The sequence below is a fragment of the Limanda limanda genome, chromosome 5, assembly GCF_963576545.1.
Source record: "Limanda limanda chromosome 5, fLimLim1.1, whole genome shotgun sequence".
Taxonomy (NCBI): Eukaryota; Metazoa; Chordata; class Actinopteri; order Pleuronectiformes; family Pleuronectidae; genus Limanda; species Limanda limanda.
In genome coordinates, this window is record NC_083640.1 from 6845404 (window position 1) to 6984170 (window position 138767).

The 138767-nt window shown below is 41.9% G+C and overlaps 7 protein-coding genes across 12 annotated transcripts; 5 read left to right on the plus strand and 2 right to left on the minus strand.

The window, feature by feature from the left end:
- The first annotated feature begins 3683 nt into the window (after positions 1-3683).
- On the plus strand, positions 3684-8250 carry vsig8b (V-set and immunoglobulin domain containing 8b). The gene is made up of 7 exons (XM_061072322.1): positions 3684-3756; positions 5256-5425; positions 5953-6154; positions 6397-6549; positions 6647-6769; positions 6924-7062; positions 8028-8250. Exons 1-7 carry the CDS (start codon positions 3684-3686, stop codon positions 8248-8250), a joined length of 1083 nt encoding a protein of 360 aa, XP_060928305.1.
- A 3383-nt stretch (positions 8251-11633) lies between these two features.
- Positions 11634-12635, plus strand: LOC133001466 (uncharacterized). Its single transcript, XM_061071039.1, has one exon. It carries the CDS (start codon positions 11634-11636, stop codon positions 12633-12635), a length of 1002 nt encoding a protein of 333 aa, XP_060927022.1.
- Positions 12636-15418: 2783 nt separating this feature from the next.
- On the minus strand, positions 15419-50071 carry dock5 (dedicator of cytokinesis 5). The gene is made up of 51 exons (XM_061071429.1): positions 49913-50071; positions 41318-41401; positions 41064-41104; positions 40890-40945; positions 40524-40620; positions 40221-40369; positions 39948-40083; positions 39660-39817; positions 38173-38254; positions 37347-37476; positions 36604-36676; positions 34524-34666; positions 34235-34360; positions 33989-34113; positions 32678-32776; positions 32370-32442; positions 32142-32245; positions 31727-31907; positions 31313-31410; positions 30562-30651; positions 29316-29416; positions 29041-29175; positions 28828-28939; positions 28348-28418; positions 28012-28118; positions 27692-27828; positions 25684-25779; positions 25390-25488; positions 24630-24800; positions 24392-24492; positions 24249-24307; positions 23846-24000; positions 23657-23742; positions 23114-23270; positions 22989-23029; positions 22810-22900; positions 22571-22690; positions 21906-21995; positions 21278-21382; positions 20890-21031; positions 20449-20530; positions 20251-20335; positions 20005-20091; positions 19737-19913; positions 18910-18993; positions 18682-18819; positions 18276-18448; positions 17961-18084; positions 17648-17798; positions 17345-17457; positions 15419-17221 (listed from the first exon to the last, which is right to left on the minus strand). Exons 1-51 carry the CDS (start codon positions 49953-49955, stop codon positions 17120-17122), a joined length of 5580 nt encoding a protein of 1859 aa, XP_060927412.1. The 5' UTR covers positions 49956-50071; the 3' UTR covers positions 15419-17119.
- Positions 50072-59185: 9114 nt separating this feature from the next.
- neflb (neurofilament light chain b) lies at positions 59186-61377 on the minus strand. Of its 3 annotated transcripts, none has more exons than XM_061072096.1 (4): positions 60241-61377; positions 59993-60117; positions 59475-59908; positions 59186-59374 (listed from the first exon to the last, which is right to left on the minus strand). In XM_061072096.1, the coding sequence occupies exons 1-4, from the start codon at positions 61375-61377 to the stop codon at positions 59208-59210; spliced, it is 1863 nt and encodes a 620-aa protein (XP_060928079.1). In that variant the 3' UTR covers positions 59186-59207. The 3 variants fall into 3 exon arrangements, with proteins under 3 accessions (XP_060928079.1, XP_060928078.1, XP_060928080.1); XM_061072095.1 differs by having other exon boundaries at positions 59186-59386; XM_061072097.1 differs by having other exon boundaries at positions 59186-59365; positions 59469-59908; positions 60241-61311.
- A 1644-nt stretch (positions 61378-63021) lies between these two features.
- On the plus strand, positions 63022-106189 carry cabin1 (calcineurin binding protein 1). Its single transcript, XM_061072159.1, has 39 exons — positions 63022-63128; positions 64093-64151; positions 64316-64408; positions 64511-64624; positions 65379-65513; positions 65668-65848; positions 65958-66087; positions 66204-66353; positions 66582-66889; positions 67014-67191; positions 67283-67416; positions 67501-67718; positions 68309-68381; positions 68605-68792; positions 68921-69058; positions 69304-69492; positions 69591-69833; positions 69946-70099; positions 70183-70298; positions 70497-70658; positions 72143-72349; positions 73138-73283; positions 73439-73700; positions 73956-74126; positions 74422-74511; positions 75405-75565; positions 75661-75872; positions 78091-78156; positions 78854-79033; positions 79589-79974; positions 82199-82312; positions 91502-91665; positions 91752-91848; positions 91971-92645; positions 96166-96240; positions 101232-101490; positions 103914-104072; positions 104166-104368; positions 104503-106189. The coding sequence occupies exons 2-39, from the start codon at positions 64149-64151 to the stop codon at positions 104662-104664; spliced, it is 6696 nt and encodes a 2231-aa protein (XP_060928142.1). The 5' UTR covers positions 63022-63128; positions 64093-64148; the 3' UTR covers positions 104665-106189.
- Positions 106190-111827: 5638 nt separating this feature from the next.
- Positions 111828-116346, plus strand: tbx16 (T-box transcription factor 16). Its single transcript, XM_061072248.1, has 9 exons — positions 111828-111843; positions 111995-112151; positions 112258-112360; positions 113210-113374; positions 113554-113700; positions 113790-113860; positions 113996-114084; positions 115618-115831; positions 115920-116346. The coding sequence occupies exons 1-9, from the start codon at positions 111828-111830 to the stop codon at positions 116344-116346; spliced, it is 1389 nt and encodes a 462-aa protein (XP_060928231.1).
- A 6259-nt stretch (positions 116347-122605) lies between these two features.
- LOC133002513 (uncharacterized) lies at positions 122606-129828 on the plus strand. Of its 4 annotated transcripts, none has more exons than XM_061072344.1 (5): positions 122606-122962; positions 125405-125872; positions 126356-126799; positions 127283-127750; positions 128233-129828. In XM_061072344.1, the coding sequence occupies exons 1-5, from the start codon at positions 122659-122661 to the stop codon at positions 129387-129389; spliced, it is 2841 nt and encodes a 946-aa protein (XP_060928327.1). In that variant the 5' UTR covers positions 122606-122658; the 3' UTR covers positions 129390-129828. The 4 variants fall into 4 exon arrangements, with proteins under 4 accessions (XP_060928327.1, XP_060928329.1, XP_060928328.1 ...); XM_061072346.1 differs by having other exon boundaries at positions 128245-129828; XM_061072345.1 differs by having other exon boundaries at positions 126368-126799.
- Positions 129829-138767: the final 8939 nt, after the last annotated feature.

Here is a 138767-nt window from a genome sequence, read left to right on the forward strand (position 1 = left end):
GGCTGCATTCCACTCACGTAGCTCTTTGAAGGGCTGAGTGACTGCCTCCCTCTGCCAGAAGCGCCATCCTAGTCCCAGTGGCGTCCCACCTTAAAAAGACGAGTATACGTGCCTAACTGGCTCCCTGACATTGACACACGGTGACTCACGCTGCCGTGCTATTTCGGTATTGATGCTGGCAAGCCCCGGCCTTTTCTCGTAGCCTCTCTCCTCCCCTCCTTTGGTCATTTGTTTGTCTCCCGTGCAAGGTTGTTTACTTGTAATTTGGGCATCTGTCAAGGTGGTCTGTTTGCTACCCCACAGTGTGATTAGGATACCTTTACCAAATCATGGAAGGTAGATGGGGTTATATTAATAAGTCCTGGCTGGAAGTCAACGCTGCAGTTTGGCGGCTTCTCATTAAGCCGACTGTAGAGTGATAATTAAGAAAAGCTCTGGCTGGTGAAAAAATAGGTGCCGCTGTGCCAGGAATGCAACAAGTTCTGCAGATTCAGGTCAGTGGTCACAAACATGTTCATCATGATTGTTCACAGTCTCCCTCCCTCAGTCGTAATGGTGTTCAGTGTCCCGGTGCTATCTGTTTGGACCCGCCTCGTCCTGTCACACAGTCTGTTCGGCACCGTGCGGCGGTGCCAGAACCTCTTCTTACACACGAGGGACGGACCGGGGCAGTTAACCACCTGCTGCTGAAGCAGCCGTATACCACATAGCTCAACACAGCATTTGCAGGACCACACATACACAGATTTCCAGATATATTAACAACTAGAAAGGCAGTGAGTGGAGGTAATGCCTCCACCGAGGCCCAACAGTCCCCTTATGAGAGCACGTTAGAATTCACTAGATCCTGATTTTTCTAATTGCTCGCGCTCATTAGCTGCTTTCAGACATTCTCCAGACGGGCTGAATGTAAGAATGTAAATGTAAGAGTGACACACGCTGCATTTTCTCCAGAGTTTTTCTGTCAGCAACCTGGTAAAAAATTCTTAGAATGTCAATATGTGTGAATACAGCAGGAGATCCCCCGTAGGATTCACGGCGGGCGAGTGGGTGTGTTGATGAGGTTTCTAACATGCGACAGAAACAAAACTGAACAAACAAACAAAGAGAAAGCAAACATCTCAGTATGAAATAGTGGTGTCACAAATATGTCCTGAGAGCTTTTGGTGATATGAGCCAACACCCATGCAGCTGAATCAACACGTCACACCCTGCCTCTGCCTGTTCCGCCAGCCTTTACCTCAACGCTGCAGAGATTGTTTTGTTGGGAACATGTCTGAGCAGAACATCTCAGGTGTGAAAGTTAAACTCTGAGAAAGTCCGGTCCCCTCTGCAGGGACATTCTCTGGAGTTCATGTCTGAAAACAGCTATCATCAGTCCCTCAAAATGTGCCCGAGAATCTGCATTCAACATTCATGAATTATTCTCTGTGATATCAGCATAAATGTTGAAAGCATCATATGTCAAGTGTTAAAGAAAGTGAAAAAGAAATTCCTGGATAAGCCCCTTTATGCTGATTAGCACATACATTAAATGATTGTGCTACATGTCTCACACATTCATAAAATGTCATGAATGCATGAGTATCCTGCTAACTTTCAAACAAACAAGAAAGTCCAGGTATACATTACAACATGCAAACACACAATGTGGTAGTAGTCCAACAAAAAGGTAGAAGGGAATGGTGCTGATTCAGATTTGCTTGCTGATCATGTTTCACCTCGGGCTTTCCTAATTTCTTCATCTTCTTAATGAACATTATTGGCAGGATCGCATTAACCCAGCACTTAAGTTTCCTAATGGCTAACGTCATGCTCCATGCTCCCATCGCACACTGTACGCTCTCTCTCACAGTCAATACTGAGTAATTCCTCAAGCTTCTCCTCAGTTTTTGGGATCAGCAGCAGCCACAGTGAGATTTTACACAGTGTGTTAATGCACGGACGCTATAAACCACAATGATGGCTCATCTGGAGCTGTTTAACTGCAAATCAACGCTCTCTTCATGTTGGTAAATCATTTGTAAGCGTGAGCTGGTTCAGATTACTCAACGTTTTGTGATTCGTATGATGAGCTTAATCGTCCAATAAAAACTCTTTATTTACAGCCTGGACGTTGCACAAGTTGCAGCCGCAGTAGAAGCGCTACACTTTGCAGCGGTGATGGCACTGAAGTACAAATACACACCTCATTGACAGAGGTGGAATGTAACTAAGTACATTTACCTAGTTATTGTAATTCAGTACAATTTTCATGTATCTGTACTTTAATTGTTCTACTCTACTACATGATTCGATGCATTGCGTTACATGTTCACATTATTTTCTTTATGTATATTTTCTAAATTAAATAATTATGAGATAGGAATGAGTCCACTGATCTAATCAGAGCAGACAGGTAACATTAGACTCCGCCTCCTGCAGCAAGGTCACTGGTGAAGAAGAAGAAATACTTGAAATGGATTTGGAAGAGTCACTGACGTAGTGGAGCATTATCTTAGGCCACACCCAGCAAGTACGTTTACCTTTTATAACGTATATTTACTCAAGTAGAAAGGTAAATGTGTCACTTTTGCCCGTTTATTGTGCTTTTACATCAGTAAAATATCCATCACTGCTGGCTTCCCGCTCTCTGTCTCTGAGCAGCAGCAGTGTGTTGTCCTGGGTGTGTGAGGAGGGTGTGTCAGGAAGGTGTGTCGGGGGGAGGGGCTGAGCATCAGAAAAGGAACAAGCTGTATTCATTCACACAGAACTGGCTCGTCTGTTCATCTTCCCTTAAAGCAGCACTACCACGAGAGAAAAGTCAATATATTGATGTAATAAATCAATTCCATTACATCCAAACTAAATTACAGCAAAACACAGTCATTGTTGTGCGCAGAAGAACTAATGATGTGCATCATGACAGAGGATGTTCAGACATGTTGACCAGTTTTTAAAAAAAAAAAAGCAGTGCAACAACATAGTTGCTGAACTACTCAACATGGAAGGTAATCATTAATCTCATGACCTACTGTACACAAGTGTGTGGGTAGAAAACACAAAGCCAGTTACCTTAAACTCTTTGTTTTGTTTTTATTTCCTTCCCTTTTTTAAAATATAAGATAATGAATATGTTTCGACCCACAAACCCGAGTTTCTTGGTTATAGAGCTTTTATTGGGCATTACAGGAGCTTTGACATGTTTCCAACTTTAGGAGTGGCCGACACACGTACTATGGACAGACGGGGTGTGGCCATAGTAACTGCTGCTGAGTTTCACCTGAGAGCAAAATAGGAACCAGTGCTGAAACACTCAGGAGTTACGTTTGCTTTGGACTCTCACTTCTTTTGAAGGTAAGTCTGAGCTGTTTAATATTTTCTCTTTAAGCCTCCATCGCTCCACAGAAGTAAACTTGATGCTCTCTGTTGTTTGTACTTAAGAAGAAACTAGTGCTGCTGCTTGTTTTACATAGACAGTCACTTTACTGTCTCTAAAACCAGATAAGAGAAGTACTTATCCTACTCCAACGTGCATGTTAGATTTAAGGTAAACAACTCTATTAGAGATGTGGATGAAAACTATACCGTAGAGATCTTTTCTCTTAATGTAATTAGAGATTAAATAAGAGCATTCAAAGACCGTCAGTCAAACGATGTTGTGTGAATAATTACTTCACGTTGTGTTTACTCTCAGGGTCACAATGGAGCCTGTATTCACAAGTATGAGACTAAAGGTGGCCGTGCTGTGGATTCTAACAACTCTGCTGAAGACAAGTGAGTCTAATAGCTTTTCACTGCTGTGCTTTTCAGCATATCTGTCACGTCTTTGATTGGCCCTTTTTTTTACCAGTTGACTGCTTTTATCAGTGTGACCTAAATATTCTGAACATGGAGCGTTGTGAATATGTGATCACTAACAGGACAGGTGTTTGTCTCTCCTGATCTGTGATTCCCTCAGCAGACGTCTGATTCGACGATCTGACAGTAACAATACTGAGTAGATTACATTGCAGACGCTCCATGAACCATGAATACATAATGTGTGTGGCTGGTAGGGCCCCCTGTATAACATTTATATATCTGTTGCTGCTGCTAAGGGTTCAAGCTGCTTTGTGTATTTGTTGAGTCAGAAGTGAATAGACTTTACAGTCACCGGTAGGGAAATTAGTCCTGGGCCTCCATCCAAACTTCCGGGGTTTAATATACGAAGAACATAAAAACAGAGGTAGAATTAAATCAAATGCATGCAGATGAGAGAAAACTCTGATCGTGTTCCACAAAAACTTCCTAAACCCTAATTTTGCACGTCCTCCTCCTCCTATCAGAGGTTTACTGTTGGCTGTTACGAGCCTGGATTGACTTCCAACAGTAAATTGAGAGGGAAGTGTTCTGCGCCAATGAGGAGGTGCACAGGATTTGAATACTTTTAGCCTTTAACATTAAGCTCAGTGACTGCGATCGCTGCCAAGTTAGCTTAGCTGCCACTCCACATATGAAACACTTCTTCACTTAGATCACAGTGTTTTTGCCCGAGGGGTCTTTCACGGTGAAAAATTTGAGCTTTTTTCAGACTCCCTTCATCACATCTGCCACTTACAGGATTTCGTAAATACCTACTTTGTTTTTGCAGCAGTGACATTAAAGTGCACAGTGGATTTAATGATGAGCTGTGTCAAAAGAGGGTCTCATCTGATTTATCATCACGCTCCATTTAAATGTTTAGCGAAGGTAAATCATCTAAATGGGAATGAGATGACATTTTCTGAGACATTAAATGGCAATTTTGCCAAGATAAATAACGTGTGTTGAAAAGTGTTGCTGCGTTATAATAATCGGCGCATCAGGAACAATAACAAATCTTTGGCCATAAACAGTGAGTCAGCAGGGTGTGTGTCACCTCCGAGACAGCTTTTAACTGCCACTCGTCAAGTACATTTTTCATGTTTGCTCATCAACTCACTTTTCTTCATCATTTCCCAATCATATTTTTTTGAGAATTAATGAGCCTCCAGAGTTTTAACACATTTTTTGCCAAAAATCCTACTTTGACTGTTCTTCCTGTAAATCCTCAGTTTGACTTAAAGGACCGATTAGACTCAGATCACCACTCCTCCTCCACTCACAGACTGTTTATGAGCACAGGCCCACAGCGTGAATGGCATTAAGTGGGGGAATATTGATGCATTTGAGAGAGAAATTAGTTTTGTTCTGTTGTTGTTGTTCCTGTTTTGGCCAGGGACGATGATTATGAACAAATGTTTCTGTCCCTTCAGATGTGATCGAGGCGCTGGACATAACATCCTCAGGGCCACAAACCATTCATCAGCCCATGGGGGCGACAGTCACCCTGGGGTGCACCTTCACCCCCAGCTCCAGAGACACTGGTGACCTGGACATAGAGTGGTCCGACCTCAGCCCGGACATGACACAGAAAGACCGACTGGTAGGTTTACCTTAGAGCAGGGGTTTTTAACCAGGGGTCCGGTGAACGTTATATATTGAAGTACATATGGTTCTGAGATGCAGTACAACTACAAACTGCATTTTAATTTTGTTTTCAATTCTTAAGCCCTGAAATCAACCGTTTTTGTTGTTTTTTCACAGATTTTTCTAGATTTGTTTGAGGTTTTTAAGTAGATATATCTAGATTTGTTTGAGGTTTTTAAATAAAACCAACATGGAAAACCAAATGTTAAAACCTCCTTCGATCCACATGCATACACGCACGCACACACACACGTAGGCACTTGCACCAGTAGGCACATCAGTTGGCAACGGGTTACTTTCTAGTCAGAATGGTGGTCCCTGGGACAAAACCAGTCAAAAACCCCTGCCTTAGAGGACACAGAGGTAATTTGACGTAAGCTTTCAGTAAACAACCAAGAGTGAGTTTTTTTGTTTTTTCCCCTTGGGCTCTGTTTGTGGAAAAACCTGCTTTGAAGATTACTCAATACACTCTTTGCGTCTCAGTTGATGTCCTATACAGGGGGTCAGTCGCACTACTACGGGGACCCCGGCCGCTCCAAAAGGATCCACTTCATAGGGGACCCCAAGATGGGGGACGCCTCCGTCTCCATCTCAAGCGTGTTGCCCTCAGACGCAGGCACCTACCAGTGTAAAGTGAAGAAGGCGCCGGGTGTCGACACACGGAAAGTCACTCTGGTGGTAATGGGTGAGGACAAATACCTGAATTCCAGTTCAACCTGCTCATTTCCTCACTCCTTCTATTCTCCCATCAGACGTCGCTCTCACCTGCTCGGAATGTTCATGTCCTTTCTAGTTTCTCAGTCGGTGATCACACCTTTGTCTCTGTTGCCGAAACCAGACTCATTCTGCTGTCCCCCCCCCCAAACAAAAACACATCTAAATGAAAGGTTTTGTGCCATGTCTTTATATTGTTTTCTTCCTCTATAGTTCCCCCCTCAGTGCCAAAGTGTTGGGTTGATGGCGGAGAGGAGAAAGGGGGTCCTGTCTCCCTCCGCTGTGAATCGTCTCAAGGATCCACTCCTCTCACTTACACGTGGACGAGAGAGAGCGGGGGTGCAATACCAGTGGATGCAACCCACAGTAAGCAAAGAACTCTGAAAAACACGAAAAGGCTTTTTTTTCCCGTAAGCAGACAGACACATTCATGATGCTGAATTCACTCTCTTGTTTCCTTAAGACCTGCAGTCTGGGGAGCTGTTGATAAGGAACCACACAGACAACAACGTTGGAAGTTATGTGTGTGAGGTGAAAAACGCTGTGGGCAAAGAGCAGTGTAAATACGAGCTGCACGCATACAACCGTAAGTCTATAAAAACGTCAACTCGTTTCCCTTTCAAGTTCATATCCTGGAGGAAGTTTGATTCCTCTTTCTGCTGCAGTTTCCTCTTTCTGCTGCACTTTGAATGTCAGCTGCATGTGGTTCAAACACATGTGTTCAATGTCATCTCTTGCAGCAACCAATAAGGCGGGTGTGATAGCCGGGGCGGTGATCGGGGCTCTGCTGCTGCTGCTGCTCCTGCTGTTCCTCATCTGGCTCCTGATCTGCTGCTGCCACAAGCGTCGCTATGAGAAGGAGGTCGCCAATGAAATAAGGTGCACTATTAAACTATTTCAAACAGTGCTCACTCTCAACCCGCCTGTTTGGAGAGCACTGTTCGCTTGTCCGGTAAAATCGCTCCAGAGCTAATTTAGAATTATTCCTTGTCATAAGTGAGTCCCCATCGAACTGTTCTACAATACACCGTCACTTCTAATCGTTTGTGTGCTGGATGTTCTATGCAGAGCTTTTTATAAACAGTCTGTGGTGCAGAGTGAAGTCAGAAAACTTTGTGCTCATCCTACCTGGTTTGTCTGCAGGGGAGATTTTATAGTTAATGTTCTTCATAAAATTAAAACCGGAATTTCCTGTATTATTGTTCACATATGTGGTTTATATACAAGTTTGAATGATTTACTGAACTGGTGTTATATTTTAGTTCATTATATGTCAGCTATTTCAGAGGTCTGTTAATCAACTGACAAAATCTTCAGATCAAAGTTCACAGCTCTCCAAAATAAACGTTTTGTAAATGCGCTCATAAAGCATTGCAGAAACAACACAAATTGTTGAGCTTTTAGTTTGAAGACAAATTGCAAAGACAGGGACAGATTCTAGGAATGTTGTTGTCATGACAGAGATCAGCTCTTACGACACCTGTGAATTGACCCGGTTTGAACCAGTTGTCCCCTGCTGCTGTAGTTTAACAGAGGACGTAGAGGAAGACGTGTCCACAGACTGATGGCTCACTACCCCCCCCCCCACTGACTGCGACAGAGAGCTGGTCCCCTGTTTGTTAAAATGTTGTTAATAATGAACGTAGCATTGGACCAAATGGCACCAAATTTTGACACTGCACTTCCCATGACCACTGAGAAAACATATATGGAGTGTGAAGCCAATAAAATGAAAGTTTTGCGAGACATGCGTTCCACGTACAAACAGATGTATTGTAGAAGGTAGATAATAATCCAGATTCAAAGGATTGACAGGTTGATGCCTGATTGACTTGTCTCTGCAGGGAGGACGTCCAGGCCCCAGACAGCCGACCCACCAGCAGGAACTCCAGCCTTCGCTCGGTCATGGGGTACCGCACTCACCCCGGGGTGGTCTACAGCTCCGTGAGGAGCCACACGTCCAATGGCAATGCAATGAGAGGCAGTGGTGGGGTGTCACCACCGGCCAAGGCAGGGGACAAATCTGCTCATCTCCAGTACGACCATAAATACGGGTACCCTGTGTAGCTGCACAGACTTCCTGTCTATGGTATAAAGCTGAAGAAGAGACTTGTAAAGATTATTAACGTGTCTTGTAATGAATGTACAGAATGTTTGTGACAAATTGTGCAATACAATATATTTAACTGGCGAACAATGGGAGTGTTGGTATACAGCTACTGGGGACTCTTGCCACAGGCTTTCGACAAATATAAATAGGCAATGGTTTGACTTTCATGCTGATCTGATTTTACGCACAACAGCACTAATGTAAAAGCCACTTAACCGTAACACAACAGCAGTGAGCGACAACGCATAACAAAGACAATGGACAGTCCGTGCGTCCTTTTTGGGAGCTCCAAGCACCTGTGCCCTAACACCTTAAATAGACAAGCATCCATATTTTAGCGGTGACTGACTTCAATGGGTTTTCCCAAATGAGAAATCACTCGGCCACAGTGAGTAACTCTGCGTGTTTCATTGTCGACACGTGTGGCTTTGTAGTTGTGTTTTTGGCTTTTACATTCGTGCTTTGCGTCAGTGCACTTGTGTGAGAGGTCTCGGCCACTGCCTTTGTAAATAAGAATAGTTCTCATAATCAAAGTCATTGTTACACTGATTCTTAATTAAGCTAAAACTGTTTGTGAGTGTACACATTAAGAAACTTGTATTATTTTATTTTTTTCTATCATGCTGATGCAGCTCAATTCGTTCAGCACTTTTTTAAATAAGATAAATACGAACAAAACACAGTAGAACAATGTTTGAAAGATGCAGGATGTGACAGCTGTGAAAACTTTTCTTCATAATTAAATCACACTTTTTGTTTTGACATGCACAATAAAGTTCTAAAGACAAACCAATTATCTATGTGATCAAATACGACTTAATTATAGAGGATCCAAAAGTAGTTGTTGAAATTCTGCTCTGATGGTCACATGGTGTTGCTCTCTGTGTTTCCATATCTCGCAGACAGGAAACTGGATTCTGACGGAGATGTTACTGATCATAATAAATTACTGAACTACTCACGAGTCAGAATCCTGGCAGGCGCTGAAGTCAATTTTTCATGTGATTTTCATTCTTGTGTGAATTTTCCCTCTGGAAGTTTTCTGCAGAACAAATTGCTGTAAACTTGTTATGTTTGCGTTGTGTGTTTGCAGCCAGTAAACTAGTCATTAGACTAACAGCTGGTAGTTCAGTCACTAACCACCAGCACGTGCCTGCAGCCTCGCCTCGCTTCAAAAGAGCCTGCGTTGGCCCGAGTCCCTCTTCAAACTGTGTGTTGAATTAATAAGAGCTGCTGGGAGGGGTTAAGGGTGATGGGCCCCCAGCGATACATTTCTGCGCAGGCCCTTTATTAAGGGCAGGGGCCGGTCGAGGGTGGGCATTTATTCGGAAACAGTGTTAATATTTCATAGGATTACAAATAATAAGAATCATCAAGGCTTTAAATATTTCACTTGCCTGCTTCGCTTTTAAAGTAGGTTACACACACACACACACACACACAGCACTCACAAGTACTGTATGTGCCTCTGCTGTGTTTGTCTTGTCACTCACCTTCTGTGTGCACATGTATGTCAACATCTGAATATGTCTCATTGGCAATTCAATCCCAAGCCTTTATTTCCACTGTTTTTTTATTCTTCATTGGACATTTTTTTTAATTGTGTCCAGTCTAGCATGTGTTTGACTGTTGAATGTGAAATAAAAGTGATTGTAAAACCAGTGTAATACCATTTTGTGAAAACTGCAAACATGAAATGTAATTTGTTTCTAAATGTTCTAAAACAAACTGCTCTTGGCTGGAAAAACCGCCCAGACGACACTTTGTTGGAGTTCAGTTCAAGTTCTGCCTTCTAAGAAACTTAACATAAAAAGACGGCTGCCAGACAAGTATTTGTAATAAATTATAGTATTATCTATTTGTCCAGTCCATGCATGGATTAAAGGGAAAGACTGTGCAGAAGGCTTTTGTTCACAGAGAACTGGTCGTGGACACGTACACTCTGCAGAATGAGCAAAGGCTCGCACTGAAGATGCGAGTCTCACTGACTGAGCGTTCACATGAAAAATAACCTTTTTATGTTAGAGTGCAAAAAGAAAAAAAATCCGGCCTTGAAATTTGACGATTCATACTCTTAACTAAGTTAAGGTTCGTGATGAAAACTCAAGGACAAGGACCTTGGAAAGACATGTTCAATGTAATTAGGGTCCTGTTTTGACAAGATAGTTGTGTAGTAAATCATGGGAGAAAGAGGATATATAAATTAAACAGAAAGTGGACGTGGTCTGAAATGTCTGTCGACTAAGTTTGTGTCCTCCACAGCACAAACTACAGTGATAAGGTTCTGTATTAGTGAAGCTCCTGAAGGTGATTCAAAGGTGAGTTGCTTTTCTTATCAGGTAAATAGATGCGTGCGAGTGTTTGTGAGTGTGTATGTCGGTGTGTGTGTGTGTGTGTGTTTTGTGTGTGCTTGTGCGTGTGCGGGTGTGGGTGTGTGGGTGTGGGTGTGCGGGTGTGGGTGTGTGGGTGTGGGTGTGTGGGTGTGGGTGGTGCGGTTTGACGTTTTTCAATATGCGACCGAGCTGCAGGAATAAGCATTTGCATGTGTTATGCTGCACAGAACAACAATCTGTACAGTAAAGTCACTGCATATCCATAATGGGCGCATGTCCTGCCCACCCCATGTCACCTCATGCAAATAAAGCTCCACCACTACCTGCTTTCGTAACTGATGCAAATCGTTCCCCAATTCCCATGTATATATATCCAAGTCAAGGAACGCTGAAATCCAACGGCTTCTCCTTGCTGTGTGCATCCTAAAGCCGTCTCCAGGCTACACTTAATGCTCGGATAAACAAAAGGAAACAGAGGATTCTTCAGCTGAAGCCAGAGATCTTGAGTCAGATAGCACATTGAGACGACTCGCAGGCAAAAGAATGTAAGCAGAAACCTTGAGTAGGATTCAGAGTGAGAAAAATCGTCATCCAACCCAGGGGAGCTTTGTTTGAGGTAAGATGTTTCTGACTCTTAACTGCTCTTAACTTATTCACAGCTTAGCTGCACATTGCATGTGACCACCCAGATGGTGGGTGTCTCTGTATCTTTTCACCAAAATAGATTTTATTTGAGCCCATTTGGTTATGTTGTGTGTATTATAAAAAACTGAATGTGTGAATCTCTTCCCTAGGCCTCAATGTGAAACTGAGACTGATTCCATTCTGTGGAAGAAACTACGAATCGTCTGGTTTGGAGTGTGCACGGATCATTTCAGGCCTCTTCTCTGAAAACAGCAAAAATAAAACACCCCCCACACACTCCTTGGCTGTGCGGTGCACTGGTTTAAAGATTGATTTATTCTCATAAAAGTTTCATTTCAGATTTCAGAGAAAAGATTATTATAATGTTGGGGACAAATAAATTGACAATCTGGGTGATGACAGGTGTATTTGCTGTCACCACTGTTTTCTTCAATGTTTACATCTTGTTGATGAGTCTATTGAGATACAGGCAGAAAAAGAAGTGGAGTCCCAGTGAAACCATCATTGTGGCTCTGTCCGTGGCCAACGTGGCTCACCAGGTGGTCTGCTACCTCTGGATGACCATGGACGAGGTGGACAGCAAGTGTCTCATCGCTCACACGCCCTACACCATCATTCTGCTCATCATCTTCAGCCTGAAGTTCACCATCATGTGGGACACCAGCTTCCTCACTTTCTACTACAGCACCAAGCTGGTGAACACGCCCAACGCCTGCTACACGCACATCCAGACCACCATCCTCAAGCACGTGACCTTGGCAGTTTTCCTCATCCTGCTCTGCGGCCTGGGTACCTGTATGCCAATGTTCGTGGTGTTCCACGCTGACAACAAAACCGAGACGAACAAAGATTGCGGCATTTTGGTGCCGGACACCCAGGCTGGCCAGATTTACGAAGTCATCTACCTGCTCCTTTCTGACGTGTTCCCAGGGTTGCTCATGGCGAAATGCTGCATCTCCATCTCTTTGCACCTGGCCATCCACCTCCGTAACATGAGAGCCAGCAGCAACGGAGCCCACCGCCCAAAGCTGGGCTCTCAGATGAGAGTGATCCAGATGGCTTTATCTCTAGTGGCCATCTTTACTGTCTTCCTTGTTGTCGACCTGTACGTGAACTACCAGATTTCTGTGAACCACGAGAGCGCCATCGGGCTCACGCTCTTTTTCACGTCCATCTACACGACCGGCACTGCCATGGTGCTGATCTACGGTAAAAAGACTATGTGGAAACTTCTGATTCACGACTACAACGTGTGCCTGGATATATATCCGTGTCTGTCTTGTCTGAAGGTGCCTGAAGAAAAAGCTACAACCAGAAGTGAAGCTACAACCAGAAATGAAGCTACACCCAGCGCTCCTGCATAAGTAGAAAAGTGAAGTGAAGAAAATTTGTTTTGCAATCAGTCATTGCTAGGTTTTCTTTAATCTTTTGTGCTCACAGTTTGACCCTGTCCACCATTATTTTACAATTTTCTTACACCAACAAGCTTTTTTAGCTGGGTAACTTCCTCATCATCCAAATCATGAGCTCATCTGACTACACCTTTGAATATCCATGTTTCACGAGAGCAAATAATAGTCAGACCTGCAAAATAGTTCCCCGAGCATTGCTTCCCGGACATGATGTAACCCTATACCCATCTCAAAACGTTGAAAAATACATGTGACTGTGGTGTGAGTACAGAGCATATCAATAAAACAAGAACTAATCCTAAACCTGAATTCCTTTTTATCCTCTTTTGCATCACTTTAAGAATATTTCTTGAGTCAGGTTGCGTGTGGTTGAAGCTGCTCTATGAGGACAGAGTGTGTGTGTTTGTAACTGGAAGGCACCAGCCATAAGAGGAACTTGACAAGGGGAAAACCCTTAAAGTCAGCTCCTTATCTTGTGTATCTGCTCAATGATCCTGAACAGAGGTCTGTGTGTGCGCTTGCACTCGACTGCTTCCAGGTGTGACTGTGTGTAACTGCACCTGTGTGGGTGTGTGTGTGTGTGACTGGGTGTGAAGCTGGGCGTTCCTAGAAAGTGCACTCAGTGGCCGGCAACCCTTACCCCGAGTAAATAGAGGTCTAGAAAAACGCAGCGGACCTCTTTGCAATGCTCCATTAGTTCACACCCTCTGGCACCACCTAGTGAGGTTCAAAGCAGAGATACGACAGTGCAGCTAATCCCACTCCACACACGGGCTCAGGATCCCTCCAGCTGCTCAATGGACAAAGTAAGAAAAGGCATATTTTCCTTTGATGCAGGGGAGTTAAGTCGCGCCAAGGCCTCGGCTTCATCTACTATCTGTCTGTGTGTGTGTGGGAGGGAGCTGGCTTTAGCGTGACAGGGGGGAGAACAGTTCATTATGACTAAATAGTGGCCAATATGGATGCAATACTCATGAAGGAATATTCCATTTCAAGAAATAGTAGTAGTAGTATCATTACTTCTGCAACAAAAGTAAGGTTTTCATCACTGTTGGTGTGTTTGTTTATCAGCAAAATGTACTGAACCGATTTTCACAAAACTTGGTGGAAGGACGAGACATGGACCACGAACAAAAATCATTAAAACCAGACAAAGGTGCGGGTTCAGACATCTTTTCTAACATTTTACAATATTTACATTTTCACTAATTTCCCAGGGAATAATTCATGAATCTTCATGGAAAAAAAATCATATTGAAGGGACTGGAAACTCTTGAACAGTTGCTGAGGTATGCGCTCTCCCATTCTAGTTCTAGTAAAAGTCCTGCATTCAGAAGTATTATCTGCAAAATGTATTTTTAAAATTAAGTTGGACCATAATTCACAAAATAAGCATCATACTTTAAACTACCCATGAGGAAAATATAGTGCGGTTATAATTGAAGTGAGAAGTGAGGCTGTCTCCAAGACTTCTGCAGAAATATACTTATTTTTGAAACCAGTGGAGTAGCCCTCCGCTGGTCCTTTGAGAGAATACAGGTTTCAGGCACCTGCACATTGGCTTCACTTTCCAGACCTTTACATCCATTTTTATACACCTCTACTCACCAGATAGACCTGAGTGGTTGAGATGTTACAAATGAATTTGTATTGTTTCAGTTGTATTTATTGCTTTCCTTTTTCTCAGTGGACATCGGATAATTTGACCCACTTGAGCTTAAAAACAGCTCGGAGTAAATACTTGTTTGACAGAACAGTTAACAACTCAAAGACGTCTGAGAGGTAATAAGGACCAAGCGCTTCTTTATCACGAGGGTTCACGAGCCAAAAAGGTTTGGATGCGCTGGTTTCATCTCAGTGCTGTATTTCATGTTTTTATGTGAAAGCTTAATCTGGAGAGTAGCTGTCAGATATAAACGTAGTGGAGTAGAAAGTACCGTATTTCCCTCTGGGTTTTAGTGGGGTAACACAGGTATATAAAAACTGCACTTAGGTATATGAGAGTTTGCAACAATCTGCAGGAAATAGAATTGCTTTCCAAAAGGGCTGTTTGAAGGTGATGCAAAGTGTGTGACGTGTAACAATACACAGTGGACATATACAGTAAAAGTGTCACCATCTTATTGTCGGTTAAAGGGAAGCTGGAGCAACGTGAGAAATAAAATTGAAGGAAGGAAGCTGTAGTGATTGATGGCCCCAGATTCTTTACGGCATGAAGTAGTAAACATATCAACAGTATGGAGATTGTTTCCATGGAGATGTTCCCGAGCATCCAGCTGAAGCAACGCTGCTCTCGCTGCCCGGGTGAACATCACTTTCAACAGTCATTGCTCCTGAGACGTGTGCGAAGAGCAATATCCCGTCGCTCACAATCTGACAGGAAGGAACAGGCAATTAACAATCCAGATTAGCAAGAGCAGCAGCCATCAAACAACTCCTGTAAACATCTCGTAAACTCCTCCTTCTGGACAGCTTCCCCAGATAGTGCGTCTTAAGCTCGTGCATCAGAGCTGGAGGCATCATTTTCCTGCACCTAATTGTATTTGAAATACATAAATCAGCAGTTTTGGATGTTTGGAGCTTGAAAGTGTCATTTTTTTGTGCCATCAACAGCATCACAACGGCTGTTTCCAGTGAGGGAGCACAGAGTTGTCTGTTTACTCCTTGTGACAGGATTGTACTTAAGAGACGTCTTTCTAAAATAATCGATGACACCAAATCACAGGAGACACAGGTCTTTCAACACGTCTTTATTTTTGTTCAGTCAACAACGTTTGTTCATAAAAAGAATCATAAAAAAAGATCACTATATATCTCTTGAGGCATTTTATGTCTAATGTTTCTTAAATCCTGTGTACTGTACAAAAACAGTTAATCCCTTGAATAGAAATTTAAAAAAATCTAAAAATAAACCTTTAATATTGACAGCTTAATTGTGAATTCATTGTGATCATTTTCAGAACATGCATAGATTTGGCAATGTGAAGACATATACAATTTTAAAAAAAAAAGTCAGCAGTGCACATTAGAGCCATTTGCTGAAATTAGACCTAAATTACTCTTGATACAAATAAACCCTCTGTGTCAACACTACGTGTGCAAAAATAATGGAGACATTAAAATTCAATGAATAGCAATAATTTAAATTTCAATAATGAACTGGTAAAAAAGAAAATGGAGGAACTCCTGAAATATAAAACTACAGTGAACTTCAAAGACACTTTAACAGCGGTTACCATTGATTAAAGGACCAGTTCGACATATCCCTTCCTTACTCAGAGTTACATGAGTAGATCGATACCTATACCTATTTAATGTCTGCATATTAAATACATAGCTGGATGTGACAGCCTGTAAACTTAGCTTAGCATAAAGACCAGAACTCCTTATCTCAGACGAAAAATCATCTACTGTTGCTGATTAATTAAAGCTTTTTATAATTGTTTAATTTGATCAAAATAAAAGTAAAACATCAGGTTGTGGATTTAGAGTGGGGGGGTTTTGGTGGTTATGTTCGGATCTATTTCAGTTTTATTTTTTTATCACAGTTTCCCTCCATTTCCAGTCTATGCTAAGCTAAGCTAAGCTGACCTGTTGCTAGCTCCAGCTCTGCATTTATCCTACACATATGAGAGTGGTATCTATCTAACTCTTGACAGGTAAAGGAAATAAAGATATTTCCCCAAAATGGCGAACTATTCCTTTAAGGAGAAATGAACTTCCACTGAACATCAACATCGATGTGACGCAGTGGAGAAGCATCAGTTACAGTATTCAGTTGATCATCAACATCACAACACAGTTCGTACCACATTCAATAATGCCATCCAGTGTTTTTGAAACATCGCGTTTTAGAAAAATTCTGCTCGATCATAATGTGACTCAACGTCATCATCAAACACAAAAGAAACAAATATCAGTTACAATCTGTGCATTGTATTCCCTGCTCTTGAACAAGTTTGGCATGTGTCTACCGCAGCTTTATCCTGTTCAAATATGGAATGCCAGTGAACAGAGAGGGGGGGGGGTAAGTCATCCAGTGTCACTCCAACACATAAAAACTAAACAAAACATGGCAACGTTTGTTGTTCCTTTTCCCTGCGAGTGGTAACTAAAAAACATCTAATCAATGTTTCATTATCTCTTAAAATACAAACTGAATCAAAGGCTGGAGTGACCTCGTGCACCCAACATCATTGTTCTATTTTTGCCCGTACATATATCTTTCCTCGCGGCTTATAAAATAAAACTGCTTAAACTCGACAACAAAGCACTGCTTGGAATTATAACCGACTTGCATCAGAAAGACTTTCTGCTGAGAACCCAGTGCACATCCCACGTAGACGTTCCAGCATCGTTCATTCCTCAGTGCACTTTCACCACTGCCAAATCACAGAATTAGTGACACTTTTGTACTTTGAGACGTAGGTGTCGCCTTACTGCGGGGTGGGGTCATACGCCGGGAACATGGACTTCCGCGTCTTCGGAGGAGGTGGCGGTGGCTTGCTTTCAATTTTCATCGGCAGCGGAGGAGTGAACTGTGGGGGAAAGGAGTTTAAGTTAGGACTTCAAATAAAGAATAAAAAACTGAATATTTTCACGTTTAACCGCCATTAAATATGCAATAGCGTGGGGATGCTATTTTCTGCCAGCAGATGTACCTCTGTAGAGAACCTTGGGCTGTCAATCTCGTGCGGGTGTTTCTTCGGAGGCATGGGTGGGGGGGTCCCTGGGGTGTCGACGGTATCACTGTCGCTGAGAAGCGACGAAAAACCTAACACATGGGAGTGAGGAGAACAAAAGCTTTTCAAACAGCATGCATCTGTGAATATGCCCGCGTGTGTGTGTGTAGACCTGAATGTGATTACACAACGTTAGCAGGCATGATCTCCCTCCTTTTTCTGTGTGTGAGGTGTAATTCTTGAGAGTGATGCAGTGTGTGTGTTTGTCCCAAGAGAACGTACTGTAGCTGCGTGGGGGGTGCGGTGTGTTTGGAGAGGCAGGTAGCGGGCTGAGAGGGATAGAGTTGCTGAGCTTGGACGAAACCCCCTGGAACAGCGTGAGTGGAAGACGTTTGTCTCCAAACTGTAAACTCTTGGGCCTCTCTGGAGGCGTCTGGAATAAAAGTAGGAAAACAAAGATATGAGCATCCATGCTATTCCCCCATTCACAACTAAATCACAGAAACGTATACAATCCTCGGAGTGAAACCTCGGTATATTTTAGATGACAATTGTGTCTTTATTAAAAAAATTGCTCCTGCACATTAGGTTGTACCTCATCAGTGTCGGACTGCCTCTCCAGTAAGACCTGAGATTTGCTCACGTTCCACTCCTTCCTGTTCTTTCGACCAATCCTGTTGTCCTCCTCAGAGCGGGACAGGATGGAGGCCCTGCGATTGCTGGGACAGGACAACAAGGAACTGCTTGTGAATAATCAGACATAAGAGAATCAGAAAGAAAAACAATGCTTTATGTCAGATGTAAGTCGTCTCTTATAGGGAGGGCAACGCAGGCAGACAATATGAAAAGCAGACAGGGAGAGAGGTAGACTAAAGGAGCAGGGAGAGGATGCTCTGATGCAGGGACTGACTCTTGGGAGGAAATGCCGGAGGGTCCGTCTGAGGATGCAGAGCCGCTGGAGAGGCCTGAGGAGGCGGAGGAGAGGGTGGAAATAGTGGACATGCGGCGCAGGGTGGAGGACAGGATGTAGGGCATCACCACTGAGCCCACGCGGCTCTTCTTCTTTTCAGCGAGCGAACAGGGCTGGGACACACAAATGGGATTAAGCATCATCAGAGAATCTTGGCAGGGGAGGAGCACAATGACAGGCAAAAACACAGGTCACACCAGCCTGGCTAAAGGGAGATTTATGGCCGGGGGCTAATATAATGTACACTCCGCTTTGAATGAGAAGCATTTGATAGGAAGGCAACAGGGCCAATATCTTAAGTTGGCACCCTTTTTGCATTAAATTGAGTTTGGAGTTGGCAACACACCAAGGTTATGACGCCATAATGCTTCTCCACTTTCTCCCGAAGGTCTTGGAAGCAGGTAACCATTCGGTTGTGTAAGGGCTTCAGCTGCTCCGTCGTCTTCTCCCCATGGATGCGAATCCCGTCTGCCAACAGAGGGACCTGGAGGGGGGGGGGGAGGGAGAGGGAACTTAAGTGTCATAAACCGCCTACTGCTCCGAGGTCAAGGGCTGCGATGGGCGAGGGATTTACCTGCAGAGCGATGAGCTGTTTAAGGATCTCAATACTCTCGTGCTCCTCTGGATGCTCTTGCATGTAGGTGTCTGTAAAGAACGCCTACGAGAGGATAGAAAAACAGGATGAATAGGTTTCGACAAAACACAGGCTTACAACAAATATCCCCACAAACAACAATGAACAGGTTTACACAGCATGACAAAGAGGCCACAGTGGTTCCCTTAGGAATACAACTCTGTAACAGGCCTGAAGCCAGGTACAAGTCATGAAGAGGAGATCAAACATTTATATTATGATTGCATTGGTATGATTTAGCTGTGTTCTTTAATAGCAGTTTATGGTTTTCCACATTAATAATGTAAACCAACTGTGCACACAGCCAAAACCTGATTTAGCAAACAGCTACACCATTACAGCTCATATAGTGCAGTCTGTAATCAGAGGCACAGTGACATAATATTTGTGGTTGATGGTTGTGACAAGGGGGTTAGACTATCACCATCTACATCGTGAGATAGGGCTTCTTTTTGGACATTGTCACTGATTTCCCATGAAATATTTCATATATATCTTACAGAAATTTGTCTTACAATAAGAGAACCCTAATTTATAAGTGTGAGCAATTTGGTGCAGCTTGATTGAATCTAAGGGCAATGTCGGGCCTTGGTCGAGGTTTGTGCTCGACTGAGTGTAAATCTAGTTTGTCTATGATTCGGATTGATGCATTTAAAATAATGGTGTTTTTCACATTCGTTAGCTCAGAGGATACTTGAAGGCCTTAATCCCAATGACACGACCGGATTAAATAACAGAACTATTCACATTGCAGACATAAATCAGACCTTCTCATAGTTGGAGAAGCCGCCCATGACTGCTGGGTCAACGATGCCGCTGAGCATCATGGACAGTGGGTTGATGGACAGTGAGCGATCGCAGGCTTGCTGCTGCACCAGGTTACTCAGCTTTTCATTCGCCATCTCCATTGTTTCGATGGCGTTCTCCAGAGGACTGATCTCCTCCTGTCCATCAGGAGAGTCACAAAAAGAATGATGTGAGTTAGAGGAATGTTTACTATGAAAACAGAGTCGGAGCATCGAGTCTGCTTCTTACCACTGAGACGGATTTGACTTCAAACCATTTGAGAATCCCTGGGAAGCGATAGGCAGTTATGTAAGTTGTTCTCTCAATCCACATGGTCTGTGGGGCAGAATATCAATAAAACAATAAACGCTGACATTTTAATATCTTTATTATATTCAGAGTGAGGTATTTACAGACACAGGGAGGTTTATGTTCTTATTTTGAAATTTACACGTATGAGCCTTGTGCTTAAAAGTGAACTTGAAAAGTGCTCACCGCAAATTCATTGTCTGGGTCCTTTTCACCTTTCCTGAAGGCCCTTGAATACTGGAACTTGTCCACTTCATTGGTTCTGTAATAGCTGCGAGAGAACAGGGCAGAACAGCAATGAGTTAGTGGTTTGACCACAGAACTATAAATCCCAGGGTGCATTCACAAGAAAATAAATTAGCCTTTAAGTGTTCTGTTACGCACTTTAATATCTGCTCTGGAACCCCCTTGTCTTTAAACTGCAGCGGCACAGTGAGAACAGGCTTGACAGTAAAGCACTGGATATCTGGGAATTTCAACTAAGGATAAGAGCAGTAATACTGTGGATGTACAGGTAGAGACAGGTCTCACTGAATCAGATTTTCTTAAATCTGTAAGTGTGAAACAAGCCCAGAGCCGTGTTAGCAGCTTTGTGAGGCTAAAATTGGGCACAGCGATGCTTTGAGCTACATACTAATATCACACAAACAAAACTTAAATACTAATGTTAAGCAGGTGTACTGTTTTTCATGTTCATCATCTTAATAAGCATATTAGGACGCTAATTAGCAAACCTCACTGCCATCCCTGGAGCCAAATTGTTAATATGGCTTAAAATATGGAATATTAAAAAGCTTTTATGTGTGGCTAATTAATTAAGGATACGCTGTCCAGGGGAGTTGATGATGTTGTCTCCAGGGGGCGCTGTGCTTGTCATCCGGACGGCGATTGGGAACTGAGAGAGCAGCTTCAAGCTGAAGTCTTCAAGCCACTCATACTCTTTGCCTCTGAAGATGAACATCTTGTTCTGCAGAGGAAACATTTCAGTTTACTTTCCCTGATATATAAGAGGTACGTCAGTGCAACCTCTTGACAGACCTGTTTTAAGTCTGACATTCTCTTGTGTCATCAAAAAGCCAATAACCTTTATCTGCATTATTGCAAATTGTCCAGAGAAATGCTTCAAAAAGCCAGCTCACTGCATAAGCACAGGCATATTGAGGTTTCACTAAGTCTCTATTTATTGAAATACAGCAGGTAATCACTTTCTTACCCGGAGGAAGGAAGGGAATCCGAGGCCATAATATCCTACAGCAAAGTACTCTGGCTGTGGCCGCATCGCATGCATTATGTTCTCATAGAACTGGGCTTGTTGTTTCTGTGACAGGGAACAGAGAAGATGACTGCATTAATGAACATATACACTCAGTTGTAATTAGTCTATTACTAATTACCAAAAACGTTAATTAATTATGAACAGACATGTTCATAATTAATTAATTCAAATAGAAAAATATATGACGACTGCCATTTCATTTTGTCCAATTTTGGGAAAAGTTTATAGGAGCAAAATCATAGCAAATGACTTAAATACATAATACATTATAACTCCACAGAATCAGCAGAGAGAAATAGAGAAATAATAGAAAATGAGACAACAGGCAAACACACATTTATTTCTTGTTCCCTTCCTTCAGTTGTTCCTTCTACCAATTATACAGAATTCTCATTCATCTGGCCAATTTCTATAGTGCTAACAAGGCACCAACAATAAAAACCACCTCCATTGAAGTTCTTTTCATGTCGTTTCATACAGCTGCTTTGTTCCGAGGAGTTTTAATGTTTTAGGAGTGAAAGTCTTTTGTTTGCGGGGCTGAATTGCAGTGCGTGCATCCTCTTACCAGAAGCTGGCTGAGCTCCATGAAGTCAAACATGTGGGTCTCGTGCATCTTGGCAAGCTGCTTGCCCAGCTCAATGGCCTTCTCCCACATCTGACAAGACATGTACAAGGCTCAGTTAAAAGGGGGACATAAAATACTAACACAAACACACAGGAGCACAAGTTGAACTGTGGCACTTGGCTCTAATGGTTGTCCTCTGTGCTCACAGCCTAGAGGGGAAACTGTTGATATGGATGTTGTAGCCAGAGACGAACCCTTAACACTAACACAACTAGAATGGCACTCAGAGCCCATACTCTCACCAAGGATGATTTACTTTATCACCATATTATATACACATCAGATACATAAACCATGTACACAGACATTTTCTGCAATCTGTCCAGATTAGAGGCAGGAGAAATATCCTGATATAGATGAAAGGAACAAACCAAAAGATAAAAATGTGGGTAAATTACATCTCAAAATATCAAAGAACTAATTTGAAAATCTAAGACATGAAACACTTAAAAATTGAAATGTACAGGGACATAGTGAAAATGTGTCATGGTAAAAATAACAATTTTGATTCAGAAAACATTCATTATAACATTATTTGCATCCCAAATAAATATCTGTATGTGTTTTTTCAACAGCAGCTCACAGACAAGGCAGATGACACTCACCTTGCCCTTGTCAAAGTAACAAATGATCTCCTGGAAGAGCCTCTCTTTCAGCTCCTGTTGGGTCCACACACGGTCCCCATCTCGAGGGATGAGGTGAGATGCACAGGGTTTGTCAGACCACTGAGGAGGAAAATCAATTAACTTAGAATGTATCACTCACTGAACATTTAGAAACATGGTGATATTAGCACAGGTGAAACAACTCAAACTAAAAAAAAGTACTGTGATGTGTTAGCGACCTCCAGTATTTCGGCGTGTAGTAGCAGAGTGTAGGATGCCTCTGTGTAGTTCTCACAGTCCAGGTGCAGATCTCTCAGCTTGTACAAGTACCTGGTCACATGAGTACATGAGTACCTGAGTAAATCAGTCAGATAAAGTTTGTCCCTGAAACCACAAACTCTGTCTCTGTCTAACTCACCGAATGTAAATGTCCTCCCTCTTTTTCTCTTTGTAGAAGTTCTGCAGAAAAAATAAATAAATAGCTTATTTCTGAAAACTGCTTAATGTACATGTACAAACCGTGGACATAAACAGGGAGCATACCAGCACATTGACAGTGCAGCTCATTCGGTGCTCTGGACTTTCATCATGTGTGATGGTGCGGTACGCCAGGAGATTCTCCAGCAGGCTGCTGAGCAGCAGAGCCAGCTCCTCCCCTGACTGTGACAGGTATCTGTGGCGCCTGCAGTGCTCCAGTAACCTGCACATATAAACAAATGTCCTTCACAGACTACTCCTCAGCTGTAATGGGCTATGTCTAGTTTATCGGTTCCCCAAAGCCTTCCTTTGAATCTGACCAGAAAACTAAAACCTGTTTTTGCAGTTGTCTGCGACCAAAACATTCTGTCCTCAAGAGTTTTCTATTGATTAGAGGTTGTTTACAATTCCAGTAGACCATCTTGTCCTGCTGGCTCCTTGTGGACTTAAAAAAAAAAAAAAAACACACAACCAGAAAACCTGCTTTTTGTTTCATCAGCAATCCTATGTGAATTTCCTATTACACAGTATTGAAGAGTGTTTTATCGGTGTGCTGCATTACTTGAACCAGTCTCAGAATAGAATTAATATTTTTTTCTTGAGCCTTACGTTTTCTCCAGCAGGACTTTGTACTGCTCATCCCCTTGACCTCCTTCCACCTCTTGATCCAGCTTTGTAATCAGTTCATTCTCGAACTGCAAAGACAAGAAGGTGATTTAAAGAAAAATACAAACACAGCATCGTAAAAACAAAGGTCTTATTTATCCAGGAGAAGTGTGGCATTTCAGAGCTTTTTACCGTCTCAAATGTCCGTCCGGGGTTGAAGTTGTGCTCACACTGCATCATATCAAAGAAGATGGGGATGGTAGCTTTCCTCAGTTCAGGCTGAGGCACCAGTGTGACCGCAAGGATGGGCCCGACCATGGCTGGGATGAACTTCATTTTGTGGGGGCCTGGGGGACAACAGAACATTATCACACCAAAATATCATAGCATGATTTGAGAAGGCAATAAACTGCATCTGCGTCATTCAACAAACAGAGGCCAAATCTAATAATATAGTAAACAAAACAACAATCCACTGTGAAACTGGACAATAAAAAAAATAGTGTCCTGTTTTTCCACATGGCATGTACCGAATAAACAATCCCACTAACTCTGTGATGATAGTAGCTTTATCAGATGGTGCAAAAACACTCACCGAGATTGTACCACATGTCTCTTATTTTAAACCCAAAAGTCTTCCTCATGTCTCCATATCTGTGGTAAAACGAAATTAAAGAGCTGTACATTACAGTTTCTGACATTAAAATAATCTTTTTGATGAGCTGGGAGTCGACTCACTTGTTCAGTATCTTATTCCGTTTCTCCTGAGAGAAGGATTCGAGCTGCAGTGTCTTGTGGGTGAGGAATGCCACAGTCAAATGAAAGTAGTTATTCCAAAGCTGCGAGGGGGAAGCAGGGTTTTCAAATATTAATGACATAATTACCGTCTCATAATATTGGCTTTTGATTTTGTGTTGAATAAAAAATGTGACCTCTACTTAGACGAAGGAGAGAGGAGGGAGGAGAGGCGACGCACCTGTAGCTCGAAATGTGCCTGGTCCAAGAAGTACATGTTGAGGACGTCCGAGTACTGGTCGATGGCCCTGAGGAAGACCTGCATCTGCACCAGGTTCATGATCATCCAGTCAGCCGGGAAGACATTTCCCATGAGGTCTTTAAACATGATGAATGTCTCCATGAGAAAGTCCTGAGGGCAGAGAGGAAGCTTTACTGCAAGTATGCACTCTCGCTTTAAAAGAACTACAATAATCTCTGAAAGATAAGTAATTGAACCAAACTAAAGCCTCTTTTCCACTGGTCTAAAAACCCACTAACATCTGGTTTCTGTCTGCAATGGGAATGGATACAATCAGCATTTACTCCAGAGTCAAATGACCCTGAAATGACACAGGTTTTTAATCGGCTGCGGCTCCGATCGGCAGTGATGGAAACAACCGGGTGAACATGCTAATTTGACAGCGAGGAGAGAACTCCTCAGTTTTTGGTGCATTTTTTAATGGGTTTACCTACATTTAAAAAAACCTGCACATACCTGTTCATTTTGGTTTATAAGAGGCATAAGCAAATCCAGTGCTGCAACATGTCAGGCACACACAATGCTCCTTAATGGAGGTCTTACAGACATCCTCATCATGTCACCCCAATCCACTGAGTGAAATATCTGTAATCAATATTCTCTTAAGGAGCAGTAAGTGACACGGGTGGTTTAATGCCTGTTATTGATGAGATCTTTCAGCTGGAGCTGTAGGCAACAGGGGAGTAACAGGGACACTTACTATGATATCCTGTCTGGTCTTGAAGGTGCTGATGTAGTGGGCGTAATGCATGTCATCCATTTGCTTCAGGATGGCGGTCATGCAGGCGAGATAGTGACCCTGCCAAAGAGAGGTCCACTATCACTCACATGTTTTCACAGTAAAATATCACTTAAAAAAACTGCACCCCAGCACGTCCTTTGTTGCTTTTGGTGAATTGTTTTAGGTGATTTCACACTCATTAATGCAAACACAAAGGCTGAGGTTGCAATCGTCAAGGATTAATTTCGACTCCAACGTCACACTGGGTCTTACAATGAGAAGGGACGACCTGTCCATGCTGATGACTGTGCGATTAACCCTGCGAAGAAGCCGCTCCATTATCAGCTGAACGTGCCCTCTGGTTGGACCCTGCAAAGACAGAGAGCGCCTCAGGTACAGTTGAAACATGGTGGCACAGATATGTTATACAATGCTGCCGCTATTAAAAGGACCCAATTCAGCCAAATTACAAAACCCCTATTTTACTCATTTATTTTTAGTGCTGGCTTTATTTGCCAAGGTCAGTGCATACAGTGGAGGGGAATGGAATTTATTTTGTGATGGTCTGAGATCTGACAAAAATACAGCAGCATGTCCTCCTACAAAGACTGTTCCAATTACTATAGATAATCCTAATTCTTCAAAAAATGAATCCACAACCATTTAAATAATTGATTATTAAAAAAGGTCATCATCTACATGACGACAGCACCATTAATTATCTAGACTGCGGCGACCTGTGACTGTTTCATTATGAAAAGAAATATGCAGCAGTTGTAAGCCTCCGGCAACCATTGCAGTTTCCGTCTCTATCAATTTTTTATTTACAGATTCATATCAGCTCATTATGACCTTAACCTTTGACCACTGAAATCCAATCAGTTCATCAGTTCAAGTTGAACAAATTCCCTCAAGGCAGTCTGATCACATTCAAGAGACCCAATCATGTTTTGTGAGGCCACCGTGACCTTGTCTTTTACTGAGATACTGTGTTCACAAGATAAAACGTGTTTTGAGAGGTCATGTTGACCTTTGACCCTCAAATTCCCATCAGGCCGTCAATGTGTGAAGTGAAGTGAATTGTGCCAGATGTGATTAAATAGATCATATTCATTGGAACGTGAGGTCACCGTGACTTTAACTTTTCTCCCTTTGCACCAAAATCGAATCAGTTAGTTGTTGAGTGCAAGTTAATATTGATGCAAAAATGTGAAAAGATTTACTGAAGGCGTTCCAGAGATATGGCATTCACAAGGCAAAAAATGTGCTTGGTGAGGTCACCTTTGACCACCAAATCTGAATCAGGGCATTCTTGAGTCCAAGTGAATATTTGTGCTGGATGTGATGGAATTCCATATATTGCATTCACAATCATGTGAGGTCATGTGACCTTGATCATTTGACCTTCAAACTCTAATCAGTTCATCTTTGAGTCAAAGTGAAATGTTTGTGAAAAGATTCCCTCCGGCCACAGGCTGTCGCGGAGGCACAACACGTTTTTTTACACTTCTCATTGTAACAGATAAGATCTTCGTGTTTTGCTTTGTATAGCTGTGTGCATTGCTATTTGCAGAGTCAAATTATAAAGTTGTTACTGTCAACACAGTCTGCCCTCATATTGTTTGCGTAACTGCAAGTGGCATGCAATGCACACGAAAGCTTGTCTTTTAAACCTTAGTCTATGTACCTATCACTGGTTGCATGTGAGTGACGTTTGTGCGGAAAAACAGAGCACCCTCTAATTAGTGAACTGAATGAGGACTTTCCTTGACCTAAATTACAGTAAGGTAAATATCTTTGGGTTTGGACTGACACAAGTTTTTAATTGGAATTTGTTTAAGTAAGGTCTCCCCTCGAGATTCAATGCCTTCATCTTATCGTGGTGGTGAAAACAGATGAAAACCCAGGTAAATAATACAAAAATCAGTGGGAAGGGGCTAAGTTTCCTCACCCCTCCAGGGGAGACCCAGTGATGCTCCCAGGCATGATGGGATGTGTAATTTGAAAGGCACAGTTCTCTGGATCTGCCCCAGGAATTCCTTTCAGCTGGACGTGCCTTGAAACCCTCTACATAGATGCCAGAATCACCTCAACTGGCTCCTTTCCATAATAACCTGTGGTTTTGCTACCACCTCCCCACTGATTTCTTATCTCATTAGTTTATCTCTGCCACCTTGTGCATGAAACCCATATTTTCATTTTTCTCCCCCTGTAATTTGAGTGTAATGAACCTTTAACGCTATTATCTTTGCGTGTCTGACAGTGAATTTGTTCTCCTCACCACGTCCTTGCGGTCCAGGTTGTCCAACACTGTGCTGAGCAGCTGGACGCAGGCCTCGTGGTCGGGTTTACACGAGTGGTCGTCCAGCTGCCCACTCAGCTGGTCAGTGACAAGTGGCAGGAGTACATCTCGACAATCTGCAGCAAAGGAGTGGAGAAGAAAAAGAAAAAAACAGAGCTTGTTGGATCAAACATCACATTTTCTGTTAATGGAGTTGACCTGACAAACAGGTACGTAGGTGTAATGTGAAGCAATGCATTGTTCCCTTCATCTTGTGTGAAATGTCATTATGTGGTTTTTTGAGCCTCGAGGACTCTTACCTGGCTGCCTGAAAAGGTCACTCTCCACCATTTTACACATGCAGCCCAGCTTCTGACGCACGAGCTGCGAGTCTGGAATGCTCTCGATGAACTTTGCTAGGAGCACGCTGTTTAAGAAAATGAAAGAAAGGAGCAGCGGGGACATTTTTAATGTTATTCACATCTCACATCTGGTAATTATTGTCATGGAGGACTAATGAGTAACACACATTATGGGTTAACTCTACGGCGTCGAGAAAGGAGAAGCATAACCCCTTAACTCTAAAAAGAATATGATCATTTGCACTGAGGCAGGCAATTATCATTTCCTGCTGTGCAAACCCTCTGGAGACTTACCTGAGCTCCACGGGATCAAACGCAGACTGGATGTCATTAATGATGCTGGGGAGGTATTTTAATATTGCCCCCTGAAAAAACAAAGAATCAGGTCTCATCAGGCTGGAGCGAAGGGATGTTGTTTATTCTCTTGTAAACAAGCTTTTCTTCGACTTACAGCAGCTGCCAACGGGGAGCCCACACTCATTCTGCAGTTAATTTGTAAAACTTTTCAATCATTTGTCCATAAAACAGTGCCACAGATTTTCACAGCTTGACTGATGAAGTCCATGAAATTTATATGCAGCACTGAAAGATGATGAGACTGAAGATTAAAGCATCTTCATAGAGTCTGACTGAGCTGCAATTTAGTTTTATTCTCAAGACTAAAACATAAGACAATTTAGTGAAATGTTTATCACATACATTACAAGAATCAAACAAATAAGAGACATAAGCACTTCCTGGAAACACTAACTACTCAGCTGTGATTCAGGTTACCTTTATCTTCACTCCCTCATCAAGAGGTCTATCCATGAGAGTGTTGAAAGACAAGAAGAGGGTGCGAATGGAGTTGAGGAAAGCGTCCCCATCTTCACTGTTCCCATAGAATCTGAGAATCAAGGGCAGGATTTGCATCACAAGAAGCACGCCTTTGAATATGAGAGTGCAAAGGGGATTATTTTTTTCTTTTATGACAATGTCTCTTGATACCTGAGATAGAGGACCCGGGACTGTACAATAAACCTGAAGAGGTATTTTAGAGCTTTGAGTGCCATGTAGAGCCTCTCGGTCAGGGCGGGCTCCTCGGCATGGCTCACGTAGTAGTTTAGCACCTTAGTTAGCTTCCTGAAAAAGTAAATGAGTCAAGTATTAAGGTCCTCTGGTAATTTGGGAGTGGGTGGAGAAGAAGCGCAAACGGAGTACTAAAAATAAACAGCATGAAGGGGCATAAGCAATCAAAGGTGGAAAAGAGAGGGGAGACTCACATGTAAGCCAAAGTGGCACTGAAGTGCTTGTTGATGTAGGTTTCCAAGACTGGATTGAAGTGCTGGAATTTGATGTCTCCAATAAGTGTGATTATAAATACCTGGTAATGAAAAAAGAGAAGGAAACAAAATGAGAAACTGGTGTAAGTTGGCACATGTACAGAACTCTATATTACTGGTTCCAGATGTTTCTTATCGAAAATACTTAGGAGCATATCTTATTCATGTCTTTCATGTTCATGTATTTGTAGTCAAACCTTAACATGTAGGAGATGCATGATGTAAGCCTGTAATACTGTTTAAAATTATAATCTTTACACAGTGTGTGTCACATAAAGATTATTCTTCTTATTCCAAAGAAGTCAAGTATGAGTACTTTGAATCTTCCGCTGTTGCCATGGTAATCAGCATCAAAATAGTATTTCAATGTTGCATGTTTTATTTATAAATAATATCACATATGCATTGCCACACATATCTCAATTGCCAATGAAATGAGAAATAGTAATTCGACATTATTCATTATACCTCTACAGGAATTATATTAGTTGTTCTCAGACAAGAACATTTTTAATCTACGTGATAGCTTTGTGAGGTGCAGTTGGCATCTAACGTTACCAGCACTGACACAAAAAACTCACATGTTTACAAGTTGTAACAGTGAAAGAGAGGAATACAAACTGTAGGAAAAAATAACAACCCCTAGAAAATTAAAATGAAACTGGCATATGTGAAATCTATAAGTTTGGCACATCAGTGAAAAATTGTAGGCAAGCCGCCTTACAACTGCAAAAGTGCTGCAAGCTAACAAACTAAAATAATATTCGGATCAGTTCTAATTTGTTGTTCAACCGTGTACGAAGCCAAATGTGGTTTAAGAGGTGGCTACTGATGTTTTCATGTATTTTTGTGGTTAGCGCTGATGGCAATTGTTTAGCAAAAATGTGACATGATACTTATAATTGTGTTTGCTTCTTAACAATTGTTCCCACTGTGCACACATTTTCTGTCACTGCAGGAGACCTATCAACATCTGGCAAAGGGACTGACGATGAAGATTAGCCTTTCATAAATATTTGTAAAATATTTTCTCATATGTTTGTGTGCCACAATTCAGTTTCATATCCCTGTGACCCTTTAGACAAATGTTGTGACGCTTCGTGGGATTGGGTCGTGCCGTCCTGTCATGAACACTTGTGCACTGCATAATAAAATTGATCACACAATAGCTTCACCACAAACTAACCAACGCATTGAAGACCAGGTGGTCATACGTGTCCTTCTCTGAGGTCTCCATCATTATGTTGAACAGGGCATCCAGAGTGTCCTGGAGAAACTGTGGACAAAACAGAAACATGTCACATAACTCATATTAGAGAGGACATTGGACATCATTTATTAAATCGATCAGAATGTTATCTAAGCTGTTTTCACACGTGAACCCTGGAGAATGTCTGCAAAATTTGGTATGGACTTTCTCAGGAGTTTACCATTCACACACAAACAACAGAGCAGGACATTTACCGCTCTGTGTCACATTCATAACAACATTCATAACAACAAAATCTCCAGAGCGCTGCAGGCGGAGGCAAGACTCTAACACTGAATGCCTCTGCAGAGATCACATGTTTACAGCCTTGCCCCTTGTCGCCAAAAGCTCTTTTGACCCCCTCGTGGCATCTGTCTTCTACATGTACGGCTCTGTCTTTTCAACCCGCGATATTTGTTTTGTTTTTTTTCAGTTTTTGCATCTGTCGCATTAGAGATACATCATTAACAAACCCACTTTCTCAATGTGAATCCTAAGGGTTTTTTACCAGGGTTTTACAAGAGGTGCTGGCAAGAGAAATTCCATAGAAAGTCTGGAGCCTTTCAATAAGACATTTGTGTTCTTGCATACAGCCCCCTCCAGAAAATGTCAGGAGATTTCCAGAGTTGAGTGCATGTCTGAAAGCAGCTGCACTTAGTGCAGTATTTGTGACACAATGGGAACTCACTTTCACTATCTCCCCTCCCTCGACCTCCATCAGTCTCTGAAGAATCTGGTCCAGATCTCCGGGGTTAGACCTCCAGTTTAACAGGCCGAGAAGATCCACTGGGAAAACAACAAAAATCAACAATCAGAATAAATTCAGCAGTAGCAACAGCTCATGTGCTACAACATCAGCTAGAGATAATTGTGTTAAAAGCTGATTAGATTCGCGTCAATCAACTGTCCATACATCAGCAAAATATTTGCAACACAGATGAGCCTAAATAATTTAAAAGATGATCTGAGGGGAGGAAACAATGAGGCCAGTGCACCTCAATCCGCTGCTGTAGAATTAGTTTCATCTCTTAAAAACTGTGACATGACATCTTTTAATTATCTCAGAGTTATGTGGGCAAAACAGAAATATTCCCTGCTGTACCGTTCTGGGTGAGTTTAGTGGAGCAGGTGAGCAATGAAATCTGGAAGCTGTCTTTAGTCACAGGAATGACTCCTGAATGGTGGAACTGCTTCCCCGTCTGCTTCTCCTTCTCCCCCACTTCATGCCAGGTCGCCGGCAGGGTGAGATAGACCTTTGCATCCTCAGGCTTTTTCACATCAACCTGAGAAATTCATAAAACAGGCAATGAATCATGAAGCATATTGATCCATGGAGATCTAATGTCATATTTATTGACTGTGGAGGGGATTCAAGGATAATCTCTCTGCCAACTGTCAGCTTTTCAAGACAGGTTTTTTGTGTAATTAGATAAAAGTAATAAATAATATCCTGTTTATTTTAAAGATAGATGCAATGAGATACACTTCATACAAGATGAGAAATAAAAAAACAGCACCTTATAGACGATGAGTTCATGTATGCCGTCTTTTAGCGTGGTCCCATCTCCTCTCATGAGCCGCACGAAGGCCATTCCAAAGGGCTTCTCCGATTTGTCTCTAGCTGAGGGATGCACACAAACATGACAGACAGGAGCAGATCCACCAACAGTCACTCCGGCTGTATTTAACACAGTGACAGGTTTACATGTGGGTGTTTGCCATACAAATAAGTCACATTGACTCACAGTCCTGGGAAGACCTGTGTCGAAACATCACCCTGAGGTGACAGCGGCACACGTCTTCAATGGGAATTGTCACCTTGCAGGGGAGGGGGAGAAATGAAGGAGAGTGTGAATACAGGATTATAAAGTCGAAGAAATGTTATCTGGTGGGAGATTTGTATGAGTAGCACATTCTGAGCCAGTATCCTCCCCAGAAGATTATTTCATTATATTGAGCCGCAGCAAATCCATTTAAAGAACTAATTAGAGAACGTAAGATATCGTGTTGGAAGTGCAGAGTTGCACATGTGGGTCCTTGACATGAGCCTCACCTTCACAGTTTCATTCCAGCAAGGCTGCTTCACCTGGTAGTATATGACGGACTTGTACTCTGTGATACCATCATAACCGGCCCCAGGAAATATGGCTTTCTACAGAAGTTGAAGGACAGAGATTTAACGACATGATAGGAGCATCAATTCGCTCCTCATTGGAAATCAAAAAAAGTACCACAGTCACAGAAGTGCAAGATAATCCTCCAAAAATGAGCCATATAACCTTTAAGAATAAGAATCGACTTTCTATGAAGATAGATAACGCGTCTTCACTTCCTCCCACTATATAGAAATGAAGCATAATTATCTCTTATAAGAATGCTGCCACATTATGCAGTTGAAGCCAGAGTCTGTGCTTTAATAGTCAGGGGACGGAGAAGCTATAGCAAATTCCCGTCAATATACACAAGCTCAACCAATCATGAGTCAGTCTTAGCTGTCAATCATGACATTTCACTCTGTTTCAATATCATAAAATTGCAAAATAAACCCGCTTACTAGAAAAAATTACACTTGAACATACATCAGTGTGATAATATCCAATCAACTAACATGGGGGGTATACAGGTTTTATGACCTATACTGCAGCCAGCCTACAGGTGGCGATCGTAATGCTTTGGCTTCACTATTGGGGAGCTGACATGTTGTCCATCTTTATATACAGTCTATGATCGACAACCATGCAAACATCTCTGTGAGGATGTACCGAGCTAATTGCTAACATTAGTATGCTAACATGCTTACAATGAAAATGCTGACATACTGATGTTTACCAGATATAATGTTTTACATGATTAAGTTTAGTACCAGATGGCATGTTAGCATTTGCTGATGAGCTCTTTATAAAATGTAAGACTGAGGTTGATGGGAGATACATTGTGAGTCAAAGTATCGAACAAATCGAAATTTTGATCTGATGATTGTGCAAAATGAAATGTTAGAAATTCTTTCTTGTGATAATTCATCCAGTGTGGCACATATTTCTGTAACAAATCTGATCCTAAATTTGTTAGAATTTACTCAAAACTAAAAATGTAAACCTTGTGGTAGAGCTAGGGGAAAGGTCAGGGGATCAATATAGTCAGTTGGATTTATCCTCTGAAGACAAAAAATATTGGTACAACATTTAGTAGAAATCGATCCAGGGGTCAAGTGGTAGATATTTTAATCCATTGTTTATGCTTCTAACAAGGCTAAAACACTACATTATTTACAGCAAAACTATAAGAATTGCTATAAATAGATGCTATCATAGTCACATAAAGCTTGATTAGAAAATTCTTTGTTGAATATACTCGTCTGTTTTACCTCCATAGGATTGCCTTCATCATCGTGCACAGTCAGTATGACCTCTACGTTTTTCGGGGTCTTTTTTTTGCCTCGGTCAAACTCTCCCTGCAGCAGGGTTACGTAGATATCGTTCCTCACATTTCCTAGAGAAAGTACAACAGATGATTAGGTGGATGTGCTGGCAATTTATGAGCCATTCTCGCGTTTTTGCAAGCAAGTACAAAGGACACAATCATGGCACATGCAGAGCAGACTTTGATCCACCTGGGAGGATGATTTCTGGAAAGCCCATTTTCCTGACGATAGCCGTGCTGCGGTCCACAAAGTGGGGGTAGTCCTTTCTGACCTGGGCGAGATCCCCTGGGAGGAGCTTCAGGGTCACAAACAGCCCTGCCAGGAAACGCGTGAGGAAATTCAATGAGGCAGACTCCGCAAGCATACACCCAAAAGACCCCTCACACATCATTTATTTTTCCTCAAAACAAAAGGGTCAATTTGGAGTGACCCTCCACTATCACAGGGGGACACACTGTCAGAGAGCACTTCATTTTACCCTGGCCTTTGTGATTGACCTCCCGCGTGGCAATGACTTTGTTGAAGACAGCAGTGAGCGGCTCATTCTCTCCTATGACTCGGGATGGCATGAGCGGAGACATGATGAGCTGCCTCTGACGGATGTAGGTTTCCATCGCTATCCTGAGTGAGAGGCATCGGGAGAATAAGAACAATCAGATGACAGCATCTCTGACAGGTGACAAACACACGGACGGGGGAGCAGCAAAAAGGCAAAGTTAGGAGGTCTGGATCCCCTGACAAGCTGCACCATATTTATTTCCTCACACCCCAGTGACTACTACAGAACTGACTAACACAGTGTACTGGTGCTATACTGACTTTATTAAGCACAAGACTGCATGTGAGTGTCTTTTAATAACTTAATTACCAGTTTAAATAAATCTGAGTCATGTTAAGATATTTCTTCTTTCGCGTCTTTGATGCAATTGTCAAATAGTGTGTAATTTGTTAATCCACAGTTCATGCTCTGTCATCAGTCGATGCTTTCTTGTTTCTTTACTGCATAATTCAGTGCAAAAATATCTTCAGCTGCTTTCAATGTGCACTGAAGTTCAAACATTTTCCTGGCTTTTTCAAGAGGGGCTGTATGTGAGAACACAAATGTCTCAGTCAGTTGCTCCACACATATCCCAGAATTTTTTCCTGTCAGGCCTCCGGTAAAATGTACAGAGAATGCAAGAGTGAGCCCATGTGAGAACACAGCAGGAGCATTTCCAGAAAACTCTCAGAAAGTGAGTGGCTATGGTTATTGATATTTCTAACCTAAAACAGACGTGAATACAAATATTCCCGGATGAAGAAGAAATGCCAGACACACAGAAGACACGGACAAAGATGTCAAGTCTGACAGACAATGAGATGTGAGAGGTTTTGATGAGAAGGGCCGACGCCGTTGTGGATATGCTGTAAACAAAAACACTGTGCTTTCCACAGTTGTGATTATATGTCATGTCCTGTTTTCTGATTTGATGTGGGTGTGTGAACACTGTGCAACAGCTCTTACTGGATTGGTTGAGTGCAATGCATTTTTTCTTATACCTTTGTTTTACAATGAATGCTACAGAAATGCTCCTGTTGTTGTGCACATGTCTGACCTTCACAATCTCCTGCTGCATTCTTCATATGTGAATTTTCCGGACATTTTCGAGGGTTTGTGTCTAATACAGCTTTACAATTTTCCAATGAACTCATGGTGACTGAGATGCTCATTTAGAAAATGCTCATGAATAACATTTTGCACAACTGTTCTAGACTTTTAATCTCAGTAACCTTGTAGAATCTCAACAAATTAGCAGGCATGTTAATGGCGCTGAGAGGCTTCGCTTTGATCTAAATGCTAATGTAAGCATGCTTACATGATGACAACGTTACAAAGATATGATATTTACCATGATCAGCATCAAAATACAGCGTGTTAGCATGTAGATAAGCACATACAGACAGGAATATGTTAATGATAATGACATCTAAACTCATGTGTGAAGGCGCGGGAGCTTAACAAGCTGTTCTGTGTGTTCAGAAGGGAACACTTAGACGAGTGGCAGTGACTGAAGAGTAGAAAAGACTTTACAATACTGCTCCAGACATTCACTGAGTCCTTTTTTGTCTGTAGCTCTTCAAGAAGACAGTGAACTGTGACACAGTGTGCAGAGACAAATGGAGAATAAACCTTGGTAAAAAAAATTTCAGATGTCAGGAAACAGTCGAGATATTTTTAGGGGCTCTTCCATGCAGGATCCGTGTATTGAGTATTATCGCCCTCATCCCCCCACTGTGCGGAGGCTATGGGAACACATGGCCTTGAAGCCTGCCTTTGAGAACACTCTGTATTGTAAAAACTTTTTTTGTATTTTTATATTTGCCCTTGAAATGCATATAAAAAAACCAGCTGAATTGCTTCCTTGAAAAAAGCATGTGACTGAACGCAGTAAGCAGCTATAACTTGATTCTTTTTTTTTCCGAGTCCAATTATTTTCCATTATTCTTGCTGAATTGTGCTTTACAAAACATGGCTAAGCCTGTTAACAGCAGGAGTGTGACAGCATCAAAAGACTCACTGCTGAAATGGGATGAAGTGCTGTTTGTCCTCATCGTCGGTTTTGCCATGGGCGACATCTGTAATGTCCATCACTGCAAACACAAAGACATTAGGAGCATCACAGTGTGACCAAGACTCAAGGGTAAACAAACCTTCCAGAGGAAATACAGTCTTTAGTTGTTGCACAAACAACAGTAAAATGGGATTTCGCTGGATTTAGCAAAATCTAATTAGTTTTTTGTTTTTAGTTCTGCTGGAAAAGTTCTGTTTGTTCTACTTTGGAGACAGGAGCCGAGCTAAGTATTGGATCTCAGTCACCTGTTGCCTGGCACGGCAGACAGCCGGCACAATGAGACAGATTGAGGGTTCTTGATCTCCAGCTTGCAAAATGCTTCAGAGTTGTTCATTCTGCCCAGCTCTTCTCCGAAACAGTTTATTTTTTCTGGCTAAAAACAATTTGACTTCTGAGTTAAACATACTTTGTGACTCTGGTTTCAGTCCATTTGCTCCAACACCCGAGGAAACCATTCCTCATAAAACCCACTAATCATCTGGCCAAAAACAAAGACCATTGCTAAACCAATTTCCAGCTACTCTCTTTGCCAAGGCAGAGAGGAAACATTTTCCGGAGCAGAAAGCAGGTGTTCCCGTTTCATTCAGCACATGGATCCCATATTTTTATACCTCAACAGAACTGTTAAAGCAACTGAGTAGACTTTCATATTCCTTAACCAAAAACTGGGATGGTAGAAATGAGCTCACCGGCCACACCGAACGGCCTCCTCAGTCCACTGGTGTGTTTCTTGCCCTCTTTCAGCTCCATGCTGCCCACTCTGATGATCTGACACACCAGGAACAGTCGCTGCCTCATTAAGTCGCTGCTGCTCAGGTCCTGGATGCAATGAAACACAAAGTTCATTTATTATGGGATGTGAACTGATAAGACAGACACAAAAGGCAGCGGACTGTGGCCACATCCGTACTACTGTGTTTTAGTTTGAAAACTAGTGTGGATTCAGGCGTATCCATAGCAGAGTGGCTGCCTTTTCAAAAGAAATAGTTTGCCTGTAGCATGTATCACTAGCCTGTCATTATGTGCATTCACAGGGATGGAGCTGCAGACCAGATGGCAAATATTGCAGGGTGAAAGAATGCAGGGAAACTCTCTCTGACATATCACCTCTCCAACATCTTAATGCGTTTGTTTTTCTGGACGCTTTTTCAAGTCAAGGAGTCTACTGTGCTTCGAGGAAGCATATCTAACCATAAAATTTCAGCTCCGTGCCTTGATTAATGTGCTTTCATTACACTCTGAACCACTAATTCCCAGTGGCACACATGCAGGATAAAACAATGACATGTTTACGGGGCAACGGCTGCCTGTGTCATTAACATAAACGGCAGCATTATTACTGAGGCAAACGTATAAACATTTCCAAAGATGTGCCGTGAATGGGAGCCATTCACTTGAAACCTTTAGTAAATTAGGAGCAATCCAGGAGTAAATTGTCCTCTTTGTCACATATTTCAGGCAGGGTGTGGATTGTTTCAATCAGAGCGGAGGGAACAGTCAGTGGGATTCAGTTACCGTGAATAGCGCTGGCAGGTTGTTGAGTTTTTCAATTTCTTTAGGCATCCCCATACTGTCCCAGCGCACCAGGAAGTTCTCACTGCATGAATTGAAATAAGAGTCACAGTTAGAGATCACATTATCTGAGGTATCAGGAGAAACAGAAAATAGAAAAGTCACTAATGTGAAAACTCTGCATGGTGTAAGCAGTTATATCAGATAAAATCCAAAGTGTTAAAAACATTTGCTATGGTCTATTGATTCTTATAGACATTTCTCATATTAGATATGTTAGAGGTAATTCATGAAATGTCTCACTAAGGCACACTATCATTAGTAATGCTTATTTATTATCTAGGTATCAGTTAGACTTGTAATGTTTCCACCCAATTTGAAATTTCAGATTGTCTGCTGTGATGACTGCTGTCCCTTTAGGGAGGTCAAAGGTCAGTTAACAGACAGCACCCAGAATGAAAGGTGGAGTTTGAGATATAAATGAATGAATGACACATTCATGTCCTTGTCAAAGGAGTGTACACAAAGCAAAATCTCTGCATTATGCAGCACAAAAAAAGTTTTATCTCTGCAGTGGCCCACTTACAAAAGTGCAGTTAGCGTCAACCCGGATGAGTGGTTGGCAAAATGTAAAGAGGGGAGCAGCGATGGGCTCCTGTGTGCTATACAACTATGAGTATGTTGCATTCTATGGTGGAAAAACTTGGAAACCATCCAAAGAAAAGTTTCTGATGCTCGAGATAAAAAAGAATCTTGGTGATCAGTGGGAGGAACACAGCGATCAGTGGCGCGGACAGACCCGGATTATTGCTGGTTTCAAAGCACTGTTTGTGTAATTACTCACACTGTCAGAGGAGGGAGATACCAGTTTAACATTAAAAAATTTGTAATCGATTTGACATCTTATTAAAAGAATTCTGTTCTTGTTATCTCTTCCAATATTTATGTTTGCACCAATAATAAAAATATTGGAACAGACACACTACTTTTCTAGTAGAGCAAGAAGGGGAAGAAGCAGCTTATCATTATTCTTCATTCCCTTCCTCATAGTATAACTTCTCATTATTCAGAAATGTTCACCTTGTCATGATAAGTAACTAAGTAAGAATACTACCAATTATGGTAGTAGTTTTTACAAGTAGTCTTTCACTCTTCTTAATCACTCATCTGGTAGATGTCAGCATGACACTATGATAAAATCTGTTGTGCAGAGTTTTCATTTTTTCTGCATCATGCTGGAATAAACATAACTTTTCCATATCACATATCATAGTGTAAAGATTTTCTGCTTGCTGGCTTCAAAAATTGAATTCTGTGCCCTGCAACTCCTCAGGGAGTTTAACTGTTATTGTAACAAAAACCTTTTATGACAGTGAATTGCACGACTTGCTGGTTGCATATAAAAACTCCACTTACAAAATTAATGAACCAAAAAAGGCAAATATCCTTGGCTTGATACTTAATTGCAGAATTAAAAGTGAGTAGCAAACCTGATGAATTCAGACTGGTCAGGGTCATACAGAGACATGAGCAGCTCAGCGTCCTCTCCAATGTTGCATACAAAGTTCTTCAGGTTCATGAGCAGGCTGTAGGTGTGCACTGTACTGAACAGAGTCTGACGCCTCATTTCCAGGTTTTGTTGCCGCGTCTGCATGAAAAAAAGGACCCAGGCAGTGCAAGGACATTATTAGTCCTTGAAACATTAGTTTCCTTAGTTAAAACTGACGGACACTGTGGAGTAAAGAAAGTGATCTGTATCAAAACAATTAGAATCATGCCTTCTCTTCTTGTATCCTGTCATCAACGCTACGGGATGCAGTCTCGTGTGCCCGGAACAGACTGACCGTACTGGTCCAGTCAGGATCCAGCGTGTTCCCTGCATCATCTCGCACCACCAGGTCCAGCCCCAGAATCCTGAGCGGCACAGGGTGCCAGACCGCATCAAACAAGTTTGCAGAGACAATCTCAGAGTTATGACCCAAGCACATACAACTTGGTGTTTATGTCAGAAGGCATTTCATTGCAGTACAAGAAGGCAGCTGGACTCATACCGGTTTCCATAATCAATCTTTGCTGTTACTTTCTTTCTCAGCTCTACAAGGTCATCCTGGGGCAGTGTTCCTGACACTATCTGAGATCGATATTCGATGAGGCTGTAGGCCATCTGCTGAACACCGCGGAACAGTGTTGTCTTGTTCGCCTGTCAGATAAAACAGGAATATGCTTAAAGCAATAGAGCCATCAGAGGAATAAAACAAAAGAAAAATGATTAAAAGTGATGCGAATCAGGGAGGAGAGGCCTGTGGATACTAGAAACAAGAGAGGCAGATAACAGAGAGCCACCCTACACATACCACAAAGAGCTTGTGCCATATCTGGGACCATTCTCTTAGAGTAGCTCCAAGTTCCAGGACCAGGGGTAAATCTGCTGGAACAATTATTTCCTGCTGGCTACCAGCCACGAGGAGAGAAGAATAAGACTTTGTAAAAATGTAGCACATCACTCATAGATCAGGTCATATAACTTGGACAGACACAAGTGCAGTTCTATGCATGATAAATAGTTGGATGGTTTCCCTGCACAGCTAAGGAAAGCTTTACAGAATCTACACTTTAGAAAATTACAACTGCACTGCCGTGTTATTAGTAACAAGGCAGGGTACATCAAAAGCAAATCAGATTATCATCAGGATGATATGTTTACTGATATGTGATCTCACCCTATTCCCTCAACCGTAGCCTCCTTTAAGTGGATGTAGGAAACTGGGAAAATACCCTGAGGAAACAAAGAGGTAATGTCAGAGTGTGTGTGTGTGTGTGAGTTTATGTGTATGTGAACAAATATAAGTAACAGCGTTGAATATAAGATAACACGGAGCTAATTAAACCCTTACCCTCTGTGATTTCTTGCGTAGCGTGTAGCCCCTATACCAGCCTGAGGAAATACAAATTAATAGAGAAACATACAACAGTGATGAAAATCCAACCTGTCAGGAGAACAATGTGATGAACTCATTTATATTATTACGTACTGCATATTAAGTGCCGGGGCTAGTTTAACATTTTAAAGTTCCCAGAGTCATATTGCATGGAAGACGGATGTGTCGGGCGATGTGTCAGGGCGTGTTGTGCGTTCAGCTTCACTCACCTTCCAATTTCTCAAGTATGTGCACCGTGTCCCCGACCTGAAGACACAGCTCCTGCTCACCACTGGGAGCATAATTGTAGATTGCTGAAGGACAAAGCAGGACAGTCTCATTACGAGTGGAAAACACAACATTCAGAAACGTACTGAAGTTTGACTGACAAGTTTTTGGTTCCTCCTTAAGGTCCAGTGGATTAAGAAAAAAAACTCTGAATCCCCTTTTCAATCACTCACAGAGGAGAAAGTACGTTTTTTTTTAAGTTTTGGATCAGAGGTTTTTGCAGTCTCCCCCTGGAAACGGAAACCAATTCACCCTCCACAGCGCAGAACCCAGACATGCAGGCGAAGAGGATCTTGATCTATGATTTATTCCTCATCTAACAGTGAGAGTGTGTGTGTTTGCGCAGGAGGACTGTGTGACGCAAACCTCTAAAGCATTTTGATGAGTCTTAATTGAAACGGATGCCCCGAGGCTGTGTTTAACGTTCCAGTAAATGGACTGTTCTGGAGCAGGTATCCTCAGTGTCAACAGTGAGGGGAAGAGCTAAAAAAAGGTGATGGTATCACACCCGTACAGCTTTGGCCTTTAGTCACACTCTGCATGACGTGTTCCAGCCAAATGGCCCACCTGCAAGAAGACCTGCTTTTCCCTAATTTTAGTTTATTAACAGCTTTCATGGACACTCCTCCTGTCATTCCTTTTTTAACTCTCTAACCAAGACATGTATGGGAGAGATCCCCAAACACACTGATGCAAAACCCAGGCAGACATTGCAAAAGAGACACCTTGCCAAACAACACTGTAGCTAAGGTCTTTGTCACGACTTGAGCAAGCTGCAATAGCATGCAGCCACTCATACTCATAGCAAGATAGAGGAACTATGAAGAGAGCTCTGCCCTGACTTGCATGGTGATAATGCTTCTTGCTGGAGGCCAGATTTCACAGCACGCTTCAACTGGCTCAGCTTATCACACCTCCGTCTGAATACCAAAACTTGACAACACATTGAATGCCACTACCCTTCCCGCACCATGACTTCCTCCTCAACGATAGATTTCTCTAACTTCCCCATAAAACTAATTTGCACAGACAGACATATATATATATAGACCATACAAATCAGATTTTAAGCTCCAATGGGCTCTTAAAGTACTTGGTTAGGCCCATGTTGGGTATGTTTTAAGGCTCATCTGTACAGGTTCCTGTAAATCGCCTTAAATTATATTTCCTTTACTTCCTTTCTTATTCCCTTAAGTATCGCTTCTGAATACACAAACCCCACTATAAAGTACAGACGTTTTGGTCCCAAAGTATCAACATACTGTGTTTTTGAATTTAATAGAAGTCACCGGAACACATCGTTTCACCAGTCAGAGCAATATTGAATGAAACGTGCACTGAATAAATGACATCTTCCTCTGGTCAAGCTGAGAGTGACAATGGTCCATTCACCAACTTGACACAGTGTGACAACAGCATGGCCTTTACGCCAATGACTGGAAACCAGTTGAGCGCGTTGTGATGCCACACTGGGCCTTGGCAGCACCGCTCATCTGGTACAACTCTGAGACACACTATCTCCCTCTTCAACTTGAAATACTGACGGCAGAGCTGTTGTTGTGAATTCTGATAAAGCCCCTATCTGCTCAGGTTTAACTTAATGTGCATACTAATGGTAAATCCAAGTCGGCCTGATTCACTCTGAATGATTTATCACGTAAGTGGATTTGATTTAATTAAAGTATTTAAGAAACACCGCGGCTGAGCTGTTTGAGCAGCTGCTGGCAGCTCATCAACGTCAACACAATGCAATGACAGACTATTGTTCTCGTCACTCACTGAATGTGAAAAGCAGAACCTAAACAAATATTACCAGTTGTGGCTATGAAAGAAAGCAGACACAAAAAAGTGGGTAATGCTACAAATTATAAGAATCAACGCTGAAACATGAAGATGTTCAAATACCAACACCAGCATCGGACATGATACCCCAGAAAATGTCAGTGATCGGCGAGAATGCAAATCGCTCCTGTACCATGCCTTTGAATTATATTAGTTTTATCCATAAATCCCTTCTTTGCTATTCCAAAATAACTGTACTACCACTGACAAGTCCTGATTTCAGAGTTAGCTAAAATCAGCTATTTGCTATAATTTGACGCTGGAAAGTCCCACAAATAAAACTGCAACGTGTACCATGTTACAACAATAGCAATAGGCAATAATCACTAATCACTTCCATAAAAGGTTACTAGCATTAAAATGTTAAAATATTTTATGTAAGTTGTAATTTTCTCAAATGCACTGGTTTGAGATCGCTACTGAGTTTCGACTCCAGGTATCAGGAAGAGAAAAATGGAACTAGAACATCTCTACTTGAACAAACAACTGTAGAGAAAGATGGGAACACTTAATTCATTCTGATTCTCAGATGAAAAACCTTCCGTCTATAACATGAAATAAGTTAAAAGGGTACTCAGAGAGCACTATACCTCCACCAAGGCTGATTGGTCACTTTATAACCATATCCTTATACAAGGTGTTGAGATCAGACACATAACGTACACAGACAAGTTTTGCCCACCGCTAACATATAAAACACAGGCAAAGTATCCATTCTCTCTCTGTTACCGTAGAGTAACTGAATAAAGATTACCTTCCGCAAAAATACATATTCTGATTCATAAAATCCAGATCAATGTCAGATTATCAGAATTGCACCAAATTTTACATGTTCATTCTTATATTAGCACTCATATGCCGGATTTTTTCCCATGGAAATTTCTGCATTTTTGTTGAAAATTTGACATAACACTTATATAACACTTCCTGTCTATATAAGGGAAAAATAATTTGCCTGGACATCACCCTTAATAGAATCTGCTCTGAAACTTCATGCCAATACCTTACCCTTCCAGTAAGTTTTAATACAATTGGTTTAGTAGTTTTTGTGTAACTCTGCTTACAGTCAGACAAACAGCAATGGAAACATAACCTCACATGTGCCATGCAGCAGCAGCACAAACAAACTCAAAACCTATCATTTATATGTACCGAAGAAGTACAAAAAGAAAATCCTTTAACAAACTAAACTTAAAAACTAAAAACCCAATAGAAAACACTGTATTACACTTCAAACCAAATGGAGACAGGTATTAAATCAAACCTGATTAGAGCTTTGCATATGTTCAGGTCCTCAGCTATTTCAGTGATGTTCAACTCATATCTTATAAAACCTGTGTATCAGTGCGTATTAGACGACTAATTTCGAAGGCTAAGAAAGTAGGGAGAGGTATGGTATCTCTACAAGAATCATTAGGTAAAAAGCAAGTCTATTAATGTTGGTTTTTGAGCCAATTCTCCACAGGCACGTCTTTCGCCTCTTCTCCACTGTCTAGACAGCCAGGATGATCTGTAGCTCTTAAAACAGAGCTCCAGCTGATAAGACCAGTATGGGCTCAGATTTAAATTCTGTTTAAAACCCTGCTTCAACAGAAGGGAAATTTGTGTTATCTAAATGAAAGAAGTTCCACAGTCCTTAAAGAATTAAAAGAATTATTCTGAAATCAAGTTTTAAAGGTGAGTGACAAACCATCTGGTCAGTGCAATCAAAACTGTCGACTGAGATCAAGGTCAACACTAATCATCAGACATCCAAGATGAACTATCAAGGATGTGAAGATTTGGACCAATGGGCTTAAGATTTTTTTTTTCACGCCCATGCAGACTTTAACAGAGATCAAATTACAGTTGCTTTTCGTTTTAAGGAAACTCATTTACTATTCATTGCATAATTTCACAAAGTGGAAGTTGTGGTTGAGCAATTGAAACAGAGTTCCCACGAGACTGTGGACGAGCAAGATTCAGCAGTACTGCTTGATAAGTATTATAAGGCTTTCTAATCACAACAGTACAGTACAATCTATATACGATATTACACAACAAGTAAATCTCATGAATAATTTGAACAATTACATATCACAGGTCCTCTTCCACTCAGACATGTCTTTTTCATATTCACTTATCATATTCCCAGAGTATATAATGCAGAATGATGTTTGTGCAAACGTTGTCAGTGGAAGCTCGTCTTCACCTTCATCTGCTGAAAGGACAACGTTTCGCTGCACGCACTTTAAATCTGAGCTTATATGATGTTTATGTGGGAGGAGGATTTATAACATCGCAACTAGTTCGGTAGCCAATCATGGTCCAACTGAAACATGCAGAAACCTGATATCTCCAGCGTACCCACACTAACACTCCACATTGTTGAGGAGAACCCAAAGATTTAGATTTTTTTAAATGAGGGCAAAGAAGCAGGTGTGAATTTAGAATTTGTTGGGAATTTTAAAAAGGCAATATACAGCACATTATTTAGCATTATCTGTAAACTTGTCAGACTAAAGATACAGGTTTTGGATAAGGGATGAAAATCTATACAACAAGACCAGATATATGTCCTTTTTCATTCCACACCTTTTTCGTCCTTACGAAGACCTGGGACTTACATTAAGGTTCAGTGTGTAAGATGTAGGTGAAAGGGATCTATTGGCAGAAATTCTATACAAATTAATTCTAGTGCTGTTTTCACTTGTGTGTAATGATCTAAATTGTACGCATTGTGGTTTCTTTTACCCTAGAATGTGCCCTTTTAAATACTTTACACATAAATCTAAAGAGGGTCCTCTCTACAGAGGCCGTCACGTTTTTTTGCAGTTGTCCAAACTTGACAAACTAAACAGCTTTTGAGTTTTTATGACAACTGAAGGCTACCAGAGGAGTAGAAACACTTGTTCATGTTTGGAAGGGGAGGGTGAGGTGAGTGGTATTCAGGTGCAACATACACATTCACCACTAAATTCTACAAACTGAACCTTTAGGGGCTGACGGTACTTTAAAATTTCAATCTCAGAGGTCACAGACCACATCCTTGCATACTCTAGCAGATGTGGTCGGATGACAACATTCATATTTTGATGACCACAGCGGACCTTATCAGCCTGGTGGTTGCAGAAGCTATGAATCTGCCATTACCCACAATGCTATCGGATGCTTGTGTAGCCTCAAGCCTAAAGCAGAACTGAGGAGCCAGCTATACCAGTCAGGTCACTTTCTTACTCTGGATCAATTTGTTTTTAATTTGCCAATTTATAATCTACAGCTTCAGCCAACGCTGAATTCAGTGACATTACTTGAGGTGATTTATCAAACTTCACAGAGCTCCCTCTGGAGCCCCAAAAGGCTTAAAACAACTTTTCTTACATATGCAGTAAAACTGCCCAACACCTCTAAAATTCCTTTCCCTTGATCACTGTTCTTCAGTCCGGACATCTGTGGGCCATAAATGTGGAAGGTTCACGCAGGCTGTCAAAGAAAATGGTGGGGGGCTTTATCTTGGATCTGTTAAAAATCATGTCAGCATTTACACGACCGCTTAATAAAAAAGCCTTGACCTGAAATTGAATAAAGTTGCAGGATGCCATTATGGACAAAAATAATGTATAACTGCAATAAACTAACCAAGGACTGCACATGTTCTTCACCTGATGATTTCACTGCCTCATTTCAGCCTCTGGTGCAGTGCTTGAAAATTAGGGAGCTATCCTATTATAATGGTGTCACAAATTCACCATAAGAGATTGTGCTATCTTAAGCTCCATATCCACATTTCCCTGTTAGCTAGCATGATATAACTGATATGATCTGGAAGCTAGTGATCTCCTCTGTCATCCCCAAATGTAGTTGCCTGTACTCGAGCACAGCCTGGCTTGACTAATCGGATTAAAAATGTAAAAACCTGGTACAGGGTCCGATGGCATTTTAAGGATTAAGCACAATGTAAGTGACTCGTGCCCTGTTTCTGAGGTGAGTGACAGGAGAAGAGCTCAGTCGACAGAATCAGGCAGTGTAACTGTTTTGAATGCCATCCAAAAGGATTAACACAAAAAAAAATCCTCACCAGCAGCTGCTAAAACCAGGACATATATGACCAAAAGGGAGGTGTCTCTACTGCACACTGGTACATATCAACCGGAACATGTGTGTTCAAAATATTGCTGAGTCACAACAGCAAAGAAAAAGCCCAAATCCCTTTCTGTAAAACCTGAGATGAAGTCAACGAGAGGATCCAGGTGAGAATGCAGCCGAGGTGTTTTCAGTGTCGGGCCTCTGATTCTCACCTACACTCCACAACAGAAGAACCCTGTCTACTGGGCGTATTAAGTTTAACACATCTACTGCAGACCATGACACCCAGTGTGTGTGCAAGTGTCTGTAGCTTTAAGCTCCGGGGTGAGTCAGAATGGTAACTGATGACCAGCCAGCCTGCACTGACTGTAAAGTCAATGCAGTAAACCACAGAGGGGATTGAGCCAGCAGTTGTGCTGATTTACCTTGAGGGTGTGGAGGTCTACCTGATAGCGTGCACACGCATGCACGGGAAGTTTGCAAGCCCACAAACTAGCACAGATTCACAGGTGGTGGAGCCACACCTTGTTGGAAGTTAAAAAAAACAACAGCTGCTCTATAAAGTTGGAAGGATCTAGGCCTGGGGAGCGATACAACAATATTGATAATCATCAGAATATCATTTTCATAAATAGCAATAAAGAAAAAGACAATGTAAGGCGTATGCATTGTGTCAGCTCAGTGAGGAGGTTTAATATGTCAATGATCCACCTCAGATCTGAACAGTGTTGTGTTTGTTTATGTGTGGTGTATTTATTGTGTTTTTATGTTTCTATGTTCATTGTATGCACCAATAACCAAAGCAAATTCCAGGTAGGTGTAAACCTACTTGGCAATAAATACTTTCTGATTCTGATTGTCGTTCCCCCAGGAGCCAAAATCTGACTTTCAACTTAAAAGGAATGATTATCTGGCATTAATCGTGATAACTTCAGATATCGATTGGTATGAAAATCCTTATCTAGATACACTCTTTGGCCAAAGTGACTAGCTCTATGAAGGAAGACATAGATATGATTCGTTGTTCTCCACAGTGGTTCCTACACCCTGGTGCAGTGGAGCTCCAAGAGTACAGCTAATCCCCCTGGAGGACCCAGTGTCTCTGAGGCCCATGTGGGGTCCTACAGGATCCTCCAGGGGTCTTTGAGGGACCTTCCAGCTCAGGGGGGATTCACGTGAGTCCACAGGAACTCCAGCAAGTCAGCTTGATGGGAGTTAAAAAAAAACAGCTGCTCTATAAAGTTGGAAGGATCTAGGCCGGGGAGCGATACAACAATATTGATAATCATCAGAATATAATTTTCATAAATAGCAATAAAGAAAAAGACAATGTAAGGCGTATGCATTGTGTCAGCTCAGTGAGGAGGTTTAATATGTCAATGATCCACCTCAGATCTGAACAATGTTGTGTTTGTCGTTCCTCCAGGAGCCAAAATCTGACTTTCAACTTAAAAGGAATGATTATCTGGCATTAATCGTGATAACTTCAGATATCGATTGGTATGAAAATCCTTATCTAGATACAATCGTTGGCCAAAGTGACTAGCTCTATGAAGGAAGACATACTGAAGTTATGATTCGTTGCTCTCCACAGTGGTTCCTACACCCTGGTGCAGGGGAGCTCTAAGAGTACAGCTAATCCCCCTGGAGGACCCAGTGTCTCTGAGGCCCATGTGGGGTCCTACAGGATCCTCCAGGGGTCTTTGAGGGACCTTCCAGCTCAGGGGGGATTCACGTGAGTCCACAGGAACTCCAGCAAGTCAGCTTGTTGGGAGTTAAAAAAAAACAGCTGCTCTATAAAGTTGGAAGGATCTAGGCCGGGGAGCGATACAACAATATTGATAATCATCAGAATATAATTTTCATAAATAGCAATAAAGAAAAAGACAATGTAAGGCGTATGCATTGTGTCAGCACAATGAGGAGGTTTAATATGTCGATGATCCACCTCAGATCTGAACAATGTTGTGTTTGTCGTTCCCCCAGGAGCCAAAATCTGACTTTCAACTTAAAAGGAATACAGATATCGATTGGAATGAAAATCCTTATCTAGATACACTCTTTGACCAAAGTGACTAGCTCTATGAAGGAATACATACTGTAGATACGATTAGTTGCTGTCCACAGTGGTTCCTACACCCTGGTGCAGGGGAGCTCTAAGAGTACAGCTAATCCCCCTGGAGGACCCAGGGTCTCTGAGGCCCATGTGGGGGTCCTACAGGATCCTCCAGGGGACTTTGAGGGACCTTCCAGCTTAGGGGGGCTTCACGTCAGTCCACAGGAACTCCAGCAAGTCAGCTCAGGCAGCCTGAGAGCAACAACGACTGGAATGCTCCTTGAACTCTTGGCTTCTTTTTGCTTTGCACATGTTTTCCTCCCCTCCACTTCAGGACAGCAGCACAACTCATGTCTTATTCAACATGTGTCTCCCTGACACAACACACAGGAGGTTGTGAGAAGTGGAAGTTGAGTGAACCCGGGCAGCAAACCTCCTCACACCTCGGGACCAACAACAACAACAACAACAACAACAGAGTCCTAACTTCACTCGGTCCCGTTCTCCTCCTGAAGTTTAGTTCCCTCAGTAACTCGCTGGGCTCTCTCCAAAAAGTCTCGCAGCCGCAACTTACCGACTCCGTACTTCTCTTTCTTGGTGGGAATCCAGCGGGTCATTGCGAGGAGGGTGAAACGATGGTGGTGGTGGAGCTGGCGGGATTATAATAAATTAACTATGTACAGTTGTAGTTAACCGAGGGACGGGCGGCGCGTTACCTCCTGCTCGTACCGAGGGCTACAGTTCCGCCATCATGAAACTCCGTGCGGGGAGGGGAGGAGGGGAGGAGTGGGGGGGCAAACACGGCTGTGGGTGAGGAGAGGGGGGAGAGGCGTGAACCACACTACCACCACACACATACATACACACACACACACACACACACACACACAGACATACAGAGACACTCCCACACACATTCTTATCTTAGTGAGGACACTCATAGGCATAATGCATGTGCCAGCCCCTAACCCTAACCCTAACCATCACAAATAAATACCTTACCTTAACATAATCCTATAACCCTAACCAAAACATAATTCTAACCCTAACCTAAACATAATCCTATAACCCTAACCAAAACATAGTTCTAACTCTAACCAAAACATAATTCTAACTCTAACCAAACATAATTCTAACCGTAATCAAACCATATTTCTTACTCTAACCTAAACATAATTCTAACTTTAACCTAAACATAATTCTTACTCTAACCTAAACATAATTCTAACTCTTATCTAAACATAATGCTAACCCTAACCTAAACATAATTCTTACTCTAACCTAAACATAATTCTAATCCTAACCTAAACATAATTCTTACTCTAACCTAAACATAATTCTAACTTTAACCTAAACATAATTCTTACTCTAACTTAACATAATTCTAACCCTAAGCAAAACATAATTCTAACCTAAACATAATTCTAAAACTAAATAAAACATAATTCTTACCCTAATCCAAACCTTATTCTGAACCTAATTCTAACCCTAACCAAAACATAATTCTAACCCTAACCTAAACCTAATTCTAACCCCAATATAACCCTAATTCTAACCCTAACCTAAATCTTATTCTAACCCTAATCTAACCCTTACCAGAACCTTATTCTAACCCTAATCTACACCTAATTCTAACCCAAACCGTAACCTAATTCTAACCCTAACCTAAACCTAATTCTAAACCTAACTATTACCATAACCCTAACCTAAACTTAATTGTAACCCTAATCCTAAAACCAAGTCTTAACCCTCTAACAACCAAAGCCAAAATATCCTCACTTTCCAAAACTGTTCTCACTCTGTAAGGTCTATGCCTACAAGTACACACACACTCACACACACACACACACACACACAAACACACACACACACACACACAAACACACAAACTTCATTTCATCAGGGGGTCGTCTCCAAGAAGCTATTTTGCCCCAGACACCAGTCAATCGATAGCTGTAATAATTGCTCATAAATCCTCCAATGAGCTAAAATTGAATTCAGAGAAATTACAGTGAGACTGAGTGGACTGGCCCTCGTATTGCTTCAAGGACTCCTCATGCAGTTCAACAACCACACATGTGACAACGTGGAGGAGGGTTTAATTATTGTGAACCCTAGCTATAAATCAACTGGTGTGTCGTTAATAAATTATAACCAGGTTATTGTTTTTATCTAAAATGAGGTTGAATTGCCAACTCTATGAATGCTGCACACTCTGGCTGACTTCAATGAGCCCCTATAGTGGTACATATGAGGGAGCATAACTGGGCCTGTCGTCCTGAGGCATTTTAATTAAAAAATAAGTATGTGTTTTAATTAACCACACAGACTGTTTCTTACAAGCAACACAAGTAATTGTATGGAAAAGTAAACGGGCAGAAACGATTGTGTTGGAATCCACTAATAAGACAGTTGGCTTTAATTTAAATGTCATTTAATCATGGTCAGTATATCATAATTGAAGCTCAGCGCCCTTTGTCCCTGAAGTAATTTACAGCTGCTAGCCGAGACCTGGTTGCCCACTTAGCCTTCTGTTTACCCATGGTTTGTGTGTGTGTGTGTGTGTGTGCGTGTGTGTGTGTGTGTGTGTGCGTGTGTGTGTGTGTGTTCTGACGCAACTGGTCAGCCAAATGGTGCTGTCAATAATGTTCAGCCATCCACTGCTTATGTTGTTGTTCACCTTTGACGGATTGATGTCAGTTTTTTCCATCTAGTGTGTTGTGGCTGCTTTAAAATACAGCTTTTCCATAACACAACACAACAAAACACAACAGGGTCTGACTAAAAAATCAAATAGAATTGTGTTATTTTGCAGGATATAGCTATTAAACAAATGGAAAATGCTAAACAGCATTGTGACTGACTTTTTAAAGGCTAAAACTTAAATGGGAGGATTGAAATTCTAAAAGTTCTGCTTGCAAATAATGACAAACTAGAATGACGCACAGCAGAGTGCATACCTCTGTCAAGGCCCAACTGTCCCCCCATGAAACCACATTTAAATGATCTAAATCCGGATTTTTATCTGGATGTGCAACAAATGGCACACGCTCTTAGGTTCCCCAAATATGCCTGATTTCTTTTATCAAGATCCATTAATTATTCTCTGAGAAATCAACAAAATGTTGTAAAACATCCTAACTCACCATCTAATGTGAATGTAAAGGAAGTGGATTTCCGGATCCAACCCCCTGTTCTGTGGTTATCCATACTTTAGTCAGTACGTAATCTTGCTGACAAACAAACCAGCAAACAAATGTACAAAGGTGAAAACATAACCTCATGTGCCTTATGGGCTTATGTTTTCCCAACAACAAACACAAAAATCTTTTCTTTCTGGGACACATTTGACAGATCTTAAGCGACCAAAGAAATTCACATTGATTGAGCACATCCTGAAAAATCTGCTAAATGAGGTGTAATCTGTAACTACATGTAGGATTTTTAAGGTAATAGGACTTGAGCTGCTATACCCAAGATTACAGTGACCTACTTCTGGCTGAGCTGTAGGAGCTCACTGTGTATTTGAATTTAGTTGAATAGGGGTCCTCTGGTATGCTTGGGCTTTTATCACCCCTGATTCTCCTCAGTCCTTTTGCAGAATCTCACACAAGTCATTTCAAAAGTGAAAAGTTATTAGAAGTTGAAAAAATCAAAACTCTAAAAAGGAATACAATATTGCCATCACCTGACTGCATTGTGCTATTGCATATAAAAGACTGGCGTGTGATAGATAATGCTGTGACACCGTGTTTGAAATGTCTGCCTCAATAAAACAACTCTTGACTCTTCTCCCCACAGAATCATTAAAGATAAATCATTAAATTCAGGTGGCAGTGTCATGGTCATGGGTGTGTGTCTGCATGCATTGTTTTAGTGTGTGGGACATCTTTAACAAGCAAAGTTGAACTCAAGTTCATCTGGAGTTGAACGTTCCATAATTGGAGTCGAGAACCTGAGCCTCTGCAGGAAATCCACACACATCTCATTTAGATCTGATTGTGTCGCGTCATATTAGGCATTCAATCAGCTTTTAAAAGAAAAGATGTAAAAAAATAAATGTATCACCTATGTGCAAAAAACCATGCACATGGATGTGCAATCATGGATGGATGGATGGATGGATGGATGGATGGATGGATGGATGGATGGATGGATGGATAGATAGATAGATAGATAGATAGATAGATAGATAGATAGATAGATAGATAGATAGATAGATAGATAGATAGATAGATAGATAGATAGATAGATAGATAGATAGATAGATAGATAGATAGATAGATAGATAGATAGATAGATAGATAGATAGATAGATAGATAGATAGATAGATAGATAGATAGATATGCAAGGAGGTAAGAGGTTGATAAAAAAAAGATGAAGCTGCATGCTGCGTCTGTCCTGAAACAAGTTTATCCTGTTTACTTTGCCTAAGGTCTCCTCAGTGTGTGGCCAAACAAACACACATATAAATGAACATTTAAAATGAAAACTGAAATAATAATGCATTTGCTTCATACCCCCCAACTCCCTGCACTCTAGAGCAATTTGTGTGCTTATATGCTTGACTGCGTGTGCTTCTCCCATCTTCTCTCTGGGTGTTTTGTATGGAGAAAGGTAGGTGGTTAGGTAGGTAGGTAAATAGGCACTGGTAGGTAGGTAGTTATTTCGGAGCTAGGTATGTACTGGTAGGTGGTAGGTACTTATTTAGGGAACTAGGTAGATATGTATGTAGATAGTTATTTAGGAGCTAGATACTTATTTAGGGACCTAGGTAGGTAGGTATGTAGGTAGATAGTTATTTAGGAGCTAGGTAGGTGTAGGTAGGTAGGTGGGTAGTTATTTAGGGACTAGGTAGGTAGGTAGTTATTTAGGAGCTAGGTAGGTAGGTATGGGTAGGTAGGTAGGTAGGTGGGTAGTTATTTAGGGACTAGGTAGGTAGGTAGTTAGGGACTAGGTAGGTAGGTAGTTATTTAGGAGCTAGGTATGTAGGTATGGGTAGGTAGGTAGGTATGTAGGTAGGTAGGTGGGTAGGTGGGTAGTTATTTAGGAGCTAGATAGGTAGGTATGGGTAGGTAAGTAGGTAGGTAGGTGTGTCACCAAACATACACACATATAAATGCTCATTTAAAAAGAATACTGAAATAATAATACTTTTCCCCCCTACCCTCCACCTCCTTGCACTATAACGCATTTGATTAGTGTTTGTGTGCGTACATGCTTGACTGCATGTGCCTCTCCCTTCTTCTCTCTGTGTGTGTGCTTTGCTTTTATGGGATGCTCGAAGATGAAGCACACCTAGCATCCGTGTGAAATGTAGCATATAAATTAACCTTGACCTGCCTGCACTGTTATTCAATGGCGAACATTACCAAGGCCAGTGAACCGTGATGGTAAATGGACTGCATATATAGCACTATTCTACTGGTAACAACCATCTTTTTTCTACAAATCACATCCGCCCATTCACAGACTGAGGGACATCTTAAGGATGAGGACACACAAGAAGAGCTGGGGATCAGACCCACCGACCTTCTGATTAACGACCAACCCACTCTACCTCCTGAGCCAAAGCCATCCACATAATGCAAGGAGCTGTACGAGACTTGAAATGCCTTTGAGAGGTAGGGCTCTAAACGCCGGTCGTAGCTCCCTCCGAGGTGAGACAACAGAAGACTAAAGGCCTAATGGATTTATGGGTCGGCTGCCAGGACTTCAGGATGCAGAGGCAAAAGGGGGCTCAGCATCCACCTGGCTCTCATGCTCTCATGCAGCAGAATCAGGTAATAGCTGAGCTGTCGTGTTGATAGGTCAATGCACTATCTGTGGACAAAGACTCGACATCCTGTGGCAGTTGATTTGCATTTAACTTTTGTCGCAGGAAGTCAAATCCAAACTTTTTTTTTTGCTTTTATAGAATGTGTTTTTCTAGTTCTAGCTGCATGAAGTCTGATATATCACATGTGTCACTGTGTTGACTGGGCGATGAAGCAAGCCATTCATATTTTTTTATTCACTTCTATTACAGAACAGATTTTTGAACACTTATTGTGATTCATCTTTTGCATGTTTTATTTGTGAGAGATTCGCAGCCTGAAGAAACGCCGTCAGCATGACTTAGTGTTAATGAACGTGATTACAGCACCAGTCTTCTGCAGGTTTGCTGGGGTGACCATATTTATATCTTAATATCTAATTTCAAGGTTGTGATGCATGAGCAAGGATGTGCCCTGAGGCCCCCCCCCCCCCCATCCCCACATTTGTCTCCATCTGACTCACTGAAGCATTCTCTGTAACACAGCGTTGGGTTTGCACCCCAGGTGAAGCAATTACCTATTTTTAGAGGCAGAGTGCCATATCTTTAAATGAAACAGTCTGATGTCTTCTGTCTGCGGGGCCCATGCAAAGGCTCGTTTGACAGAGGCTTTTAATTAGGTGGCTCCCTGAGATCAGCAGAGGGAGCCACAACTCTTATCTGAGACTACCTTTTCTCTCTGTGGAAACAAAGGGTGGGCCATGTGACAGGCTGAGAGGCGGACTGCAGCGTGACCAGACGTGTCTGCGGTCTGGACAACAGCCTGAGAGGAGTGCACGTGCCGCACCCATAATTAAAAATAACATAATGAGGACAAGTGTTTCCCTCAAGGTGAAGAAGAGATAATCTCCCCCAAAGACACGCAGAGCATTAACTCTGTTTGTTTAATGTAGTCCCCTACTAATGATTCAAACTAATGAATATAAATAAATGTTTTCTTGTGCTGGTCTCTACATCAGGGTAAAACAAACTTAGCTACAAACTTAAATGTTGTCATGTGGGCCTGACTGCAAAACTAAATAACAAGCAGCTGCTGTTTCTCAGAATTGCAGATCAGATTTCGGACATAATCCATGTTTCATTGTATCTGTATCCTCCTGAAATGTAATATGCATTTGTTGTAATGGAAAGCTTATCCTAACCCAAACTCCAGGAGGGGGCCGGGACTGGCAGTGCAGCTTTCTCCATTTTGAATGGGAAACTATATAGGGTCGTCCACTAACCAGAAGGTCAGTGGTTCGATGCCAGTCTTCCCCATTCTGCATGTCCACTAAACTCCAAAATTGCCCCTGATGGTTGTTAGGATGTATGATAGAGCAAGTGCTGCACAAAGATGCACTCTATGATTGTGTGTATTTGAATGCTAAAAATAAAATAAAATAATTAATTGTATACATTTCCTTGCCTTACTATACAGCATTTGTCATTTCTGAAATCATATTCTGGTTAATATCTTGTGTCTAGATAGACTATTTTTTAATGTATTGTGTTCCATACACCAGTGACCAGTGTTTCTATTAATGTCTGCATTATTGGATAAGAACGTTTTAAATCATGAATCTTGAAATATTTAGGTGTGGTTTTTAAAACATGCCAGCCATGAAATTTAATATGTTTTTTGTTAAAATCATTCTGAAGGTAAGAATGAAACGCAGAAGTATATCCACTATAACTAATCAAATCTGTTTTAAGGTGAATATACATTTCTGTCACTTGGATCTGTTCTATCTTTTTACAAGAATCCCAGCTGCTGCTGAAGTCTCCTGCTGCATCTTCAGCTTTTTGTTTTCCATCAAACGAGTGATGCATATTGGATGTCTTGGTGAGTCTCAGTGTTTCTCAGTGATGGGCCTCTGTGCCTCTGACATAGTGTGTGCCCACAAGAGGCAGAGAGTTATGAGATTTATATACCGGCCTGGTCACATCTCAAAATAGGTGGGGAAACTCAATATCTGAGGGTTGAAAGGTGATTCAAAATAATACAGCATTTGCTTTGATATGCTATGTTTGCAGGGGATCTGTGTCCCACTGTGCCCTGAGACACACACACACACCCCCACACACACACACACACACACACACACACACACACACACACACACACACACACACACACACACACCCCTGCAAGCCTCCCCTAACTGTATGCAACACCAGTGATACACATGCGCACCTGAGGGAGTATCTATACATCCTGATGGTGGTTTACAGTTGGTATTATGCGGTGCTCTATCACATGCTTCAGCATTCTCTCTGCTCTCAGCATTATATCATTAGTGCACTTTCAATCAATAAGGAAACATTTGCAATATTGATATCTGTTCCATTGGTGAGAGGTGTTTGTAAGATGAGCCAAATTCAATGCAAAGCAGCGTTTCTAATGATTAAACTGAGTGCTCTGCTGGACTGGCTCTGGTCTCATACTGTAGCAGCCGGCAGCAACAGAAGGAGGACGATAATGTAGTCTAGCTCCAGGCGGGGTTAACTGAGGACATGAAGGATGGAGGGGGGGGTGAGGAGCAGCAGAATGCATAGAGTTTAGGGCATTGCCTTGACACATGCAAGGTTGGCTAGAACAAGTCCCATGTGCAAAAAAGTGCAGTTATTAGCATGTGTTACAATTATTATTAGATGGAGAGGAGGCATAACGAGTGCATGTGTGTGTGTGTGTGTGTGTGTGTGTGTGTGTGTGTGTGTGTGTGTGTGTGTGTGTGTGTGTGTGTGCGTGTGTGTGCGTGTGTGTGTGTGTGTGTGTGTGTGTGTGTGTGTGTGTGTGTGTGTTTGTGTGCTTGGGCTTCATTATTTGTGTGACAGGGATTGAATCTCTGCAAGTGCCTGAAGGAAGCCCCTGGCCTCTCCACCACTTTGTTGAGTAAAAAAACGTCTCTTTCAAGGTTTAGTGCAGTTAGCACTTCACTCCCTCTCTCTCGCTCTCTCTCTCTCCCCCTGATTTGTCCTCAATCTCTCTCCTCCTCTCCCCTAATGAAATCATGAAATTACTCTCTTCCTCTCTCTCTCTCTCTCTCTCTATTGCTGTCCTGTGTGAGTTGACACTTGGCCAGATTCTTTGGTGCAGCAGACTAGCTGAGTCATAAAGGTTTCAATGCGGCCTGATTTATGGACAGTGGGGTGGACGAGGGTGAGGCAGCAGGAGAAAAACACCGGTGTCAGCTCCAGCGATCGCACAGGAGACTGTACACAGGCGCAGAATGGGACAGGGACGACCTGCTGACTTGAGATAAAGACTGCAATTCACCTCTTTCAGACCAGACTTGGGTTTTGCAGAGTCGAGAGAAATATAATGAGGCTTTATTGGTATATCATGTCGACGTTGTGAAGTTTAATTCTGTCTGAAAGTGATCCAGGGATTTCATGTTTCATTAGCTGTTGTTTATGTGTGTTATTTTTTTCATTTTAAACAATCCAGACTTGCTGACTTTGCTACAGCCCTTTCTTCTGATCAGATGTATCAATAAGTATAAACCCACTGTGCACATTTGGCTGCAATGTGCTTTTCCCATTTACCCCAATGGACACTGAATTAAAAATCTCTACATTTGCTTGTTTTCTGCTGTTCTCTTTAATTTCTTGTTAAACTTAACTGCAGTAGTTCCTATATGTACATGAAATGAAAAGTTCGGCTCAAACTCTATGGTTGACAAGGCTTTATTGGAAATCAAGGCAGCACATCATGGTCACACAGTGGGGACTTGAAGTATAAGGCATTTCAAACTTGCTATTGCATAAACAGAAAGTTGTATAGGCTTGTTATTGGTGGAAGTAACGCACACAGGTGTTTTCAAACAAATCACCACAAAGCAAAAATTCTAATCCAGACATACCCTGTTTTTGTCAATTAATTGATTCGCTTTTAAGCTGTTTCTTTGCCCGTATGCATGTGTGCGTACATGCAATGTATCAATCAGATTAATCATATTCAGGTGAGGTTCACTTATTTTGAGATATTCTAATTTGGTTGCAGCAACATCTCTGTGACGGATTTCCTTTAGCTGCAAGCTAGCAGGTGTTTTTCTTTTTTTAAAGCAGGTACATTTAAACTTTTTTATCTGTTGCTTTCTCCACCACCTCTTTTTTCTCAGTTTCCACCTCCTTCTTTTCTCCCTCTTCATCCCCCTCTTCCTCCTTCTGCTCAGCATCATCCGCTTCCTCAGGTTGGTTCTCCTCTCCTCCTTGCGCCTCGTCTTCCTTGGCTTCATCCTCTGCTTCCCCCTCTCCATCACCTTAAGGAGGATTAAAAGTTAGAATTAGCTCACGTCTACACATGTGCATGTGACAGTTCAACATAATTACTACACCCACCTTGTTCATCTGCTTCTTCCTCTCCCTCCTTCTTTTCCTCCATCTCTTCCTCCTCTTCTTCTCCCTGCTCCTCTCCCTCCTCTTCCTCCTCCTTCTCTTCTTCTCCGTGCTCCTCTTCCTCCTCCTTTTCTTCTTTTTCCACCTGATCCTCAACCTCTTCCTCTTCCTCTTCCACCTGCTCTTCCTCCTCTTCCTCTTGAGGAGGGCTGGCCTCAGCTTGATGTGCTTGGCTTGCAGATATTGTCTCCTCTGTGGAGAAGGATGGAGAGTAAAAGCGGGAGCTCAGCAGGTAAGGTGGTGCCGAGCTCAGCTGAGACTGCATGGAGATCTGCGTTCTTCCATACGATGGAGCGCCGTACATGGCCTGGGAGTAACCGCTGATGGACCCGGGGCTCGCCACATTGAAACGGTTCTCTTCTCCTTCAAGGAGCTTCCTAATGGAATAAGAGACACATGAAAGAAGATAGTTCCCCAACACAGGAAAGAGTCAAATATTAATCTATCATACTATATTTTACCTGTAGGCTGCTATTTCAATATCCAAGGCCATCTTCACATTCAAGAGGTCCTGATAATCTTTCAAATAGCGAGCCATGTCATTCTTGTTTCCCCTCAACTCGTCCTCCAGCTGACTTATTGCATCCTGTATAGAGAAAAAATAAAGGGATTATATATTAGTGGCATATTATGGAATGATTGCCAACTGAGTAAGCTACATTTTCAAACTTTCAGCCCAGTTATTTATTTATGACACTCTGTTGCTCACCTGCAGTGCAGAGATCTCAGCACTCTGTTTTTCCTCCACTTCCTGCAGTTGATTTTCAAGGGCATGGTTCATGTCACGGCCGGCATCAATCTCCAGCATCCTGGCTTTGAGTTGCCGGCGGTATTCTCCGGCCTCGTCTTTGCCTTTTTTTATGCTCTCAGTGTTGCGAGCCGAGCCAACTGTCATCACATTCATCTTGTTGCAGAACCACTCTTCAGCTGACTGCAGGTTGTGTTGTGCCAGCTTTTCGTACTGCACCCGGATGTCCCGGAGAGCGGCAGATAGGTCAGGTTTGGCAACCTCCATCTCCACCGACACCTCAGCGCTGTAATGTATTTGGGCCTGCAGCTCTGCAATTTCACTCTCGCAGAGGCGCTTCAGGAAGGCCAGCTCATCCAGCAGGGTACCGACTCTTTTCTCGAGCACGGCCTGGGTCAGAGCAGCATCATCTGTTCCCTGTCTGGCATCGAGGAGCCTTCCCTCTGCTTCTGCTCTCCCCATCACTTCATCCTCGTAGCATTTCTCCAGGTTTCTCAGCACATGCTTCATCTCATCCCTGCGATCTTGGGCTGCTTCCTTCTCATGGCGAGCTTCTTCCACAGCGGCATGGAGCTGGCGGAGCTCATGATCATACAGGGCTCGGATGTTGGATGGCTCTGTCTGCCTCTGCCTGAGCAGCAGAAGCTCAGTCTCCAGCAACTTGTTCTGCTGCTCCAACTCATGGACCCGGTCAATGAAGTTGACAAAGCGGTCATTCAGGCCCTGCAGCTCAGCCTTCTCCTGGGTCCTCAAGGTTTTGAACTCAGAGCTGACCTGGGTTGCTTGCTCAAGGCGTAGCTCGGTTGCAGCTGCAGACACCGGAGCAGAAAGCGCAGAGGAGTAGCTGGAGTTAACTCGGGAGTAGGCTGGATAACTTCTGCGTGAGGATGCATAGGAAGATATCGGGGCAGAGTGGCTGGAGTAGGCAGACCTAGATCCAATTCCTCCACCTCCTCCATAACCTGCACTGCGCACCGCCACTTTCCTCTTGTAAGTGGAAGGAAAATAAGGGTCAAAGCCGATGGAAGTCATGATTTCAGAGACAGGCTGCTCTGTGTCTGGGAATGTAGCTGGGTTGTCTGCACAGTGAATCTGCATTACTCTGGCTTTTATAGAGCCAGTAATGACTGTGACGTAAGCTATTTTTTTTTTTGCAGGCATGCTGACAGAAGGAATTGATAACGGTGCCAGCCAGCCAGTCTCAGCCAAAGAAGAGATGGGGTGTGGTGAGAGTGAGTGTGAGTGTGCGGGATGGAGGAGGCGGGGATGGGCGGTGGACAAACACAAGACTGCAACACACAGGGTCAGTGAGGACAGTTTACAGTTACACCTTAAAAACTGCAGGAAACTGTTACTATTTGCCAACATAAATCCTGACAAAGACATAAAGTCTCTGTCATTAAACAGTTAAAACTCCTCAAAGAGAGCATGATGGAGGAGGAGGAGGAGGGAGGAAAACCACCTTTTGTAGAAGGGGACAATGTGTTGCACTGCAATGCATCAACTGCTGTAATTAAGAATATTAATATATAATTGTGATCTCAGTATCGAAGTTAAATGACATTGTCACTGCAAAGCAACTCAGCTGAAGATGTAACAGTGTGAAAGACCTTGTGAATAATTAAAGAACCACCTCAAAGTCAGCAACAACATCTAAGAACTATGGTTATTATAATTAAAGTTCGCCCTCTAGTGGTCATCTATTTTCCGTGCAAGTTATACATAATAATTCCTAATCTATTGATTCAGTCCTTAATAACTACATATTTGACCTGACGTCTCAGAGACTGTATTGAGGCTGTATCCTTCATGCCGTCGAAGTAGTGTAGCTTTAGAAGATGTTGTTGCATGATAGCACATTTTGAACAAAATAAAAAGTCATGATATTGTTTATATAGACTCGTTCTTTCTAAATAGATATAGATTGATGGATTGGTTCAGGCTGCAGATATCCCACCCCCCACTACAGTGAGAATTGAATGAAAGCTGCTGATTTAATTCAGTTTGTTCTTACCATTGTGTGTATACAAAAATAAAGGCGAATATTTATATTCTGACTAATGATGTTATCGACATTTCCCAGATTTGAAAACTGGACACGTGAAAATTCAACATACATTCAAGATTCAAGATTTTTATTGTCAAATGAACAGAGATAACATGAAGTAGTCACTGTCAATGAAATGCTTGGGTCACACACTTTCTTTAAGCAATGCTCAGTAATTTCAACCCCAAAAAATAAAATAAAAATAGAAATAGTATAAAATAGAATAAAAAAGAATAAAATAAAATAACAATGAAATAGAATATCAAAAATTTAAAATAGAAAATAAAATATATACATCTAAATATATATCTTTACAGATGAATGTTCAATTTGTGCAGTAGTGCAAATATTCAAATATGCAAATATACATATGAAAAGGTTTGAATTAATTTTATAACGATACGATTTCAAAAATTTATTTGGGGTCTTATTTGGGGTGTATTTATGTGATTTAAAATGTGTTTAGTGACTTAAATTAATATACCTGTGTTGGTAAGTGTCTCTTCAGTGACATGTGTGAGAAGCTGCGCCTTCACCTAACATCAACACACTCGATTGGTCACATGAATTCACCAGACAAGAGTCCTGACCAATGAGAAAAGACTTAACTACTTGGCGGGTACCGGGTGTCGCTGTGACGCAAATCGCTTCCTAACATTGACAACAACAAAGGATGATGAATAAATGAAGTTTGAAACTTGCTTCGTGCTTCATCAGCACTAATGGCCGCAGTGCTAACGGGACGAGCCCCGGTGCTCCAGTGATAGCGTCGCTGCTAGTGCAGTGAACCCGGGAATGAGCGGTGAGTGCTGGAGCTTTGCAGGTGATGGTCAGCCGGTGAAACGGGAGCTAATGCTAGCAGCTACTGTGATGGGTCAGCTAATGTCAGCCAGCTGAGGTAGGAGGGAGCTGGGAGCTAAGTTGAGGCTGCTAGCTCCTCAGTGAAATGCACGTAGCCCCAGCTGGAAGGTGTGTTTGAATTGTTCACCGGTGGAGCTGAACACCAGCACCCGACAAAGTGCAGCACCGTCCCGCTGCAGAGCTAAGCTAACCAGGCTGACACCGTGCTAAGTTGAGCTAGTCTACCATTACTACACTGCGCTGCATCGCTGTCTTCTCTGCTGAATAAAGGCTTATTTATTTCACTCAGCAGCAGCCTGGGTCAGTCTTTGTTGGTACCTGATAACAATATATAATGGAAGAATAGCAACACAACAAAAGTCTGTTTTATATGATGCTTATGACGTGTGAAACACAATAGGGTTCCCATCATTGGAAACCTGGAAATAGAGAGTACTTTTGTGGTCATGGAAACAATCTGTCCATGATTCAAATGGCCAAATATCCTGCAAATAATATGTATTCTCTTTGAAATGTCAACTTCAGTGCCTCATTTATTTTATTTTATTAACTAAACTTAAAGGATAACTCCAGATCTTATAACTGACTTGATGAGATTGTAATGTGAGCTACCTGGTAGCACAAGTTTCAATACAGCCTTCTCAGCACCAGTCTCTTAAACAGAGCTGTCTAATGTGAACATGACTCCTGGGTAGGTTCTGAAAACTTAAAACAAGTGGGAACTCTGACAGAGAGGAGGAGGTAAAACACAAAATTGATTGAACTTAACTGTGAATTTATCCCAATAATTATTGACATCAACTGATCGAACATTTTTATCTAGATAGAATGTCTGACGTTATCACCTAGCCCTCTTTCTCACATGTTTTTATTTGTCTGTGTCTTGTTTCCATTCATTTCTACAGATCCAGTCGCAGTCTGCAAACCGTGAGAGTGGAAGCTCTGCTTTCCTGATATCAAAATGGTATATGTTGCTCTGTTTTATTGTTGAGTGCACAGCTTGATAGCTCTTTGTTTTAGATCACACATCATAGACTGGGATTATGCTGCTCTTACGAGCTCCACTTCCTGAGTGATGTACCTGCTTGCTAAAAGATTTAGCATCTTCTCTTGTGTTTTTCTTTACAGATTCGCATAGCAGCACTGAATGCTGCTGCGGCAGCTTTAGATGAGTCTCAAGACCCCTTGAGAAGTAGCAAGAGTCAGACGAAAGAGGCTCAGGTACAGAGTAAATAATAATGAATCAGCAATATATGTCATCTTCACTGGCGCATCCATTTTTTTCTGTTGAATAAATGTGTTATTTTTTACTTTTGTCCACAGGAAGCCGAAGCTTTTGCTTTATATCACAAAGCTTTAGATCTTCAAAAACATGACATGTTTGAGGAGTCCAGCAAAGCCTATCATGAGCTTCTCAAAACTCCACTGCTCAAAGAGGTGAAATATCACAATGTGCATGGACCCATCAAGGCTGACAAAATATGATTGTTTAAATGGCTGTGCTGAAGACACAACATGCTGTGTATCTTCAAATTAGTGTTCTTACATAATCAGTTTTACACCCATTCGATATGGTGAGGAGGATCACCTGCTTTGATAACATACCTAGTTTATATAATATGAAAAAAAATCTAATTTACCTACATAAACAAATAATTCATATTTGTAACATTTAGCTCTTAAACCAGAACCATTAAAATACTGATCAGTAATACATTTCCTCACATTTTGGAACAGTCATTGAAATTCTGTATGTAATAAGAATATTAAAATAAAAGTATGAAAGCACATACAATTATTTTCTGTAGCTACATTGTTTGTGTAGGAATTCACTTGTTTGGTTCTTGGAGAGATGATTAGATGTGCTCACTCATGATTAGTTTTCTCCCATTGTTTAAATATATATCCTCTAAATTTGTCCTTATAAAGTACTTCTCGTACCACATATTTTTCAGTTTTCTCTCCAATGATGCACCAATGCTCTTTGACTTTTAAATCCGGATCAATTGTCAAACATTTAGCTTTGCTGTTAAAATGAAATTTGCAATATGCACTTAAAATGTACCTTAATGGAAGCACAAACCCTGTGCAGAAACAGCAGCTGTGTGTGTTATTTATATTGCTTGACAGCCTTTAGATGAATCTGTTACACTGATTGTTTTTAAATTTTGATGTGTCTCTGCTATTGTAGGCTCTGCCCTCAGATGATCAGAGGGTGGGTCTCAAACATCCTGGACTGATGTTAAAATACTCCACGTTTAAAAACTTGGCCACTATGTCTGCATTGCGGGATGACCTGGAGACTGCTATGGAGTTTTATTTGGAGGTAAAACAACAACAAAACAGTGTCAGTTTAAAGATTAGTTATCATTCTTGATATTGCACTGCTCTGTTCAAAGAAATGCTTATTTTTGATATTTATATGTATATATATAACACTAAATGTTCATACCATATTTTCTTCTTGTTTCTTTTCTCAGGCTGTTATATTGGATTCCACTGATGTGAACATGTGGTATAAAATCGGTCAGGTTGCTGTGCGACTGGTGCGCATTCCTCTGGCTCGACATGCCTTTGAGGAGGGATTGCACTGTAACCCAGATCACTGGCCCTGCCTGGACAACCTCATAACTATTCTTTACACACTCAGTGACTACACTTGTATGTAATACATCATCACAAGCTTTTTTTACTCTGTATTCACTGTTATTATCAGTACGAGAACTGAAGTATAGAAAGAGAAGTAAGTCATCTGTGCACTTTCCTCTAGGCTGTTTGTACTTCATCGCCAAAGCCCTCGAGAAGGATCATTGTTACACTAAAGGCCTGGTGCTGAAGGAGAAAATCTTCGTGGAGCAGCCATGTCTAAAGAGAGACACAATGCAGATGTTCATGAAATGGTGAAGCCGGCTCTCTTTTTATTCCTCCATCTGTTTAGAATGTGTTCTAGCTGCAGGTTACCCCATCATTTCACATCACTGACGGAACTCTGTGCTATGGTGTGGGTTGTTTGCAGCGATATGTCCATTCACTATGTGGATGTGGAGGAAGAGGAGCGCAAATCCATTGTGGAAGAGGCCCTGGAGATACGGAAACGCAGACAGGCTCTTTCTCACTGTGAACCTAAACCCGACCTTGTCCTGATTCAGCCCATCCGGTGCCTCTCGTGAGTGCTGTGCTGTTATGTTCCTGTAACTGTTCATTAAGACACCTCTTATAGTGATCCTGTTAGGCCCGGGCCAGAATGATCACTGTTAGTGATTGTTTACTATAAACAAATTGTGTAGCAACCGATGATAGACAATTTTCAAAACCCTTCCTAACTTTTACTTCTGAGGGTTGCAATATCTGGTTTCACCTAATATCAACAACCTGTTGTTTTTTTAAATTTCAGATGGAAGCATTTGGGTGAAAGCCTTCTTGCAATGTACAGACATCAGACCACATGTGAGTCACCACGTCCGAGTCTCGGCCGCAGGATCGACTTGTCAGAGTACTCGGACCCGAACTTCCTCCAGAACCTCCCCCAACCCAGCAGTCCTGTTACTATGGGCCAAACCACGGTGCTGAGCAGCAGTCCCAGCTCATCCCTGCCGCCAGTCATTCTCTCTGAGCCAGTAATGCTACCCCAGCCCGGCATGCAGCCTCAGATTGCCCCCAGTCAGACCACAGTGGAGATCACCACTTCTGCTCATATTGTTGGTGAGTTGTTCACTAATATACATTAAAGTCTCTTTTTGCTTTTTATATGATAAGTATTTATACACTTTTTTTTTTAGCAGTTACTGTCACAATATTTATTTTTTATCCTACTGTGTGTTCACAGCTACAGCCATAGACGTTTCAATGACAGATAAAGTGAAGAAAGCGCCAAAAAGGAAGCGTGCGATTGAAGATAGCGGAGAGACGGCCAAGCGACGCTCAGCACGTGTGCGGAACACAAAATGCAAGAAGGAGGAGAAGATTGATTTTCAGGAACTGCTTTTTAAATATCTTCCTTCCAGGTAAATCACACTAAACTTAAGACATACTCTATGAATACATAGATCAACACAGTCATTGAGATTCAAATGCTGTTTGACTGATTTGTCTTAGGCTAAAGAAGTTTGATCCTGATAACGATGATGAGAGCATGAGTAATCTGGAGCCACAGTGTGATGGGAAGGAGGACAAACAGCCTCTACATGGGAGTTGCCTGCCTGTAGACTCAATTGAATACATGGAATCTGGTATGAAGTGCATCATGTTTAAGTATTTACAATACACTGTTGTTCTGTTTGTCATATTGAAAAAGTGTGTTTTCTTATTTGTAGAGCAACAAGATGTCCACAACTTCCTGCTCAACAATATGAGCAATGGTGGTATACTGGAGCTGATGATGCGCTACCTGAAAGCAGCGGGTCAGAAGTTCCTGAAGGAGTGGCCTCGGGGGCTGACGTCTGTGGTGCTGGAAGTCTATCAGACCTGGAGGAAGCACAGCAGCGGTCTGCCTAACCCTTTGCTCCGGGACTGCAGCAACCAACACATCATGGTAAACAACAAGAAAACACAAATTTCTTGGTCAAATGTGATTTGACATTGTTTTCATTTAATTCAGAGACTCACAAGACAGAACATATCACTGGCTGCAATATGTAGAATAGTGTCAGGGCACAGCCTTACATCTTCTGGCAAGTCTTTACCTACTTTTCTAAATTCCAGATTATATTACAAAAAGCTTGTCAAATGCTTTTAAGTCTATTTTAAAAACTCACTTTTAGATGTGGTTTTATTTTTCCCTGTCGATCTCTTTTCTTCTCCTAACTGTTTTACTCTGGGTATAACAAAGTTTTGTAAATAGAAACATTTATTGATTATTATTTATTGGGGGTTTTTTGTGAATGTTTCTTTGTTGCCATTATTCCCAAAGATAAGATTTTTTTTGTTTGTTAAAATTTAAACATTTCTGGACTCACTCTGGACCCAGAGTTAGAACAGCCTGTGGCCTCCAGGGTCTAATCAAAATTTAAAATGTTCTTAATTTGGACCGATAACATTGTAAGTACAGCTGTTCATTGTAAATGGCCTCATATGCTTTACCCTCAATCACCTCTAATAAATGTTTATCTGCCACATGTATAGGAAATGTTGGCGATGAGTCTGGCTTGTATGGAGTTGCAGTTGGAGCAATGGTTACACAAGAAAGGCAAGAATGGTAAATACCCTCATCTTTCCTGATTTACTGAAACAGCATTGTTGAGTGATGGAATATAGTAAAGTACTATGCCACAATATTTTGAAGCAACAGATTTAAGGGTGGAGACTGATTACATCATTAAACACAATAATGTACAGAATGTGTTAAATAGTAGAAGGTCACTTGTAGAGAATAGCATGTTTACACTTGACTCATTATTATACCTTTCCCACTTATTCAGTCTCTCCAAGAAGAAGCAGCCTTGGTCCTGGCAGTGACACAGCTGACTCAGAATTCCCTGGACAGCACTTCCAGAGTGATTTATTGCTTCTGGCCTTGGGTTCGTCCCAAAGAGACCTGTTTGAGAACGACTGGCTGGATGTCATGGTGCGGGTCTACTGGCTCAAGGCACGATTCTTAGCTCTAGAGGTACAGTCTCTCTCCTTCGTTCTTTTATTTTAAATTGTTTTGGTTGCCTTTTTTTTTTTACATGTATTATTATTTCATGGGATTTTACCACCTAGCTCACCGAGTCTGTCTGTCTTTTTCTTTGTCAGGGAGACATGGAGTTGGCACTGGAGAGCTATGATGTGTGTACAGGGCTGTTGCAGAGCAAACCTAAGTCCCCTGAACAGAAAAATTACACCATCAACTTGCCTAACCTACGTGTAGATGCGGCGATCTCTGTGGAGGAGGTTGGTGTTACCTTTACTTCAAACATTTAGAATTGTGTAAAATATACAAATAATAGAAATGTATTACAAGGTGTGAATTTTTTTTAATATGCTACCAATACACAACACAACTAATCTGATTGATTCTATATGACCTGTTTTTAATTTAAATCTTCATAAAAAATCAACCATTGGCAAGTTAACAAGGGTTTCTAGCTGGTTTGCCGGTTGGTTGAATTTAGTTTTTTCTCTTTCCTTTCCAACAGATCGACAAGAGGTTGAAGTCTCTGGAGCGTTGTCAGTCTTTGGAAGAGATCCAGCGGCTTTTCGAGTCTGCAGACTTTGAGTCTGTTGTGCGTCTGCTGCAGCCCACTCTTAATTATGGCAGCAGGAGCAAACCTCTGGAGTTTGTGAGCTCAGCACCAGAGCGGCCTGCTCAGCTAATGCTACTGCAGGTTAGATAGGCTTAAACAATACTAATGAGCCTGTATATGTTTTGAAATGTGAGATGTTTGACACATTTCATTTTCTGAAATTAAATTTTCTGTCCTAGAATTCTCTGTTGAAGCTGCAGGACTACCAGCAGTGTTTGGAGTGCAGCGATCTGGCTCTGAACGAAGCTCTGCAGCAGCTCAACTCTGCCTCAAACCCCTCTCCCCCAAGTAAGGAGGAGTGGGTCAGCACCATTGGAACCCTGCTGGACGGCATCGAGCTCTGCTTCACTAAAGACTCCGAGCTGCTCAGCAACGTCCCCCGATTCTCTAGCATGGCTCGTCTGGCAAACAACCTAATTCAGGTCAGGGGAGAGCTAAAGGCAACATTGGGTTTCATTAAGAAACCGTTAAACTGATACTATCAGAGGCCTTTTTGGAATGTTATTGATTGTGTGGTTGGTGTTGTGTTTTCAGCTGATTGATCTCAGCATGAGCACATCCGACGATCCCAAGGAGCCTTATTTCTTCTCGGTTCTCCCGTGGATTACGCTGTATCGCATTATCAAACACGAGGAGGCTGCGTTTGACTGTATGCTCAGACAGCATATGTCTGTAGGGGATGATGAAGGTTTGTTTACTTCAGTTTTCCCTTGGCGTTTTTTTACCATGATAGTTGTTGCAGTGAGTGACCTTATCAAGTCTCATTTTCAGATGACTCAGACACTCCTATGCTGCCCTCCTCCCTGATGCTTCTAAACACAGCCCATGAGTATCTGGGCCGTCGCTCCATGTGCTGCAGCTCAGACGGTGCCCTCCTCAAGTTCTTTGTAAGTTTGTTTGTCGAATTCTCTCTGCAAATACTGTATTCTGATGAAGGTGATATGTGAATGTACAGCCTTCATTAATGCCTTTTTAATTTGAAGAATAGCAATTATTCCATATGCTATGCATTGCTTTTAATCATTTACATTTACACTCAGTTAGACCATTTTCACACTTAGAGCGTTACTCTTATATTGTTGCAGCTTCGAGTTTTGGAAAAAGAGTTTGCAGCCTCTTCCAGCGTTGGCTCTCATCCGTACAAAGAGGAGTTGGAGATGGCATTGGAGCAGTGTTTCTTCTGCCTCTTTGCCTACCCCAGTAAGAAGAGCAAGGCCCGCTACCTGGAGGATCACACATCTCCACAGGTCAGATTCTCTGATGCTTCTCTAAAGCACTTGTCACCGTGTCTTGTCGTGTCACCTTATTTCACTAATTAAAGCTGCTTTCAGACATGCACTGAACTCCGGATAGGCCCTTGAAATTAAAGGGGCTGTATGTTAGAATGCAAATGTATGCGTTCGTGTCTCCTGCCAGACCCCTAATTAAAACTCTGGATAGTATCTGAGTGAGAATGCAGTAGGATATTATACAGAGGATTCACCGCAAGCAAGTTGGCTCGTTGATGATGTTTACAGCACACGACAAATGCAAAACTGCAAAAAGAAAAAGACAACAATTATCTCAGGATGAAAAAGAGGTGCCATACACGTAGAGACACCAAAGAAGATGTGAATTTGGAAAGACGATGAGAAACAGGAGTTTTGGTTCGTAAGGGCAACCATTGGTGCTCTTTTGCTGTAAACAAAAGCTGTGACCTGTGCAGTGGAGTTCAGACGTTAGGTCCTTCTGATGTTCCTCATATGTGAAAGGCAAACTGCGGACCCCATTGTGCGGCATTTTTGGAAGTGAAGGTCCCTCTGCCATTCAGACGTTATTCAAATTAGTTGTAGAGCACAAAAGTCCTTCCCAGCTGAGCTTGCTTGGCCCATTTTTTATTCAATATATTATTTATTTGAAAATGTAAAACAAGAAACTCCAGATGCGGCTGAACAGATTTTTACATTCTATCCAAACAATGGAGCAGCAATAAAGAGGTGATGATAATGGCTTTGTGTTATTCATAATTTCTATCATTTGGTGACAAACCTACATAAATGGTGTTTCAACTAGAGCAAACTGTTGATGACGCACACATTTGCCCTCATTAAGCCTCATAACGCAGAGGAAGTCTGCTTTTTCCATTAGTGTTGTTTTGTTGGCTTGCACAGTGCACATGTCTGGTGTCATTGAAACAAATTGAGGCTGTGAAATTGCAGTAATGGTATAACAGCATTCATTTACTGAGTGAGAAATGTGAACACATTCACATACACCACAAACAACATTTGCAGTCATTTATTCTCTCCCTGTTTATGTACTGTTTCTTCTTTATCTGCCTTCTGGAGCCTTTTCTTTTCTGCTAAGAACAAAATTGTTTTGTCAATCTAGAATTTGTTAACTTAAAGAGCTATTTCTCAAATTATTCTTTGAACAGCTAGGTTAGATCTAAAATTAACACATTTAAGATTATGAGAATTAAACCAGTAGAGTGACTTGTTGTAGTAGGAAGCTTTGTGGCTACAGCCATTGGTCTCTATATTTTTGTAATGTATGTGTCTTGCCACCAGGAGGGTGTCATTCCCATAGCCGAGTGCCATTGCATTTAGAAGACATTCCGAGTTATGCATTATTATGCAATACCAGAGTGCTAGAGAGTCCTTAGGAGACCTTGTTACCAGTCTTTGGCTCTGGCTCTGTGGGTACTCACACACTTACACAATGCATGACTCTAACATTTCTTGTTTTGCAGGTTGACCTGCTGTGGAGTGACGCTCTCTTCATGTTCCAGTATTTAAAACCAAAGACACTGCCTGAGTTCGACAGCTATAAGACAAGCACAGTGTCTGCAGAGTTGGCTAATCTGCTGAGGAGGTTCACTGGCATCACACCCCCAAGTGACACTCCCATCCTCACCATGGATGAAGTGGCAGCCTACATTGAGGGCATGACGGAAAAGGTCAGTCTCTGGGTTCACACTGAATGTGAGGAGCACAAATGAGTCACATACAGTTTCCTTAGTTCAGGCTGTTTCCAAGCCTCTGCGCCAGCCATGGCCGGTGCCCATATGTCTGCACTGGGGATTTTACGATACCAAAAATTTGGTAGTTTATACCGGAACCATGACATTTTCCATGATTCAGAATACCTCATTCGATAACACAGCAAAAATAACCTCTCCAAATACCCACCCACAGAGCCGATCACCATAACAACCTGTTGAACTCACATCCATGCAACACCGGAGTTAAAACACCACGTTGCGCCACTAGAATGTACCCACGTTACGCTTGGGCCGACCACTGACAGTAATCACATTGTTGATCATCGTGATCAACAATTTTTGTATCTTCCTTTATCTTAATTCCTGATTCCACCACGTTGGTCATATGTTCGTCTCTCTATCCATCCCTTTCTTGTTCATGTGACATATCAGGTATGAAGCCTTAAGGGAATTCCTTCAAATTTGGGAGAAATATTAAATTTGACGAAATGTTAGGCCCCTCACAATGTTTTTGCTCATAACTCAAAATGCATGTTTATGTTTTTAACAGAATATTGAAATTTGAATGTCTCTCTTCATATATTACGAGTCTAAACTGACATGGATGTTAACGTGACTTATTAGCATTTGCATATGCCCATGAGCTGTTAATTCTAGTTTACGTTTTGCTTGACTTATTTCACCCTAAATTTCATTTGCAAATTTGTACTTAAAATCATGACGATTTTTTTCTTTGCTTCAAGGTCCCATGCCTTCCTGAAGGCAGCGTCCCAGCGCCTGCAATCATTGATGAGATCTACTACCTGCTGGCTGATTACCATTTCAAGAACAAGGAGCAGTCCAAGGCCATCAAGTTCTATATGCACGACATCTGTGTGTGTCCCAACAGGTAACCCATTCATCTACACCAGTGTCAATGCTTGTCAAATTATATTGTGAATATTAGCAAATAAATACAAGGGTTGAGGGCTTTCTTGTGTTTCACACTAGCACATCAACCACAGTGACTTTTGATACAGCTGTGTGTCTTTCTTTCCTCATCAGGTTTGACTCCTGGGCAGGTATGGCTTTAGCTAGAGCCAGTCGTATCCAGGACAAGCTCAACTCTAACGAGCTGAAAAGCGACATTCCCATATGGAAACACTCTCAGGCTGTGCTTAGCTGCTTTAAGAGGGCCCTCGAGATAGACCGCTCCAACCTGTCCCTGTGGATCGAGTATGGCACCATATCATATTCTCTGCATTCGTTTGCTTCGCGGCAGCTCAAGCAGTGGCGCAATGAGCTCCCCCCAGACGTGGTTAAACAGGTGAGACGCATGTTAACACGAGCCGAGATACATTGTTGCTTGTCTACATTCCCTGTTAATTTATGTTAACTCAGCTTTTTCTTATTGTTAGATTTTCCATGTAGGCTGAACAGATGTCACATCCTGTCACTTTTGCTTGTTATTTATGTGAATTTCTTGTAGAGTCAATTAAACTCTCGCCTTGAGCTAAATTACTCATGAAGGCTTCACTTTGTGTGTGTGCTTGTGTCTGTGTTTGTGTGTGTGTTGTTCCAGATGGAAGAAAGGAGAGACTCCATGTTGGAGACGGCGTCCCAGTGTTTCCAGGGTGCTTCCCGTTGTGAGGGTGACAGTGATGAAGAAGAGTGGCTCATTCACTACATGCTCGGGAAAATAGCAGAGAAACGCAAACAGCCTCCGGTGGAATATCTGCAGCTTTATAATAAGGTAAACAGTTGTGGAGACTTCAGGCGACACATTTATCAAAGTAGCTCAATCAGCAGTTTATGTTAGATAATGAATGTTGATTCTGAGGTGATCATTTAATTTGGAAGCAGCGACAATCTGTCAGTTTCTAAGTATGTTGACTGAATCCTGTTTTAAAGGCTTAATAATGCGCCTATGGGAGCAAAGATCACTTAGTCATAGCTCTGTTGTTCGTTCCAGTTAACTGGCCTATATTGAATTAATATCACCAGATGACTGTGTTTAATTATTGACACCCTTCTGTTTGTATTCATAGGCAGCGCACTATCTGCATGAAGAAGCTGCCAGGTACCCCCGCAAAATCCATTACCATAATCCTCCTGACCTGGCCATGGAGGCCTTGGAGGTAAGTTACCTGTGGCTGGAGCTCAAATAGTATCTAGTTACAAGATGTCTGGTCACTTTGGCCTTGTCAAAGGGATAGTTTGCCAAAAATCACTGATTATCTACTCACCACTATGCGGATGGAGGGATGGAGGGGTGGACCACCACTTTAGGAGTTTCAGGGGTAAACTTTGTTGCAGCAGAATCCAATTCAATTGACTTAGACTTCAGACGTGATAAAACAACAGAAAAAACACAACAATCCTCCATACTGCTCATGTGGTGTAATCTTAGTGTCTGCAACCCCGTTTGAAGCCTAAATTCCTCTGATATCTTTCTACGAGTACTATGAATGTCGACGGTTGCAGATCCTGCTCTAACAAAGTTCACCCCTGAGAAGTATTTTGTGAACTCAAACACTTCACTCACCCTCCATCGGCATACTTGACGTCCGTACTGAGAGATCCAATCAAGTGGACAGCGCTAAGTTTCTGTTCACAACTGGCATTAAAATGTGTTTACTGTGACCACTTCCCCACATATTTATTATTATGGGGTGATCAGAGTTTATATTGTAGCGGGGGGCTTTAAACATTGGACAATGCATTAAAAGATGCAGCGGGTCAGAGGACGTCAGCTGAATAGGAGGTCCTTCATATATGCGTTCACATAGCAAAAAGAATGTGTGTCCCAGACCACCTCTAAATATGGTGATCAAATCTCAGGAAGCATTTTGGTACATTCCAACCTGCAACCTAGTGCTGACCACTTGTGATCAGATTACTCAGAATGGATGTTGATACCAGGTCTAAGCATGGGCTTGTAGATGAGTGTCTAAAAGCATTCATACTGACCAACATTGTCAACATAACTGTGAACCATTAAACCTTTTAATTTCTAACTTCTTTCCTCTAGCTGCATTTCCGTTTGGGCGCCACCATTCTAAAACTACTAGAGGCTCTGAAGCCTGATCTGGAACATGAGCATTTGTTCAATTTGCTGGTCGAGGCAGCTACAGGGCCGTTTGCAAGGGCGGAAGAGAAGAGTATGCCAAGCATGCCGAGGTCCAATGAAAAGTAAGGTTTATAGTTATAACCTAGCAAGAGTTATGATAACAATTTGATTTTATGGCCAAATATTCATAATCAACATTCTTCTCGGTTCATTCCAGGGAGAAACCCCCCTCCATGATGGATGAAGACTTTAACTGCTCTTCAGTTGGTATAGGGAACGTCCTCCGCTCCTCCCCCCCATCAGCTGCCACCCCAGGTCTGGCATGCCCTCCTTTCGTGGCCACGCCGTTTGACCACGATTACGCCAAACGCAAAACACTTCGACGGCAGCAGTGGCAGCAGCAGCGGCATGAGGAGCAGCAGGCTGATGGTACAGTCCAAGTCCTAGACACTGTCTCTGGGGTTGGGCTTTTTGATCTCTCTGCAGTGGGACAGGAAGCCCACCGGGGAGCGCTCCAATCGTTAACCACCATGCTTAATGGCTTCCCTTTCAGTTCCGATGATCCCCGTGCACCGGGTGATTGGGATGTGGTGAAATGGGCAATATGGCTACTGATTATTTGACTAAGTTGCTATGCCTGAGAAAACCGCAATGTTTGCACAAAAAGATTACAAATTTTGGTGTGTGTGTGTGTGTGTGTGTGTGTGTGTGTGTGTGTGTGTGTGTGTGTGTGTGTGTGTGTGTGTGTGTGTGTGTGTGTGTGTGTGTGTGTGTGTGTGTGTGTGTGTGTGTGTGTGTGTGTGACATCCATTTCTTTCTGTTCTGCTTTGTTGCTGGTCATATTTTCTTTCCTTACCAATCACCTTTCCTCTCCTTATTTCACACTTGTTGCTTTGTTCTAACTTCCCTATAACCTCATGTGGATTTGTGCAGTTTGGGGGCTTGTGTGTTTTTGTTTTAGTCTTAATTAGCTAATCTAGATTTAGTGTCACACCAAAAAAGTAAAAAAGTTAGTGGTTTGCATTTTCAAAGAGTCCAGGTGCTAATCAGGAGTCTTTTCCTAATAATTGTCAAGTGTCAGTTACATTGTTTACAAATTAATCAGCAAAATGATAATAACGATAATAATTCACTTTATTTATACAGCACTTCTCACAGTCACTGCATTACCTGGTTGCAACAGGATTGAAACATTTCAGGATTAAGGCAAATAAGATCATGGAATGAAATAACACAGAAACAAACATTTAACATTCAAAATTAATGAGAAATAAAAATATAAAGCACACTACACTTGTCAGTGAAAAAGTATAATAAGATATGAAAATATTAAATTTGTGTTTTTGTCTTAGAATCGGATTTGATAACTGCATGCAGTAATTTGCTGGATGCACATGATTGCTTTCGGTGATGTACATCCAGTACACAGGGTAGAAAGAACATTAAGTCTGGCTTGTTTGATTCATGCACATTAACTGTCTTTTATGTAAGCCGTTGTTCTAGAAGTGTTCAAGTCATAACTGTCGCTGTTTGAACATTTAAGTATGTTTGAGCTTGAGTTTAATCAGGATGTCAGAAATTAACCAAAAGGAGCTCCACATAATCATAATGCTGTGTGGAGAACATAAGTGCTGACCCTTATTTCCAGTGACATCCGTCCCGTACCCTATTTGTCATATTTAGCTTGAATGTGCAAATAACGCAGCCATATTGCCCATGTTGCCAGTTTTGTCACCCTCTCCAGATTCCTTCCTATGCCTACCTGCCTACCTGCCTGCTACCTCTTTGCCTGCTTGCTTTTTACCACCTGCTTTGCCATTTATATGCATGTAGTTCTAATGGGGTGAATGTCTTCACGACTGGACGACGTCAGTCCTCAGTCACAATCCACTAAATTCTCTGGTGTATCATGTGGTCTACTTCTATCTGACTTTGGTGCGGTCCTCATTTGACGAAAAAGTCAAAACTCCCCTGAGATGTTCCAAAATCTCGTCTGAATCATGTGTTTGCTACTTTCCACTAATTGCGTGTGATTTCCAATTATGGCCAATTAGTGGGAAAATGTCAAGTCAGGAATGTGGCTGGCCTGTCATCGGCTTACGACTGCAGTAAGGAAATACCCACCATGCACATGTTTGCTTGTTGGTGTCTAATCTCTCTGGCTGGAGTCCTGCTTAAAGCACATCATGGTGGTTATACTGTAGGGCCAGATTCAGACATGCATTTATATTTATTTATATTAGCAAAAACCCTTATTTTATAACTCATCATCATCTGCAATTTATTTTTACCATGGTTTTTATATTATTTCTTAATTTGAGAAAAGAAAAATGTGGCCAAAAGAAGAAGCAGCTCAACTTTGTATTCACTGATCATATCCCAGAGTATGATCTTAATTTGCAGGCTGCCGGGATGCTGATGTTGATTGTTGTACAAACTGAGCTGAAGACCTTCGGAATGATAACTTAACTCACTGCACATTTTGTGTGGTCTCACAGAAAGAAATGTCTGTCTGAATTAAGTCCTACAGTTTTAAGGGAGTGGCATTAAATCTGTACTGCAGGCAATTGCTAATTTCTTTAAATAAGTTTGGAGGTGCAGTTTTGCTTGAATATATTTTAAAACCAGCTCCCCATATCTCCAACAGCCTCACCAGAGTTTGACCATGATTACTGCCTGCCCAGGTCTTCAATGTGGCTGGCTTCCCTGAATGGTACTGATCTTCAAACCCACCAGACTCTTTAGAGGCTATGCTTTGTGATCCAAAAGAAAGTGTATTCTCTTAGAACGAACACTGAATACACAGCTGCCAGTTTTACACAAATCTTACAGTACCATAGTTTCTTTGCTGTGAACTCATGCTTGTGAATCTTGTGGAAAGTCCCATGTGTGTATTATTCTCTGAAAAAGCAAAAGCTTGTTGCCCCGTTGATTCTGTTATTTTCAAATCCTGCCAGAGACTCTTTATTTTTTGCTGATGCTGCACAGCACGGCAATTAAGAGGAATGCTGGCATTTAGATTTTTGGACCATTTACAAAAACAAATCAGATTTCCTTCACAACACTGAGTCATTAGTAATGCACTAATAAGGATTTGTGGCTCACAACCTACTGTACTCGCCCCTCTACCCCAGCCCACTCACATGCACATACACACACGCACTGCAACTGGGAATTTTTCACTTGGAATAGGCCCACACAGAATGCTAGTGTTTGTTATCCTGGATTCAAATTTATTTAAGGATATCAAACCTGAAATTACAGTTTAATCCATTTCTTAAAAATAGTCACACGTTGACAAGAATTTTCTATGTTTTTATTCACAATATTCCACATTTTAAGGTTATTTTGTCTCTTATCTGCAGCCATGTTATTGGCAGCATGACCCATGTTGTCTTTTGTTTTGACAGAGCGAAGTCAGGACAGTGAGGTGGTGTTGCTCTCTGACTCCAACTCCACCCAGGATGCTTTCACAGATCCCACCAGCTCGCAGGACAGCAGCCACAAACCGGCCTCTGGGAAAGTTGGCCCATTATTGTCTGAGAGTCCGACCACTGTGAAGGATGGACAGCATACGTCTGAGGACACAGGTATAGAGGGATTTAAAGGATGGAACATAGTCTGGTTGTGTTTACCTGCACAGTTGCATTGTTTTTGCTCAGTGTAATTGATCTCTATGACAATCTGCACTAAATTAAATGGTCAGAAATGATGTGAAAGGGCTCCACATTAATAAAACACAGAAACAGATTTTCCATGACAGACTTTTAAAATATTGACAGTTTATTCTCAGCGAGTTTACAGACTACCCTCATAGACAAAAGCTTTTGAATCTGATCCCTGAGATATAATTTTGGTCTGTTTTTTGCATCCATGTGTGAAATGTCATAATCGCATCCTCTCGCTCGCCTTGAATCCTCCGGACAATCTTCTGCTGTATTCTTCCATTGACTCATTTGGACATTGTCCAGAGTTTTAACAAAGGGGCTGGCAGGAACAACTCTGGAAACGGTTTCGTGGCAATCGACTCGGTCATTTGCGTTGTTGCAACCAGCCCCTCCACATAATTATCAGGAGTTCAGTGGATGTTTGTTTGTCTTTCTGTCTGTCCTCAAATCTTAAATTTAATTCTAACCTCACTTCAGCATCACGTGGAGAGCAAACTGGCATCCAGACCGAAGAAAAAGTTATCGTAGAAGCTGTGGTGGTGACAATCCCTGAGCTCTCAGCCCCCAAGGTCTCTGCGGACCCTTGTCCTCATCCGCTTCCTGTCCCAGCCACACCTCCAAAGCCAGCCGCCTCTCAACAGGCCACTCCTCAGACCCCAGCCAGCGAGGGGAAGAGGAAGCCGGAGCTCCCCCCTGAGGTGATCGAGGTGCCCAAGGCCCTTCCCACAGAACGCAACGACCAGAGGAAGATGCTGGTGGAAATGTGCGTCCGTTCTCTCTTCCTCTGCCTCAGCCGCTTCCCTCAGCATTACAAGAGTCTGTATCGCCTGGCCTTCTTCTACTCCAGCAGCAAGACGCATCAGGTCTGTCCATCCCCTGTGAACTGCTAGTTATAGTTCATTCTCATTGAATTTCAAAGGTCAGGTCATATATAAAGTCATTATAGGTGTATGGGACCTTTAATCAGTCTTCTGCCTTCTACCAATAATGGTGACTTTTACAGATGATGAATCTCACTGAAAATTCTATACATTTTCCGCCAGAAGTAACACTTACCTTTGCATTGACTATCAAGCATAGCCTGTTGTGGCCATATTTCTTTCTTGTTTTTTTTGGTAGATCTGTAAGATCTCAGGGTTTTTTACTCGTTCAATGGCTACACATTTTTTATGCTTTTCTTAGTATTTAAATAATGTGAAGGTGGTAATAAACTGCATTTAAATTTGCAGAATACTTCCTTTCATGATAAACATCTATGGACTGTTAGCAGAGCTGCTGCTAACATTAGCTCAGCCTGTTTCTATGTTAGGATTCCTGGGAATCTGTTCCTCATTGAGAAGGTTTTCACTGTGAGATAAATTATCCGCCGACATCTTCTCTCCAAAACAAGATGATTAAAACCCGGTAAAAACACTGAGTAGAGATCAAAAACATTTAAAGTACCAGTCAAAATTTTGGACACACCTTCTCATTCAATGTTTTTTCTTTATTTTTCTTTAATTCTACATTGCAGATTAATATTGAAGACATCCAAACTATGTACGAACACAAAAAATGCTCAACAAACCAGAATATGTTTATATTTAAGATTCTTCAAAGAAGACACCTTTTGCTTTGATGACAGCTTTGCATACTCTTAGCATTCTTTCAATCAGCTTCATAAGGTTTACCATATACCTTGTTTACCTTGACTACCTTATTTACTACATAATTCCATTTGTGTTCCTTCAATATTAATCTGCAATATAGAAAGAAATAAAAATAAAGAAAAACCATTGAAGGAGAAAGTGTGTCCAAACTTTTGACTGGTACTATATGTGATGAAAAAATCTGTGTTTGTCTGACAATCTTGGGCAATCACAGGATGTGGGAAGGGACTGTTTGCTCAGCTTGTGTCTCTCCGATAACTTAATATGCAGACGTCCAAGGACTAAAATCATTCATCGAGTCAAAGTTTGCTGTTAAAAGTAACTGTGATTTGATAGTGAAACGAGTCGTCTGGAAAATGTTCTAATTTCCGGGCATCTAATGAACAGCTGGCGCTTATGGAAAACTCTACAGTGATACACGAGTTTCTGAAACAGCCTGTGTTGGCTATAAGACTCTGTGGGCAGAGGTATGTGTGGGTGGTAGCGCAGTGCTCTCTCAGCCAGTTTGGCACAGGGAGGTTGTGTTGAGCTTTACTGTGGTAGCATCCTTCTGTCAGCACTCTGTCGAACCTTTTAAATTAAGCATTTTCTCCACAAATCGACTGAATAGGGGTGATTTGGCAATGGAGACGTCCCAGCTCTTTTATGTTTTGTTCTGCCGTCTGCCCATTTGACCTGAAATTTCCCTATTTGAAGCATCATGGTTTTTATGGCTCTTAGAAGTGGTGTCTAAAAAAAATATCAGTATTTCTCTTTAGTCTATAATAATTCTCTCAGCAGTCACAAGCTCTGAAAGTCCTGGAATGATCATTTACTTGAGGCTCAATGAAGTATTGAGTAAGTTTTGATTGAGGCGTACACAGTTGGTAAGGTTTCCCTCAGTGTCAGCCTCCAGTGAAGACACAGCAGTGTGCCTGGCTGAAAGCAAATTGCCTTCTGCCAGTGACTTGATGAAAGAGTCACTTGATGTGATCTTGTTGACACCTGAACATTGAGAAGTAAGGCCTCTGTGTCCCATTAATTCTCAAGACGAAGTGCTCCTCTCACATCAACTGGCCATCTTTATCCCCACATCCACACATGGAGGGAGAGGGAGCTGGAGATTTCATGCTATAGGCTAGAGGAGTAATGGTGAAGATAACATCAAGTGTTGTGAGCTTGCTATCCTTTGAGAGAGGGCACTGCTACGGATTTGTGAGTCATCATGCTGTGAAAAGAGGTCTGCGTTTTCCTGATTGCAAATGAGCATAATTTTCTTATTTTTTCCCCTTGACAGAAATGAAATACAGTACGCTAAAATGTTTTTATCATTTCTGTCAGTCTATTCTAGTGGAGGAGGGTATCGCCGTAGTTTTCTCGTTAGGGATTCTATTGTGTAATATATAGAAAAAGGTTTAATGTGTTTTTTTTTTTTTTATTTATTTATTTTTCCACACAGAACCTACAGTGGGCCAGAGATGTGTTGCTAGGAAGCAGTGTCCCATGGCAACAGCTGAAGCACATGCCAGCACAAGGACTTTTCTGTGAAAGAAACAAGACAAACCTGTTCAACGTAAGTCAGAGTTCATCATACTTATCATGTTATTTTTCTGCTTTCCATATATCATTATGTCACCACGCATATCACTTAATGATGGTACCTGTCGGCACTGGATTTATTGGCCTTCCAGTACAAGGATGCCTAAAATCAAGCTCTTGACAATTTTTACTACGAAAGAACTGAAAAGGTGATAAAATTCAGCCATGTGAAAATCTATCTTCTGATAAATGAATGTATCATTTTTAACAACGCTCATATTTGTAATGACAGTGCAGGACCTTTTAAGGACATTAACAAATAAAACATATTTATTTATTGACACACATATATACATATATATATATATATATATATATATATATATATATATATATATATATATATATATGTATATATATATATGCATATATAAATATATATATATGTGTGTGTGTATATATATATATATATATATATATTTGTCGTAATTTATCTGCCTTATTTTCTGCAGTAGTCCCAATACCAAAAGAAGATGCGTCATTCATGGAAAGGATCTTTCTCATAGCTGAAGCAAAACAAACCTTATAAAACGTCATATAACAAGCAACATGCGTACCGAGGCTTGAGACACAAATATGACAACAATAGCAAAACCATAAACAAAACTGACCTATTGCCTCTGTGAAATTGACAGAGCCAGGGGTTTGTCGAAACATGTTTCCCTAACACAGACAGAACATAACACAGTTGAGACAAAAACCGTGTTGGATAAGAACCAATACACCTTTTAAAGTTAAAAAGGATGCTGGTCCATTCTAAGGTTATTTGATAGACAATTCAGTAGCTATCACATGACTAAGTAGGTGTTTCCACAAGTGATCTTTTATTTTACAGTGTATGAAACATTGTGGCTTTGGTACATGGCACCTTTCTGTGCTGGGCTGTCAGGTCAGTACGTGTTCGTTTTCCTTCTGGACTAACTCACTATCACCTGTGCAGGTTGCTGGGTAAGTGTGTTCACACTGAAGTCATTCTACTGGTTCTTTTTAAACCTCTGCCTCACCTCCGGCTGCTTGTCAAAGCACAGATGTAGCAATTTCACACCTGCTAGAAGGTTTGGAAATAATGTGATCTCAACCGGATCTTTTTCCCTTATTGCATACAAGATATACTCGTTTGTATATCACTGAGGCATGACCACATGTATGTAGGACCACATGCTGGTGGCTAATGATCTGTCTGTATGATCGCTGAGCGTGAACAATTTGTGCACTACTGTTAGATTTAAGCTTTTCCTCAAATATTATTGACATAATTCAGATAGATGCAAGAATTCAGTCTTAAATACAGATCAGAAGACACAAGTGCTGCTATAAATTGAATCACACCGAGTGAGATAGAATTATCAGCCTCTCTAGGCCTCTGTTGGGTTCCAGTGGAGGAGATTACTCTGCATCTGTGATCTGCTTTGCTTGTTGTCTACTTTATTTACCTCTTTCCTCTTGAAGCAAATATAATGTGATTTTCAACGTGTGCACAAATTGGCTTAGTATTTCATTTGCTCCATGTGATTCATCAGAACCTAAATGTGCTCACTTTTGTTTGTGACGTTGTATCAGCCACATGTCAGGGTGTATTTTGGGAGTGCATATGATTTTGGACATGTAGGGTCAAACGCTGACTCCAACCGGCCTCTAACAGACTGTAGAAGAGATGTGGGCCTGGTCTGAGCTGGAGGAGAGCTCTGCAGCGCTCTGGCTCCCGCTGGGTTCTAACAGAGCCCCTTCTGGAGGCAAACCTGCCACCCTGGCATACCAACTGTTGGAGATTTACTGTTCTCCACCATAGGACAATGCAAACCCTTCTAGAAGCTGATCAACCCTGCCTGTTTTCCAAAAGTCTGTGAGGGCAGGGCAGTTGTTACCTCAATGAAGGATTTCTGGTTATGTTTTCATCTGTTTTGTTTTTTTTACGCTTTTTATTTCCTTTTTTAACAAGATTACAAAAATTACTACTCAACCTCAAAACTGGTTGGAAGGATACAGTATGCGTTGGTGTGGGTCCAGATCCAGGGGTGGAGCCAGGATTTTTTTTGTCACTCTCTTAAACACTCTAAATTAAAGTCTGGATTCATTGAAATTAAGGTGGTTTCTAAAGAGGACTGTTGAGCCTTGATGGAGTTATGAACTCTATCATTGCCATTCTAGTTGCATTATTACCATGCATGGTTAGGGTTTTTTTTTTTTATCAAGGAAGGATAAAGTCACTGTTATTACAGGTAAAAGTAGATTTTGAACCAAAAGCCTTAAAGTTAGCATATTATTGTGTACTTCAGACAGGTCACTTTCAAGCTGACAGCTGCATTTGAGCCTAACTTATACCTTTATCAGTTCCATAAATGCAAACATTGTATATCAGTAATTTCTTCAGTGAAAGAGTGACCATATGAGTCCAACATATGGTACAAATCACACGGCACCTTGAAGCCAAGGAGACTTGACTGCCGGCTGAGTGTGCACCTCAGTGAGACTGTTAGTGAATAGTAAGTTCCCTAATGTAGGTCATGATGCCCTACTTTCCCCTCTTGCTTTGGCTGGGTTACATTAACTGGGACCTACATTAAGTAACCTATATACTGCAGATAAAATATGAGGTTATGCTGCATCATTTATTGATGTGGTTGTGGACACAGCTACGTCCCGAGGACGATCAGCTCCCTCTTAAGCCATTAGTAAACTAATAATAGTTATGAGCTGCTTCAGACATACACTGAACCCCAGATATCCCCCCGACATTCTCTGGAGGGGCTGTATGTGTGAATGCTGATGGCTAGGAGGAGCCTCCTGAGTTTCTAAGGACTTTCTCCTGCCGGTCCTTTAGTATAAAGTCCGAAGAAAGTTCGGAGGAGTGAATGTCAGAACACAGCAAGAGATGGATCTGAGTGGAGAATCTCCTGCTGCATTGTTCATGTGTAAAAGGCAACCCCTGCAGAAAGTCTGGACCCAGTTCTCTGCACTTCCTGTGGAGGTAATGTCTAAAAATGGCTATATAGTGTTGCTTATTTTTATTTTTTTTAATCTATCTTATCATTAGTGTGGTTCCAGGGTGTGAGATCGATGCTTGTTGATTTCACATTCAAATTTTGTAATGCTTTCACTCAAAACCCTGCGCAGTCTAATATACCCTTCTTGTGCTTAGATTTACTCTACTTGTGCGCAAGCTGTGCACTTGCACTCAGATATTTACTTGCTTCATCAGATTATCTGTGCTCCAGCTTCATTCTTGTCCTCGTGCTCACACTTCTTCTGTGAATCACGTGTAACGTTAGCTCTCAAATTTTCTTCTTCAAGTCTAAATTCCCTGACCATTGGAATGCCAGGTGTACTGTTGACTAACGTAATTGCCCGTTGTGATTGTGTTAAGTCATCCACTGCTTCATTACGTTTACACCAGCTTACTGTTAGTGTGTTTGAAGCAAAAACAGAACATTCATGGAGCAGCACTAAAGCCAGATCAAGGGCGGAACAATTTCATTTGTCAACAGCACACCTGGCATTCTATTTGTTGGGGAGAAATTCCAAGAGCATTGGGAGAGATCAGAGAGCCGAGGTTTCCAGGGGTTGTTTGAATGCAAGCACAGGGATTTGAGTGAAAGCATCACAAAATCTGATGGTGGAATCAACAAGTCCTGCTCTCACACGCAAAGACCACACTCTTAAATTAAGAGGAGAGAAAAACTTAAATTAAAATCATAATGACAAAATGAAGTGAGGTTAATATTTCCAGATATGGGTTGAAAATGTTTCTGCTATGCTGCTTTGGCTATTTGATACTTTTTAAAATACTATGTAGGTATATCTTCCCCTGAAATAATAAAGACAATGTAGCAGAGCATCCTACCGCTCAAATTGCAAAATCACCTTGTGCTTCAATAAAGTCATTGGTTATTTAGTGGAATCATTAGCTCATTTATGCCTTTGTATAGCTGCTCAGAGCTGCAGTTTAGGGAGCGTGTGGAGTTTCCCGTGTGTTCACTCAGGCTCAGCGTTACCTCCTTCCTGTGCCCCCGCCCCAACCCGACACACATCGTACGCACACACTCTTGCTTACATATTCCTCCACCCACTCACTCGTTTGCTCTCCGCAAAGCTCCAGAGAAAATAAACGTCCTTGTTGATACATTTAATACAAACATAAACCCATCTTGGTCATGTAAGTTTTCACAGAACGTGTTGTGATCTGATACTGTCTATTCATAACAAGCGTTCACGTTTGATTCCACTGCTTGAATGCTACTTTGCCCATAGGTAGGCCACTGCGTCTTGTTTTATTAAGTTAGAATGGTCTCATGGGGAATAGTTCCACTTGCATTACTTCCCTCGGTTTGATGTATGACTTGAACCTTTGTGTGTTCAGCTGTGCAATTTGCTGTAGGTGGAGCTCCAGAACCTTGTTTTTAGAATTTTTTGTCATATGAGGAGGCGTATTTGTCCAATGAAAATATTTTGTAGATTCTGGTTAACATCTTGAAGGGTAACCCTTGCTCTCAGTATGCTTCTCACTGCCTGCCCTGCGGTCTTTACAGCCTGACATTTTTCAGCAGGTTTTTTCTCCTCACTAACAAAACAGGAAGCAGGAAAAACAAGGTGTGTTTTCTCAGTATGTTTGTGCTGTTGACCAGCTGGAGAGACACGAGCAGAGTTGAAATAGAGGAAAGGAGAAAGGTGAGGGCTGCTGTCACTGATCTGCTGGCTGAGGAAATACCGTGTGTGTGTGTGTGTGTGTGTGTGAGTGTGTGCTTGTCATAAGCGTATCTGCTCTGCAGTCTGGGTTTTCTCTGGTTAATGGAGACTTTTATACAAACCTGTCTTTTTTCCCTTTTATGGTTCTCCTCCAAGATCGGTGTGCCGTCCTCTTCATGCATTCCCACCACATTGATTTTGATGAGTTGATTGTTCAACCAGTTTTTTGCGCTCATGTTCTTTTCCTGTTGCTCAGTCTTAAGGGCGATCACGCTTCACCCCTCCCCCTGGCTTTTATTCGCCCTGCTCATGTCTCCCCTCTCTGTTGCACTCGCTCTGTTTCCTCATTACTCTCTCACTCCTCTGTTTGTGTGTATATTGTGTGGGTGTGCACTAATGGGCGGGAGTTTCTCAGATCGCTCTCCATTGGCTGGCAGAGGCCTAGGAGGGTTGGCTGTGTGCTGTGTATAGTGAGAGAGAGAAGGCAAGAGAGAAGGGGGGGGGGGACAACTCCAGCAAGCTGGGGTCAGGAGAGAGCGGAGATAGAGTGCGTGGGTGTTTTTGTTTTGAGATGGCAGTGTTTGAAAGCAGGGGAGAAGCGAGTGAGCTTGTCCGTCAGTGGCATACTGAGCTTATAGGCCCTGACTCCAGTGCTGCTCTTCCTCTTCTCCAGGCAGCTGCCATTCTCCCCCTCATCTTCTTCCTCTCCTCCTCCTCCTCTTCTTTCTTCTTCTTCTATTCCTGTCCTACCGTGTGCAGCTGTGCTTCCCTCCTCTCCTCTCCTGCTGCTGTCGCTGCCCTAGCACCCAGATGCAGCCCACCCTTTGCTCTCAGAGCCTGAACCTCTCTCAGGGTGGAGGCGCTGCTAAGGCTGCTGGTGCCGCTGCCGCCAGCAGGAAAACTGTCCAAGAGAAATACTAACGCGGGTGTCGTGGAGTAGCTTTCTTTGGTGATGGTGAGTGGCTTTCTCTCTCGCCTTCTGAAAAGTTGGTGTTGATTTTGGTGTGAGTATTGTTCCTGTATCATTCTGTGAGAGTTGGCTTCGTACCTGGACTGCCTCCAAATAGTTGTAATGTCTGCATGTCATGCACACTAATACAGTGAAGAATGTAGAAACAGCCAGATGCTGGTCGCACTCACAGTTATCCAATTCTTGCTGATGGTTAATCTAAAGTTGTGTCTGACTGGTAACATGTTGACATTGTAGTTTGTTAAGATGCAGTTGTGACTGCTGGTTTCTACTAGACATATGGACACACAGTTTGTACAACTTTCCTGCAGTTAATATTATAGGCCTGTGGCTTTCCTGTCATTGATGCATTTGAATTCATGAGTAGATGAAGCAGATAAGATAAGGTTCTTCCTGCAAATAGCAGGCAGAATGTTGTTTTGGTTCACTGTTGCTCCTGGTCCTTTTTGGCAACCTGTAGCAGTCTCCGCGTCATGTTGCTCTTTTTTAATAGTTAATATGACTACATCATACCACATTTTTGTTTGAAATGAGCATTTTCAAACCAAAACCATCTCTGTCCACACAAGCTTTTTGGCTCTTTTTCATTTTGAATTCCCGTCCATACTAACGCTTTGCGGGCATGCCAGTGTTAATGGTAAGGCATGTCCGGGCTGGTTTTTACGCTGGAAGCATTTTGTTTTGTGCAGAAAGAACTAGGCTACAAACTAGAAGCAGTAAGGCAACAAATTTGAGCTATGCTTGTAATTGATTATCCATGTTGGACTCTCCACTGGTAACCGAGGTTAATGTTGCCTGTTTTCTTCCGGAAGTGGGTCATGTCAATCAGCAAGCAGTTGTGTGTCTATTTTACTTCATCTCTGTTTCAACCCGTCCACTTCAAAACGCTGCACAGGAGGTTTCAACATAAAACAGGCCAGCAGCATTTTCAGATGTGTGGATGACAGGCGTATCTGTGGCAGAGTTGGTGCATTTTCAAACTTAAATGTAGTTTTAGGATGTATTGTCTGATTGGGATAAGAACTTTATAATAAGGCCATAAATTGTTCATTATTTCTTCTCATACCATACAAACAAATACATTATTTTGGACCTGAAAATAGTTTAAGGAAAGATCACTTTCATTTTGTACATTTTCTCATCATATATTCATCTTTTTCATTCCTGGTTCACTATGCATCTTAATTTCTGTCTGTGTCTGTGATTGATCGGCCATGTCAGTGCCAAAGCTGTTGCTCCAGATATCAAGCAATGGTCATATTTTCTCTCATAAAAAGGGGGGGGGTGCTTAAAATCATTGCAGTTAAAGTCTTATAAATCTGCTTTAGCTGTTGTGCTACAGCATAATCTGTGTAAAGCCATGGCTCTGCTTTCCCTAAACAGATTTGCTGTGGTTGGATGGCTTTTTTGTTGAAGAACAGCTCTCCTGCTTTAGAGATGTCTTTCTAAGTGAGCATAGCCCACCCTCTCATCAGACTTTTGTTAATCTGTGCATTGAAAGGTTAAAACCTTCCCAAGCCCTGGCTGATTGCATCGTATAATAACAAAATCTTTTTTTCACATGCAGCTAGAGAGCCATTTACATGTTCTTCATAACCACTGGCTGTGTGAAGCGGGATCATTCCACAAGCTGGATCCTGTAACATTTTAACAATTAACGAAAAATCTGCATATTCACAAATCTAATGAAATTACTATTCAGAAAAAGTAGCCTCCATGAACTGAGAAAGAATACTAGATCCTTGATTCAGGATTTTACTGGGAAGTCTTGGAATTACACACAAGCAGCATGCTTTTTCTGTGACCATTTTAGATGGTCAGGTATAGGTCTGTCCTGAGGAATGTGTTTTGTTTTGTTTTCTCTCTTGCTGTTTTCCTCTACAAAGGCTTTGAAAATCACCCAACATTCTGGAGGTGTCTATTTAGAAGGAGCGGCGGCCTCCTCTGGGCCTTCAGCGGCTGGTAGAGCCATCTCATTTTTGTTCTTCCATCTCAATATGGTCATCTTTGTTTGGTCTCACCCACGTTTTTTCCGAGGCCTTGGCTGTACTCTGTGCCATGTGCTTTGTGACGTTACACAGCCTAGGCTACCATCTGCACTCGCTTCAGTAACTTCAGAGCGCAGGAGCTTGCCTCGCTGCACCTGCTGAGAGGACATGTGCTCGCTGAAAAAGCTAGACCCATCAAAAACACACCTCCTCGTGCTCTCTGCAAAGGAGGACTGTGTTTGTTGGCAGCCAGTCTGCTGGTCTGTAGCATTGCTTGGACAGAGCTGAACACTAATGAGGCTGCCTATCATGTGTGCCTAGAGAAAACCCACCCACCCCCTCCTACTCAACAGCTCCTACATGGTCAGTCAGCCTGCAAGATCTCTCCTGCAGCCTCTCCATTCCCTCTTCAAGGCTTTCTTCTTTGAATGCCATCTTTGAACTCACATTACCCTGATTTCCCTTCTATTTTCTCTTTTTTTATGTCTTTCTGTTAATTGTTTCTGTGTGTCATACACTCCATAGCCCTTTAAACATTTGGAGTGGCAGCAGAGTACAGCCATGAAAATATAAACTTACAGAAATACACCAATTAGCCTGTTGGCTACATGGTCGAGTCAGATGTGAAGCCAGTTACATGCAGACAGCAACTCCCAGACACCATTTTGGCCTGCTTGCTCAATGTTTTGGTAAAGTTTGAGACTCTGGGTTGGTCTGCTGCTCCATCGTAGCTGTGCCTCATCCTTAGCGCCCCGGGTTTGATTCTGACCCGCGGCCCCAAGCTACATTTCTTCCCCCTTTCACAGCCTGCTCTCTGTCCTCTCCAGAACTGAAGGCCCAAACAATTTATTTAAAGTAGGCGACTCCAATTGGCAACAACTCCAGCCAATCAGAGTGCAGAACAGGGTGAAGGTGGTGAAGGGAGTAATGATAAGGTGACTCCGGATTTTTTACATTTGCTTTATTGTCTGTTATCGCAGAAATCCAGCAATAACCATGTGTCTGAGGGACAATCAACACTAACCCACTGCAGCTTATATTAACTGTATTGGGCTCAGTTCAGACTCTAAAAATAGAATAGCTATGGGTTTGGATCTGGCTTTAGTTTTCTCTCAGGCCGGCTCAGGTTTGGACAGAAAAATGTGGCCCCAGCCGCTCTCTTTTCTTTACAAGTGTTGTCTACGGAAGAGTTTCATCTCCTCCAACCTTAGGTGTCATTCTGTGAGCTGGTTTCTCTCGGTGAAAGATCATGTAGCATTTGACCCCACCCCCTGCTGCAATCAGTCATGTAGTATGAATTCACAACTGACTCAGATCACAAGATGGCGTGTATTGTAAACTCCGCTTAACCGAACCTTGTTAAGAAATAATTTTTTTTCTAAATTATTTCTAAACTAAAAACAAAGAAGTGAGTGTTTGTGTCATGTTCCATTTCCAGTTTATTGAAAAGTATTTTATTTTTTCGTTGTGCACAGTCTGACTCTGCCTCTTCTACTTTTTCTTTCTTTTTTGTCCCTTCCAGGGAATCTGGCGAATTCCAGTAGATGAGATTGATCGCCCGGGAAGTTTTGCATCTCATATGAACCGATCTATTGTCCTCTTGCTGGAGGTGCTGTCTCAGCTTAAGGATCACGATACTCTGCTGAAAGTCTCTTTCATGCTGCAGAGAACCCCTGACCAGGGAAAGTAAGGACCAACTTTGTATGATTGCTTCAGTTATGATGTATGTATTTGTTCCATCTATCCTCACTTCTTCTTTTCTTTCATTGCAGGAAGTATTTACGGGATGTTGATCGCCAGGTTTTGGCCAAGAGAGCATTTTTCCTGAATGTAAAAGTCCTGGAGGACAATCTGAACAGTCTCACTGGGGTAAGAAAGCACAACTCGCAGTTCTCAAACTCACACGCACACTTAAAGCTGAGAGCTGTTCAGTATTTCAGAAGTTTGCCATGCACGCTCCACATAGTTTGACATGTTTTGTTCTCTCTCAGGTGTCTGAGCAGCTTCTCAAAGCGCCTGCGCCCTCCATGGGGGAGATGACCACAACCGACACATCCAACAGGCCCAGTTCAGAGGACAGCAAGTATGCACTGCCAAAGAAGCCTGTTCTCACTGAGGGAACCACTGACACAGGGCCCAGGGATGCCTTACAGACACAACTTACCCCAACACCACCATCCACAGATAAAGGGAGTAATGTACAGGAGAGCTTCCCTGGGAAGGTAGAGACCGCGGGGAGTGTGGAGCACAAGTCCGGTCCTGAGGAACCCATGGATTTGGACACTGGCCACTGGAAGTCCTCCAACACCACTGACTCACAGGGCAACCTAATGGAGGCTGGGACCTCCCTGAGTGCTGTGGAGCCCCATCAGAAAATGATGGACAGCAACAGGACACCAGAGCTGTCTCTGGAGGAGCTAAGTATCAGTTCCAGGCAACAGCAGCTACAAGCCTCAGCACCCAAGGTCACTCTGGCAGCCAGTGGGACTGATCAGGGGTTGCTACGGAGGCCGAACAGGAAAAGGAAGCTTCTGGAGGACGTGGAATCTGGAAAAACGTTACTGCTTGATGCCTATAGGGTCTGGCAGCAAGGCCAGAAGGTCATGACCTATGATCTGGCACGCATTGAGAAGATCATGTCAGAGACTTATATGCTCATAAAACAGGTATTCTTCATTCCATACATCACACTGGATCCCTGTGCTGTATACACACAAATAACATTATTACTGCTAGTATATGTGCTGCTGAAATTTGTCTCTCTTTTTAGCTGTTGTGCGACATGAGTGAGTGAGTGCAACTCCTTTTCCTGTTGCCAGTAGAGACGTTTGCCATCCTGGGTTATTTTGGTTTATTATTGAGTCATGTTTGATGCCGTGAAAGTGCTGGAAACCAAAAAGCTCTCTCGCTGGGTGCAGCATGATGGACTGAAGTTAGACTATTACTCAGCTGGCTGATTTGGCGCAAACAGTTTCAATTATTAGACCTTTTGAACAAAGCTCAGCTACTTTCCATGGAAGAAAGTCACCAGTAGCCTACTATGTGCAAGTGAGAGGTATGTCTCTCTTGGTGTCTACTCTGGTCAGTGATACCCAGAGATGTAGGGCAGCAGTCTGTTACCTGGTTTGGTTTTGCACTGTGTGAGAAACAAAAGCTGCATTCACACGTGTACTTCAACGCTGAAATGTTCTAGACATTACCAAGAGGAGCTTTAGATGCAAACTTCACTGTCCAACTTCGTTAAACTGGACATTAAACAGACTTTACTCTGACAGATGCCAAGTGCAGTCTGTGTAATGTATGATTGAGTCAATGTACAAACAGATAAAGGACTGAAACGGACTGATACTAGACATATTGCAAATAATATGTGAATCAATCACGAATGCTTCTGCCATAGTTTTCTACAACATCCTCAATTTAGCATATTGACTACACGTGTTCCAGCAATATTCTAGGTTTTTACCTAATCTTGCTATTTTGCAAAGTCATGTGTGGTTCATATGAACCACTCTAAAATCAATTGGGAAACCCCTCTTCTAACTGAACTAGTTACAGGAAACCCACTACACAACAGGGACTTCCCCTCTTTACATTTCAGACCTTTCAACAAACCAGCTCAAAGTGTTGTTGTGCTTTGACTCTCAATAATCTATATTAAACCTCTTTGACTGAGGTCTCTCTGCTGTTACTTGTTGGCAACTCTATTTTAAGCACCACAGATTTTTTTTAAGATTACGTCTATATTAGTGATGTCACGTGTTTTTACTAAAACTGCATTCCCACAATTTTCGGGCCTGTTCATACGTGGTGTTTCCACCCGTCTCACAAGTTATCAGCTCTATCTTCACGTGTGAACGCACCCAAAACGCATTGAGGACACTTTGAGATCATCACTCAGACCACATTCTTAAATAGTCTGGACACATTGTTGTCACTGTGTGAACGCAAATGCATGACTTTCTCTGGCCTGCTCAGTTTCATAATAGACCGAATATATTTTTATACTTCTCAGTCTTTTTACATTGATTTACACCACATTTAGATTTTCTATGTTTTTCTATATGGATAAAATCTTATTTCATTGTAAAATGTACTTAGAGATCTCCACCTCCAATCACATTACTAGAGACAAATGTAAATACCAGTTCTGAACAGGGCTGCTGATTAATGTTCTGTCAATATCAGCCAGTTATTGCTCCAATTTAAAGACTGTTGAATAGGGAAAGAAATGCTACTTTAAATGTGAAAACAATGACACAATATTCCCATTTCACTAACATAATCCTGTCCCTGGATGTTTTTTAGCTTTCCAGCATTGCATATCAACAACTAGATAATGTAGAGTTGGAATCACTGACTGTACTGACAAACTACAACTAGCTAGATATCTCGCTAAAATTGCAAACAGATGTGATGACCATGAATGATATTGTGGTTGCCAGGCACAGGTTTCTGTTGCAGAGACCAGTTTATCAAATAATCAGTCAATCCCTAAAATTTGTATCTGCATTGGCTCCAAACCTCCAGCATTGGTGTGGCTCTATTAAGCATATTGGTTAATTGTACACTACTTTAAAGTAAATTATGACTACTCATAGTTCATAGTAGAAGCAGGGAAAGGGCTACTATGTGTGTATTTATGATTATTGTTTGAATCAATTAGTGTGTTAACATTCATTCTCAATAGAAAGTTTCAAAGGAAGTTTAATTGTTCCTCAGTAAATGAAAGTCAAGTTTCAAGTGCTTTCTCTGGCACTGATGATGTAGTTGTACAGCAGCCCACATCAGTTCATGAGGCCATATTGACGTGTAGATCAATGTTCCATACAGAAGTTGCCATGTCACGGACAGTGTAATACCACAGAGCTGTAGCTCTGTAAGGGACAGTAGAGGAGACATAAGACATCTGAGGACATGTTTCAGCCTTAGCAGCATTTGGCTTTTTTTTTTTTTAAACGTTTCTGGTACTATATACAATAAATATTGTGTCAGACACACCCTGAGAGAGAATCCAGAGCCAGCCATGACATGTTTCCTGTAGGCAGATGAGTTATATAATTAATATGCCTGGACATTTTCCAGAGGCATCTTCTGAGTGTGCACCTCCTCGCACAAACAGCAGCTGCTTTTGTGGTTGTATGGTCTGCTGCATTGCACAGCTGCACATAGTCGAACTTTAAATCTGTACTGTGCATCGTTTTCATTCTTGTTCATGTTTTGTCAGGACAGCTGCATATTTCGGGCGGATAATTCTTATCTTACAGCTCACCACTAAGGTGGTAAAATTCAAAGAGCCTCTAAATTTTGTAGTCTAAACCCAGTATTTTCAATTTGACAAGTGGAGCATGAATTCTGCTCAATTTTGCCTTTAAAGAGATTCAGCTAGGTGTCATCATGCCTGTCGCTACTACTACTATACATTTTACAGCCCAGAACAGTCCCTAAAAAAGTGTTTATAATATCTAGTGGGTGTTATCAAACACTGCCTGTTAATAACTGCATTGTTTTAAAGGTCCCTCCATTTCTAAAAAAAAACCATGTTAATCCTTCAGACCTCCCTGAGGCTTCTCTGTCTCCAGTCCGATACAGATCACTAGTCTCATCCTAATAGTAATCATTATGTAACACTGAGAAGTCCTCACTGGAAAGTCTGTGTGTTTTGAAAGGGAAAGTTTGCGGCGAGCCAGAGTGAATAGAAAGCAGAGCGCTGTCCTGTCCTGCGTGACGCACCGGAGCTCGACTCAGTCCATTTAACAATTGGCATAATTTGCAAAGTGGAATGTTGCTGCTGTAAAATCCCTCCCCTAGGGGGGTCCCTGAATCGCTGCGTTTAACAGGAACACAACAGCTGTGGGAACAACAGCTAAGCTCACCAACTCACTGAACTGGGTCCTAATGTGAGTCCTTCTTTTTCTGCTGCTATGATCGGAGGCAGGAGCTCAGAGGAAAGTTTCTATCGGCTCACACAGCATCAGGGAGAATTTGCTGTTAGTTTGGCGTCAGTGTGGAGATGTAACTTGATGCGTACACAAGACAGGTCTCCTCAGAAATATGATGAATTTGCAGCTTCGCATTCACTGCTCCAGAGTCAAATTAGGTAGTTTGTGAAAAGATTTGACACTGTTGAATATGAAGCTCTGTAGCTCCACCCTAACATCCTTGTTTGGCTTGTTCTCCCGACAGGTGGATGAGGATGTAGCTCTGGACCAAGCTGTGAAGTTCTGCCAGATACAGTTGGCCACTTCAGCCCAAAGACAGGTAAATCCATGTTAACTTTTCTGCTCGTCTGCCATTTTTTCTGCTTCCTCGACAGCTTCTCTCCCTCCTGTGCATGAATGTAGATTATACAGAGAGTGGAACGTGTATTTTGTGAATATCTGCATGTTGATGCCAAATACTTGCTTTTTCCATCTTGTAATGGGATTCGATTTTTCATAGTGAAGTTTCAATTGTAAAAGTCAGTCAATAGTTATGTGTAGGGTTTGGTAATCCTCGTGAGAGCAGGCGTCTCTTTAAAAACAGCTCCATCCCTCTGCCCTGTATTCAAAGCTATGTCCCAAAAGCACAAAACGCTTGATAACTTCAGGATATAGTCTCGGTTTTAGTGGTGAATGTATAAATAGATATATATATATATATATATACAGGTGCGCCGACAAATCATTTCAATAGGACTAATTTGTCATGATTATTACAGTGCTCCCATAGACACGGTATTTTTCCAGTTTTTTCAGACAACCGTAATTATTGATTGAATCTTGAGAGGATTTCCACAAATGATATGAAGTGTTACAGACACAAGTTACCGATCCTACCTTTAATGATACAGCAGCATTGTTTTAGTGACTTGATTAAGACTTTAATGGATAAAAAGATAAGCTGTCCTCGTGAAATTATCTTTAAAAACATTATGCTTGTATTTGCAGCAGGTAAATGTTTAGCCAAGCTTATATTTTATTATAAGACGTTACTACTTTGGCACTGAACTGACAAACTATAGATTAATTAAAGTGAAAACAGAAAACATATCCTTAACTAACCAATCTGAAATGATCTATCAGAGGTTGTACACCCCACTTACCTGCAATTACTAGTAGTAAGTCAAATGCTTATTTTACCTGTCTGCTATACATCTCAGGACAGCCAGTGTAAGGATTGATGTTCTGTTGTTTGTTTAATATGTGTGGACGTAACATGTAGCATCTGTAGTAAAATGTGCCAAACTGATGAGTAACTCGGTAATTCCCAGACTTATTCAAGTCTATCCTACGCCAGGTTGCCAGGACTAAATATAGCTCAAAGTGAGATGTAAATACTCCCTTGTCCTTTTAGCTCCACTCGCTTGTTGCCCAATTTATCATCGGTTTCCGCTGGGCATTGATACGCATGTTACCTAATAGCATGGACAATGTGCGTGTGATTTAAAGGGCAAAACAACAGAGTAATCTGAAAACAAAAATAAACATAAATTAAATAAGTGTGTATAATTGTAGTATAGTGCTTTGTCCTCAGAACTCATAATCGTCATCAAAACATTAATTGCCCGGGCTCATCCTGTGTCGGTGACTCCCTCTTCCTCACATCCCTCCTCCTGCCCACACAGGCATCAAGGGTCTCTCTGCCCACATCCTGTTGTCACGGTGATGTTCCCGAAACCTCCGGCTCGTGAGAAGCAGCAAAATAAAATCTCTGTTTCTCTTGTTCACTTATCGTATCATCTTGTTTTCCGCATGATCCTCTTTGTCGCCTTTTGTTCGTTGTGTCTTTTCATTCATTTGTCAAATTCTCACGCCTTAACCGATGGCATGGAGATTATGGTGCAGCGGAGGCTTCCTCTGCACACAGGCTCGATCTGCAGTGTAATCAAACTGCTGTTTATGTGTAATTATTGTGCGAAAGGCTCATGTCGTGGTTTGCATTCACTTGTAATTGTATGTATTAGGAAATGTGAGTAGGCATGTTGGAGATCTCAGCTTGTGAATATGAAAAAGTCTTGCCTGCTTCTTACGGATTCACACGTTCCTTCAAGCCCCCACAAGAGCAGAGGCAGATCAGCCTGTTTGGTGCTGAGCCGGAAAATCCACTGTGTCGTGCTCTGTGTTTTGTCTGCTCCCCCAGTTTGAAGCCACTTCAGGGAGAAAGAATGTTCAGGTTGAATGACCTGTGCTCTTTGTTACTGTCGAGCAGTGAATATCTGATTTTATTTTCAGAATCCTTTTAGTTTTGACTCACTTCTTGAGGAGAGGGTTCGCTTTCCAAAGAGACGTGATGATAAAACATTCTAGTCCCACCCTCTGTAATATTTGTCACAACATTATCAACATCAGCTCAAGGTATCTGGCATGTCCTATTTGATGTAACTGTATTAAGGATTTGGTTGTGAAAGAATTTGGATGTTTGCTTCACAAACCTGCTCCAGTCTTCTTTGGGCAGTTTAATTAACATGTTCTTTCAATTGTGTTGGAAAGATGACCAAACCTGCACACAATGTTTTACAGCTGCTCTAAGCGGATTTAAAAGCCCAATCTCAATAATTGCAAAGAAGTATCACTCAATTCACTTTGGGTTCTCAGTTCAGTTGCCAGCAGCCCACTCCCACCACTCTGAACCCTTGAGGAACCTACAGGCTGGCTGCATGCTATGTGTTGCAATTTTCTCAGGTACACTGTATTTTCTTACGCACATGGTCCTGCTGTTGTTGGTGTCTTTTGTTGGTGATTTTGAATTCATGACATGAAGCATCAAAGCTGGCTTTGGAGTTGTGCTGCGTGCTGGAAGCTGCTGTGCTGCTCAGCATTGGGCTGAATGGTCTGTTGCGGTCTAAGGTTTTTGGAGGCTACTGCTGTTTGTTTGATTTGCCTGTGCTCGGCTCTGCGTCACTCCCTCGGGAGCTTCATCAGTCACCGCTCTGATTCAGAGCACAATTTGACTTCATCTCCCAGCAGAGAAAAAACGCTATGATAGCTCTGTTCCTGCCAAATTACCTTGTGCTAATACAGTATCTGTCAGAGGCAGCTCATCATGAAAGTAGAGTAATATGCCCCTCACCACTGCCTCAAGGTTTTTGAAATGACGAAAACCGTAGCACGTCTAATCATCACATCTCGCTCAAAAGCTTTCAGTGTGGCACATATGTCGTTTTTTGTCTATACAGTAAGTCTTAATCAACACAGCAGTGACATTGTGTGTTGCCATATAGAAACAATTATTTCTTGAGCTTGTTGAAGCTTTTATATAAGGTAGTAACAGCCACTAGGTGTCGCACTGGTACTAGCATTCCTGTTCACACCTCTTTTGCCTTTACAGTCTGTTGTTGTTGTGAAGCCCAGTGAGCCTGTAAGCAGGAACACAATTAAATAAGGTAAAGCAAAGTAAACAATCCAGCTAGCTGCTGTGCTGACTGGTTAATGGATCTATTGAGTCTCATCTCTGCTCCTGTCAGTGCCTCAGGCTTAAAGGAGTAGTTCACCAAGTGGCCGCAAGTCCTGACATTCATATTCGACTTGAAACAGGGTCACTTGCACCATGTTGTAAGCCAGGGGTGGGCAAACATTTTGACTCGCGGGCCACAATGGGTTCTAAAAATTGACAGAGGGGCCGGGCCAGGAACAGATTGAAGGAGTGTTTTTGTGAACTAATATAAATGACATGGAAAAATCATTGCATGAAAGGATTTGGCCTTTACCAAGTAGCAAAGCGCTTATTTGCAAGGCTATTTAACAAAAACCCGCCTTCAGAGAAAGGCTTGCTAGCCTCTGCTATTTCGAAGGCCCCCCAAAAAACATGCCTTGGTAGATGACTCTTTAATCGCAGTTTGTCTGTGAAAATTTTTTTTAGCAAAGTGACGGCTGATGTTGTACTCCATGAAACTGCGACAGTTTCTCGGCATATCAGGCAAATAGCCTTCGATTGGACTTCAGTGAAAAAGTATTTTGTTGTCGACTCCGTGTTAAACACTCGGCACTCATTGTCCACTTTTCGTTTCCTTGATCCTCTCATTTTACAGAAGGGCTCACAGGGCAAAGGGAAAAAGTGAAGGGAGATCATGTGCCCTTTCGAGCCCTATACACCACACTCCCTGGAAAATTTAATTTAGCTGTCGCTTTTATCCAAAGCGACTTACAATAAGTGCATTCAACCCCCGAGGGTTCAAACCCAGAACAACAAGAATCAAGAATGTACGATTTCTTAAAAAATAAAGCAAAACTACAAAGTGCTATAAGAACGTGCCATTTAAGTGCTACTAAATTGTTAGTTTAAAAAAAAAAAAAAAAAAAAATCTAATTTTTTTTTTTTTTTTTATTATTTGGACAAGTTCGGCGGGCCGGACTAAAAAGCCCAACGGGCCGTATACGGCCCGCAGGCCGTACTTTGCCCATGTCTGTTGTAAGCCCTAAAGTCCGCAACAAGAAGTACCGATGCCAGCAGATGTAGCGAAAGCTGTCACCCAAGGGCACGTGTGGGTTACTCCTCCAAACGTCTTTAGTAAAGGTGTTGACTTATTTTGGGCCCCAAGCGCAGCTCACTCAGCGGGCAAGTGGCTGCTTGCAGTAGCTGTCATTCTCTTCTCAGGATGCCATTTCTCAACTATATCTTTATGTAGTAAACAGTCGGCTGATAAAATAATGTTTAAAATCTATATGTCTAAAGTCAGTTAATCAATATGTCTAAAGATCTTGGTTTTAAGGCTTAGAAAGGCCTTCGTCCAACTTGTGATCCATCTGAAATTAAAAACTAGAGAAGGTGCATACTATTCACTTCTTTTACCTGTGCTGCTCTGTGTTGCCATGACAGCTGCCGTGGGAGCCGGTTGGCTGTTGTCATAGGTTGTTTGTGCAGATCTTGTGTTTGTAAGTGGTCCTCAATAGGACGCCCTGTAAAGGGGCTCAGAGGGGTGTAGTGTGGTGTAGGGCTGGGTGCTGGGGTGAAGCACAGCCCCAGCATCCAGCATCCAGCAAACAGCTCTGTGTACAAGAAAGCCTGTGAGCCCCTAAGGAACGACATCACAACTCTGTTGAGGATATCATTACCTTGTGAAGGAGATGTGTGTTGTTTGGAAAGATCATCAGTATCGACTGTGGTTCACTCTGTTTTTCTGCCGCTGAGTCTCGAAGCAGATTCGGTCTCCGGGGAGGACGATGAGTTCTTCTCAGAAATCTACCTGAGCAGAGGATGGTTAGCACTGCAGATCGATCTCCAGGGTCAGTTTCACCCGCTCACGACCCCTGCTCTTCCTCTTTTTCCAACAGTCTGCAGGAGATGCGCCGACCACCCCTAAGTACCCCAAGGATCACAGAGACCTCTTCTTCCCCGCCTCCTTGCCGACGCCAGTCCTTCTCAGCCACTCCGTCTGCCACCCGCTGTCCGTCCAGGACGGCCAGGCCAAGGTGGTGTACGAGCCCCTGAGCAAGGTGGCCAGGCCTCTAGCCTCGAGCTTCCACGATCAGCCACAGCACAGGAGAGCAGCGAGCCACCCCGCTGCAGCCATGGCCTTCCTACCACACACAGGTACACCGACCCTCATTCACACCATCTGTCATCACTGCATGGTATCAGTTAATTAAATGCACATACACCTTAACAAATGTTAATACTACCTCTATACACATGTCATCGAACCCTCGTATCCTAGAAGGATTTCACTAATTAAATGCTCTGTTTTGTTAACATTGTACTCCTGCTGATGTGGAGCTCTGCAGTTGTCAGCTCACTTTGTAAAGATCCTAATAGTCCTGGAGATCAGCAGGGGGCGCCTGTGGACTGGCTCTGTTATATAACAGCACTCTCTGGCCTGGTTATGTTTTGCCTTTTGTTTTGTTTTTGTCAGTTCCCCAGTTTTAGAAATCAATGTCCTCCAGATTGTGAGTCTTCTCTCTGCCTACACGAGCTTCTGGCACAATCACTGCTCATCATCATAATGACTATTCTGCTGGATAAATATTATGTTTGTGTCATGTTTAATATCTGAAGATGTAATTCATACACACAGTGTCTTAATCCTTAGTTCCTTTTGTACTCTGGATGGCATGAAATGGAAAAATAAAACCACCAGATGAACATGTGAGGCTGAATCTCCACCATGTAGTAATTGGTTGTGAATTCTTCCTAATATTTGACCCCCGTCTTTCACATTATTAGATGTAATTGATATTTACAATGTTTTAATAATTATTTGCTTTTCTGTATGAGGCCAGAAGAGCCACTAGAGGGCGATAATCAACTTTTAGAGAGTGAAGTCAATCCTGTTGTTGTTGAGGCTGTTTTCATTTTTTTCCCTTTCCTGTCAGATACCGTAAGTGCTCAGTAAGTGGAGCTGTTGCATTTGACTCTCAACCAGATGTCTCCTCTGGGTTTCTCTCTTTTTACTGTAGTCGCGCTCTGAATCATTACCTTTACATACGATGTCTGCAGATATATTTTGTGGGTTACAAACTAGATATAGTTGTTGCCTTTATATTGAATACGACCCAGAGGAAGGCCTTTAAATCATGTAGACACACATGTAGAATCATATTGTCGCTGTTCTTATGTGATTGGCCACCTTTTTTCATATTTTTCATGGAAACACAGTTAAGAGATGTATTCACAACAAAATTAAATAATATAAAACAATAACTTTTATCAACATTTCCCGTTTATCATTCATACAATAATTCAGATATCAATACAAAACCATATTTACTGAGGTCAGTGGCAGGTGACAAGATTCTGTCCATATCCTGATTTTTTTTTTTTTTTTTTAAATAAACAAAAAGTATATTTAAATATACATAGATATACATTAGATATTTAATACAAGTAGATCTCTGAATTGTGCCCAGTGACGATCTGTGAGGCTGATCTCTACAAACAAAATTCATAAAACAAATGTCATTATAGTTTTAGAATAAACTTCACTCTCACAATCTTAAATTCATCATTATTTTGTTCTTGGTTCAGTTTCCTCTCGAGTGTAATTTATATTTCAGAATATTTAAGTGAAAAAACGGCCCAAAAAAAACAAAGAGCTAGACTTGAATTAATGAGCTGTCAGAAGTCTGCAAGGCACTGAAATGTGTTTTTGTCCTTAATTGGAAAAACAAGACAGAACTGAGCAGAGAGAGAAAAGTCAATTTTATCATCTTTCACACCAACAGTGTTTCACAGCAGCCATTTTGACATGAAACATAGATACACACTGGCGTTTCAGAACACATTAATACAAACTCTTTACATTGATAAATCACAATGGCTGTTAATGTGATCGATGTCTGTGTGAAGAAGCCAAAACAGCCTAAAACTGTCTGCTAGCTTTATGACAATCAATCAATCGTTATATATCTTTATATCCGCAGACACTGAATAGTGCCAGAAATTTAGAGTTAAACAAAAGTCTGTAACCTCCAGCTGCCCTGGTTTGTGTGAGAGGGTGAAGAATCAAGTTTGCATACCAACACACACACACACACACACACACACACTCACACACACACAGGGCTGAGCATCGAGCGACGCTGCACCAGTTTGTGTTATGTAACTGTTTCCAAGGCAACGTTAATGGAGAAACCTGAAAGAGTGTCAGAATGTTTTTGTCTGCCTGAGCTTAAGGAATGCAGTAACGTGTAACCTTACTGTCATTACAAGCGGTACAAAGACAGTTCAGTTCATATAAATATGGGACTTATCTTTTAATCTCTCATTGTTCCTTAAAATAAGCCTCAACATCTTTATTCAGTAGAAAATAATGCATAAAAATCATAATGCCATGATGTTCTTTGTGTTCTTCCTTGTCTTATAACAAAAGATAACATTGAACTCCACTTGCAATGTTATAAATGTATTTTCTTTAAATTAACAAACTAAAAAGCTGCCAATTACCTGGATTGTTCTGCCGATGTTGAAGTTTTAACCCGTGTTTATCTGTTGTGTGTGTTTTGTGTGTCTGCCCACAGAGGAGCGGGAGGAGTCCACCGAGGGACTCGTGTACCGTCAGCAGGAGTCGCACCTTTGTCAGCAGATGAAACTCGCCACTGTCTCCCAAGGACAAGACTCCACAGTGGGCTGGTTCCAGGAGGAAACTGCCACATGTAGCACAGCACAACCTTGTCCAGGTCTGAAGCTCTGAACCAAAAACGTGACAGAAATGCAGCTGCTCACTAAACGTGTAAATATTTAGAAAATGTCGTTTCCTCCTCCTCTCACAGACCAGCAGCAGTATGCCAGCAGCGACCAATCCAAGCTTCCAGACCCCGGCCGAATCCGCTCCCGTGTCCCCCCCAACATGCCAAAGCTTTTCATCCCGGCCACAGTTACCAAGTTCCCGCCAGAAATCACAGTAACACCTCCGACACCCACTCTCCTCTCCCCCAAAGGCAGCATCTCAGAGGAAACCAAACAAAGACTTAAGGTACGCAGTCTGTCTGTAAACATGTACGTCTGTGAGTGTCTCTGTGTGTGTTTGTGAATATTACACTACACTCAGTACAGTATCTGACTGAACTGTAGTCTCAACAGTGCCCCCTGCTGTCTGCTCCCGCACAGAACGTCATCCTGTCGTCTCAGTCTGCAGCCACAGTCAAGAAGGACACTCTGAGCCAGCCGGCGCTGGAGGTGCAGGAGACGTCCAGCCAGGAGTCGTCTCTGGAGAGCGAGTCTGACGAGGAGGAGGAGGAGGAGGAAGAGGAGGATTACATGGACGTCTGAGCCTCTGGAGGCCTCGTGCTCACTCGAAACTGAACTTTACTCAGCCCGACTGCCAAACCCTCTGCCCCCGTCTATACAAACTACCCAAGAAAAAACAAGTGGTGCAACTCACTGCAGCTGTGTTTGTCGATGCTTTTGTATCCTCTCATGCACACACGCAGTGTTGTCATTGGCTGTCATGTCGCTGTGTTGCGTTGCTTGTCAGCAGTGATGGTGTGCATGACAGACGACGGCTGCGGCGGCTTGAGTCTCACAGCATGTCTGTAACGTGGCAGTTATGCATATCACTCATCGGCTTAGTGAGCTCTCGTGCACCAGGCCGGACGCTGGATCTTCAGAGACAAACTCGTCGGTGGCCTCTCGCGTGTTTATGCATCTTTCTCACTGTCGTGTGCTGACCTTATCTCACAGCTGCAGCTAAATCCTCCATAACTCCCCGATCTGAGGTGCCTCAGTGTGGACGGACGCTCAGCAGCACGGACCTGCTGTCCTCCACTTTGACCTTTTTCCTCCAGCATGAGATTTTAATCTGCAACACACACACTTTTTGATGATTGACATGTTTCAATGTACACAAAGGTGAAATGAGGACAATCGGCTGCAGTCGGGGGTCGTCTGTGGAGCCTCACAGCCTGTAGCAGATTGGAAAATGTTTACACTTAATATTTGGGATGTTTCTTTCAGTTGGCACTTAACTTTGTGCTATTTTTGTATGCACTGTATTTCTTGTAATAATAATTGTCCTGATATATATTTTTCTTTTCGTTCTTCTGTGTGCATTTGTAGCGAAGAAGAGCAGTTCTTATACGAGGAAGACCTCCTGTCACCAGCACTGATCTGAATGATATGGAAATTTGCATATTTGCTTATTATGGAATTAGATTTTCTACATATCACAATCCAAATATCTTTCCGTACATTTTGGCTTTAATGGGTGGAGCATTAAGCTGGAGGAGTGTGTGCATGTGTGAGAGTCGGGTTGAGCTGAAGGCCGATTAGATTCCAGTCAACTCAGGAAACGACTCGGCGTTAACAGACACTCTTTCCTGACCTGAGTGGAATTGACACGCATGCTGGGGCAGACTCTTGATTACAGATGCCTTTACATTCGAAGCCACTTTGGTAAATTTGTCACAATTCTAGCTTAACTCAGAGGAAGACAATAGAATGTTTTTTACAGATTGTTTTCTATAGAGAGATATTTACTGATTTTTGAAAGATGTCTAAAAAATTATTTTTAAAGCAACACACAACGGAATACGTGTTAACTATTACCCTTGATTGAGGAAAAAAATGGTTTTGTATTTGATTTCATTATTTAGTTTTTAGTTTTTTTTTCTATTCCGCTGCCTTTCAGCGAATGTACCACGGCTCAAGAGGAAACCAGGGAAAAGGCTTAAACTCGTCTCCCCTGGCTCAGGCTGCTGGAAGGGAACTGTTCTCTGTGTCTGGACTGAATGCATTATCGATGTCAAACCAAAATATATATTTGAGAAACACATTTGTTCCGTGTGCTCCTGAGAATATTAAACCACAGTTCCTTGCATCAGATAAAATGGTGGTTTATGAGCCCTCAGCAGAAGACAGTAAGGGTTAAAAACACCATCTGTTACTCTTACATCTATGGTTTATTATACAATCTAATCACGCAAAATTCAAACAGATTTTGGAAATCCACATCTACAACAATATACAACACTCGCATGCACTTTTCGTTCACTGGGATCATCCTTACAGATCAAGCTTTGTAGTTTGGCACCACAGACACTTGTTACCTGTACCGTGTTTCAGGAAAGTGAATATAATGCATGAGCAGACACTCCATGTTGTTTTAAATTCGTATTAATGTATTAAAACCTACTGCATCACTCTTAATAATTCACTGCAGATGTGGTTGACGTTTTCCTGCCAATGTGAGCATCTCTAACACAGTTTACAGCTCATGAATAAGACTAAACATGACAACTTTATCCACCCAACAGGAATAAATGCAAAAATTGCAGATTTACCTTATGGATCAGGGATTTCTTTTTCTGTAACGACAACCCTCTGTTTTCTATCAGAATGGAAGGCAGTGGTAAAAATTACTCGAATATACACTAGTTATTAAGTTGTCAGCTTGGACACGGAGTCTTGTTCATGTGAAGCCAGTGTCGCCTGAGAAACTGAAACCATGTTATTTAAGTTAATCACCAGCACTTTTCAGTGAAATATTTGATCCTGACAGTGAATTTCATAGCTGCCGAAAAAAAAACACAATAGATCGACTTGTCGTTGACAAACCCCAAAATGTTTGATTACAGTGTGAGATTTAGTGCCAATGATCTCTCCTTGAAATGATTTTGAACTCCAGACTTATCAGGAAAAGTCCCTCACTCTGGACCCTGTGCTGTATCTGTAGGACCACCCCGCTGACCACAGACCCTGCGGTCAAAGGGCTCGTACACTCTGGTGTGAAGTCTCCGACACGAGGGAAGTCATTAGTCTTCATTAGCAACTTCCAGGAGTGTCTTATGAAGTTGCTGTGAAGTTGTCATTTGGCCCCTTTGCCGGGCAAGCTAGATTTGAGGTTTGTTTTCTTATGTGCTCGACCAAATGTGAACCCGCCCGGCCCCCTTTAGTCTGTGTGCGTGAGATCATGGTCACTCTGCATTTAGGACAGGGAAGATGCATCTCCCTTTTTTATATATTTATTTATTTTAAGTTTCAAAGCTTCTGCAGTTTATAAAGAAAAGGATGAATTCAGGTTTTGTTTATTAAGATTTGACAAAGAAAAACACAGAAAGCTCTCAGCTGATGCAGCCCCTCCAAAGAAAGTAATGAATTAAACATCTAAAAACAACTAATAATAATAAGGATCATATAGAAGAGAGTATAAAGGAACTCATATTTTTTTTAAATGAATCAAGGGCAGAGGACATAATACCACAATTGTCTAAATCTATTCAAATCTTACTAATAAAGGTTAGCAAAAGAGAAACATATAGCACATGCATTGGAGCCATTTTGGGAATTTGCATTTGCTGTTGCAACACAACCTCCCTAAGCCTATAAAGTCAATATGTAATGGACTTGTTTTGCAGGTGAAGGCATTTTTCCTGCCGTGTGATATTGTGCAGTCTCCTGTGACATCATGTTTCCAGCCACGGGGCCGCTATCTCTACAAACCCCTCAAAGTGGCCAATTAAGCATCAAAAGGGCATGCTGCATGGCTAATGTGAGCGAAAGGTGTGAGATTTCTCGTCAGTCCACTCCGGGGGCTCTTTATGGGGCTGCTGCTGCCGTCTGATCCCCGGGCCCGGGCTGTATATTGGCAGCTGTTAAATGTGGAGCACAAGGGAGATCTGTGCAGTTAAAGCAAATGGCCGAAGACTGACACCTGAGAGATTGGAAACGCCACAGCTACTGAAGGTGGTCCTGGGGGGGGGAGATGTGTGGATTCAAGTGATTCAAGGGGGTATGAGCGGTGTAACGTGACTGAAGATGTTTCTCAGAGTCCCTTTAGATAAGTAGCCTTCATACAACATGTTTGAAATCCACCTCATCCTCTCTCCGACCTCTGTGACCTCCCTGATGAGTCATCGGCTTCATCTCGCCCCCCCCCCCCCCAGGCCGCCTTGTTACACGTCGCATCGCTCCCTCCGTCTGCCAAGCGTGTTCTTCTATCCTTAATCAGAATCAGAAAGTATTTATTGCCAAGTAGGTTTACACCTACCTGGAATTTGCTCTGGTTATTGGTGCATACAATGGACATTGAAACATAAAAACACAATAAATACACCACACATAAGAAAAACAATAATAATAATAAAAAACAATATATATTTACTCACTATTTACTTCTTATATACTCACTTTTTCTCATATTTATACAAGGTAGCATTTATTTAGACAAATATCTATATAAAAATATATAAAAGATATAACTAGTGAAGTAAAAGGTGAAATGCAAAAAGCAAAACAGTGAACAGTGTCAAATTTCAATATGCAATGTAATACAGTATAATATATATAATATAATCTGTGTTAATTTAACACATCTTAGGGGTGTGGGGGCAGAATAAAAGTCCAAGACAGGTGGGGGTCCCGGGCCTTGTCGATAAGGCCCACTGCAGTCGGGAACAAGCTGGTCTTGTGCCGGGCGGTTTTAGTCCTGGTGGCCCACAGCCTCAATATAGACTCAATATAGCCTTAATATATGAGAAGAGTCTAGACAATTATCACAGCCTCTAGGCTAAATCAGTGAGCACTAGGAAGTTAACAAAATGCCCCGGACAGAAGGGATTTGGTATAATTATGACAGTAGATTTAATGTGATTGGTTATAAAATATTGGAGGGGTGTCACCGCAAATCACTTTGGATCTCCCTTATTGGTCCAGGCCTCATGTCACCGAATCCAGGAAGTGGGCAGCTCTCCGTCATGCTCCTACGCTACTCGGCCGGTTGCTAGACAACTCTCCCTACCCTGATAGTTCGATGTTGTGTTTCATCATCTAGCCTTGAGTAGAAAATATCATGGTCCTGCCATCTCTGCTGCACCGAATGAAACATAACAAACTCTCTCTAGACTCTCACACACATTTCTAATTTGTACATTAAACATTTGGAGAAGGAAAAGGTTATTATGAAATCATTTGTACAAAGCATAATATCTAGCTAAAACTGCTTTTATCTTCACTGTTAAGGATTCAGTCAGACACAGAGAGAAACTCACGCACCGAGGCCTTTCACCAGTCACACCTGTCACCTCCACCGCCGCTGTGTAATGGGATTGACACGGCTGCTGCTGAAACGTACACCTCTTCTCTAAAAACTGACACGCTATTCCCCCCCCCCCCCCCCTCTGCTGCTCAGATCTGAAGCTAACCTGCAGGGAGTTCATCAGCGGTGAGAAAGAAAAGCTGTGTGACCTCTCTGGCTCATGTGAAACAGCTCGAGCGGGATACCCAGGTCTGGTGAGGAGAGCCACACGGAACCTGTGACTACCAACTCCTCCACAACACCTGGCTTCACATAAGGTGGATAAAAAACACATCCTCAAGGCCAATGTTGTGGAGGAGGTGTCGGGGGGGGGGGCGCCATCGGGGGCCGTTAACATACTAAAAAACTAAAGTAGCTCTCTGCTTCCTTAAGTGCATCGTTAAAGCCACAATGTTATTATCCTGTTTTTATTCTGCATTGACCCGGCACTAGAGGACCTGGTCAATATTTTCACAGGAAAGACTTTCTTGCTGTAAACGTGTCGCTGTGCACACTTCAGTGCTGATGCGACAGCTTGTTGCACCTCCTTAAAAACCAGGCGACCATTTAGGATTAAGATACATTTATTTATCCCACACAAATGCACAGACATGCAGAGGCAGACTCCTGCAAGGGGAAATTTAACCTCTGCTTTTAGATGCAGATGAGCAGATGTTAGGGGAGTAAGGTGCCTTGCTCAGGGGCACTAGACAGGGTAGGGAGAATCCTCTTGGATTTTTGGACAGATCAATCCAGGTTCGTCTTTTTGTTGTTTCTCCGTGGAGTCGAACTAGAGACGAACCAGAGACCTTTTCTGCCCATAGTCCAAGTTTCTGCCACTAGTCCACCGCCTCTCCTTTATTTATCTGCAGTGAAAAGTCTCCATCGTGAGTTACACGTGGTTTTGTGAGCCAGGAAAACTAAAAGCAAAGGATGCGGTTTCATTTTGTGTGTGTGGCCGTCGGTGAGCAGCGTGGACAGAGGGCACTGTATGCAGCGCACAGGCAGGAGAACACAATGAAAAGGTGGATGTTGAATGAGGAGTGTAAGACGCCTCAATTCAAATTTTTTCACGTCAGTGGCAACAAGAAGGCAAACTGAGCTTTAATTATGTTCTCCCTTCCATGCAAACACTTCCAGAATTCCATTTTCATTTGCATTCATTCGTTTCCTCTGCAGTGAGGCGGTGAGTTCCGGGGCCGAGACAGACCCGTGAATATAAAGTGACGGCCGTGGATTCTGCGCTGGATGTGGAGGGTGGGGGGGGGGGTTGCAGCGGGGTCTTTATGCCCCCGACCCCTCCTGTCCCATTCAAGGCCGACTTGGGCCTGTGGTGCTAACTGGCTGTTAATTGCCTGCCTACACACGGGGGCCTCTCTCCACATGCAGAAACCAGCTCCTTCAAGGGGAAACCAGCTTAATGAGATTATCTATCAGAGCAGGGGCCTGTCTAGACACCCCAATACACAACCCCCCCCCCACCACCACCACCACCTACACATGCATCCATCACCTCCAGCACAGTCCTGCAGGCCTCTGAGGACGCCCCCAGGTAAAGGTTACCTGCAGAAGGAGTGTGCATGTTATCATCACACCATGATGGGTTTACACAGCGTTTCCCACCCACTGCGTCACTTCTCTCATGGAGAAAGCTGAGGAAAGGATTAAGGTAATCCATTAAAAACTCGTATTAGTTTATGCATTTTAATCTAAATGTATTGTCCGGTAATAGTGAGAATAATACTTCAAAAGCCAGTTTTGACTTGAAAATACTGAGGTGCCCACATGAATCCCAGTGGATCATTCTATTAAATGCCCCCTCCTCTGCTTTTCTCCCACTTGTGTTAAATAGATCACACCGGGTGTTTAGCACATTGCACAAACACACTAAATAGCATTTTCACGTGTGGTTACATGTGTGTGAACGGTATTGACACAGACTCTGGTGCCGCTGCCAGCCTGGCTCTGCAGCAGAGGACTGCATCCATATTTGTTTTAAAGTCTCTTAGCAGTTAATAAAGATGCATTTCCTCCGCAGCCCTTCCTGTGGGGATGGTATCAAGGCTCTGTTAAGTCTCTTTGATTTCCAGCACCCTCCAATCACAGCGGGGCATTGACTCAGGATTGTGCCACTTCAAAGCTTGGGAATGGTTCTCCTGACCCCACCCACCCCAGGTCTCCCCTTAAAAGTCATGGTCACCCAGTCCTGCAGGACTTTAGATCTGTGAACAGCTCCTGCAACACCACTGAGCCCGAGTGACCTCTTCCCTTCGCTGCTGGATTTCTATTCTCTTTGATTTTGCTCTAAACGTGAAGGAGGGCGAGCGGAGGAAACACTTTGGATACCGCTGATACTTGGATTTTTCACTGACCCTGCATGAACCCTTTCAAATTTCTTCTGTGCTGCTCCTGATCCTGAAATATGCAGTCCATCAGAGGTGAGTTATTTTATTTATTTATTTATTTACACAGGGATTCTCCAATTTAAAGCAGTGTTCTCCTTTATCAGATCTCACCTCCCTCAAGCCTGAAAGTTCACATTTCACTCTTTGGTGAAGCAATCCTAAGAGTAATAATTTTATTTTGTAGACTTGAAGCCTAACTTCGGCGGACCTCCTCCTTCCTCCATGGCTGCCGGCCCTGATGCTTATCTCCAGGGTAACCTCAGGTTGACTCTGGAGGACCCTGAACTCTGGAAGTCCTTTCATGAAATAGGGACAGAGATGATCATCACTAAACCTGGAAGGTAAGAAAAACAAATATGAAATGCAAGATGGTGGTAAAGCAGCCCCCTGTGTATCTGTGTGTGCTTCTTCTTATATTCATCATGTGTTCACCTCTATGTTCTACAGGAGGATGTTTCCACACTGTAAAGTGAATCTCTCCGGCCTGATTCCATGTGCCAAATACATCCTGCTGGTTGACATGGTCCCTGAGGACGGATTCAGGTATAAGGTGAGAATCGAAAATTTTCAATCTCTCATTTATATATGCATCAAGAGTTAAATTAAGTATATCAATCTATTGCACTTCTGTCGGTCCTGGAGAGGGACCCCTCATGTGTAACTCTCTCTGAGGTCTCTCCGGTTTTACCTCACTCTTGTCGAGGGTTAAGTTGTTATTATGGGCTATATAAATAAATTTTAATTTTACATTACATTAAATTTTATTTCGCTGACGCTTTTATCCAAAGCGACTTACAATGAGTGCATTCAACCCCGAGGGTACAAACCAAGAACAACAAGAATCAAGAAAGTACAAATTCTTCAAAAATAAAGCAAAACTACAAAATGCTATAAATAAGTGCCATTTAAGTGCTACTAAATTGTTAGTTTAAAAAATTGTTAGTGTTTTTTTTCATTTTTTTTATTCAAGGTATAGCCTGAAGAGGTGTGTTTTTAGTTTGCGGCGGAAGATGTGTAAACTTTCTGATGTCCGGATGTCGATAGGGAGCTCATTCCACCGTTTAGAAGCCAGAACAGCAAACACTCGTGATTCTGATTAATGTGCAGCAGTCATGGCTTTGGCCAGAGAAATCCCGGAGTGGTTCCTACAATCCCCCAGACAAGACACCCCCTGTTTATCACCCCCTCCTGACATTGTACATCAAAGGCTGCTATCTCTTCCTGTTTTCTATTCCCTGCTGGGAGCCCACTGTACCGGCCCCTATCTCTGTGGGTGGTACCTGCCGGCCGTCACTCTCCACTCCACCGTGCTCCTCACACTGTGGGAATGGAGGAGTCTGTAAATGGCTTGTTTTTCTATTATGACAGACTGACTGACTATCTGTCCCTCTTCCCACAGTGGAATAAAGAGAAATGGGAGGTGGCAGGAAAAGCGGAGCCCCAGCCTCCCTGCAGGACCTACCTCCACCCCGACTCTCCGGCCCCGGGGAGCCACTGGATGAAGCAGTCCGTCTCCTTCCTCAAGCTCAAACTCACCAACAACACGCTCGACCAGCACGGCCATGTAAGTAGGAGCACTCAGAGGTGGGGGGGCAAGACCGCAACTTTGTAATTCATGATGATTCCACGTGGCCTCTTCTGAAGGACTTCAAGTGTTTGATTGACAGTGAATATTTGTAGAGTAGAAGCTAAAAGTGACTGAAAGGATAAATCTAAATTGAATCCCTCTCTTCTCCTCTGCAGATCATTTTGCACTCCATGCACCTCTACCACCCGCGCTTCCACATCGTCCAGGCAGACGACCTGTTCAGCGTCCGCTGGAGTGTTTTCCAGACCTTCACCTTCCCAGAGACTTCGTTCACAGCCGTCACCGCCTACCAGAACACCAGGGTCAGTCCCCAGCACTAAAACTAAACCAACACAAGCTGCAACATGACTGCTACAGATTTTTAACTGAGCTGACATCTATTCTCTTGCAGATTACAAAGCTGAAGATCGATCACAACCCTTTCGCCAAAGGGTTCCGGGAGGAAGGCACCAATAAGAAACGGTGGGTTCCACACTGGTCAGATGCATGCAGTGACCCCACAGCTGCAGAGGGCCCCCGTTTTCCCAGAAATGCATCTGCAGTATATTACAGTGAATGCCCCATACGTAGAACTGTTCTAATGATGTTCCTCTACAGGCGAGCCAACAAGAACCCAGGCTGCCCCGAGAAGAGACCAAAGGCCTCAGACATCTCGGACAGGGACTCGGAGGAGGACGGTCCACAAGGTTCGTACTCTCGTCTCTCTTCCTCCTCCTCTCATGTGCCTGCTTGTCCTGTAGTTGAGCTGTGTACCCTGTACAACACTCCGCTCCATATACACTTACTTCACATCATACGTGATATGTGTTAATATAAACCATATTGATATTATTTATCATTTTATACAATAATATTGTCTTTTGCACACTCTGTCTACATATTCTTACACTCATAGTATATTATATTATCAATTGTATAGTCAAATACTTATATTTATACCTCTACTATATATCATATATTATATCATACTCTCTGTATATTCTTTGTATATATAAGTCTATTTACACATATTTATACATGTGTACATGTTATAATTATAATTATTTTTATTATATTACTATTGTTAGTGTATATACTGTTGCTGCCATTATTACTATATACTGCTATTATATTGGTATAATAACTGTCATATATAAATATATATTATGTTATATTATATACTATATATGCTGTACTATTTTTATATACTGTCTAACAATAACATTACCATCATATTATCAGTACTATTACCATCATCTTGCCACTGCACCTTATCTACCTATTCATCTTGTGTTTCTGTTTTTTATTCTTTCTACCTCAATATTTTTTATTTTATTCTATTGTATTGTATTTAATTGTATTCAAATATACCGGCTGCTATGACGACTTAATTTCCCTTCGGGGATGAATAAAGTATTCTATCTATCTATCTATCTATCTATCTATCTATCTATCTATCTATCTATCTATCTATCTATCTATCTATCTATCTATCTATCTATCTATCTATCTATCTATCTATCTATCTATCTATCTATCTATCTATCTATCTATCTATCTATCTATCTATCTATCTATCTATCTATCTATCTATCTATCTATCTATCTATCTATCTATCTATCTATCTATCTATCTATCTATCTATCTATCTATCTATCTATCTATCTATCTATCTATCTATCTATCTATCTATCTATCTATCTATCTATCTATCTATCTATCTATCTATCTATCTATCTATCTATCTATCTATCTATCTATCTATCTATCTATCTATCTATCTATCTATCTATCTATCTATCTATCTATCTATCTATCTGTCTATCTGTCTATCTGTCTATCTGTCTATTTATCTATTTATCTGTCTATCTGTCTATCTATCTATCTATCTATCTATCTATCTATCTATCTATCTATCTATCTATCTATCTATCTATCTATCTATCTATCTATCTATCTATCTATCTATCTATCTATCTATCTATCTATCTATCTATCTATCTATCTATCTATCTATCTATCTATCTATCTATCTATCTATCTATCTATCTATCTATCTATCTATCTATCTATCTATCTATCTATCTATCTATCTATCTATCTATCTATCTATCTATCTATCTATCTATCTATCTATCTATCTATCTATCTATCTATCTATCTATCTATCTATCTATCTATCTATCTATCTATTTATCTGTCCATCTATCTATCTATCTAATGATTGGTGTGTCTTTAGATTTCTGCCAGTCATCCTATGAGGCTTATGATGGAGAGGAAGGAGAGCTGCCCAAAAGGAAAGGGGTCAGTGAGGTCAAAGAGGAGCGCTACTCCCCGTGGGCCGCTGACCGGGAGCACAGAGCGAGGACTGACTCGCCCGCCGGGGCAGACGCCAGAGATGTGTACAACGCAGAGCAGCTGGTTCCTGCTCCTGCGTCCTACCAGCCGTACAGGTGAATACCAGTCAAGTTTTGTGACCTTAAAGAGCGTCATATCATCCTGATCAGCGAATCACTGACCACCTTCCATTTTCCTCCTCAGGTTCCACGAGTACGGGAAGTCTCCCTCTCCTTCCTCCAGCATCGGCAGCAGCACCAGTGGCACAGAGCGCAGCAGCTTTGAGTCCAGGGTCCCTGATGTCGCCACCGTCCCCGACCACGACTCTTCAAAGATCGGGCCCTCCCCCTGCGGCCCCCAGCCCCTCCCTGCCCCCCAGGACTACAGCCCAGGGGTCCTCAACATGACCATGGCCCAGGCGGGCAAGCCCGGGGTCATCGGCCACCACATCTACAGCCCCTATGGCGCCGAGCAGCCCCTGGGCCAGTGGAGTGGTCCAGGCCCCGCCCAGTACCCACCTCCTCACCACCTGCCCGCCGACTACACCACGCAAGCTGTGCACCACGGCTATCATCATGGCAACGTGGCCGAGTGGAGCCAGTACCCGCTGTTCTCTTACTCCTGCTGGTGAAGGGATCCTCAACGTCATCTGACAGAGTGACAGAGTGATGCTGCGGCGCCATCTTGCCAGAATGCTGATCCAGCCCTCGCAGCCAGGAAGTGCATGTCCAGACGCGGCTGAGGGTCCGGGGCCGGCGACAACAATAGTGAAAAGTGAAAGATGAAAAGTGTGAGGAGGGACTGTGGCTGTCTTGTCTTCAGACCGGCAGGATTCAGACTCCTGTTACTGTGCTGCTGCGCCCTGCTGATGGATTGTCGAGTTAACTGTCTATTTATTTTGTATTTCATCTCTCGTTCAAGTGTAAATAATATTTTTGTAAAGAAAAGAAAGAATAAAACATAAGTGTGTAAGTAATGTCTTCAAGTTGTGATGTGATCTGAAAATAAAAGACTAAAAGTGACATGGTTTTGCCTGGTGTGATTAAATAAACATAACATTTTTTATTTTTTTGAAATTCTCTTTTTATTTAGAAAGGCACATTTCCATCACATACATTAAATACAGCTTTAGTCTGTCAAGGACATAAGAAAGAATGGATTTAGTAAGTTTGGGTGATTTTGTTCATACAGCCTTTCTGGGGTTTTGTTTTATGGACCTAAATTACTCCATGTAGGAACAATAACAGAGGTAAAGAGAACACAACCGGGGAGCGCACATCACAACAAAAAAAGGAGGATCACACAAAACACAAGTATATTCAAATAAAATCAGATCTAACTGGTTTTACGTACTCAGTCCATTTGGTCCAGGTCTTATAAAAAATGTCTTTCTCGACCTTGAGGGAAAAAGAGATCTTTTCCATAACATAAATCTCATACACAATTTCAATCCATTCATCAATGGTGGGAGGGTCAAACATAACATTTTAATGTCATTTCAGAGTAAGAATGTTGTTTATTCGACAGCTGTGTGTTATGTTATGAAAAACAATCACGTGATAAATTATCCAAACAGGTAGAACCTTCTAGTGTATATATCTGACAGGAATGACAAATTCTCCAGACATATAGATGGATGGTTTGAATTTTAGCCAAGGACAGAAAACGTTCTGGGGATCTTCTGTCAAAATATTTTTATTCAAACATGGTGATATGAGTTTAACTCAAGGGCACACAAACATCTACATGAGCTGACAGACAAGCAGATGGCATCATGCTTTGTTTTCTTGAACATATGAATAAAAAAGAAAACACAGGACATAACAAAAGAACCTTGAGAAGGAAAACTAACCAAGACAAAACACTCCTTACTTTGTGCGAGGTGCGTGTGAAAGGAAGTGAATGAAAAGGGCCAAAATCTTGAAAAACTAAATCTTGTCCATAAAGATGTATGTTAATCTTTCTAAATGAAGTGTATTTGTGAGGTCACTAAGCCACATCTCAATTTTAGGGACCTCTTTTTTCCCCAAGTGAGTAAGAAGTAGCTTCTTGCAATAATGAGTCTATAACACAAGAAACACTGTTGTGTATTGCTTGATTTTTTTAGGTCTTGGATATACACCCAGGGTGATCATGAGGGGATTGGTTTTAATCGTATTTGGAATAATAAATTGAAGATACTGAACCAGTAATTCTGAACTTAGGGCGAAGCTATCGGGTGTCATCTGCCCAGGAACATCTGTTGCATGTTGTAGGAATTTCAGGGTTTATTTCCTCGGTTAGTGAAGGTGGTGTTAACTTTTAAATTGGATTAAACAATACCTGGCATTGAGGAAGGATTGTTTTGCACATCTTCATTCTTTGCACAGGGTCAGCTCTGATAAGCAGCATATTGGCTGGTGGTGATTGTTTGTATTTGCTCTTTGTTGATGTAATGGGGACCACTCTGTAGTTTGGACAGGCCCAGCATGCATTAAAGACGTGGTGTTACTGGGACTGCGGCTCACCTGCTGGGGTTTACCCACCAACATCATAAAACACTGCACGACTCTCGTTCTCCATCTCAATGAGCCTTTAGAAGCAGGAAAATGGGGGATTGTCTGCTCCCTTTCACCACTAAAAAACACAGACTGGGCCCATCGCCTCCGTCCGGGATGGATATGAGCTGCTAATGACTGTTGTAAAGTCCAGGGGGGAGGAAAGGGGAGGAGGAGGAGGAGGAGGAGGTCATCCTTCAGGAACCGGCCTGATGTGGATTTTCTTTCCGTGGGATTCTTTATCTCTCGGAGGCCTCTTGAACCAGTACATCGACCCTCAGCCTTCCCCACACATAATGCACAAAGTTCATCAACTCATTTTAATGAGGAAGAGGAGGCGGATACAGTATCTGTATCACTGGGTGAGACGGTCACCGGGAGGAAGTTCAGATTTAAAAAAAATTGTGAGATTACTTCTCCCAGAAGCCAGTTTTTAAATTAAACCCAGCGAAGATACAATAATGTAGTAAGAAACTGGGGAAATGAAAGCCTGGTTGAGATATTAAAGAGCTTGTAACACAGAATATTGATCAGAATAATAATTTATCACGGTTTTGTCCCCATTTGTGGGTTACAGACACTGGTGGAAATTTCTGTCAAATAAGCAAAATCAACACTGGTCTTTCTGAGGGATGTGTATGATGGGAGCAAAGTGCAGTTGATGATTTATACCAGTGACTTAGTTTACACATGATCTAACATAGATTCAAGCACTGTCAACACTTTCAGTGCAAAACGATAAAACAAGTTCTTAGGAAAACAGAAAACAAGTTCTTAGGAAAACAGAAACCAGAAGTAAGTTTAAACTTGCTTAAACGTCACAGAATTATTATAAATTATTCAAACATCATTATGAAATGGTAACTGAAAATATACTAAGATCTTTCTCTTTAACAAATAAATGCTGTCATGTGGAGAATCTTTCATAAAAGCAACACAGCTAAATCCTTTCTTCTGAAATTAAGTCTGTTATGAATCCAAGTATGAAGCGACTTTTATTATGGTAAACACCAGTTGAAAGTGAGTGGAAGGTTATTTTTGCTTGAATGAATTTGAGAAAAAAAAAATCCTGGACACATTTACTCTTTTTAATTTGATTCTGTGGATTTAACTGAGAGCAAACACTATACTTCATTTGGGTTGTGTTTGTATGGGCATAATTTAATGTAAACACTCGCACCACATTGCTAAGAATGTAAACGATGTGACGTATGTTATAAAAAATCAATAGACAGAGGCTGAACACTTTCAGTTAGAAGTGAGGACAAAGGACAGGCTGAGCGACAGAGGGAATAAATCTGAAATGATGAATCTGCAGTGGAGCATCAGTGAGTGACTTGAAGTAAATTCTTTTTGAGCACAATGTATTAAGATAACTGAGTTTAACCGGGTTTAATACAGAATTCCACTGGGCTTGACAAATGGGTCTGAAAGATATTTGTAAAGATATGTGATGGAACATTTTCTGAAAACTCGTCCGGAGCCGAAGTGAGATCTGTCCAATTGATTCTGTAAAGCTTTTGTTTCTCTCGGTAAAATGTTTCCTGATCTATTAAAAATAACATTTTCTTAATATTGTGTATAATTTTTATTGTATTTTCATATATATTGTACAACGTTGTGTTATCGGTACATTTCTGAAATGTGTGACAAAGCTGCTGTGTGGAAAACTAGTATATCAACTCAACCTTAATGTGCAAAGTGGCTTGAGATAATGAATGTTGTGATTTGTTGCCTCATGACGTATATTCTTGTCGGCCGAGAGGTTGATGTGGTTGTCGAAGTTTGATGATGAAGGATAGGACCGCGGACCCAGTACTTACAAGTATAATAATGTTTATTACACAGAAGTTTCACAGGTCAGACGGATACCATGGTATACCCGGAGACATCACAAGCCAATAGTGAAAGTCTGTCTTCTCCCTGCAGGGCAAGAAGTTTTATAGGTGGGAGGTGGGACCCCAAAACTAGAGATAACATTACATCACACAACAGGGCTTCAGCCTGAATAAGGACATGTTTAGTATCTTGTAGTGTGAGGCGTCTTCATGGTAGAGGTCAAAGAGTATTCTCTGGGGGGGAGGGTTAACGCATTCATTCCATAGTGTTTAAGGAGTGTGAGAATTTGAGAATCAACACACCGAAGATGATAACATGTCATCCTGGTTTATGACCATGTTAAAAAGAGTTATTAGCTAAAATCATTAACTGTAGTGAATACACGACACTCACACGTACAAATTGAACTGAATCAAAAAGGTCAGGCTGCTCCACAGATGTTCAGCAGGAACATTGCACTGTATCGTCTATCTCTGAGTCCACATCTCCATCCACAGGTGACTTTCTTTGTCCTCTATCGACTCACTGCCAGACGTTGGACCTCCCACAGCAGTAGAAATAAGAATGAAAGTGAGCACTTAGTAAAATTCCTTGGACACACAACTCCACTGGGCTTAATCTTCATAGCTGCATGTCAATGGGGTAATTTGGGGCTTTTAATTGCTCTGATAATGTTCCAGCAAAGAGCAGAGGATCGACCTGCGCTCAGATGTCTGTGGAGGCCGCTGACGTGGTTAAGTGCAGGACATATGTCTTTAAGTATCCCCCCGGTGGCAGTATACAGCAGTGGAATGAAAAGGACTGAAGCATAAACGCAGCAGACAGTTGATCCTGTGGATGTCCAGTGCTGGTGTCAGCACATCCAGGCAGACAAGCTGGACGGGGGCTGGCAAAGGGGTGTGAAACACAAAGGGATGGGGGGGCCACTCACTTAGGGCCAGCGGGGGGTGACAGATGTAGATGAAAAGGCCTCGCAGAGGAAAGCAGCAGTCGGCCTTCATAAAGCTGACGGTGTGTAGGGACAAATGGAGAGGAACTGGTGGAGACTGGGTGGAATAAAAGGGCACAAGGCAGCTGAGGAGTTCAAACAAGGAAGGTCACCTGTGGAGATTTTACACTGTATTCATCTCACTGTGAGGTTAAATAGATAGATAGATAGATTACTTTATTCATCCCCGAAGGGAAATTAAGTCGTCATAGCAGCCGGTAAATTTGAATACAATAAAATACAATACAATACAATAAAATAAAAATTATTGAGGTAGAAAGAATAAAAAACAGAAACACAAGATAAATAGGTAGATAAGGTGCAGTGGCAAGATGATGGTAATAGTACTGATGATATGATGGTAATGTTATTGTTAGACAGTATATAAAAATAGTACAGTATATATAGTATATAATATAACATAATATTTATTTATATATGATAGTAATTATACCAATATAATAGCAGTATATAGTAATAATGGCAGCAACAGTATTTATAATAATAATAGTTATATAATAATAACTATTATAATTATAACATGTACACATGTATAAATATGTGTATATAGACTTATATATACAAAGAATATACAGAGAGTATGATATAATATTTGATATATAGTAGAGGTATAAATATAAGTATTTGACTATACAATAGATAATATAATATACTATGAGTGTAAGAATATGTAGACAGAGTGTGCAAAAGACAATATTATTGTATAAAATGATATATAATATCAATATGGTTTTATATTAACACATATCACATATGATGTGAAGTAAGTGTATATGGAGCGGAGTGATGTACAGGGTACACAGTGCAAGGAGACAGGTATATTTAGTGCAGTTCTGTGATGGTGGCTCTGACAGAGGTAAATGAGTTGTACAGTCTTATTGCGGTAAAATACAAAAAGGTAGTGACATCAACTTCTCATTCAAGAGTGGAGATACAAGTTATACAGTCAAGGGCACAGCAGGGACTCTAAACAACAAATAAAAACTCACTAAAAGTGTGTAGATGGCAACAGAACTGAACTATAAACAAATGCAGGAGGGTGGGGGCAGGAGCAGTTTGGGCCAGATATATGGCCTTCACAAAATGACCTTCAATAACTGTTGCTGCTTGGTGTTAATCATGAAGTTGGTTCAAATGTGTGTGCGTCGCAGCGCTGAACAACCTCACACCTGTCTTGATAAAAGGTCTGATAAGAGCTGCTGCCTGTTGTGGGAACTGTGACATATTATACACTGTACTTTAACTTGTTCTCATACTTAACTCTGTATATTAAAGCATAACTCCCTTAGGTTCATTCCACATCACACAGAGTTCAAGCAGCTGCCCCAGCTTCAGGAGGGAAGATAGAAAGGCGTTGTTTTGATTGGAGGATGGGAATGTTTACACAAGCAGAACATACAGCCGATAAGCAGGAACATGATATTCGCGTCAGCTGAGTCAAGGCTTGTTTATGTGAAGATTTGTCCAGCAACTATCAGAGGAGGAGAGAAACGGAGCGGCTCCTGTTCACTTCCTGATTCCAGTGGGTTGAGACTCAAACTGCTCAGAGAAGAGGAACATGTCCGCCGTGCAGCTGCTGCGGGAGTCGGTACATGAGCGGATCCTCGCTGCCGCTGAAGACTTCCTGCTGCAGGTGGAGAAAGGAGGAAGAAAGGCTCGAGTCCCGGAGCTGAGAGCGATGCTCACCGAGCGGCTCACAGCGGCGGGGGAGCAGATCCTCGCGGGGCTGGAGGAAACCTTGGCGGAGTATGAAGACCGAGTGGAGCAGTCCGAGCGGGAGATCTGCCGCCAGAGGAGGCTGCTCGATGCCGTGATGCAGCCCGTGGTCCGGCTGCACAGAGCAGGTCAGTCCCTAGACTCAGGTAGGACATACTCTAGGTCAGGGGTCAGTGGGTCACCAACCTTTTTGAGACTGAGAGCTACTTCGAAGGTACTGGGTAATACGAAGGGCTACTTGTTTGATACAAACTTCCTGAGTACAAAGTTGCACAGATCACCTTTTAATATTAATTATAATATATGTGAAGAGACTGTCTGATCACGTCAACGTTAATTATTCCTCACAATAATTATTAACAATGATTTCCACAACAATGATGGTAGGAAACAGATATATTAAAACATGCCACATTTCTTTCTGTTAATCTGTTTCAACTTTGCTTAAATTCAACTTAATTGAAGTACGTTTGGTGACATTTATCACTACATTCCTACATCAGTCTCTACTAAAAAATAGAGAAAAAATAAATTAAATTATAATCACTTTGTTACAACGATGATATAGCTCAACCAAAAATAACACAAGCATGTGACTGGGGTGTAATGTTTCTAAGTGTCTTCTTAATTTGTTGGGTCTCATATCTGATCTAATCTCACTCACTACGTTTACATGATGGCATAAACCCGATTTCGGCTGAAGCCCGGTTTCTCTATCCATGGGGGGTTAACTGCTCTATCTCAGGGTACATGGCACTGAGAAATCCGACTCTTGTCCGAAAGCATTTCATACCCCACTACGATAGGTGGCGCTGTTTTCATTACAGCTAGTGGTGATACAGCGCGGGAGGGAGGGTGGAGGCAGAATCTCAAGCATGCGCAAAGACGTCATCTCCAGTTGTTGTCTAGCTTCCAGAGTTACATGCGCGCGTTGTCCGATATACGGCCAAATCCGATCGCTTATCTGGGGGTGGTTATCCGACCTCAGTCGGACACAAGAAATCTAGATTTGTGGAGTTACATGAAATGGATCTTCGATTGAAACCCGACAACGCCAGAAATCGAGTTTCAATCGGACACATGTAACCAGTGACTGTGTATCTCTCTGAGCAAATGAGTGGGGGCGGAGCCCCAGGGCCTGTTCTTGTGTGCTGTCTGGGGGAAAACACACACATTTCCCGCTACTGGTTTTTCATGCTGGCCTGATTATATGATGATTTAACAAATTAACGTGAACGTGAGTTCATTGTTTGCAAATAATATGCGCGACCCCAAAACACTGTGCAGGGAGCCGCTGCAGAGCCGCGGGTTGCCGACCCCGGCTACCGCGAAAGAACGATTTGTTTACTGTTCCACCATTAAAGAGATGCGGACGTCAAAACATTAGTTCCGCCTCACATATCCCCTCTCCCGGTCGCGTGCCCCACCTGGTATGCCTCTGCGCCCCGCCAGTGGGGCGCGCCACACAGTTTGAGAATCACTGGCATAGAGTGAGATGGCGGTTTGACTTTATTTTAAATTTGAATTTAAATTAAAAAAAAACTCTTTATTTATTTTTTATTTATTTTTTAATTTAGAGCATGCCTTGCGGTTGACTCGTGGGGTCCCTGCGGGCGCCCAGGTGCCCGCGGGCACCATGTTGGCTACCCCTGCTCTAGGCCCTAGAACCGCTCACAGGCAAGTGTTAGACTGCAGTAAAGTGAGCCGTCATGTGTGAAGCCAGCCACCCCTCTGGTTTCTTTTGCGCGTCTACTTGTGGCTTTACGGTAAAACAGCATGGTTGGTTGAAACGACCAAAAATTACGAAAAACACAACTATATTGGATTGGATTTTTTTTTAAACCCTAACCCTAAAAGACAAAAAATTATCTCAGCATAGTCAGAGACACCACTAACAGGAATACATTAGAAATTACTCATAACCTATTAAGGAATATTTTTAATCAGCTTCCAAATATGTTTACAATATGAATACATTGGTCCTTTTTTACAGCTTTGCCCTTCAATTTGCAGTAAAAATACATAATTTACATGAACAGATGCACCATGAAGATAAAAAAAAAAAATCAAATGAGAGACTATAACTAAAATATAGTTGTGTTTTCGTACTTTTTAGGCGCTCCGACTATCTATACCGCTTTACCGTATATGGCATGAGTAGACGCGCAACAAAAACCAGAGTGGTGGCTGGCTTCCCATATGACGGCTCACTTTACTGCAGTAATGTTAGCTAGCATCAGCTCGAGCAGCGGAGTTAGTACGCCACTTCCTGTCCCTGTCTGCTGCACCCGGCTGCTCCACCTCTCACCTGAAACAGAAAGTCTGGACACATTTCTCTGAGTTTTACCCACAGGTCTTGTCTGAAAGCAGTTTGATCATCTAACTAACGTTCCCTCGCCCTGTTCTCCTCTGTTAATGACCTAATTGGTTTATTTGGCCTACCATAACACCAATCGTAAACGACCTCAACATCTCTACTTCCTGAATGTGACCGTTCAAATATCACAACAGTCGACATTAAACGACACAAGTTTTTTAAAACACTTCAGGAAACTCTGAAATGATAAACGTGTGTATTTGTGTTTCAGTTTGTCCTGCAGACGTCCAGCAACTGATGGTGTATAAAGAAGAGATTCCCCCTGATCAGCAGCAGTGGAGCCCCCTTGTGGACCAGGAGGACCCAGAGCCCCCCCACATTAAAGAGGAACAGGAGGAACCGTGGACCAATCAGGATGGACAGCAGCCTCAAGGACTGGAGGAGACTGATATCAAGTTCACATTGACTCCTGACGCTGTGAAGAGTGAAGAAGATGAAGAGAAACTTAAATCGTCAAAGCTTCATCCGAGTGAGACGAAGGAGAACAGAGCGGACTGTGGAGGACCAGAACCAGCCAGGAACTCAGGTCCTGGTGGATGTTTACAACCAGGTCCTGAGGACAAGACTGAAGACTCTGCTGAGACTGAAGACAGTGAGGATGATTGGATGGAGACATGGGAACCTCAGACTGGTTTAAATAGAAAAAGAAATAACAAACAGCCTCTAAGTGATATGGGAGGTAAGACAGAAAAAAAAATGTTTAGTTGCTCTGAGTGTGGTAAAGAATTTAGCAGTAAGTCCCATTTAACAAGACATATGAGGAGTCATTTTGTGAACAAGTCTATGCAGAAAACCTGCTGCTGTGTTGCTCATGTCTGAAACAGAAAGTCTGGACACATTTCTCTGAGTTTTACCCACAGGTCTTGTCTGAAAGCATCTTAACCAACTAACTAACTTCCCCTCCCCCTGTTCTCCTCTGTTAGGGACCTAATTGGTTTATTTGGCCTCAAAATGAAAAACGTTTTTACCAGAAACACTTTGTTGTATGCTGTTTCCTTTACGAGCTGCGTCGTAACACCAACCGTAAACAACCTCAACATCTCTACTTCCTGAATGTGACCGTTCAAAAATCACAACAGTCGACATTAAACAACACAACACAAGTTTTTCAAAACACTTCAGGAAACTCTGAAAATGATAAACGTTAGTATTTCTGTTTCAGTTTGTCCTGCAGACGTCCAGCAACTGATGGTGTATAAAGAAGAGGTTCCCCCTGAGGAGCAGCAGTGGAGCCCCCTTGTGGACCAGGAGGACCCAGAGCCCCCCTACATTAAAGAAGAACAGGAGGAACCGTGGACCAATCAGGATGGACAGCAGCTTCAAGGACTGGAGGAGGCTGATATCAAGTTTACATTGACTCCTGTCGCTGTGAAGAGTGAAGAAGATGAAGAGAAACTTAAATTGTCAAATCTTCATCTGAGTGAGATAAAGGAGAACAGAGCGGACTGTGGAGGACCAGAACCAGCCAGGAACTCAGGTCCTGAGGACAAGACTGAAGACTCTTCTGAGACTGAAGACAGTGAGGGTGATTGGATGGAGACCAGGGAACCTCAGACTGGTTTAAATAGAAAAAGAAATAACATACAGCCTCTAACGGATATGGGAGGTAAGACAGAAAAAAAATCGTTTAGTTGCTCTGAGTGTGGTAAAAGATTTAGCAGTAAGTCCCATTTAACAAGACATATGAGGAGTCATTTTGTGAACGAGTCTATGCAGATAACCTGCTGCTGTGTTGCTCATGTCTGAAACAGAAAGTCTGGACACATTTCTCTGAGTTTGACCCACAGGTCTTGTCTGAAAGCAGCTTAACCAACTAACTAACTTCCCCTCGCCCTGTTCTCCTCTGTTAGTGACCTAATTGGTTTATTTGGCCTCAAAATGAAAAACGTTTTTACCAGAAACACTTTGTTGTATGCTGCTTCCTTTACGAGCTGCATCATAACACCAACCGTAAACAACCTCAACATCTCTACTTCCTGAATGTGACAGTTCAAAAATCACAACAGTCGACATTAAACAACACAACACAAGTTTTTCAAAACACTTCAGGAAACTCTGAAAATGATAAACGTGTGTATCTGTGTTTCAGTTAGTCCTGCAGACGTCCAGCAACTGATGGTGTATAAAGAAGAGGTTCCCCCTGAGGAGACGCAGTGGAGCCTCCTTATGGACCAGGAGGACCCAGAGCAACCCCACATCAAAGAAGAACAGGAGGAACCGTGGACCAATCAGGATATACAGCAGCTTCAAGGACTGGAGGAGGCTGATATCAAGTTCACATTGACTCCTGTCGCTGTGAAGAGTGAAGAAGATGAAGAGAAACTTAAATCGTCAAAGCTTCATCCGAGTGAGACGAAGGAGAACAGAGCTGTCTGTGGAGGACCAGAACCAGCCAGGAACTCAGGTCCTGAAGGACATTTACAACCAGGTCCTGAGGACAAGACTGAAGACTCTGCTGAGACTGAAGACAGTGAGGATGATTGGATGGAGACATGGGAACCTCAGACTGGTTTAAATAGAAAAAGAAATAACAAACAGCCTCTAAGTGATATGGGAGGTAAGACAGAAAAAAAATGTTTAGTTGCTCTGAGTGTGGTAAAGAATTTAGCAGTAAGTCCCATTTAACAAGACATATGAGGAGTCATTTTGTGAACAAGTCTATGCAGAAAACCTGCTGCTGTGTTGCTCATGTCTGAAACAGAAAGTCTGGACACATTTCTCTGAGTTTTACCCACAGGTCTTGTCTGAAAGCATCTTAACCAACTAACTAACTTCCCCTCGCCCTGTTCTCCTCTGTTAGGGACCTAATTGGTTTATTTGGCCTCAAAATAAAAAACGTTTTTACCAGAAATGCTTTGTTGTATGCTGCTTCCTTTACGAGCTGCGTCGTAACACCAAACGTAAACAAACTCAACATCTCTACTTCCTGAATGTGATCGTTCAAAAATCACAACAGTCGACATTAAACGACACAACACAAGTTTTTCAAAACACTTCAGGAAACTCTGAAAATGATAAACGTTAGTATTTGTGTTTCAGTTTGTCCTGCAGACGTCCAGCAACTGATGGTGTATAAAGAAGAGGTTCCCCCTGATCAGCAGCAGTGGAGCCTCCTTGTGGACCAGGAGGACCCAGAGCCCCCCCACATTAAAGAGGAGCAACCGTGGACCAATCAGTATGGACAGCAGCTTCAAGGACTGGAGGAGGCTGATATCAAGTTCACATTGACTCCTGTCGCTGTGAAGAGTGAAGAAGATGAAGAGAAACTTAAATCGTCAAATCTTCATCTGAGTGAGATAAAGGAGAACAGAGCGGACTGTGGAGGACAAGAACCAGCAAGGAACTCAGGTCCTGAAGGACGTTTACAACCAGGTCCTGAGGACAAGTCTGAAGACTCTTCTGAGACTGAACCCAGTGAGGATGATTGGATGGAGACTAGGGAACCTCAGACTGGTTTAAATACAAGAAATAACAAACAGCCTCTAAGTGATATGGGAGGTAAGACAGGAAAAAAATCGTTTAGTTGCTCTGAGTGTGGTAAAAAATTCAACCTAAAGGGCAATCTAAATATACATATGAGGATTCATACAGGAGAGAAACCGTTTAGTTGCTCTGAGTGTGGTAAAATATTTAACCGAAGGGCCAATCTAAATTCACACATGAGGATTCATACAGGAGAGAAATCGTTTAGTTGCTCTGAGTGTGATAAAAGATATACCCAAAGGAGTTGTCTAAATAGACATATGATGAGTCACACAGGAGAGAAACCGTTTAGTTGCTCTAAGTGTGATAAAAGATATACCCAAAGGAGTTGTCTAAATAGACATATAAGTAGTCATACAGGAGAGAAACTGTTTAGTTGTTCTGAGTGTGGTAAAAGATTTAACCTAATGTACAGTCTAAATTTACATATGAGGAGTCATACAGGAGAGGAGCCGTTTGGTTGCTCTGAGTGTGGTAAAAGATTTAACCATAGGAGCCATCTGAATTCACACATGAGGATTCATACGGGAGAGAAATCGTTTAGTTGCTCTGAGTGTGGTAAAAGATTTAACCAAAAGGGCAGTCTAAATATACATATGAGGAGTCATACAGGAGAGAAACCGTTTGGTTGCTCTGAGTGTGGTAAACGATTTAACCAAAAGGGCAATCTAAATAGACATATGAGGTATCATACAGGAGAGAAAACCGTTTAGTTGATCTGAGTGTGGTAAAAGATTAAAGATTCAGTCCCATTTTACGAGACGTGAGGATTCATAAAGGAGAGAAGTGATTCAGTTGCAGCCTTTGCAACAAAATATTTATTAGGATTTAGCAGCAGATATTCATATTATACAAATTCATAGTTCACTATTTTAAATAGACTATTAACAGTTTTTATGTCCCTAGAAAATATAACTCATTGAATGACACGAAAGATTTGTGTTTAAATATCTTGTTTCTACTGATTTTCTACATAATTTATCTATTTTTCATAAAGTCCATGTCATTTTAAGGTTAGAGTGTGTTCCTTGCACAGTATGAATGTGTGTTCTTAACTAGTTCATATAATTAAATATGTTTGTTTTAAAGCAATGGTTTCTTGGTTTGTGAGATTCAATGACAGTGTGTGTTCTCCTTTATGTATTGAATGTGTTTCCAAGAATAAAAGTCTAATAAAAAGATGATGTCGTCGCATCCTCCTCTTTGTTTCTGTGCGAACGGAGACTGCACTGGCTACAGTTGAATTGTCTCATCACGAGAAAAATGTATCTTCTGACAGTCAGACATGTTTGTTTATGTTTGCGAGAAGTCAGAACTGGGCAATTTCAGGTCAGAATATCTGACACGAGTCGCCTGGAACGCAGCCTTACACTCACACACACGGAGAGTGAAGCAGCGATGACGGAGGAGCCCTCGTTGACATGGATGACGGTAAATGTCAAACAGCAGGATTGTTAAATTCAGAGACAGCTGTTATGTCCCCAATAAAATTTAAGATAATTATTTTGATATGCTTGTATATAAAACAACAGATCATAGGGCAGTGATTCAAAAAAAACATATTTTTATTAAGAGGTTAGGCACAGTAGGTCAGAAATCAATGTCAAATTTACATTGGGTATCACAAAATCTCAGCACGACAATCAGCAATACACAGAGACATTAACACCACAAAAACACTGCGCATCTTGATGGATCAAGAATAGTATATACAGTCTTCCTCCTAGAATGTTTTTCTTATTTTATGGACCACATGAAGGTGGTCCAGTGAATAACACATTACACAACTCAATGAAAACAACAACAATAATGATAGATAGATAACTGAAAATTCTATTAAGTAACAATTAAGTATTAAAGCTGCACAATATAAACAAATTAAAAGGAAAAACAAAAAAAAGAATAAGTAAATGAATGAATAAAAAGGAAGAAGAAAGAGAGAAAAGACAGAGAGGGGGGGGGGTCCGTCAATCAAGGGGCAGGGACTGGAGAGAGTGGAAGAATGTAAGAAAGGGAAGCCACTTACTATAACATTTGTTAGAGCTACCTTTCACTGAATATCTGATCTTTTCCAGCTTTAGAAAAGACATGGTGTCGTTGAGCCACTGAGTACTGGAGGGAGCTTTAGTCGACTTCCAGTGGAGAAGAAGGTGGCGTCCTGCCAGTAAGGAAGTGAAAGCTAAAATGTCTAATTGAGTAGAGGTAAACCGGTTATGGTTCTCTGGGAGCCCGAATATGGCAACATGGGGGGAGACTTTTATGATCACTGAAAGTATTTTTGACATGGTGTCAAAATAGTTCAGCCAAAAGCAAGAGAGTAGCGGACAAGAGTAGAATATATGGGTTTAATTGCAGGATGAGGCATGACATTTGTCGCATTTGTCAGTGATACTGGGGTAGATTTGCGACAATCGCGCTTTAGAAAAGTGGACTCTAAACAGTACTTTAAACTGTATAAGTGTGAGACGAGCGCAGGATGAACTTGTGTGAATTTTCTTAAGAGCAGTGTCCCACCAGTCATCCTCCAAGTTTAGATCCAGTTCATCTTTCCAGGCAGCCCTAACTTTAGTAACTGGAGAGCAATCAAAAGACAGAAGTTCATTATAAACTTTAGAGATGAGTGATTTTTGAAGTGGATCGTGGTTTAATAGCACCTCCCACTGTAGGGTCGGCGGCGAGGAGGGAAAAACTGGAAACAAAGCTTTAGCGCAGTGTCTAATTTGAAAGTATTGAAAGAGATGAGAAGGTGGGAGATGAAATTCTCCTGAGAGATTTGTAAAGCTGCGAAAAATACCATCTTTGTAAAGATCTTTAAAACATTTCAGGCCTCTATTATACAATGTGAGAAAGGTTGAATCTGTAAGCGGAGGTCGAAATAAATGATTGTTCAGTAAAGGAGCTAAAGTAGATGTTGATTTAAATTTGAAGTGTTTCCTAAACTGATACCAAATTTTAAGTGTGGAGTGAACCACTTGATTATTTGTGAAGCCTGAGAGGTTGGATGGAATAGAAGGTAAGTAGAGCAGGTAAGGAGGATGAAACACATGACTGTGCCTCTAAGTGGCACCATGGCAGATTCACTGACTTGAACCAAAATGAAATTTTTTGAATGTGTATCGCTCAATAATACATTTGGAAATTTGGAAGTGCCAATCCGCCATTGAATTTAGATCTCTGAAGTGTGGATTTGCGGATCTTAGGAGCCTTTCCACACCATAAGAAGTCAGAAATAGTCTGATCAATTGTTTTAAAAAACTGCTTTGGCCGGAAAAGTGGGAGACAATGGAACAAAAAAAGAAATTTGGGCAGAATGTTCATTTTAACCGCGTTAATTCTTCCAATTAACGAGAGAGGCAAGCTCTTCCATCTTTGGAGGTCAGATTTAATTTTAGACATTAAAAGTGAAAAATTAGCAGAAAAAAGAGAGTTTAACAAAAATTGGACTGAATGCCATTAGTGGAAATGTTTGCTTGTGGAGATGTGTAAAGGAGACGTATCCACGAAATGAACCCTTTACCCAGTCCAAACTTCTTTAGTACAGTAAATAAATAGTCCCATTCAACCTTATCGAATGCTTTTTCAGCATCGACCGAGATCACTACCTCAGGTGTTGTTGTGGCAGTTTTAGAGTAAATAATATTTAGGAGTGTTCGGACGTTAAAGAATAACTGTCGCCCCTTAACAAATCCAGTTTGCTCATGTGAGACAATAGTTGGTACAATGTTCTCCAGGCGATAGGCCAAAGCTTTAGCAAGGATCTTAGCATCTACATTTATTAGTGAAAGAGGTCTGTATGAGCCGCAGAGATTCGGATCCTTATCTTTTTTTAAGAGGAGACTTATGGAGGCTTGCCTTAAAGTGTGAGGGAGAGTGCAATGTTCAAGTGATTCCTTATAAACAGCATGTAGCAAAGGGGACAATTTATCCTGAAATCTCTTAAAAAATTCCACTGGAAATCCATCAGGGCCAGGAGCCTTGTTATTTTGCATACCTATCGCAGCGAAAGTGATTTCTTCTACTGTTAATGGTGAGTCAAGTTCTTTAGCAGCATCTGAGCTTATCACAGGAAAGATGAAAAAAAAACATATTTAATCGAATGAGCAATTAGCAGGCAAGGATCGACATCACATGACAAACGCGGGGGGATGGGGTGATCTAAAAATCCATTTGAAAATGCATCTTAATAGGAGAAATAAGTAACTGAATGAATTAATGAATCACTCTCCCTTTTTCCTATTTGCTATTCAATCTGCTGAGTCATATAGCTTCTCCATTCAACCTCTCAATTCCGTGACACTTTGGGCCTTGTTTAATATAGTATCACATGAATTAAACTAACATACTCAACCAGTCCAATAAAAATCCAACTGGATTTCATATCAAAACACATTTCAGCTCTTTAATTAAATTTGAAACGTTATCTTTGGAACCAATTTTGCATTTTTTGTGTGTTGGCAAGTACCAACACATTGCACTTGTTCTGGAGGATTTTCAGTGACAGAAACAAAAGGTGCATAGTGAGGAAAGTACCATTTAACACATCTGACTATTATTATAACACTAATAATGTTAACCGTGAACTGAGGCAACAAACAGAAACATTGGAGCAGAGGTCAAATTAACAAATTATAATATTCTGCTACTCTTCTGTTTCTGCCATGGAATAACACACAGTAAGGAAGATCAATGGAAACAGAAACAACCTATTAACATAATGTTTAGGTTTACATCACACACACATAAGGACTTCATTTATCATTAACCTAGAGACGAGGCAACATATTAGGAGTTTGGCTTTTCATCCTGTAGCACCAGTGCTTCATCATCCAGTTAAAAATCACTTCAACGTCTCTGACATCCGAGGCACATTATCTGAGGCTCATCTCCATCTAATCAAACACTGGTAAACATATGAATAAAAACTTCACAACACAGACTTGTGTGTAACAGCAGAAGAAAAAGAAAGGCACCACTCAAAGCACTTTACAGTACAGTTTCAAATTCACCCATTCACACATACAGTGCATCTACTTGCAGCACTTTGTTATTCTATGGGGGGCCATTCAGGGTCCAGCATCTTGCCCAAGGACACTTCAGCATGCAGATGGTTCAGACTGGGGATCGAACCGCCGACCTTTAGGTTGGAGGACGACCACTCTACCCCTCAGCCACAGCCGCCCTAACACACTCAGATCGGATATAGATCCGATCCCATCAGACCACATTTGGAGTTGTCTGGGCCACAGGTGTCCACATTCTTTAAGCAGCGTGAACACGATTGTGTCTCTTCTCGTCAGTTCGTTTGGGACCACTGGTTTCCGTCTATCTCGTAAGACAGGGACAGCATCTCGGTCGGTCAGGTTCAGTCACGTGAGGCCACATTTTAACGCCAGGTGTGAACGCACACACTCAGACCTGTCCACTTGTGATCGGATCAAACAAACCACATGTTAATACCAGTAGTGCACGGGGCCTGAATCCAACTATGACAATCAAACCTTTCCTGCTCAAATGCTAATGCGAAAGTTTTTGGCCGATCCCTCAATTTTTCACTGTAGCTGTTTCAGTGTCGTTTGTCATTGAAACCCTATCCTCAAAGTAAAGCAGTGTAGACTACTGGCCGAAGTGTCCTTGGGCAAGATGCTGAACACCTGTATTTAGAGCTGTCCATTTGAGATTGATCACAAAAAGCACATGTGTACATCAGGTGTGAATGGGGCCTCAGACCTGGTTTAACAGGAAAAGTTCACTGAAACATGAAAATGCACTCAACTTCTTCTCAACAAGCTGTCATCCAAGTGTCCACAAGCCCCGACAAACCTAATGTTGTACATTAACACCGTGTTTTAAGCCTAAATGTCTTTAGCCCAAATGTGGACACTTGGAGGACACCACAGGAGCCGTAGCCAGGCATGTTAGGTTTTTTCTGTTGTTTTATTACATCTTAAGTCTTGGTCACCATTGACTTCAATTGTATCTGATTCAGATGCTACAAAGTTTACTTCTGAGACTCCAGAAGTGTGTTGTGGACTCAAGCACTTCACCCACCCCTCCATCGGCATAGTGGTGACTAGATGATCAGTGAATTTACATTTCTTAGTGAACTATCCCTTTAACATCTGTGCTGAGTGATTTGATCTAAAGTGGTCAGCAGTATGTACAGGTGTGAGCGCACCTGAATGCATCCTGGGCCAGATATGAAGGACTTCCTCTGATCTGCTACAGGTTCACAATGAATCAAATTTATATTGAACCTCTCAGTGACCATACATTGGTTTGTATGTGGCCACGATATAAACATTGACCACCACATCATGACTTCAATTTTGTTTTTCAAATTGATAAAATCTTTTTCCACAGTAGAGCAGATTCCCTGAGCCCCTCCTAACTTCACTCTCTCAGATGGACCAATGCCTGGGCCACACACTGGGTGCGTGAGCAGCACGCATGCATCGCGGAAACGTCTTGGTTTTTATTTTGGCGCCCATGTTAATCGTGAGTTGGGCTGCTCTTGAATTCAGGGATTTTTTTTTTTTAATTATGATTTATTTGTAGAAATTTCAAAACAAGACTTAATGTACAAAAGTTCTCACAGAAATGAAAGGATAACATATCAGACAGCCAAATGGTGAGGATACACATTACAGCCCCCCCCACCCCCCTCCCCTCGCCTCCCCTTCCCAAAACAAATATACAACTAAGGCAATTTGATACACAAACAGAAAAGAAAATTATGAAAGCAAACAAAACACAACAACAACAACAACTGGCTGTTAAATGATTGCAGTGGAAGATAATATTGTAGACACATATGATTATGCTCATTCTTACTATCCCATCTTCTCTAACCTTCAACTGTCTCACTCACACACACACAAGCACATCCACTTGCATTAATCGAGCAATGTAAAGACTATAAATAAGGAAACAAAAACATAAACATGACAATAAATAATAAAACAAGAATAAAAAAATAAAAAAAATTATAATAATAAATATATATAAAAATAGTAATGCTGCATGCTGCTAATATGTGCTACCAATAAGGCTAGTTAAAACAGGGCAGTGGTGCATTGTTGGGGCGAATCAATCAATGGTTGCGATATCTAGTTGGATAGACCTGACGTGATCTAAGAAGGGTTCCCAGACCTTACAGAACTTAGTAGAGGTGCCTCACAAAGAGTACTTAATTTTTTCTAACGTCATAAAATGAAGGGCATCTCTAAGCCATTGAGAGTGGGAGGGGGGGGGGTGGGAGTTCTTGCAATGTAGCAAGATAACATGCCTTCGCTAAAAGTGAGAGAAAGGCCACAAGTTCACAGAAGTAAGATGGTAGTGAGTTCCCAAAAGGTAAGACACCAAACAGGGCAACTAATGGTGAGGGACAGACATTGGTAGAAGTGACGGCTGAAAGAGTGTCAAAGACACCCTTCCAGAACGGCGCAAGTACAGGACAAGCCCAGAACATGTGGCCAAGACTGGCCGGTCCTAAATGGCACCTGTCACAGCGTGGGTCTACATCTGGGAATATACGAGCCAGTTTACTCTTGGACCAATGGACCCTGTGCACTACTTTACATTGTAAGACTCCATGCCGGGCACAGACAGAGGATGAGTGGACCCATTTCAAAGCATGTTCCCATACCGCAGGGTCTAGCTCTATATTAAGATCAGCCGACCAAGCAGTACGCAGGGCATCAGAGGTTGAGGATTGGTGCGCAAGTAGAGTGTAGTAAATCCTTGATATGGTACCTTTCCGGTAATGGTTAATTTTGAGGATGGTGTCTATAAGCGTGGGAGACGGTATGGTGGGGAAATTGGGAAAGCGGTTACGTACAAAATCTTTTATCTGCAAATACCTGAAAAAGTGAGTTGAAGGTAAGTTATAAGCCTGTGCTAACTGATCAAAAGAAGCAAATTTACCATAAATGTAAAGATGGTTAAAGGATACAATTCCTTTGTTTCTCCAGATTAGGAAAGCATTATCCATAATGGATGGAGAGTCAGGGTTTTGTCTATTTCTCCATATGCTGCGTGTGGTTCACAGCAAAATAGACAGTGAAAATAATCTTTCACCACATGTTTAAAGTCTATATCTTCAAATAGGCTAAATAAATAAATATTCTCCCTTCACTTCCTGTACCAGTTTCAGATAAACCTCACGTAGCAGCTCTGCAGCAGACACAAGCTGTATGCAAACAAGAGACGCGGGTGGGGGGCCCCTAACTTAGCGGGGGGTGACAGATGTAGATGAAAAGGCCTCGCAGAGGAAAGCAGCAGTCGGCCTTCATAAAGCTGACGGTGTGTAGGGACAAATGGAGAGGAACTGGTGGAGACTGGGTGGAATAAAAGGGCACAAGGCAGCTGAGGAGTTCAAACAAGGAAGGTCACCTGTGGAGATTTTACACTGTATTCATCTCAAATCAAATCAAATCAAATCAAAGTTTATTGTCACATGCACCAATGACAGCGTCATTTCTTGGGACATGACAGGCAGCATCTACAGTTGCAATCAGAAATATTCAACCCCCCAAAGATTTTAGGAATTTATCAGATTTATCATTAAAGTTGACAGAATCTTGCTCAAAGAGCAAGATTCTGCTTTCGGATAACTTCTTTATGAGTTGAGTGATACAGAAAATAAACACGGAAAATGCATGATGTAGTATTTGTGTGTGGCAGTATATTTTGTTAAGATAGCCATGTCACAATTATTCAACCCCCATATAATATTGTTGTTTTAAAAGCTGTCTGACAGGTTTTTTTTGTCCTAAAGTGGCGTTGAAACATAATTAAGCCTTTGGGAACTCTTTACTGATCCTTCATTTGCTGCAGCTGTGATGCATATATAAACCCCACCCATGAAGGTATTCAAGGTGAGTTGCAATCATGGGAAAGACAAAGGAGCGTGCATAAAAGCTGAGAGAGGAAATTATTTCATCACACCTGAAAGGCCTTGGGTAGAAGAAGATTTCCCTAAAAAATTATATTCCAAGAGACACCATTGAGAGCAGTATAAAGAAGTTTAAAACTTATGGAGCAGCTGCAAACCTGCCTGGCCGTGGAAGAAAGCCCAACATTTCATCAAGGGCCCTCAGCAATTTAGTCAGAACAACTCAGATAAACCCCTGTGTGACTGCAAGACACCTACAGGATGACCTGATGAAGGCTGGTACAAGTGCTTCAGTGGCAACTATAAGACGTGCACTGAATAAACCAGGACTTCATGGCCAGACTCCAAGACGCACTCAGCTCTTGACCACAAGGAACATCAAAAGTCAACTAGAATATGCCAGGAGGAATTTGGATAAGACAGTTCTATGAACTGATGAAACCAAACTGGAACTGTTTGGACCAGCTGTAGGTCTGGCGTGCAAAAGGACAGGCTTCTGACCAGAAGAATACCATCCCCAAAGTCAAGCATGGTGGTTGGTCAAAGATGATGTGGGGCTGTTTTTGTGCGGCAGGAACTAGCAATCTTGATCGTGTACATTCACAGAAATACCAGGCCATTTTAAAGAGGAATGTGATGCCTTCTGTTGACAAATTGAACCTTGGTGATCATTAGACTTTCCAGAAAGACAATGTTCCAAAGCCCACCTCCAAGTCAGCCAAAGCTTGGTTGAGAAAAAGATCCTGGAACGTCTCGGAGTGGCTTTCTCAGTCACCAGATTTAAATCTGATTGAAAATCATTCACTACGTTAACATGATGGCATAAACCCGATTTCGGCTGAAGCCCGGTTTCTCTATCCATGGGGGGTTAACTGCTCTACCTCAGGGTACATGGCACTGAGAAATCCGACTCTTGTCCGAAAGCATTTCATACCCCGCTACGATAGGTGGCGCTGTTTTCATTACAGCTAGTGGTGACCACCAACAAAAAACAACAACAGCCTTCAACTCAGCATGCGAGAAAGATGACGAACAGAGAGCAAGGTGAAGCTACGTCCCTCTACATGATGTTGTGCATGTTTACTCTAGGAGTACTGCGAATGCGAACGGCGCATTTGATTAGAATGGTCCGGGTCATGGCCAGGGAGGGAGGGGGGGGGGCAGGATCTCAAGCATGCGCAAAGACGACATCTCCAGT

What these genes read in the sequence shown, in the direction of transcription:
- cabin1 (XM_061072159.1), top strand. An exon ending in ATGCAGATGTTCATGAAATG is followed by an intron (nt 66,088 to 66,203) that starts GTGAAGCCGGCT and finishes GGTTGTTTGCAG; the next exon opens with CGATATGTCCATTCACTATG. An exon ending in AGAACCCCTGACCAGGGAAA is followed by an intron (nt 91,666 to 91,751) that starts GTAAGGACCAAC and finishes CTTTCATTGCAG; the next exon opens with GAAGTATTTACGGGATGTTG.
- LOC133001466 (XM_061071039.1), top strand. Translation starts at nt 11,634, where the DNA reads ATGTTGGGGACAAATAAATTGACAATCTGGGTGATGACAGGTGTATTT.
- tbx16 (XM_061072248.1), top strand. An exon ending in ATCATCACTAAACCTGGAAG is followed by an intron (nt 112,152 to 112,257) that starts GTAAGAAAAACA and finishes TATGTTCTACAG; the next exon opens with GAGGATGTTTCCACACTGTA. An exon ending in GCGTCCTACCAGCCGTACAG is followed by an intron (nt 115,832 to 115,919) that starts GTGAATACCAGT and finishes TTTCCTCCTCAG; the next exon opens with GTTCCACGAGTACGGGAAGT.
- vsig8b (XM_061072322.1), top strand. Translation starts at nt 3,684, where the DNA reads ATGGAGCCTGTATTCACAAGTATGAGACTAAAGGTGGCCGTGCTGTGG. An exon ending in ACCAGTGGATGCAACCCACA is followed by an intron (nt 6,550 to 6,646) that starts GTAAGCAAAGAA and finishes TGTTTCCTTAAG; the next exon opens with ACCTGCAGTCTGGGGAGCTG. An exon ending in CGAGCTGCACGCATACAACC is followed by an intron (nt 6,770 to 6,923) that starts GTAAGTCTATAA and finishes CATCTCTTGCAG; the next exon opens with CAACCAATAAGGCGGGTGTG.
- dock5 (XM_061071429.1), bottom strand. Translation starts at nt 49,955, where the DNA reads ATGACCCGCTGGATTCCCACCAAGAAAGAGAAGTACGGAGTCG. An exon ending in TACACGCCGAAATACTGGAG is followed by an intron (nt 22,691 to 22,809) that starts GTCGCTAACACA and finishes TTTCCTCCTCAG; the next exon opens with TGGTCTGACAAACCCTGTGC. An exon ending in GCTTCTCCAACTATGAGAAG is followed by an intron (nt 18,994 to 19,736) that starts GTCTGATTTATG and finishes ATCCTCTCGTAG; the next exon opens with GCGTTCTTTACAGACACCTA.
- neflb (XM_061072095.1), bottom strand. Translation starts at nt 61,377, where the DNA reads ATGCAGATTCACTGTGCAGACAACCCAGCTACATTCCCAGACACAGAG. An exon ending in CTGAGATCTCTGCACTGCAG is followed by an intron (nt 60,118 to 60,240) that starts GTGAGCAACAGA and finishes TTCTCTATACAG; the next exon opens with GATGCAATAAGTCAGCTGGA. An exon ending in ATTGAAATAGCAGCCTACAG is followed by an intron (nt 59,909 to 59,992) that starts GTAAAATATAGT and finishes TTATTCCATTAG; the next exon opens with GAAGCTCCTTGAAGGAGAAG.
- LOC133002513 (XM_061072344.1), top strand. Translation starts at nt 122,659, where the DNA reads ATGTCCGCCGTGCAGCTGCTGCGGGAGTCGGTACATGAGCGGATCCTC. An exon ending in GCCTCTAAGTGATATGGGAG is followed by an intron (nt 125,873 to 126,355) that starts GTAAGACAGAAA and finishes TTTCTGTTTCAG; the next exon opens with TTTGTCCTGCAGACGTCCAG. An exon ending in GCCTCTAACGGATATGGGAG is followed by an intron (nt 126,800 to 127,282) that starts GTAAGACAGAAA and finishes TCTGTGTTTCAG; the next exon opens with TTAGTCCTGCAGACGTCCAG.